At 40.3% G+C, this 113,248-nt stretch overlaps 7 protein-coding genes across 14 annotated transcripts; 6 read left to right on the top strand and 1 right to left on the bottom strand.

Moving 5' to 3' along the window:
• Positions 1-2,707: 2,707 nt before the first annotated feature.
• capns1a (calpain, small subunit 1 a) lies at positions 2,708-10,873 on the top strand. The gene is made up of 11 exons (XM_044370797.1): positions 2,708-2,890; positions 4,054-4,110; positions 4,197-4,233; positions 4,338-4,430; positions 5,375-5,432; positions 5,608-5,672; positions 6,303-6,371; positions 6,877-6,955; positions 8,511-8,627; positions 8,764-8,822; positions 8,952-10,873. Exons 2-11 carry the CDS (start codon positions 4,064-4,066, stop codon positions 8,976-8,978), a joined length of 651 nt encoding a protein of 216 aa, XP_044226732.1. The 5' UTR covers positions 2,708-2,890; positions 4,054-4,063; the 3' UTR covers positions 8,979-10,873.
• A 732-nt stretch (positions 10,874-11,605) lies between these two features.
• On the top strand, positions 11,606-16,921 carry zgc:153990 (uncharacterized protein LOC768125 homolog). 4 transcript variants are annotated; one of them, XM_044371618.1, is made up of 6 exons: positions 11,612-11,844; positions 12,370-12,412; positions 12,584-12,800; positions 13,050-13,487; positions 13,823-13,876; positions 13,963-16,921. In XM_044371618.1, the coding sequence occupies exons 3-6, from the start codon at positions 12,674-12,676 to the stop codon at positions 14,403-14,405; spliced, it is 1,062 nt and encodes a 353-aa protein (XP_044227553.1). In that variant the 5' UTR covers positions 11,612-11,844; positions 12,370-12,412; positions 12,584-12,673; the 3' UTR covers positions 14,406-16,921. The 4 variants fall into 4 exon arrangements, with proteins under 4 accessions (XP_044227554.1, XP_044227553.1, XP_044227552.1 ...); XM_044371619.1 differs by lacking the exon at positions 12,370-12,412 and having other exon boundaries at positions 11,606-11,844; positions 13,984-16,921; XM_044371617.1 differs by lacking the exon at positions 12,370-12,412 and having other exon boundaries at positions 11,614-11,844.
• A 7,723-nt stretch (positions 16,922-24,644) lies between these two features.
• Positions 24,645-29,915, top strand: dlb (deltaB). Its single transcript, XM_044369575.1, has 7 exons — positions 24,645-24,881; positions 24,971-25,210; positions 25,469-25,526; positions 25,631-25,888; positions 26,916-27,277; positions 27,860-28,076; positions 28,326-29,915. The coding sequence occupies exons 1-7, from the start codon at positions 24,831-24,833 to the stop codon at positions 29,039-29,041; spliced, it is 1,902 nt and encodes a 633-aa protein (XP_044225510.1). The 5' UTR covers positions 24,645-24,830; the 3' UTR covers positions 29,042-29,915.
• A 1,577-nt stretch (positions 29,916-31,492) lies between these two features.
• Positions 31,493-40,770, top strand: ppp1r14aa (protein phosphatase 1, regulatory (inhibitor) subunit 14Aa). The gene is made up of 4 exons (XM_044371494.1): positions 31,493-32,011; positions 36,476-36,556; positions 36,894-36,926; positions 39,102-40,770. Exons 1-4 carry the CDS (start codon positions 31,820-31,822, stop codon positions 39,276-39,278), a joined length of 483 nt encoding a protein of 160 aa, XP_044227429.1. The 5' UTR covers positions 31,493-31,819; the 3' UTR covers positions 39,279-40,770.
• Positions 40,771-42,997: 2,227 nt separating this feature from the next.
• exoc3l2a (exocyst complex component 3-like 2a) lies at positions 42,998-56,083 on the top strand. The gene is made up of 13 exons (XM_044371492.1): positions 42,998-43,201; positions 46,454-47,022; positions 48,093-48,310; positions 48,793-49,543; positions 49,671-49,785; positions 49,869-49,979; positions 50,131-50,231; positions 50,607-50,717; positions 50,836-50,971; positions 51,838-51,960; positions 52,073-52,228; positions 53,333-53,454; positions 55,205-56,083. Exons 2-13 carry the CDS (start codon positions 46,478-46,480, stop codon positions 55,524-55,526), a joined length of 2,811 nt encoding a protein of 936 aa, XP_044227427.1. The 5' UTR covers positions 42,998-43,201; positions 46,454-46,477; the 3' UTR covers positions 55,527-56,083.
• A 13,046-nt stretch (positions 56,084-69,129) lies between these two features.
• On the top strand, positions 69,130-98,480 carry mark4a (MAP/microtubule affinity-regulating kinase 4a). 5 transcript variants are annotated; one of them, XM_044370027.1, is made up of 18 exons: positions 69,130-69,785; positions 72,494-72,691; positions 74,000-74,053; positions 78,412-78,460; positions 78,818-78,883; positions 82,959-83,029; positions 83,123-83,179; positions 83,744-83,980; positions 86,116-86,235; positions 86,330-86,429; positions 86,607-86,716; positions 86,923-87,109; positions 87,571-87,782; positions 88,939-89,042; positions 91,477-91,761; positions 93,047-93,129; positions 93,837-93,881; positions 94,003-94,151. In XM_044370027.1, the coding sequence occupies exons 1-18, from the start codon at positions 69,732-69,734 to the stop codon at positions 94,065-94,067; spliced, it is 2,097 nt and encodes a 698-aa protein (XP_044225962.1). In that variant the 5' UTR covers positions 69,130-69,731; the 3' UTR covers positions 94,068-94,151. The 5 variants fall into 5 exon arrangements, with proteins under 5 accessions (XP_044225962.1, XP_044225959.1, XP_044225960.1 ...); XM_044370024.1 differs by lacking the exon at positions 93,047-93,129 and having other exon boundaries at positions 87,556-87,782; positions 94,003-98,480; XM_044370025.1 differs by lacking the exon at positions 93,047-93,129 and having other exon boundaries at positions 94,003-98,480.
• On the bottom strand, positions 98,203-101,991 carry ckma (creatine kinase, muscle a). Its single transcript, XM_044370028.1, has 8 exons — positions 101,883-101,991; positions 100,355-100,563; positions 100,057-100,211; positions 99,720-99,852; positions 99,323-99,494; positions 99,098-99,221; positions 98,813-99,002; positions 98,203-98,691 (listed from the first exon to the last, which is right to left on the bottom strand). The coding sequence occupies exons 2-8, from the start codon at positions 100,545-100,547 to the stop codon at positions 98,513-98,515; spliced, it is 1,146 nt and encodes a 381-aa protein (XP_044225963.1). The 5' UTR covers positions 100,548-100,563; positions 101,883-101,991; the 3' UTR covers positions 98,203-98,512.
• Between the last annotated feature and the right edge of the window lie 11,257 nt (positions 101,992-113,248).

A 113,248-nucleotide genomic window follows, 5' to 3' on the forward strand; every position in this document is an offset into this window, starting at 1 on the left:
AAGTCTAAGTATAGTCTAAGTAAACTGCTGTTTGTTGTTGCTAGTCATGTATCTATTGTTGTTGTTGTTGCTGTTGTTGCTCTACTCCTCTGTGAATATTTGATCTGGACCTAGTCTAATGTGGTCTGGATGGAGAAATATCAGTGAAATCACCCTTTTTTCTGTTTTCACAAATAGAGTAAATGTTTCACAAATCTGAAACTGTGTTTTAATGAGTCTCTGGAGTCTCCTTTTTAATCTAGTCCAGACATGACAAGTCTAAGTATAGCGGGTTTTGATCTGGATGGGAAAAAAGGCAGTGAGATCACCCCTTTCTCTGTTTTCATGAGCAAAATAAAGGTTTCACAAATCTGAAAGTGGGTTTAAACAGCATTAATGCTTTTGCTACGATGTCTAACACTTTTTCACAAGTGTAACTGGTGAAAATGGAGAATCAGCCGTTAAATATAATTATTTATGTTTCCCTGAACTGCAGTGTAGAGAAAGAAATTTAGCTGCATCTAGCAGAACAGACTTAGCAGAAATGGAATACAATATTATGAATACAATACAAGTATGTTTCAATTAGTGTGTTTTCATTGTGTTTTCGTTATCTTAGAATGAGCCCTTCATCTTCCACAGGAGCGGCCATGTTGCACCACTATGTTTCTACAGTAGCCCAGAACAGACAAACCAAACACTGGCTCTAGAGAGGGCCTTTCACGAGTTTCGTGGCCACCGTAGGTTCTCCTACATGCTTGGAAGGGGAGTGGAAGGGGAGGGGTATTCAGTTGGCTACAATCAGCCTTGCAGCCTATTTTTCCCAGTGGTCACTCATGGTATTGCAGCAAAAAATTCCTCTGTGGCCCAAAGAGTATTTTCCCTATAGACCACCATTGTAAAAGAGACGTCTGTAAAACTGTTGACACCTCGAACTACAAACAAGGTCAGTTATGACTCTCTATTATGATTTTTTGATCCATGAAGGTTTTATATTTGTAATACTTTCCTCGAGCTGAGAAAAGCGATCTAAAAATCTGTGACGTCATCACAACGTAAAGTCTATAGGCCTAGCGTAACTCGTGGGCAGGGCCAGCAGTGGAAACACTACTGCACATATTCAGTGGGCTGCACAATGTGGAAGCAAACCTGGAAGCTAGAAACTTTGTGCCAGCTGAGCAATGCCTATAGGACTGATTGGGCACCATTTTTAATCCAGTATCCAGCTCTTATAATACATCCATGGTTGCAATCTGCAACCTCACTGCTAGATACCACTAAATCTTACACACTGGTTCTTTAACACCAAATGAGAAGCTAATTTCAGCATTGTGACAATGAATAAGGCATTTCAAGACTTTCAGTCTCTATCAGTGTTTGTCAAAGTCTCAACATCTCAGAAAATCAACAACATACTTACTAATTTTGCTCAGAAAAACAGACACCATCACTTACAAAAAGAAATATGTTCAGGGTCAAAAAAAAAAGGTGGATATGAATTTTTTAATTTCATTGATTTAAAGTAGAATGGATTAAGGAATATCTTAAGGCCCCAAATTATATTTGGTATTTTATTCCAAACAATGTTTTTAGAAATTTGGGTAGTCTTTATTTTCTACTTACTTGTGATTTTAACATTACCAAATTGCCTATAAAATTATCTAAATTTTATCAACAGGCCATCCTAGCTCGGAATTATGTTATATGCATACATTTTCCCCACACAAAACCATCATATGGAACAATGGAGACATTACTGTTGAAAAAAAAAATCTATCATTAAGCAAAATTGGGTTGATAAAGATACTATTTATGTAAGTGATCTCTTTGATGCCAACGGTCTATTGTTAAGTTATGAGTGATTCCTTCTTGTTAAATCCTTTCCTGTAACAAGAAGAGAATTTAATTATGCAATGAAAACGATTTCTAATGGTCTATTACATCTAATGAAGTCATCTTCAGTTTCAAGAAGCACTGAGGATAGAAACCCTTTTGATGATAAATGGTTCTGACATTATGAATACTAGATGCAACAATAAACATATATGTAAGTCATTCTATGAAAGAAGGAAAATTACTCCTAGAGGGAAAGCTTTTTGGGACAACATTTTTATAGGTACTGAAGTACACACACAATAGACCTACACATCCAACAAATCTATATTTCTCCAAATTCTTAGAATTTTTGCAACGATGAACCAGAATCTTTAACGCATTTATTTTACCATTGTCTATATTCAGTTACTTCTTGGGCTCGAATGGAAGATTATATATTATGTAAAAGTAATCATAAATCATAAATTTGAGTGTAAAAATGTCATTACATTTTTTGAACATGATAAATATAACATTGAATTCACTGTTCACTTATTGATTCTATATGGTAAATTTCACATACATAAATGTGAATTTAAAGAATATTTTAAACTTATAAACACTAAAAAAAAGTAAAGTGTCAAATTGTATGGTGAACTCTTTAAAGGAGAATAGCATATGTTTTTTAAATCTAATTTTATATTAATGAAGTTCATTTATCCCAATTCTTTTTGAATAATTATTAGTATTTATTTAAACTCCTTGTTTTTTGTGTACCATTATGTTGAGCACGTCTGCACTATCTGTATATCTGTGTGTTTTATCAATAAAGATTGAAAAAAAGACATTAGCCTTCATTCTCATTCTGCGCAAGTCCAAAACAAACATCTGCACTAGATTGACATTAATGATTAGCAGGCATCTCCTATACTGCACTGACAGATGCAGAGACAGAAACAGTCTCCGCCTCCCTCCTCCTCCCTCCTCCTCTCTGCAGCGTCAGTTGGGGCGTGTTGACGGAGCCTCTTGCCAGCTGAGTTTACAGTGAAACTCCCTCAACCGCTGCCAACAACTTTAAGAGTGCTGTTGCCTTACGGTAAATATATGTGTCGAGTTTTAGATGACTTAAGTGTCATTTTAAGCTACTTTAAACAAACAGTAGAGAGTTAGGCATTTATTAATCACGTCAATTAACTAGGGTTTTGCTGAATTTGACAGTTAACGTCGTGTGTCCATGTAGCTTGCTTAACGTTAGCTTAGCTAGCTAGCTAGCTGCTGTACAGGCTATCGTTAGTAGCTAAAATCTTGTTACACTGAGATGTTGCACGGTGAGATTGGGTCAACAAAATGGTGAGCTTACCCTGCCATAATGCCAATCTTCGAGTTTAACATTAATACACTGCAGCTAACTTATATGTTTTTTGTTGGATTAGAGCAAGTTACCCAATCTTAACAGTTACTGTACAAGTCTGACATTTTACTTGCTAGCAGGCGTAAAGTTAGAGGTGTCATTGTAAACGTATGGTGCAATAAGACAGCGTCTTGATTTTGGTCTTATTTTTTGGCACTCTGGGTGCGGCATCGAATATTTTCTATACAGGAAACATCTTAAGAGGGGCCAGTGGGTGTGCCACCGATTAGACTTTGTAACGTTATTGAAAGAAAACACAGGACATGCCATTGCTTGATGGATAACAAGCCCAACCAGTGCTGCTTTCGCTTAGCTCATGAAATACTGAACCGGTTAACATAGCACAAACGTGATAAGACCGAATAGTAAACGATGTGTAAAATAGGACATGTTTGTAATGGTTGACAGCATTGCATGTATTGTTTATTTTTAGTTTGCCCTCTACTCCTGCTTTCTGATTCTTACTGTTAGTAGGTCCATTTATTATATTTTCACTAGAACCTGAATTCTGGTTTTGTTAGGGATTTCTTAGACCTATGGCACCATACCATTGAAACCAAACACATCTCCTTTGAGAGGACAAACTACAGCACTTTGGAATTAAGACTTATTACGTAATTAAGTTAATTACTGTTGCCAGTTTTGTTACTGAAATCATTTTCCAGCTCATTATGCATTACTTCAAGTGATCACTCCCGCCATAATTGCAAATCATTTTATTCCACTTACTCTATAGATAAAACCATGGTGCTAGGTCTTTAATCAACAAATGTTTTCAATAATCTGGACTGAGGTGGTGTTTGTGGTGCATATCTTTTGCCTAATTATGTTGCGTTTTACATTCACAGTTGACAGAAGATGTTTTTTGCCAAAAAATTCATTGGTGGCATCATTGATGTTGTCAGGTGAGAATCAGCATAATGTACCTGTCCCAGCCAAAAAAAGGTGGTTTGTGTTTTAACTTTCTTCATCTCTGATCCCGTCTTTGTAGCAACATCGACCCAGCCCAGTTTGTGCCTTCTGATCCTGTAAGTGACAGACATTATTTCATTAACTGTATCTGTTTGTCACTGTACTCCTAACTCAGTGTTTGACAGTGTTTCTAATGTTTGCTGGTGACTCCGTCCTGCAGCCTCCACCACGCAGGCCACTTGCATATGCAGAGCAGCATGAGAGCGATGAGGAGAAACAGTTCCGCAGAGTCTTCCAGCAACTAGCCGGAGAAGTGAGTGTACCTTTCTGTCTCTTCTCTTTTCATTTCTGGTGTTTTTTTTGCAGAGACCACACTATTCCATTTCATATAAACAAGAAGACCTACATTTGTTTTAACTGTTAAAAGTTATTAAGATTTCAGTCCTGGTTGGTTTGGTTACACCCGTGGTTTAATACTAGAGCAAACACTTAAGTTTGTAGCTACTCCTACTCCAACCAAACAAACTTGCATTGGCTTAATGAAGAAGTCAGTCAGAAATAATTATAACTGTGATCTAATTTCATGCGGCACAGAGCGTGAGTAATTTTCCACGCAACAGCAGGGCTCAGTAAAGTTGGTTACGGAGGAGTCGGAGGGATGTTGCTGCATCTCTTCATGTAACAGCTCGTCGTGGCTGCTGCTTCTTGTTTCATTACTGTCTTGCAAAAATCAAAAATGCTCCGGCAAAAATCTCTTATTTTTTTAGACGTATTTTTTTGCAGTGACAAACACATTACATTTTCTGCAGCACTGTGGTTCACTGTGGTTTTCCAGTTGAACACTCTTAATGTGTAGCAGCAACAGGCGGAAGTTCCATTTGCTTTGAACTTAACACAGCTCTGATACAGTGTAAAAAGAGTGCACAGTAAACAGTGTTATCATTGAAATAACATTGTGCTTGATTACTTGCCATGCATCTTTTTCCTGTAATCCCTCATCGTAAGGTAGGAAATTCAAATCCAGCGTGGGAACAGCGGACTCCACCACTACCAATAAGAATTACTACATAGAAAGATAATTGCAGAATCTACATACAGTGAAGGGCTATTGCAGAAAAAATTCCAAGCATAACTTTGGGTTTGATTTAATGTATTGCAACTTTAAAGAGTGTTTCTCCACCATCCATTTTGTTACACCATACTATTGTGTTTCTGCAGGCTTTTTGATGTTTGCACTTTTGAATATTTGTCGTTTAGGACATGGAAGTGAGCCCAACTGAGTTGATGAACATCCTAAACAGAATCGTTACAAAGCGTAAGACATGTTTTTGTGTGTCATATTTAGAGTTAATTTCTTGCAGTAAACATTTATTGTCTTGTCTTTTTTACTCAGTCTGCTCTGATTCAGTCCTTCACAGTATTTACACATTTTTTATTTAAATTAAAAAGAGATACACTACATGGTGAATGTTTTTTCTCTTATATTTTAGATGGAGACCTGAAGACAGATGGTTTCAGCATTGAGTCTTGCAGGAGCATGGTGGCAGTCATGGATGTATCCTTTCTATCATTACTAGGCTTTATGTGTTGTGTAAGCCAAGTGATAGCATGAAGCTGACAGTGACAGCACAGTAAAAATACACAGAACAGAACAAATACATCAACTGTTGGCTATAAAAAGGGACATGTTGGTTCAGCAGACTCCATCACACCCACAGTTTATGAAGACTGCCATGATTTGGTCATCAGAACAGATTTTCCCAGTCAGGCCAAGTCTGCGCTCAGTTTGGCCTGTAGCGCTTATGACCTTGAAATATGTGAGGATTTAACACTGAGCAGATATCAGTTTCCTCAGGCATGCTGCTTCAAAAGTACGGCGGCCCTGATCACAAAAGTATGTAAATACAGGGTTCATAGCTCTGTAATGTAAGCTGGAACTGAGCTGTGTTTTTGATATTTAAGCTAAATGAAAGTTATGTTATTCTTGTCATTTGTAGTGTAAACCACAGCTGCAGAGTTGTGAACAAGTCAGACAAAAGCTTTACATGCTTTCGCTACTGTGACCTCTGCACTGCACGTATGAGGAAGCTACATAAAAATTCACCTTAGGCAAATATAGTGTGTAGCAGTAATGCAAATGTAAAGCTGCAGCAAAAGAAGAATGTTGTCCTTAATGCTGTTTCAGAGTGACAGCACTGGAAAACTGGGATTCCATGAATTCAAACACCTCTGGAACAATATAAAAAAATGGCAGGCAAGTACAGCGGGCCCATTTTCTTTGTCCTACACATCTGTTTCTGTGTTGCACTGGTACATTCCTGTGGGCAGAGTTAATTATCTCCAGTAACAGTGAACACAGAAAACTACTGTAGATTTAGCAAAATGATGTCTATTTATCAAGATTATGAAGGACTATGATTTGAATGTACAGTGTACAAACTCCTCCTTATTTTGAATAACTACCATGTTTTACATCAGATTAATCTGAACACTGTTTACTGTAGGACACGTTATTTAAATTGGCTTCACACTGGAACAGATCATTTCATCTCCTGTCAAATGAACTCTGTCAATGAGGTGACACAGTAGAAGAACACACCTTCATTATTATTGTTATTATAATCTTATTGTAACATGAATAAAAAAAATATAATTTTTTATTTAGTCTATTTAGGTTGTTGGAAAGAAACTCTTTTTTTCTTTGAGTCTTTATATGTCGTCAATCAGCTTACCAGGAATTTATTTTTTTTATTGTTTAGGGAGTGTACAAGTCCTATGACGCAGATGGTTCTGGTGTCATAGGTGCAGATGAGCTACCCACCGCTTTCAGAGCTGCTGGTGAGTCGCCCCCCCCCCCGCCATATTGTTGCTTAAATGTTTGCTCAGCTACTGAAAAAATGAAAGCGAAACAAAACTTGATTAATACCAGTAATAACTGCCACAGATAAAGCAATAGCCATAGATGCAGGGAGATCTTGCAAAACGGCCTTTGATTAACTATCAGTAGTCATGTGGCTGTGTTTTTAAGATAGATAGTATTGGATGTTGATAGTTCTATGGTAAGCCAGACACCTACATGTAATTATGATAATCTCTCCATTATTATGCCAAATGTATAACTTGTGAGGTTATGTTTATCATTGTCATTGATAGATATAGGCAGCCAGTCAAATGTAGTATAATTATAAGTAAATAATAGTTTAAATAAAAATTCGATAGCGATACTTGCAAATGGTTCCAGAATTACTTGTGTGACAGATGTCAGCGTGTGAGAATGAGGGAGCCCAGTCTGGATTCTCGCCTGTTACTAAGGGTGTGCCTCAGGGATCCATTCTGGGCCCTGTCCTGTTCACCATTTATATTGATGAAATTGTGTCTTCCCTACATGGCTGCCAAACCCATCTGTACGGATCATACTATTTTACACTGTATCGCTGATTCTGTTCAATTAGCCATCGAGAAAACACAACTTTCCTTTCATGCACTGCAACATTCCTTCATTAATCTCAGACTGATACTTAACACAAATAAAAACAAAATTTATGATTTTTTTTCAAGATCTAAAAACTCAGACTAGAGTAATCTGCATATCTCTACTATCAATGGTTCAAACACCGAAAGGGTTACAGAATACAAATACCTTGGCATTTGGCTCGACAACAAATTTGTCAAGCCAGATACCAATTCGTTGGGGATGTAATTTCCAGAAATGCTGCTGGTTCCACACTTGGGCCTTTAGACTCAATTTACCACTCAGCCCTGAGATTTATTACTCGTGATGGCTACAATACTCACCACTGTATCCTCTGTGATAAGGTCGGCTGGCCTTATCTGACTGAGTGACGCAATAATCACTGGTATCTGTGTATGTATAAAGTCCTGACCGGAAAATAACCATCATACATCACATCTCTGTTGCACTGGAACTCTGGTCCACTTCTAAACCGCTCCAGTGACTGTCTGGCTCTTCAGGTACCTTGTGTCTGGACTGAACTTGACTACTTTTAGTGTTGGTGCAGCAAACTCATGGAACCTCTTGCAATTTTAACCTAAAACTGAATACTCTCATACCTCTTGGACACTTCAGGAATATAATTAATAACCATTCACTGCCTGTCTTTAACTGTTTTTCCATTTGTAATCTCGGCATCATTGTAAATAAGGGTCGCCCTCAGTGATTTTCCGAGAATCTTAAATAAAGGTTGAAATGAAATGTTTCTGAACTCTGTAAAAAGCCTAATCTTTGAGCTGCGGTGTAATGGCTTAATGATTTGAATATCACACCAGTTATTTGAATATATTTGTGTTAAGCAGCCTGTCTGCATGGACTCTTTGTGTAAATTCTGTTTAATCATAAAATCACAGTGGCTTCATTTGTTTACCTCCTCCTCAGGCTTCCCCCTCAATGACCAGCTGTTCCAGATGATCATTCGCAGATACAGCGATGAAAATGGGAACATGGATTTCGACAACTATATCGGCTGCCTTGTGAGGCTGGATGCCATGTGCCGTAAGTTTCAAAGAGCGTAAACTAAATTGATTTTGTGGTTAGTCGCATAGCTTTATCTGTGTGATAAGAATGATTGTCTTGAAATCTAATCTCATAAATTGAAGGTGTAGTAGGCTTAATATCTTCTCTGTTTCAGGTGCCTTCAAAACCTTGGATAAGGATAACAACGGGACTATCAAAGTCAATATTAAGGAGGTAAACTCATGTCATTTTAAATATCAGTGGGTTTTCACTGGAATTCAAACTTTTAAAAGCATTAGATTCAGTTGATAGGAACAGTTCACTGTTTTCATGATGTCGTCTTCTCTGCTCTTGTCTTTTCAGTGGCTTCAGTTGACCATGTACTCCTGAGTCCGGACGATGCCTCTCATGCTTGTTTTATGGAACCACTTTGTTCGTTTACACAATACAAAATATTTTCTCGACCTTCCCTACAACTTATCGTGTCACTCAGCAAATCTGTTGTGTGTGCAGGTTTATTTTGAATGTTAATGCAATGTCTGGTGTCACCGTTACATATTACTTGTAAGACTGTATTGTAACTTGGAAAAAGCACAAACCTGCACTCACAATGGTACCCATAGTTGAGGGTAAAAAATAAATGGCACTGAATGCTCTGGACAACTATTTAGCCAACATGATAGTACAGAATGTTGAATTGTTATCATTTTGTCAGCTTTTTTGGCATCGGCTCTTGATCGACTTTATGCCCACAAATCCAAATGGCATGAGAAGAGGCGGGCCAACACCAACATGCTTTACACCGTGACATTTGTGAAAAACCTAATGTGAAAGCAGGAAGCTTTTTGTTTGTATTTGGGGCCAGTTTCACAAAGATACAGTATGTTGGACTGGTTAGACTATTTTAATGCCAAAATGCTGAAAGGTTGGAAAGTTTCACAAAAATAAAGACTGACATTTTAAAGCCTAATAGTGACCCACCTTAACCTCAGGCTATCTCAGAACAATCAATTATTGTCACAGCTGACAAAAACTGGAAAACCTACTTTTAGTTGGAGTCAACAGCATGAAGCTGTAGCCTGGTCGGCTATGTTTTTTATCATTTGAATTGCCACTCACACAGTTGTGACACCTATTTTGCCAAAGTTGAGCTGTGTGGGCATGTACAGTATAGCTGCTTGATTGACATCTCCATCTCTATGCTGTTTTGTTGCACATATCAGGGCAACATCATTTATATTCGTACATATTTGCAAATTCTCAGAAAAGCTCCATCTAAGTTCAACCTGAGCAGAGGTCTAACTAGCTTTCAGAGTAACTGAGGTCACCTGCAAGGATGTACATGGCCTTTAGGAGAGTCCAATTTAAAGGCTCAGCATAACTGCAGGTGTTTTCGGGATTTATGGCTGAACAGATTTCTGCTCAAGTTAGTTGGAGCTAGTCTGAGAATTACATGAGGTCACCTAAGAATGTATGTTGTCCCAACCCAACAGGTTTAACACAACAGGAGTGCTGGGGGATGGTAATCATGCCCTCACAGCCCTGAGGAGAGGTCTAACTGATAAAGCTATACATATATCTGAGGTCTCACCATCTTTTAGACCTCAGTTATATTTGGTGTCTTTGTGAAATTGTCCCCAAGTCCACTGACCAGACAGTTCACCATTTTTGGTTAAACCTTCAAGAAAATTTAGGCAGATGTTATGATAGATTATATAGATTATGGTTCATTTGCACCACAGTCTATTGCAAGCAAATCATTGTTTACTGACCTGTACACTCCATTATTTTGCATCAGAGTTCCGCTGTTTATGTAATGTCTACAGCCACTAGAAAATATCAAAAAAATGCCTAAAAATCCCAAACTTTGTTTCAAGTTACCTAATAACAATGGTTGTTTGTTAATATAAATATCCACTATATTCCAGCCCTATATTTCTTCTGTTATAGTAATGTACATTAACACAGTAAGAGACAATGTTTTGTTTGAGCACGCTGATACTGTGCCGTTTAATACTGGTAGTGCAACTTCGCCATAGCAGCTTACTGGTTACTTCTACTTATCACTGTGTACTTATTGAAAATTTCTGCACCAGATAACGCGAGGACAATGTGTGAATTCATAATATATAACAGATGTGTATGCCACTAATGCATGCAGCCACTAGTAAAGATGCCATTATTAGAGGTTTTTAACAATGTTCTAGCCACAGTCATTCAACTGCTTGGCAAAAATAAATACTTGTGCTGTTTTTGGAATAAAAAGGGTATGATAAATGATAAAATGTCTTATTTTTTGACGCACTGCTGACAATTAGATCGCTGGCTACGTTGAGTCGTTACTCAGTGACTAATGAATTCATAGTTTGGCTGGACTGGGCTCTGCTTCTGCACCATTCAGATCAAGCATTTTGTCAGAATTGGCAAAAGTCATTTGAAATGGAACAATGCCAATTTTCAGCCACTTAATAGTGAAGTTTGGTTTAAGGGAGCTATGATTGCCAAGATGCTTCAACTGATTATAATGTGAATTCTTACCTCCTGCATATTATACTTCATTGAAGCCACTAAATCACAACCTCGAGAATAAAAGTAGATAATAGTGTGAATTTAACATTTTAAATCCTCTATTTGACTTCAAGGTGTTAATATAGAGGAAGAATGTATCCTTGAAAGGCTTTTAAATTCATTGACATTGATAAAAAAAAAAACAGATATGGTGTCATATCTGCAAAAGCTTAGTGAATATCAGTGTGTGTGTAGTGCTGTGTGTAATGTGTCTGTGTGTGAAATTTGTATATCTCTCTCGCTCTGTGTGTGTGTGTGTGTGTGTGTGTGTGTGTGTGTAATGTGTATCTCTCTCTGTCTCTCTCTCTCGCTCTGTGTGTGTGTGTGTGTATGTGTGTGTGTGTTTTGTTTAATCAAGCCGGCTCGTGATACCAGAAGTGAGGCATGCTCTTTCAAAATTAAAGCACATTGTTACAGCAGATAAAATAAACAGAAACCACTGAAACGTGATTAGTGAAATCACCACATTAATAGTGGTTATTGCTATAAATTACGCGTGAAACTAAAACTAAAGGTCACTTACTGTTGCCGTACCAGAATCATTGTGTTGGTCAACGCTTTAGCCAATAACCGGACATGTTTAGTGCAGCATTAGCTTCATGCTGGCTAGCTTGACAGTAGCTATCCTGCCGATAAGGAAGTTTATCTACACGTTTCTGGACCAAATCCCAACTTCTTTGACTTGGTGGTATGTTCACCATCTCATGAGCTATTCTGGGCATTATTTTATACCCCGAGAAGTGAGGTTACGTGAACTAAGTGGTTCATTAGCCTTTTCTGACTCTAACCTAGCGTTAGCTATCGTTGTCTTGCTGTAAAGAGAGCTAACGCTAACCTAATGTGTACTGTTGTGTAATATAACACTAAAGCCAGCCAACCGTGTGTATGTTTACCTGTGTGAGGGAAACAGAATAGCTCTAGTTTGTTAAATTCATTAGCGCAACCTATGTAAATGTGTTATTTGACTGTAAGTACGAGTGGGCTTTAGATTTAGCCAGCTAACCAGGCTATCGCGTGTGTAAAGTGACTGTAGCATCGCCCATTGTTCATTCACTGTTTCATAGCTAACACTGACAGTGTTAGCGTCACACTAAACCTGCACTATTTCCCTGTTTAAATATGCGAGAACACTTAGACCTGTGCATATAGTTATGATGCAGTTGAAATGTTGATAATGTGCACTTGTTACCTATTTACTTGATCAACTAACTAGACTGCACACACGACCAACGCTCAGCTGCTGAGCCTGAATGAGTGTATGTATCAATATTAATTACTTTAGCTTTCATTAAGTCAACTATTTGTGTGTATTGTTCTCAGTCTCAGTCTCTAACATCAATTGCAGTCAAGTCTATGAAACAATACACTGGTGACACATGAGCAGTTTTACCATTAACACTTGCTCTTTGAACTTTGTTGTTAATCAGATTTCTGACACAACACCTCCTGACAGCTGGAGAAGTTAAAACACAGCAGAGACTACAAAGCAGCTGGAGACCTATTGCACTGTGTGGAGGATGTCTTCACCAATATACTACAACCAAGACAGTGTTACACGCTTCAAAAAAAGAAAAGCTCGTTTCTCTTTCAGTGAAGTTCACATACTGTTGGATGAAGTGAGGAAACATCGTATGGTTGTTGTGGGTATGTGTCTTCAGGTACTTATCCCATTCAGAATGCTTTAATTCACTTTCTAATTGCAGAGATTGTGCTTTGAGGTTTTATTTCTGGTTTCCCAAAAAGTGATTGATCAACAACAAAATGGTTTAGGCAAACATTGATATACTAGAGATAATAGTACATTTGGGAATAGTTATAATGTTGCACCATCAGTCAAGCACCATCGCTGTCACAATGACATTTGACATTTTTCATTTTGTTTTTCTCCCAAAGGCAAATTCAACCGTGGTGTTCCAACAGATATGAAGAAGCGCACATGGGCAGAGATTACGGCACGTGTAAATGAGATCGGGGAATGCCAACGCGAGGTCATTGAAGTCATCAAGAAATGGTCTGACCTAAAATGTGACACTAAGCGGAAAGTGGCTGCCATGCGGTCAGGGACAGTGCCCAACAGGGGCCTCAACTCACGTCTTTCCAGAGACCTTAATCAGACAGAGAAAATAGTGCTCCAGATTCTGGAGATGGACGAGGAAGACCAGAGCACGGGTGACTTTGGCCCCCTGGGAGATGACGACGATGTGCCAGAGGAGGAAGAGGAAATGGAAGAGGAGGATATGATGGGAATGCAGAATTCTCCCAACGGTGGGTTGGACATGACGTCTATGCCCCCGCCAAACTCCTACGCTGCGAGTGGACTTCCACAGTCAGGTAACAAAGAGGATCAGTCTCTTTCTAACTACAGTGGCTCTTGTCATGAGTGCTTAAAGGAATAGTTCAACCAAAAATGGACATTTTGTCAGTATAGTATCTCATTTCAGTCTCAACATCAGTGAAGTTGATGTCTTTTGGTATGTTATTTTGAACGACTCCATGTCACCTTCCTCTTTAAGTATTGTCTTTTGTGCTCACAAGATTTAAATGTATGCCCAGTGGGTGAGTCATTTTATAGTTTTAGATGAACTTATCATTTTAACAGCTCAATTAAGAAGTTCATTCAGAGAAATGCATAAAATTGATTTACTTAAGTACTTTGATTGTTGCAGGAGACTCGTCACAACTGTCCTTCGATGTGCATTATGAAATACCGACCACAGAAGGTGAGTTGTCAAGATTTGGATACAAATGAAGAAAGACATGTTATAGCAATAAGAAAACACGGATGTACTTTTTTCTTTGACTCAAGATGCTGATGCTGCGTTTGCAGACTCAGATGATGACCAAAGGGAGGACGTGCCGCCTTCTACTCAGGCAGCAAAACCGACAGTGGATCACCAAGGAAACAACGGCATCCAGAAGCAAGGACAACCTCAGACGTCCTCTGGACCTTCAACCTCAACGGCCACACTTCCAATGCCAGGTCAGCCTTCACAAAACATGAGGGAAAACATGCTACATAACGCATCGCTGAGCCTTCAGGAACAGCACGCCACCAACATCCTGCTGGAGACGGTTTCACGATCCCTGGAGCTTCTGTCTGAGTCGGTGCAGCAGCTGGCAGAGACTCAGCAGGAGTTTGTACGCGAGTCGTTGCAGCTCCAACGGGAGACGGTGCAGGTTCTCAGAGACTTCACAGGTGGGGCCATCGCGCTAATGCATGACAAACTAAATGGACGGCCAACATTATAGCGACAAGGTGTCAAACAGAGATGTTGTTAAGTTGTATCACTGACTTCATACATGGGCTTCAGGCGCAGGAACCTTTAAGTTCCTTTGGACTCCACCGCTGGTTACTGTACTTTTTGATAGTACTCAACAGATTTTCTGTGGTTATATTTTAAAACTGTATTCGTAGAGACATTGTATTGATGGAATTGCTGTCTGTGTGGTCAAATGAAAAAGGACTGAGAAAATAACTAATGTTAGCCATAAAGAAAGAACATGTGGAGGGGTTCTTCTTTTTTTTTTTTTTTTTTTTTTTTTGCTACTGAAAGTGAGACTCCTACCACTTCCGCTGTAAAGCATTTTTATCAAGCATACACCACATATAAAGCCTTTACATTCTTTTAATGTTGAAAGAATGAGTCTTTCATTTTGGAAAGTCAGTCAAATCCATTTGTGTGTCTAAGTTGTAGCGTTCCCTTGCATCAGTGTCTGGAGATTATCACATGTACTGTAATGGTGAGTGGATTTCTGCACCTGACCATTATATGGTCTATATGTCTGAAAGCTAAACAAGGTGTGTTAGATACTTTGAAAATACCTGTAACTGAATAATTTGTGATTGTCTGATTTTGTTTTTTACATTATAAACATGAACACTTAAATATGACAATTTCAATAATTTCTTTTAAAAATGAAATAAACCCCTCGTATTAAGCAGAAGAAGTGTACAAATTGTTCTATTGGACATAATTCAGAATTTCAATTATCAGAAAGTGTAAATCAGGAACTGAACCTTTCTGTCTGGGGCTTTATTTGTTTATAGCCTATGTCTAAGTTTGTTTCCAAAAGAACTGCTGAGGCCTCACTTATAAGTGCTACAGTAAAATGTGAGCTAACCTGCATAATCATCCTCTACTGAGGTCCAAGAGGCAGACTTTCTGCCAGTTTTGCAGCTTTGCAGAAATTGCAGTAGGGGGCTCTCTGCGCAGTCTGTTTGAGAGGCCAGACTGCTGATGAGAAGCTGATACACAATATGCTGCAATTCCTAGAGCTTTAAGACTGCTAAAATATATGCAAAGAAACTCTGGGATTGCTCTCTTCCTTTCAGTTTCCCACAATATCAGTTCAGACAAGACAGACATTTGAGTATATAAATGGTCAAGCATTTATTTTACAGGCCTTAGAGGCAGCCTGAGGAATGCTTCCTGCTTTAACTTGTGCAAAGAACTTACCTAAGAACACACCTACATAGGATGTTTAGCATGTTTTTGTTTTTTTTAAATCTTTATTTTAATTTAACTTATTAAATAATTAGGTTGGTAGAAGAGCAAACCCTGTTAAATGGCACTTTGTACACTAACCTGAAGGCTAATAGTGACACTGATGAGATGTTTAAATGAACATTTGATAAAGCAGAAGACAAAAAGGTAAAAATCTAAGATGAACTCCAAAAGTTCTTACAGTCAATTACAATGTCAATTTGAAAGAGTATTGAAATTGGAGCAGTTTTTGCGTAGTTTGTGTAATTATCGGCCCAACACAACATTGGCAGCTTTACAGCTAAAACTACTGTTTATATTTTATGAACTTTCTTTTTTTTGAGAGCTGCTTTTTGTTTACTACTCTCCTATAAAGCTGAAAATGGTGAAACTCCTGGCCAACTGTTGCTGTATGAGACAGTCCCTCCAGTCTAAGCCTCTGGAGCTTGTGTCTTGGTGTCCTCCCTCACTCGTCTCCTTCTTGCACCCATCAGTTTTTGAGGATGACCTGCTCGAGGCAGATTTACAGCTGTGCCATATTCTTTTTTTTTTTTTTTTTTCCACATTTTCGTAATGACTGATTTAACTATAATCCAAAGGGACGTTCAGTGACTTGCAAATTCATCCCCTGACTTGTGCTCTCTAATCACCTTTTCACTGAGTTGCAACAAACAATTTTGCAATGATACTGACTCACCAAAAGCCTGACCCTCCAGATACAGATAGAAACAATTGAATCCCCTCGACTCCACACAGATGTTAAAAGCACTGTAAGTGTTGTGTAACATATTTCCTTGTAAATTATATTATACAAGATGTTGCAAGCGTTTGCGAGGCTGCTCCAGAAACTGCTGATACTTGATGCCTTGACTGAGAAGGACTTTGAGTGAATTTGCAACAAGGTGCATTTAGCAGCACATCGGAGCTGATAGTGATGTCTCACTGTTAAATCCCAACAATTCAACTGAGGACCATTGTTTTGTTTGGCATATTTTGCACTCCCCGTGGAAAAACAAGCCATGTCATCATCCTTACATCACATCATTAATGTTATTAATTCCACATGTGCTTTTCCTGCTTTGACAAGTCAAAATGTCTGCTGTGAAAAGAGTCTACATGGTTGAATGCATTTAACAAGGGAATTTACTCCAAATGCTTGTATTTTTTTTTTACTAGTGGTATTAGAACTTCTTAAAAAAAGAAAGATCTTGCATTCACAGTTCAAGATTGGTGGAATAATCAAAGATCAGAGCAAAGATACGCAGCTGCAGACAATGTAAGTAAAAACAACTACAAATTCATGCATCATGAAATGACAGTCAAGACAGACAGTGTACTCATTTATTGCTGTGAATTTTTTTCCGTTATTGTGGAAGATGTTGCAGAAAATGCAATGAAAGAAATATGCAGAAGGTGAATTAGATTCATTACTTTGCTGTGACTCTGCTCAGTACTCTCATCTGGGCTGTTAAGAAATTAATACAAATAATACTAATAGTAATAATTCAGTTGCTTGCTGACGACAAAAATAACTAATGTTTCTGTCTTTTCATTGTTAAATGTTGTCCGGCTTTGCTGAATGTCACTCATCTGTCTCATTTATAGATAGAGTTTCCATCGTTTACCATGAATGTGCAGATAAGGATTTTAAGATGGGGGTTGCCTGATCTATAGAAATCCGTTCTTGTTTGAATACTCATGAAAAACACTGATGCAAGCGCACACACACACACTCAAACACACACACATACATGCATGCGTGCACAGAAAGAGGGAGAGTTAAGTCAAATTGCATTGTTCCCCTGCAGCCCCTTCTGCCTCAGTTGGTTAAACAGCTGCTGGGGCTGGCCTGGCGTGCCGCAGTGGGGTGGGGTGGGGGGGGAGAGAGGGCGGGATGCAGCAGGAGTTCAACAGTCTGCTGTGGCTTCCTCCATAGCTGGAAGGCAGGGGGCAGCATTAGTGTCTGGCTTGGGGGCTGGGGTCTGAATAGGCAGCTGTATTCACATTGTGAGCTGGTCTTTTACCTTTAGTTCTTTACGGAGCCCTTAAACCTGAGACTTAATCCTTTCTGAAAGGGCATTATTCACTTTGAGTGCTTTTTAACTGTATTCCACTCGATTCTAACTCTCCTCTCCTCTCTTTAGGATGAAATATGACTTTGTCTATTTTACTTAAAAATGGAGTATTTACACTAAACTTGCACATGAATAAATTCAACTGTTAAATGCCTTTGTAGGCTGCATTTCTCTGTACTATTTGTTGCATTATGTGGTTGAGTCTAATGCTACAAATAGTGATAATAATGACCAAAAAGGCCACTAAGCCAACATATCTTTCTCTAAACCCAGAGACATTTCTCACATTAGAAGAGAGTTGGTCGACATCTGGCAGAAAGACTCATGGATTTAGAAGGGCACAATGTAAAGGGGAAAAAAATCTATCCATCGATCTGTCCCTCTGCAAGTCTATATGTAAGTTTCCTCCCCCTTTCTATAGCCCCGGTTGACCCCTGTGGCCTTTCCTTTTCTTCAGTTTTCACCCCCACCTGTTCTCATTCCCTCGTTCCTCCCAACTCCCTCTTTCATCTCCCATCTGCCACTGAAGCTGCTGCTGGACAGTCTGGGCCGGGGAGGAAAGGTGGGACTGAAGGAAGGCAGATCTGTCTCTCAGCTTGGATTAAATAATGATCATGCCTCCTTTTGTGCCCCAACAAAAGAGTAATTATACATCTGCTGCGAAGCCAAACAGTTTTATCTGCCTCATCATATCTGTTGTTTTGGAAAGGATTTGTGTGATGTGGTCAGTGACTCATAGAGACTGATTTGTTCATTCCATATGTTAAGGCAACATTCAGAATGTGTCTTACAAAAACAACAACACACAGCCACAGCAGAGAAACCGTCTATTGACTCAAAAGTTTGTGTGATCCTAGGACAACTATAGTACAATTTTTACTCAATCTTTGAAGATGCATAAAGAAATTCCAGATGACACATCAAAATACAGTATGTAACATACATACTGTATTTTGTTGCTGCCTGTACTCAAGCTCTGTGCAACAAGAAAAAAAAAATCAGGTTCTTTTATATGATAAGGAAATCCTACAATACTAGAAACAGGATAATTAAGCCAAGCACAGGACAGGTTTAACACAGGGGATGATCATGGTTTCAACAGAAGAGAGAACACTTGACAGCAACAGAGGATCGAGAAACACCTGAACCAAGCCACATTATCAACTATGCAACACCCTATGTTATCAAATTATAGATGTTGTTATGGACAATGTTGTTTTTTTTTTTCTATTACATTACTTTAATTTGGCAGACGCTTTGGTCCAAAGCAACTTACAGTAAGTGGGTTCAAACTCAAGAGGAAGTAGAGCCAGATGTCACCAAGAATTGGAAGCGCAACAACTTGTGTTAAAGAACTACATCGCAAGGGCTTTTTTTTTTAAAGAAGTGAGATGTGACAATCTGAAAAGATGAGTTTTAGTCTGTGGTGAAAGATGAGCAGTGCAGTACTCTGCTTTCCTAAATTAATCAGGGGGCCTTGACTGAGACGAGCAACCACTCTGGCAAACGCAGTGCCTTGCCGGATGGTGTTGCGTTGCAGCAAAAATTGAACCAGGTTCTATTTTTTTGCTGGATGACTCTGTGTTGTTTTGCTGTGTCAACCCACTGCCCCCATTCAAATGAATTAGAGGGCTGCGATTTTCACACAAGGCTCAGTGAGTCTGAACATGGCTTACTGCTATGATGTTTGGTGGGTTACATCCAAGTTTCTTGCTGTCCGAATTGACACCACCACAGCACTGTCAGTGGTGATGGACAGGTCTCAGCACAGCCATCTTTTTCCCTGAAGGGACACAAACTCAGTCTCACACAGGTTGAGCTCAAGGTGGCATCCATTCCAAGATGTCTGTCACACAAGCTGTGATGCGTGTCTCCACCTGAGTGTTAGAAGGAGGGAAATGGAAGAACAGTTGGGTGTCATCAGCATTGCAGTGGTAGTAGAAGCCACCTGAGTGTATGACAGAACTGTGTAGAGGGAGAAGAAGAGGGAGCCCTGGACTGAGCCTTGTGGAACTCCTGTTACCAGGTTGTGTCGTTCAGACACTGAGCAACCCGTCAGGAATTATGACTCTTGTCCATCAAAAGTAAAGAAGGAAGTGGAGTGACGTTGTTATAGAGTCAAAGAGTCTACAGAGGGAGGAGGCAGGGATGGATGGATGGGTCAAGAAAACACTGGACCTGAACACTGGTGACCTCTACTACTTTCCTGTTTCCTACAACAATCAATGTGGGTTTCTTTGAACAGCAACCGCTGTCATTTCCTAACCATAACCAAATGGTTGTTATTGTAGCCTTGATAAAGTCCACTAACCTTAACCGAGTGCTCATTTAAACCCAAACCATGATATTTCACTAAACATAAACAAGTTATTTTTGTGGCTAGCCAAACCGTAACCAATAGTGATTTGTGATGGTTTTGGAAGGCACTGACAAATGATATGATATGTTCCTGTCGATGGAGGCGTCAGATCAGAAAACAGTTATTTGTGTTGTTTGGGAGGGCATGGACAGCCTTTTAATTTGTAGGACTTGTTGGTTCTGGAGTGATAGACATTAATTTGATGTAAAATACTGGAATACATAGAATACATCTGTGTAAAACATATTAATCAACTGGTTTTGATTGTGTTGTTCTGTGGAATAGTGGAATAGGAGTTGAATAGGAGTTGATGAATGGTACATGCTGGCTGATTGTTATGGACATAATGATTATAAATAATGATGAAATATGTAGACAAAATGAATGATTATGAAGGAAATGTGTTCATATTAAACTAATGTAATGTTTAATGTTGCCATTTTGAAATCCCATCTTAATCCCATATTTTTTTGCATAACTGCATGAATGCTTTTATTTCTTCTGTCAGTTATTTAGCTATTTATTGCCATTTTAATTATCAAAATGTAAGTTTTATTTTTTGTAGAGTACAGTAAATGTTTATGTATTGTGAAAGTAAGGGAAATGGGAAACTTCAGAGTCTGGAGGAAAGTTGAAGTAAAAGTAGAGTTTGTCATAGGAACAGATACCTGAAAAAACGAGAAGTAATTGTCCTAAAAAAGTTTCACCACCTGAGACAAGGGGCAGCAAAGAAAAGTACAGTATTTCTGTCTGTATTACTGTTAGTCAGCTCTCCTGCAGTAGTCTGGAGGAGAGCTGAAGGAAAAGTAGATTTCCTAAAGTAGGCACAGATGGCCCGACGAAACAAGAAGTAAATTACCTAAAACGGTTAAAAACACTAATTTCACAACCTGTGATGCAGGACAGTAAGGAAATAAGATACAGTACTTCTGTCTATATTATTGTTAGTCAGCAATTTGCCTAACAATGCACCTCCAGACACTTCATGCTCCCTTTGACTCAACCCATAAATTTGCTCAATGGGGAGGCGGCAGAGCTGTGTGCATTTTTTGGTACCCACAGTGCTCCAGCATCCAGCATCTTAATGAGATCAACTAATCAACCAAATGACATGCATAAATATGAGGCTGTATGTACACACACATGCACACACAACATCACACCCACCAGACACCCATTCCACACCTCCTATTGTCCCCCAGTCAGACAGCAGGCTGGGGCTGCAGAAGTGGCCAAACAGGCTGACTTCCCCCCTGAGGGCCTGCATGGGTCAGATTTGCAGCAGCTCCCCCTCTCTTTCTCCATGTGTCCTTTGGGAGAAGGATCTCCAAGCTGCTGTTAGTGAGCTGTAGATGAGGCAGATGCTGGCCACTCTGACTAATGGGAGGTCTGCGGGGGGATGACATGACTCCTCTTTGGTTCCCATGCCCCGTGGCACGCTCATGTCACACTCTTGCAAATAATACAGATGACAGGGTGCACTGTCCATCTGCTCTGCGGACACAAAGACACACACAGCCTCCTCCGCAGAGAGGTGCAGCAGGTACTGCTGGATAGACACAGTGCATACATTTAGAATGAGTGTTTCTGTCTCTCCCAAAGGACAAGATGATGTATGGCCATGTGTGTGTGACACGAGGGTGTTGTAATGTAAGAGATATGAAAAAATGTACAGGAACATATGCTAGACACACACTCACACACTTCATAGTTACAAGTGTCAAATTGTCAAACATAATACTGTACACATACTTTCATATGCAAACACAGGCAAACATTGACTGGAGGAGAGAGTCACTGTGTCTTTTCTGTTTGCTGAAGAGTAGCAGGAAGGTGTCTTTAGTCTTTTTATCAACCCAGATATATATCATTACAATTCTTCCCTTGTGAGATGATTGTTTAAAATATATATATATGTGTATATATATATATATTTCTTATTATTTCAAATCCAGGAAGGGGGCTAAAATATCACGATACTCAAGACGAAGAGCAGACACTGAGCCTATACCTGGCTCACTCATTCAGTGACTATAATATCCATTTATTTGGCAGCTCTTTACTCACATTAGAGGATTACTTTTTGACCATTTTTTTATATGTTTCATAAATTTTATTTTGAGATATTGGGGGAGGGTGTTTATATATATATATATATATATATATATATATATATTTTTTCTTTTTAAGTCAAGGGAGGGTCAAAAGAAAATATTAATAGCAAGATGGAGGGCTTGCTTTAAAAAAACATCAAGTTAAATGTAAGATTTGACCCCCTCCTTATCACAATTTTTTTTCCACTGCTTTTGTTAATATTGTTTGGATTAGTTACTTAATCACTGAAATAAGTCAAAACAGAGTGATTTGTTGAAGAAATTCCAACTTTGACTGTATGAGAAAGTAGATATAGCTTACTGATACTAAACCAAACTCATGACTGAGACAGTTTTATAGAGCACATGAGAAAAGTTGACCTTAAATAAAATAAAATAATTAAAATATGATAAAATGAAAAACACCTCCTCATACATGTGTACTGAAAAGATTTTTCAAATGTTAAGGGGACATGTGTTTACTGCAAGTTGTACTGTCTATAAGAAAATGATTGACTAAAACAGTGGATTACAAAACTGTAATATTATTCTACATTCTGCAGTAAATGTAGGGAATTTGAAATTGTCCTAATTTTATCAGGACCCCCTCCCCCTATGGCATTCCATGGAAGTCCTTGGCCCCATTTTTAAGGCGACTGTTCTAGACAGGATTTGACATAAGTGTGTGTGAAAGACCACCAGAACTTCAACTACAGGCTGCTCATACTGCTGACAGACACTTCGGGCATCTTTATACTTTGCTTTATTGTTTATGTTGCAGGGAAGCGTGCCAGGATATACAGGGGCCACTTCAGGCACGCGTCCTTTTTTTTCATTATAATATCAATAGGTCCCCCACCCCCACCCTCCCTCTATCACCATCACACACACACACACACACACACACACAACCCAAAGCACATGCTTGTGCAGTGTGAGATTAATAAACAACTCTGGTTTTACTTTTAGGATGAATGGCTTAGCTTAGAAATTTCATCCGGTTGTCATCTTGAAATCTTTAGCTTCATGTCAGTTTGTTCAAATGTTTGTCCTAATGAATGTTTTCATCTACATTCAGATACATCTAACTTCCATCGCAATGATTATTTGTATTAATGTACAGTGTCATACCCATGTGACAAAATCAATAACCAGCAATGTGTTGGGATACAAAGTGGTTAAACTTACCTCCGAAGCGGTCAGCATAAGGAAAATAACCAAATACAAATCAACGGAGTCAGTAAATGATTTATTATTTTTAGGGCCCTTAAAAACCCCCATGTTGTAAACCACATCTCTGCCAGCGACAGGTGCTGGAACCGACAGGCGACCAGAGTTCCTTCTAATCAATAAGGGGTTAGCGGTGTGTGTGTGTGTGTGTGTGTGTGTGTGTGTGTGTGTGTGTGTGTGTGTGTGTGTGTGTGTGTGTGTGTGTGTGGAAGTGTGGAAGTGTGTGTGTAAGTGTGTAAGTGTGTGTGTGTGCTGAGAGGGACGCTTTGGGGAGACAATAGCCGGGTTTGGAGCCACACGGTCGACCGTGCCGTTGATTACCATACAGCTGTTCGCATGAGGTCTAGACAAAGGCAACATGATAGTCCAAACTCTGCAGGACCCCCCTACCCACACGGGCACACACTCTTCTTACCCCCCACCCCCCGCACCCTTCTTCAGCCTTCAGAGCACAGCAGAAGAGGTCTGAATAGCCGCTAGACGCACAATGCGGTCTTATCCGGGACCTGCCCACTCTTTGTCACCTCACACGCGTCAGAGTAATTATAATGTTGGATGTAAAGAAAGAAAGGCTACGTGCTATTCTTCCCCGCTTCCTTCTGATCTTTGTTTAGGAAAGCTCCAGAAAGAATAAAACCTTTCTAAACAATGATCTACAGGCCCGAAAACGATGTTAAAGTTAATTGCTGAGGTGATGTTTGATGAAATGCAGGAGGCATTAGTTAGTTGATGTCTTGGCACGCTCATTGTTTGAAAAAAAACTCTGAAAGTCTAAATAATTGTACTTTCACGTACTTTCATTTTTCATTTTATAGTCAGTTTTGGAGGGAAGCTCATTCCTACCACACTGCTGTTCATAAAAAAAGAATTGTTCAATTTGACTCCTCTAAAACTTGAATAGTTTGTTATTAAACTTCTATCAAATTGGCCTGTTGTTGAATGTTGGTCTACTTCGTGCTTTTGTAATGATTCCGTCCCATCACTCAGATCAGTTTACATTTTTCTGGGTGATTAAGATTCATCCAGTAATACTAAACATATCTGCCTTGCGCCAGCTTCTTATACATATTCCTATCAAGAAGTTTGGCCAGATGTAATGTGGGTTGTCTAAATCCCCTGACAGGCCCCTTGTGTCAGGCTGCTCCCCTGAGGTCTGCTCCGGCTCCACCTCTTTGCCTGTGACGCGCAGCATTAGAGGGTATAAAACCACTCTGCGCCTTTACGCACCAGAACCAAAACAAGTGTAGTGCCGACCATAGGACAGCGGATAAGAAGAAGACGCGTATTTAAGAGACACCAAAAGGACCACAGAGTTCAAAGTGATGAAACTTTTTTGAAAGATTTTCAGTTTTCTTCAGCATCTTCTGGGAATATTATTGCACACAACGAATGCGGACATTCACTTAAAACTGGAAAGCAAATTCTGAGAAGAAATGGCACATCTGCACCTGAGATACCTCTTGGCTTTGGCCTTAGTGCACGTGGTAAGTTGTTTTATGTTTGTGCTTAAGTAACAATCTCAAAATGCCTTTACGAACGGCGCGCGTCTGATGTCATTTTTCTATCATTACAGGTCTTTTCCTCCGGTGTGTTTGAGCTGAAAATTCATTCATTCCACACGGCGCAACGCATCTGCAGAAGACACAGGGACTGTCATATATTTTTCAGGATTTGCCTAAAACATCCAGAGGATGTGATCTCAGCAGAGCCGCCTTGCACCTTCGGGACCGGACACACTAACGTCATCAGGGCCGATCACACCTCGATTTCTAGCAGCGCTCCCATCAGGGTGCCATTCCACTTCAAGTGGCCGGTAAATGGAAAAAATAATTACACAAGTAAATCCAGTATAGGAAAGACTCAGTTCTACGTTTGAGTTTTAATCTGAAATAATTGCTTGCGAAAAATTCCGAGTTACCATCATAAAAAGTTTTGAAAACTGCATAAATCTTCCCTTTCCAATTTTAATGACTGTTACCAAAAGCCATAGTTGATCTATCACGGTCAAATGAGTGCGTAAAATACTCATATGAACTATATGCATAACTGAACTCACTTCTTTCTGTTTCAGGGAACATTTTCATTGATCATTGAAGCCTGGAACGCTGAATCCCCGACTGAATACACAGGTAGGTTATATCTTCCGGTCCATACAATGGATTAAATACATTTTCCACGCACGCAGCTTCTGTGCAAGATGCTAATTGTTTAAAAATACGTATTTCTTCTGCAGACAACCAGAACAACCTTGTAAGCCGTCTGGCGACCAGGAGGAGACTTGCCATCGGCGAGGACTGGTCCCAGGATGTGCACTTTGGCGAGCAGAGCGAGCTGCGCTATTCCTACCACGTCTTCTGCGACGAGTACTACTTTGGAGACGGCTGCGCTGACTACTGCAGGCCGAGAGACGACACGCTGGGCCACTACACCTGCGACGAGGAGGGCAACCGCATCTGCCTGGAGGGCTGGAAGGGAAACTACTGCTCTGAACGTAAGTGTGCCTGAGTAATTACTGATGTGCCACTGAGCAAGGCACTCAAACCCTACACTAGCTCCCTGCGTCTAGTTCAGTGACTGGCTTGTGGAGGGAGCAGGAAAAAAAGAAATTTATTTTATGGATACTAGAAAAGTAACTGAAAATCTTCTTATCACATGTATCTTTTTCTGTAGATTGATGGTACTAAAGATGAATCTAGAGTAAAAATTTAACCCGACTTCATTCGATTTTTCCATCTTCTATATCACAAAAATGGTCAATTTGTAAAAAAAAAAACCTTTAAAAGAAGGATGGCTTCAAACTGCATCATCATGATATTCTTCTTTTAATATACAAAACAGTGTAAAACAGCATTTTACAAATCACCATATGAACATACACCCGAGTGGGTAAAAATTCTTAGAAAATGTAGAGAGTGGAGACAACTAAAGACATGTGTACTTGAAGTGAAATCATAAAACAGGAACACAACACAACATTTGTAAGATAAGAATACCCAACAATAAAATACTAGTCTCAAGTTTCTTGAAGGCATGGATAAAAAGTGTTTTTTTTTATCTTACAACTCAGCTCATGGTTGATGTTTTGATCTCCTGAACAGACACTTCAGGCAAGAATCTATTCAGAGAGTAGTCTTTCCTTTATCTGAGTGATGTCCTGTAGCGTTGTGTTTTACTCTTCTGTAAGACAGTCTGTGGTGTTCCATCTGCCTTTTGTTCTCTGTTACAATGAGAGAAAGAGCTGTGGCCCCCATTAGACACACACATTTTTCAAGGTGATCTGTGTGTGTGTGTGTGTGTGTTTGTGTGTGTGTGTGTGTGTGTAATGAGGAGGAGATAAAAAGAAAGCATTTCTCTCCGGCAGTGTGCCTACCAGCTGCTTGGCTTAATACTTAACCAACAGTGAAGTCTGGAACAGGGCTGGGGTCAGACAGGGGGCCCTGTACATGTGTGTGTGTGTGAGATGTATGAGAAGGCGTACCCATTGTAATCACACACCCTCCCCTCCCTCTCCTCCCCAGCCATCTGCTCGGCGGACTGCAGTGAGAGGCACGGCTACTGCGAGGCCCCAGGGGGCTGTACGTGTCGCATGGGCTGGCAGGGCCCCTCCTGCAATGAATGCGTCCGCTACCCAGGCTGCCTCCACGGGACGTGCAGCCAGCCATGGCAGTGTAACTGCCAGGAGGGCTGGGGGGGCCTCTTCTGCGACCAGGACCTCAACTACTGCACCAACCACAAGCCCTGTGCCAACGGAGCAACCTGCACCAACACAGGTCAGGGCAGCTACACCTGTACCTGCCGGCCCGGCTTCGGAGGCACCAACTGTGAGCTGGAAACCAACGAGTGTGACAGCAACCCCTGCAAGAACGGAGGCAGCTGCAATGTGAGTACACAACTCTGTTTAGTTTAAATTGGCACTAATATTAAAGTACTTTTAAAGAAACAAAACCATCACAGAGAAGATTGTCAACCTCTGCTGGTCTACAACAAATGTTGCACTTGATTTTGCAAAAAAACTGCTGGATTGGGTTTATCCTAGTTCTACTATTTAAAAGGATAATTCAACGTTTTGGGAAATACACTTTTTCACCTTAGAGTGTTAGAGTTAGATGAGAAGATTGACAAAACTCTTATTTCTTAACATCCTGGCGTCTCCGTTGGTTAACCATTGGTTGGTCATTTTTACATTTTTACACTTGGGATTTTGTAAACAAACGAGATATAACATGTTAATTAGTGAGCTTTTGAGGCACTGATAGATTGATTCTTTTTACCTGTGGACAGACGCTAGCTGTTTCCTCCTGTTTCCAGTCTTTATGCTCATCCTTTGTTCCAACCTTCAAAACAAATGGAGCAATCCCAGGAATAGAAGTCTTATTTACTAACTCACACAATCCCTGCCAGGCTGAGACCATTTCTAGATATTTCCTCCTTAACATTAAGTTTTTTCTTTCTCTGTGCACAGGACCTGGAGAACGACTACTCATGCACCTGTCCACAAGGATTCTACGGTAAGAACTGCGAGATCATTGCCATGACGTGTGCCGATGGTCCCTGCTTCAACGGCGGCACCTGTGTGGAGACAATGACCGGAGGCTACACCTGCCGCTGCCCTCCTAGCTACACCGGCTCCAACTGTGAGAAGAAGCTGGACCGCTGCAGCAACAGGCCCTGTCTGAACGGTAAGCAGGCAAGAGAGTCCACAGCTCTGGCGACATCTTGTGGATGAAGTGCAAATCTGCAGTTTCTTAGCTGAATACGAGCCTTTTTAGTGAATAGGTGTTAATGTCAACACTCCTGCATGAATGCGCTTGCAGCAGCTTACTACAGAGACAGCGTTAAATGTAATCCAATTAACACTCATCTTTAAAAACACTGCATGTCATCCTTGATCTGCTGGATGCTGAACAGAATAATTCTCCCCTCTGCAGGTGGCGACTGTCTGGACCTCGGCCAAAGTGTCCTGTGCCGCTGTCAGGCAGGCTTCACTGGTGCCAACTGCCAGGTCAACATCGACGACTGTGCTACGAGCCCCTGCCAGAACGCCGGGACCTGCCAAGACGGTGTGAATGACTACACCTGCTCCTGCACCCTGGGGTACACTGGCAAGAACTGCAGCGTGCGCTCAGATGCCTGCGGCGCCCGTCCTTGCCAGAATGGTGGCACCTGCTTCACTCACTTCACTGGGCCAGTTTGCCAGTGCCCTAAAGGCTTTATGGGTCCAAGTTGTGAGTTCACACTTCAGCCCAGTTTCAAGCCTGCTTTGCGCCAAACCTCCCAGCCCTCCTCAGCCACCCTCACCGTCTCCTGCGTTCTGGCTGTCCTAGTGCTGGTTCTGGTGGCCGGCATTATCTTCCTGAGGAGGAGAAGGAGACTGCAGGGAAGGAAGCAGCTGAGCGACATTGCAGTTTACAATGACTTGGAGACGGTGAACAACCTGGGAGGAAGCGAGAGAGAGGCCTTCCTCGGTCCGAACGGCCTGTTCAAGATCAGCAACAGCACGGCCCGCCTCAGCCTTTCCCTCTGCCCGGACGGAAGATCCGGGTACAGGCAGAATCCTGTGGAGAGCGGCCGGGTCAGAGGCGAGCGTCAGGACTTTATGTGGAGGGACGAGGCCGGCCTGGGCTCTGGGGCAGGGCTGAGATGAAGCAGCACAGAATTCAGAGAGAGAACACAGACATTCACACAGGAGAAGAAGGATATTAGCACTTGCTGCTCCTCTCTCTTCATGTAAAGTGAAGACAGGAGCAAATTCATGAGCTGAAAGCCGCTCTGCTCATGTTGAAGATGACTTCAACAAAATATTGACAAATGAACTATTCTGATGAAGATGATTTACAAAGATTATTGACAAAGTATGTGGGGCAAAGCTCTTCCATGTTTAAGACCCAAAGAGACAAATAACACGATCGACTTTTCATTGGACCTATAACACAAACCAAATACAGGAAGTCACAATACTTTGAACACCTTTGGAAAACCCGCCCAAGAAATAAGTTTGATTGCTTTATTGTCTTTAATATCATTACTTTGTTTAATTGCTTCTTTTTATTTTTTTTTACACAGCATTTTTGTTTTGCTTTTCAATCTTCCTTTGGCCATTATTTCCTTATTGTGAGTACCATCATTTTTATTCTTTATATTATTTATTTATTTGATAACTTATGTTCATGGCTTCACTTTGATTGTTACAGATGTAGAAATATATTTATATGATGCTGAATGAAGACCGACGCTTGATGTTGTATCTGGATGTTATATTGGCTGCAAAGGATGTGTGAAATATCCCAAAGATATTCAGTGCAGGGATATAAGGAAAATGTGCTTTATCACACAGTCAGCCACTACTGTAATTTATATAAATACATATATGTATACAGTATATACTACTGATCACATTGCTCTTTCATGTGCCATTTTGTGTTCATGCCAAAGTTTGTGTTATGTTACATATTTTCATTCATATTTAATTTCATCATGTTGTGGTTGTGATATGGAATAAAAGATCTGTTTTGATACGATTCTGGACTGAAGTCACTTCTTGTAGTTAGAGGAAATTAAGATCATATCAGAGAAGTGTCACATTTTGCATTGTATAGGTGGTTAATAGCCTTGGTACTTTAGTTTGTCATGTTATGGTGATTATTTTCATTTCATATTATCAATTAATTTGCTGAGTGTTTTCTCAGTTCACTGATTTATTGTTGAGTCCCAGAAAATAGTTGCAAATTGCTTGTTTTGTCCGACCAAGAGTCCAAACTCAAAGATATTTAATGTATAATGACATAAAACAGAGAAAAGCAGCACACTGGAAAAGCTGGAACTAGAAAATCTTGGCTTTAAACATAAATCAATATATAATCAAAATAGTAACTGATTAATTTTCTGTTAATTGACTAATTGAGTAACCAATTAATTATCTTAGCTCTGGCAGAGTTCACACCAACTGTATGAAACACCATTTAAATGAGATATTATGTAAGATGTTATGATGTGTTGGTTCTGTAATATCTAAGCATGCAGTTAAGCATGTCGACCTCTTGCATTGTCACACTTATGGCTTCTGTTCTGATTGGCTGAAATACAGTCCATGCAATATGTAAAACATAAGACATAAACACAAACATGTGACTACTCAACAATAAAAGAGTAAAATAAAATATTAAATAAAGTCACTTAATTAGTTAAAGAACCATATCAGCAGTTGGTCAGAATAACATTTATTATTTATTCATTTCTTAGGGTGACCATCAGTTTATGCTTAATAGATCTTAATATATTAAGAGGGATAACAATATGCAGCCATAAAAATAACATTTTTTTTAATTGTTTTTTCAGGTCTGGACCCAACAGCTTTTCCAGTTATTCCATATTCAAACAGGTAAGTTACTTGTTTTGCATCATATTTCATGGAAAGGATCAACTTTTCCCTTTTCACAGCAGCCATTTTGACATAGCAAAGCAGGAGAAACACAGTTGTAAATAATGACATTAAACATGGCTTCATTCCATTCATTCCAATTGTCCCAGTAAACCATGTCAGTAAGCGAGCATGCACAATATCAGCTCACTGAAATGGAATGAGGACATTATTAATTCCATCTGTGCCTTTCCTGCTTGACAAGTCAGAATGTGTGCCCTATTCTTGTGAAAAAAACATTTCATTTACCTCTCAGCAGGTAGGTTAATGTTTCCATTAAATACATGTCCAGAACAATCTCAAAGCATTTCTCTTATCATGGACGATCAACATCATTTTCTTGTTTTTCTGCTGGCTGTAAGCACAGGGTTTTTTCCCCCAAGTATGCAGGCTATCTCTTCTCTGAACAGCCTCCTCAATGTTCCATCACAACACGTGAGTTTGTATTGGCCTTTTAATATTGTTTGTATAATTTAACCGACACTGTGTGTGTATATGTATGTCACACAGATCATTTATCAAATACTGTCCAATATAAACCTTTCTTGAACAGTGGTTTAAAGGCTATGTAGTTGTTTACGTGGTGTCGGGCTCATTGGGCGGTTTGTGTTTTTGTTTAGGCTTGTGACGTCATCAGCCTAATTGATGCAATTCGAGCAATTAGATGCCACACTTGTTGTTGCTTCCTGACATTTTAGAAACTGCAAATATGACTCTGCAGTAACTCTCCTCAATAAGTTATACTGTTAAACAATGTTTCTCCTGACTTTTTGGGGGCAATGGACTTAGGTCTATTTAAAAGATAATGACATGGAAATAGTTGTGCGCTTTTTGGATGGATACTCTGTAAATAAACATCCCAGGAGAGAGAGAGAGAGAGAAAAAAAAAAACTGACTCCATCCTCTGCTTATGCTCAGCTGTCTTTGCCGTCGTCGCCTCCCAGCGCTGCTCTCTACTCGTGTTTGAAGAAGACGAGAAACAAGTCAGACTAGTTCAGACCAGAGATGGCAGCCGGCCGGACCGCGACGACGCTTAAGGTAAATGACGAAGTTCCTTCCTTGGATTTGGATCAGGCGGGCAATATCCCAAAGAGGCATGCCCGAGTCACCGTGAAGTACAACAGGAAGGAGCTACAGCGGCGGCTCGACGTGGAGAAGTGGATCGACGAGAACTTGGACCGGCTGTACGCGGGTCAGGTGGGTAGATGTGCCTGAGAGCAAGAAACTAGAATAAAACTGCCTTGGCTGGTCTGTTTTTAATATGTGTAGTGTATAGTGTAATGTATGTTATAATAAGACAATAGTCTATCAAGAGTTTCAAATAATTATATCGTTTATAATTTTTTAGGAAGTAGGGGAGAACGGGGTAAATAGAGTCAGTGGCCAAAATGAGCCACCCCCTTTATCTAGGTAACCATAAGCAAAAGTAATCATGTGACCACAAATTAAGAAAGAATACTTCACATTACTCGATTCATCTTGGACTCAAGCACATGGAGAGAGTAGTCAGCAAAACAGAGCATTTTTGTCATGCCAAGTGAATTCATCATGTCATGTAAAGTTATCAGTCTTGTATCTTAATTAAAAAAGAGAAGTTTTGGACATTATCACACGTTGATTTAAGTCAGTGTAAGCTACAAAATAAACTTGTCATAAACTTAGCATAATTGTGGATCTGAGCCACTGTGTGAAACAGTTTTGTCAAAATGGAGGTTGTGGGGTAAAACGTGCCAGTGATGTTGGGGCAAGTTGAGTCAATGACTCAATTTACCCCCAAAATTATTTTCTGATATTCTAGAGGCTAGAGACACTGTTCATGTTTGATCCATGTTACAAGTGCTACATTGTTGATGAATGAATACCTAATTGTTGACTAATGTTATATTTAAGTCACAAACAAACATGCTGTACATACAGACAGGTGACAAATTTAAGGAAAAGCCGACATTAAGTGTCTTAGTAAGGTGTTGGGCCACCACATGCTTCAATACGCATTGATTCTACAGTCTCTGAACTCTTATAGAGGGATTAACATCATTCTTCCAAAAGATATTCCCTCATCTGGTGTTTTGATGATGGTGGTGGAGAGCGCTGTCTAACACATCAGTCCAAAATCTGCCATAGATGTTCAACTGGGTTGAGATCTGCTGTCTGTGAAGGTCATAGCATATGATTCACATCATTTTCATACTCATCAAACCATTCAGTGACCCCTCCTACCCTACGAATTGGAGCATTGTCATCCTGGAAGAGACCACTCCCATCAGGATAGAAATGTTTCATCATAGGATAAAGCTGATCACTCACAACAACTTTGTATTGATTTGCAGTGACTCTTCCCTCTTAGGGGACAAGTGGACCCAAACCAGGCCAGCAAAATGCCCCCCAAAGCATAACAGAGGCCTCAGACCCCCTCACTGTAGGGGTCAAGCTTTCAGACCTGGTCAGACCTGTACTGGTTTTTCCTGTAATTTGTCACCTGTCTGTATACACAAAAGCACATTTACACACACATTCTTTCTTTAAGTAACGCACAAAGATCACAGTTTAATCTCTACTGAAAATGTTGAGGTAACATGTTGAACAACAAGACACAAACATATGATTTTACTTAAAAGTACAAGTTTTTGCCTTTTGTTAAATTGATGACATTAATAAAGTTCAAATTTATTTTTAATTTTATAATTAATTTGTTTGATTTTGTGTAATTTTTATATCAGTATATAATGGTAGCACTATGCTCATGTTACCCCTACCTTGGGGTAAGTTGTGCCATTGGACTAACTTTTTGATGGCTCATTGTTCTTAAACCATAATAACTAGATAACTTGTTTTAATTTCCGTGGGTACACAACAACCTGAAGTGTATATATAGTAACTATTATTTGAAACAAATACATTTTCATTTTGCAGTAAAATCATCATATGTAAAAAGTGGCTCATGTTGCCTCGTTCTCCCCTACCTTCCCTGAAAGTAGAAAATGAGCCAGAGAACTTTAAATATGAAGTGAAAGTTGTTCAATATGACTATGTGATATTGAGGCGGATTGAGACATCATGACATCATAGTCCTGAGACTCAGCGACAAGCCTACTATGATCTATGAGGTGTTTAGGAGAGAGGAGAGGTGGGGCAGCCTGCTTCTCCTTACAAGGCCAAGCATCCTGTGGATGTGAGGTCCATCGCTGTCCACTTCTCAGAGATCTGTATCTGTCTTGTGGCTTTCTGCCTTACATGGGCACTGAGAGGGGGATTAATGATGAGAAGAAAAGGAGGAGGGGAAGGTTGCAGAGGAGGGAGCGCTCATTTGTATGTCCCAGGAGGAGGTAAACACTGCGCATCTGGCTGCTGGGGCAGCTGACAGGAGGTTAGGCTCTCAGGAGGAGAGTGTATTTTGGACATTGTGTTGTGTGATTGTGTTGTTAGAGGCGGAGGATGTTGATGATAAGAATATGAAATTCAGATTATCACAATGATAAAGCAGCTCTGGGAAGCGAAAGGACCAAACAGCCTGGATTTCACAGAGAGCTTTTGCCTCCAGCCAGTGGCATATTTAGAATAACCTTATGAAAATAAAAGATTAATTTTACAGGCAAATAAAGAAACAAATTTTGGAAATTGATTTGAATATGATTTAAATACTTAGAATCAGTTTTCTGATGATAACAAAAGGTCAGTGATGATAACAAGTGTCATTTTGTTGCACCAAGTCATGTCGCTCACAAAACCAGACAAACCCTTATTATTTTATTACTGTTTCAGGTAAGAGGCACATGCCTGTATGAGTTTTTAGTGTATAGAAATGAAGCTGGTGGGATGTAGAGTTGCAGTCCTGTATGTGCCAAGGGCCCAAACTAATTACAGAGACAGTGCAGTGCAGTGGTGTGGACAGGCGGGTGGGATTGTCCTTTCACTCAGTTGGTACAATGGCTGTTTGTTCAAACAGAGCAGGCCACTGTTACAGTATTACGTGAGCATTGTTACTATTCAGCCTCCACAGCCTGAACATACAGATGATGGGCATGCATCATGTACAGACTGAATCCAAAGTCTTCAATTGCTCTTAAAACTGAAAATGCTTTATTTTGGAGTTAGTTGTGTAAATGTGTGTGGAATTAATAACTGAGATGCATGTTACATATGGTTCACACATGCAGAACTTCTCTCTGTGCTGCATAAAAGTACTTGAAGAATGTCTTCCCTCATATTCACAAGCATCTGTATGTGTAATTGACTGAGTGCTGGACAACATGGCAAAATAAACCTATTCCAGTGTTCATTTGGGCACATGACTGTTGTTTTAAGACAGACTTTAAAAAACGTGAACTTGTCCTTTAAAGCTACACTATCGATATTTTATATTAACAATGGATCAGATGATTATGTGTGATGTGGATCAATTAATACAGTTCAAACTATTCCTTTAAGTATGCAGAATTTTGTTTTAAATTCTAGCTGGAGATCCAAAGGTTTCAGATGATACCAACTATTATATGATTACAGAGAAACATGTATGACGCACAAATCATCTTGAATTTTCTATTTTAAGTAATGATGCAACTAAAGAAGTAATGCTGGGCTTTAAATATGTCAGAAGGGTGACAAATTAAAGGAAAAACTGGTCCAGGTCTGAATGCTTGACCCCTACAGTGAGGGGATCTGGTGGCTCTGTAATGCTTTGGGAGGCATTTTGCTGGCCTGGTTTGGGTCCACTTGTCCCCTTAGAGGGAAGAGTCACTGCAAATCAATACAAAGTTGTTGTGAGTGATCAGCTTTATCCTATGATGAAACATTTCTATCCTGATGGGAGTGGTCTCTTCCAGGATGACAATGCTCCAATTCCTCTGGGAATGAGGGGGTCACTGAATGGATTGATGAGTATGAAAATGATGTGAATCAGATCTTAACCCAATTAAACCACTATGAGAGATTTTGGGAAGACGTGTTAGACAGAGCTCTCCACCGCCATCAACAAAACACCAAATTAGGGAATATCTTTTTGAGAGATGGTGTTCATCCCTCCGGTAGAGTTTAGAGACTTGTAGAATCAATGCCAAGGCTGATGAGCACTATTATTCCAAAAGATATTCCCTCATTTGGTGTTTTGATGATGATAGTGGAGAGTGCCATCTAACACGTCAGTCCAAAATCTCCCATAGTGGTTTAATTGGGTTGAGATCTGATTCACATCATTTTCATACTCATCAAACCATTCAGTGACCCCTCATGCCCTGTGAATTGGGGCATTGTCATCCTGGAAGAGACCACTCCCATCAGGATAGAAATGTTTCATCATAGGATAAAGATTAACACTTAGAACAACTTTGTATTGATTTACAGTGACCCTTCCCTTTAAATAGACCCAAACCATGCCAGCAAAATGCCCCTCACAGCATAACAGAGCCACCAGATCCCCTCACTGTAGGGGTCAAGTATTCAGACCTGTACCTGTTTTTCCTTTTAATTTGTCATCCATCTGTATGATATACTCAGTGAGTGGACTATATGGGAAAACTGTGTGGGAATTCCTTGACTTGAGGGCGAGAGCATGGTTCAAGATAAATAATAAATGTGTGTCATAAGTGTGTGGCCTTGCATGAGGACTCATTTCAGTTGCGTGTGTGTGTGTGTGTGTGTTTTCATCATGTGTGTTAAATTCAGGAGCGTGATATACCAGAGGAGGTGAACATTGATGACTTGATTGACCAGCCTAATGACGAGGAGCGAGTCAAACAGTTAAAGGTAACATGACCCATTATGGAGCGCAATCACTTTATCCATAGTGAATAAGAGTGGGTTGGTTATGATATAGGAAGAGGGATTGCAATGCAGTGGATTTTCTAAATTATACAGAATTGTTGAAGTTGTGATCAGTGAGTTTCTGCCCAAGATGCACAGATTTTGTTCAGGGAGTCACTTAGAAACAGACATGTTTTTACGTTAAGTTAATATCATTATACAGTATTAATTAGTGAATCATAGGGACAGGAACAGATTTTCAGTGCTTACGTTAGAATTTTGAAGATAAATACATGATCATGTGACTGGTAATCTTACATCACCCCGCTTTTTTAAACAGGAACTGCTTCGAAAGTGCCGTAACAACACAGAGGTAGGTTTTAACTTTGAAATTATATTTCCAACTCAAGATTAGTCCTTGATGCACACATTACACATGCAAATGTACAGTATACCTGTCTACACACACACAGACACACACACAGGTCACACACAGTTTAACTGAAGCTGTAGCATCTGATACCTCCATCATCCGACAGTCACTCCACAAGCCTCAACAATGGCTTTGTGTGCTCTCTTCTCTTTCTTTCCATTTTACCCCTGAAACAATGAGTCTTTCTGGACTCAAACGTCTGCCTGGCTGTGGCCTGTTCAGAAATGCAAACACAGGCAAAAGAGCAGTGTGGGTCAGTGTAGCTGCTGCTTTTCTTACTCAGACCTACATGGTTTAATTGAGCTTGACATGGAGTGTCATTAAGAGTTTCCTGCATTTTTAAGAAATATGTGATATGAGATAGCAGCTCTCCACCTACTTCCCTGTACATTTGTTTCATATTACATAAAAAGCCAGCGGTCATGACTCATTGTAAAATAGCCATGGTCAAGATCAGAATTCAGATTACACCGCTGATTAATGGCTTCAAATGGAAAACAAAAACACGTGAACCCGGAGTCGAACAAATATTTACAGTTGGTATTTATTCGAGAATGAGACTGGATGTGTTGACCATCTCTACTGGCACTGTTGCCATAACACACCACATCTGGGTGCTGTGTCTTCATCAGGCCATAAAAGCTCTGAATTTACACAAAGTCAGCTGTGGCAGTGATGTGCTTTAGTCTTGCATGCGCATTCATATCACAACCTAGTGACTCAGGTCCAGCATTTAAACTTGGTGTACAACAGTAAGTCACATTAGCAACACAAGACAGTCCACAGAGGGGGAACTTCCTCCTCTGTGGCCTTATCCTCCCACAGCTCTCCAAGGTCTTCTTCCATCTATGGAGAAAGATATGAAACACTCAACAAAAATATGTAGTGACTGACTGAATACAATTTAACTGGCAGTTTTTTTTCCTGCTTAACTCCTGATTGCTATTTGTTGTTTGATGCTCTGATAAGTATAGTATTAGGCATTTAATGCGTGGTCTGAGAACAAAAATGGTAGAAAGCTTATCTAGCTAATATATTTTAACTGACATAGTGGTTTTTACTAACTATGCAAATAAACAAGAGGTTTGCTGTCAGTGACCCAGATTCCTCCATATTAAGTATTTTTCTGTTACAACACAACTTAGATCCTTCCCTTAAAAGGATCCACATATAGCTGCGCCTTTACCTCCTCTGTAACGACAGCAGGCTTTTTACCAAATGTTTGTGCTTAATGGCATAAGGTCTGTGGAAGATAATGTGCTATATATAGTATAGGTGCATATATTGTATTATAATAAGCCTCCATCTTACATGCATCTTATCTTACCCTTTCTATATGCTAAATTTTTATCATTCCAGTATTTAATTCCTGTAGTTTGATGAATGTATGCCAGGTGTGTTAAACGACTGAGATAAAGAATAAGGATACAAATTATATTTTTTGGTTATTACCAACAAATCTCAGGACCAAAAGCAACAATGTTTTAGTCCAACTCAGTACTTCCATTGTCGCATCACAGCGAGTCACAAATACATGTGTTTATAATTTCCAAAAACAACTGGTTAGAGTAGTTTTTAACAAATGTTATTCAAACAGATGGAAATAGTACATTTGTTGGGGACTATTTTTAGCCGCGGACTTAGCACCAGTGAATATCTATAGCTGCAGGCTGGTGCATGTGGAAACGACTGATAATAAACAATAGTGCTCATGTTCACTGTAATGAATGAACATGTCACTCAGTGCAACGTTGTGGCTCATTGATGTGTTTTTAATCATTTTTGGACAACATTGGAGCTGTATGGCACAAAAGAATGAGATATGTCAGGCTTTTGATACACAGACAATACTCAATTTATTGTTGCTTTTGATGGGATTTGTTGATAATAAGAACTATAGAATACTACCAGTTTTATTTTTTAATGTCTACATGTCTGAAAAATTACAAGTTTAAGGTATTTGACGCTAACCTGGCTCTGTCCAAAGGTACCAGCATCTTTAAAGCTCACCAATTAAGTCTTCAACATTGTATGGTTGCTCTGACAAAGGCTTATTTGAACACGTACCTTGTATTCTGTATATCTCCATTTCATGTGACACATACTCATCCTCAGACCTTCATCAGAGAGCTAGTGGGAAAGCTGGAGGGAGTTCACAAGCAGGACGAGCTGCAGAGCGAAGGCATCGAACATCCGATCATCTGCCACAGCCATCATCGCCATGAGCCCTACCACTTTCACAACCCACAGCACCAATCCCACCACCAACGAGGCCAAAACCAGACCCTCTGACGAATCCCCCATCAACGCACACACACACACACACACACACACACACACACACACACACACACACACACACACACACACACACACTGTCATGACATGAAAACAGAAATGTCAGTTATATTGGACAATGGAAGGCAAAGATCAAGGAAAGAAAATCTACCCTGAAACTTTTTAAATAATACACTCATTTGCTTTCCTGCAGAAATTAGGATAAGAAGATTGATACCACTCTCATGTATGTCTGTTAAATATGATGGTGATAAGCTACTTAGCTTAGCTTAGTTTAGCATAAAGACTGGAAACGGGGAAACCGCTAACCTGGCTCTGTCCAAAGGTACCAGCATCTTTAAAGCTCACTAACTAACACATTTTATATTGTTTGTTTGTTCCATGCAAAAACTGAAGTTTAAAAAGTTTGCAGCTGAGAGCAGTAACTTCCTGTTGGTTGCCTGGCAGCGTCATGATAAAGACATAGCTCCAGGAAACCACAGCGCCCAGCAAAGAAATAGTCCTGCACAGGACCTTGGTTAAACCACAACTTGACGTTTTTACACTTCAGCTTTTGTACAGAAACAAGATATATGTTAATTAATTAGCTTTAGAGGTGCTGATAGGCAGATTTTGTTACCTTTGGACAAAGCCAATCTAACACTTTTATTCTTTCCAACCAGCAATAGATAGGAGAGAGGTATCATCTAACTTTTGACAAGAAAGGAAGCATATCCTATGCTATTCCTGTAAACACTAAAACACTTAATAATAAGATATGAAATAGAAATGATCACAACTGTAAAGTTAGTCGAAGAGCAAGGCCTTAACTCTCAATGTGCCATTTAGCATAGAAATGCATCATAGAAATATTCATTTTTCCATTGACAGTATCCCCAAAAGACCAGGATGCATTGCAGCTGCAAAGCATGTGACTCACTTTAACTTGACTGGAAAAAAATGTCACTGTTATCACCAAATGTCACTATTATCACCACTCTCTCTGTGTACACACAGTTGGATGCAACAGTTTCTGGCACTAACTGATGAAGAAGGAGGTGATGGAATGTGTGTTCACCAAATATAGAATACACTTCATTTCTTCATTAACACTGAACTGTCCTGTGACGCAGTTTTGTTCCACCTTCCACTGAACACATGAACATTAGCTGCACCACCTTTCAGATAACACTGCTATTAGATGCAGATGTAGCATCTATTAAATTATGAAGGTCATGATTGTTATTTATTGTCATGATTAGAGGAAATGGAGATAGATTCAAGATACCAGTATGATGTAACACTGGAAATAATCCTGTTGCATTTCTCACATACTGTAGGTTTTTAATTACATTTCACTCATTCGTCCCTTCTGTTTTTGAGTTGAGTTGTTTCTACATTTTCAGTTATGTCAATACTTTCACTAAAAACGTTTCAAGTTTTTATTCTGCAAAGAGACATCTGTCCTTTGTAGGAATTGCTAATAAAATCGTTTCTTTCACTGTGAGTGCATTGTTGTATGTGTTATATTTTGCTTCAGCATGTAATGTGTTTTCCAGGCCAAGAGAAAGTGTCAGCATGTAGATTATCTAAACAGTTTGACAAGGACACTGAATACCAGTTTATTAGTAACAGACTCATGTAATCTAATGTAATAGCTTCATCGCTGTAAAGCTTCCAAAGTTCAAAAGTTTGACACTGAGAAGAGATAATTCAACTCTGTGGTCATTCCTGAGGCTGTTGATAGAGGGGATGTACAGGACTGAGTCATAAAACGTTTCTTCTTTTTGTGATACTTTTTTTTTTTTTTTGCTTTTTATATGCCATTTGTAAAAGAAAAGAAATGCAAATTAATACAAAAGTAAAAAACAAAGCAACAGCCCTATTTCTTAGTATGTAAGAAAACATTTGTTAAAAAAATTTCTTTTTAATGACCATTAAACAATAGAGACCGGAGCCGAAGTATCAAAATTTAACATAATTTATTTTCTTGTACGAGAAGGAGTGTTTCACAATGTAACACACAGGATGAGGTTAGAAAGAAAAAGGCTCTCAGAGGAGCGCCTACAACAGGGTTTTATACACCTTAAGTGGGCATTACAGTTCTTTTCTTAATCTATCAAATACAGACTTATAGACATCACGTATATAAGTCTGTATTTGATAGATTAAGTCATGTCTGTTTTCAGTTCTCCTATCCAGGAGCCATCTTTCCCAACTGACCCCCGGATGACATGTCTCACCCTTTCTCCAACGAATTTTAATTTCTACATCTTCCTCTTTACAAATAAAATACTGAACTTCCTTTAACCTGTTAAGTCTGCTGATGTTGCAGAGTTGCAGTACATGACAGGAACACTTTATCATGATCTAGATAAAATAGTATTACTCATACATAGTGCAATCATAATTTTTATAACAACATTTTTAAACTAAATACTCCTTGTTGACCCTGTCAGCACAATATCAGTTTATGCTATTTGGGATATTATTCAACTAAAATTAGTTTAAGAAGTATATGATAACCATTTTAAGTGGTACTCATTTTTGGAGCTCTCATAAAATATGTGAATCAAATACAGGTTTAATTTAAAAAGCCCCCAAACGCCAAAAAGATATGTTTGTAACTTGTGCACACAAGATATTAGATTCATTTCTAAAACAAAAAAATCTGGGTTGATCTAATGTAATCTGGCCCTTGTACATACCAGACCAGATTAAACTGGATTTTACCGGTGTACCTAATAAACTGATAATGTATATCTATGTATATGTGTTGTAGATACCAAGTCTCAAGTACACTTTTTAGCGTGGAGAAATGTCAGCATAACATACTGATAAAGATCATGTTACAGGTTTAGCAGGTTTGGGTGGAGCTGAGGACGGAGGAATTTACAAAAGCACAGAGTGACTGAGTGAGACACACAACACATGATGAGATAATTAATGAATGATCTGATTAATTGCTGCAAGTCAATTCTATTGTGGTTGTGTCTGAAGAGTCAGGTGTACCAGTGTGGGACACTCTTTTCCAAAACCAGACCGCACACTAGGTGGCAGCAGGGGGCCACAGTGAATACAGGAATGTCTGGGAAATATTTAACCATGAGGTGTCTTACCCTGGCCTTACCTTGTTGTCATGTTGCATTGCTTTGTTTTTTATTTTGTTTTTTTTTTTTTTTTTTAAAGTTGCACAGTACATATCAGTGCAAATCTGCATTCACACCACTCTCATATTTCCCTCAGCTGTTTTATTTTTCTCCTCTTTTCTTTGTGCAACATTTTCTTTTTTTTTGTGCCACGGCTACAGTGACCTTGAAGCTCTGTAGTAAAGCAAAGACAATATAGCACCAGTGTTGATTGTCATTTTAGCTTAGATCAGTCCACTTAAACTCTTCTGCTGAGGGAAAACACACTGCTGCTGGTGTATGAATGGAATTTGGACTCAAGGCCACAGACCCTGAATCATCCTCATAGTTCATATTCTACTTCTGACAGAAATCAGTCAGAGTACGTAATACACATACGCAACACACAGAATGTTGAGAGCTGATAAAAACACAAAACACTGCAGGGGAATGCTCTGTCCAACTCTATCCTACTTCACTGTACAGTTAATGCAATTAGTGTAATTAGAAGGGTCCCAAGGGTGCGGGTGTGGGGGATGGAGGGGGGGTGGAGGGTCAGTGGCGTAGGAGGGGGAGAAAGGACGGGACGGGCCTTTCCTCAGGAAAACATATCACCTTCCACCACAATAGAGCCCGTCAGGAAACCACAGGCAGCCACATTGCTCTCTTGAGTCACCGAGTACTTTCGGACACACTCTCACATTCATCAGTCACACACACACATGCACACACTCCACAGCCTGGCAGCCCGCACAGCCAGCACACTCCAGGATGACATTGTACTGAAACACTGCAAGGAAATCTCATCAGGTAGGTGGCATTATCTGCATTCAGAGACTTTTTGGAAATGGATGCTTTACTTATCATTTGTGTCCACTGTGGAAATAGTCATTCATACTTGCTGCGGTTATCCTGATGTTTAATATCGGTGTTCAATTGACTGTGTTTCACTGCTGAAGTTATTGTATTTGTACATTGTTTTCCAGTACTCTATTTTAGGCATATATGCAGAATTTGGTGCTTATAGCCTTTTGTTGTGTTCCGTCAAATAATTGTGAAAATAGTTATTGTCACTGATAGAATTTGGAAAACCTGCTGTTTGAGTTGTTCAGTGATTGATCAGTAATTAATTGAGAAAATCACAATAACACATATGTGTGTTATATTTTATAACTATAAAATATTATATTTGATCCTAATGAGGGCTGAATAGTTTGAACTGTCGTATAGTGATGAAGACTCTATTAGACTGTGTCTGCTTTCTTCATATAACCTATTGTTCTCTCCAGAAAATGTTCTGCTTTAGAGAGGGGTCGTAAAGTCCTTTACAGCCATTTGCTGGTGTTTTCCTGTCCTCTACTCTTGAGAGAGTCTGATAAACAGTGAAAAGAGGTGTTCAATTGTTTCAGCACCACAGACAATGTTTGAAGAGAAAGTTCAAACAGAAAAAAAGTAACACCTGCATGCTGCAAAATCTGCATGAAAGCTGGTTAAAAATGCAAGCACATCAAGAGATCTGTAAGAAATCTCATGTAGATGCCTCATACAATATCTGATCATTTTTAAATATAATGCAGCACTGCTCATGTCCAGTTTTGGATAGTTTGCTCATCTAATGCTACAAGCAAACTTGAGTATTAACAAAGAAACCACAATCAAGCGGGAGGCACCGCCATCACCAAACGAGCAGAAATGGCAGTGGCATGACTTTATAAACTTCACATTAGAGTTCTTTTAAAAAAAGATCTGCTTTTATGATTAATACTGTGTACCTGCGTATACTGATGATCCATACTATTTTCATATGTAACTCTCCACATAGTAACTAAATGATTCAAATGCCAATACTTAGTATCCATGGTGTCAGTCAGTCATTTTAAATCCAATGTTCCACTAAAAAAATTGGCCCCTGAACAAGACAGTTAACCAGAGTTATCCAGAACTAAAGCGAAGCTGCTCAGTGGTAACAGCAGAAGACTGTGCTTATACAAGGAAGCTTCCAGGTGTGCGTATATAACTACACTGCTGAGAGACTTGCACAACCCTGTCATGGGCAAAAACAATGGATATGGATTGTACAAGTTCAATATTAGGAAGGTGGCCATTTATTCAGAGTTGAAACGAATCTTTGGATAATATACAGGTAAAGTTTTTTTAAATTAAGCTTTTCTTATAAAATGCTTAAATTCTCCATTTTGTGATGACTAAGACCACAAATGTCAAATATGAATGTTACAGGATGAGTACTTATTTTTTTCAAGTTTGTCTTAAAACAATACTCACATGCTTGTACATCAAAACAGTTTTTGTTCGCTGTAATTGTTCCTGCTGTTCATACTGACTGTGAAGAGATCCCTTCCTAAAGTCATTCCAATGTAAGACAAAGTCCACAGTCCTCATTACAGTATATGTAAAAATGCCTTCTAAGATAAAACTGAAGCTAATATGAGGCTTCAGCCGTCTGAGTTTGACAAAGAAATTGGCTATCATCCAAAGTTACAATCTTTTAGTATGAAATTCCCTCTTTGTCAGACTGTTTGCTGAGCTGCAGTGGGGGGGACAGTAACACAAAGAGGGATTTTTGTAGCCGACTAAAACGACTATAACTTTGGAAAATACTCACTTGATTTTTTTAACTCATATGAAGTCTCATATTAGCTTCAGCTGAACTTCAGAATGCATTTTTACACAGAATTGTGGATGTCCCTGATCTCTTATATTGGAATTGCATTAGGATATGATCTCTTTCCTGGATGGTACTAATGAGAACAATGATTACAGTGACCAAAAATTAATTAAATGAAATGTACATGTGGGCATGTAAGTGTTGTTTTAGACTATAAAAATGTGAACCTATCCTTCAAGTTGTATGGCAGACTCAAATCAAGAGCAGAGCGCTACTTCCTGACGTGTAAAACAAAATATGAACCAACTCCCTCCTGATACTATATACTGTATGTAAGAGAGTGTAAACTGTTACAGGTCAAACATTGAGTTGATAGTGTAACAACATAACATTTTAATATAACTTAATATCATTACAGTATACTGGAAACAACAGGGTGATATTGACAGGTGCCCCTGAGATTTATAAATCAACATTGCAACAAGCAAACATTATGGCAACTTTATTTAACCTGTGAACCTCTTGAGATACAGTAGAGATACTCTTTGAAAAGAAAGACCAAAATCAGCAAGATCTCTGCCATTATATCTGAAGGGACAAGACAAATACCCTGTGTTTTTTTGTTCTTTTTGGCTAAACAATTAGAAGTTAGTTTAGAATTTCGATTAAATCTTTATTTTTTCTTTATTATATGACTATTTTTAAATCTCCCAAATCTGTAGCAGGAGAAAGAAAAATAAACTCTAAGTTGGAACAGTTAGAATCAGTGCAATTCAACCAAGGACCCAAGTACCAGATGATTTTGCCTCTATCTTACAGTAAATCATTATGTTATCATTCAAATTGTTGGATGATTGAATCAGAAAACTGTATAAAAGTGTTCCTTCACAGTTATATAAATCTCCTGCCACTCATATGTTGGTAATAATGTACAAGCTGCCAGTCAACCTTTCTAGCCCTAGTAGACATAATCATTTGCTTCTGAATGGTATAATATTTATGTAAGATTGTAGTTCAGCACGTGTAAACACCGCCATATTTTGAATACAAATTTCCTATTTGCTTCATGAAGTGCATTACATAACCAGCGTGTGAAAGGATGTTTTTGATTCCAGTTATATAAACTTCCCACATTGCTTCCAATTTTTGTCAAATTTTTAGTCACACAATTTCATTTTCTGTGTAAAGAACATAGTCATGTCCTTTGTATAAGAATTTAAGAAGTATTTGGCAAAATATTCGAAGAGAGATTCTGGTTATTTATACTCTATGGTATCAGTGTTGCTGTACCAGGTTCCTATGGGAGGTGTTTTACCCCAAATTTAGATGAGTAAATATTAAAGAGAGCCATTCCTTCTGAAGTTATGTTGATCATCAGATACTCATATATTTGACACTTTTTTGACTAAATCTTACACATTGTTGTTGTTTTGCAGTTTGTTAAAATCTCAAGTGCAACAATGCCCATTCTGAAGAAGCTCCCAGGAAGGTCCAAGAGCTGTCACGAGTTCCCCAGAGTGAACGGTGAACTGATCCTGCCGAGGCTGGACTTGGACCTGAAGGACTTGAATGATCTCAATGATCTGAATGAACTGAAGGACCTGAAAGATCTGAACAAGAACCTGAACCCCTTCGAGGATGTGGACCTGGATGAGGATGAGAGGAATGGAGGTGACATGGGTCTTATCATGGGGGATGTCAGGGGTAACCTCCAGCTCAGGTCCTCCCGTGATGGAGAAGAGGAGGAAAACGAGGTGAATGCAGAGAGGCACGGGGCGGGGAACCCTAAAGGAAGGCCTCTCAGGGGGACCCTGGAGAGGATCTGTGGAGTGTCACCCCTAAAAACCCTCGGAAAACTGGGGAAGGGGCTCCGCATATCTGGACGCAACGTATGGGGGAACAACTCCCCCCACTATACCCCTGGAGACTCAAACACACTCCCACCAGAGAGGGAGAAAAAGAAAGGACTACGCAGGAGCTCCGAAGGAATTATGACTCTGCTCCGGTGAGGAGGGGTGGGAGGAAGAAGAGTTCAAATCTTAGATGATTTTGGCTGTTGTGTGTTACTTTTATGTTACAATTGTGTATGACATACTTAAAATTCTTCAAAGGTTCTTTGATAATGACAGTGTCACCATACAGTATAAAGTGTATAAATCCAATGAACCACTTGATTCTTTTAAGATTAAAAAGGGAAAAAGGGAAATACTTTTTAACATTTTTATAGCACCATAAAGGTTCTACATAGAGTCACAGTGCTGTAATAAAAGGCTTTTAAGGGCTCTGCTACAATTCACCCATCCATTCTTCCACTGAAGTAAAATAAAATGGTGGAATAATAAATAAAGATAAAATTAAGTCCTTCCTATTGGTACTTATATCAACACATTTGAGGAATCAACAGCCAGCAGTTATCCCATACAAGAAATATGTTGAACAATACAGTAATAGCTCTTTCACAGAAAAGCTATTATACAAATCAGAAAGTTAAGGCCTTTTTGAACAGCTGAGTTCTGTGTGACGTAATTAGCCTCTGATGTCCTGAGTCCCAGAGGAGAGGGTGAAAAACTGAAAATCCTTTGTTACGTTTGCTGGTTAGTAACAGAATAGCTCATGGCATATAGTGTGCTTATTTCCTGAGGAGTTATGCAATATGCTATAGAGGTTGTTGATCTACGGAACTTCTTTTGTTTTTCAGTGACATGTTGTGTACTTGCTGTGCTTACTGAATGGGACTATTTTTAACTGAGGCAGTCCTTCATGCTCAGCAGCAGCACAGTTTAGCAGATGTGTGAATATGTGGCATTCCAAACATAGTTGCTGCTGGGCTGTACTGTACAATACAAACCTCAGTTCTCATAATTTTAATTCAATTCAATTTATTTATATAGCGCCAAATCACTACAAATGTCATCTCAGGGCACTTTTCACATAGCAGGTCTAGACTATACTAGACCTAGTTCCTAATCACACATTCCTATGCAAGTCATGCAGTGACATAGTGTATCCTCTTATTCAAGCTCATTTCAGCGTTAGTCACACGTGTTTTTTGTTGCTGCTGTGGATGCTGTGTAGCTTTACAGGTCGACGTAAGGAGGAGCGCAGAGAAAGCCTGCCCTGCGGGGACCTGAGTGCAGACAGCGAGGCGGTGGCTTCCAGACGGCCCTCCTTCCTCAGGATGGTCAGTCTGGGCAAACTGAAGAGGGAATCCATGTCAGACAAGGCCTCCCAGGAGGCTGAAGAGGAAACAGTGGAGGAGGAGCCAGAGGTCAAAACCAGAGAGCCCCTCTCAGGTAATCAAAGAAACATCAGGTGTAAAAACCACAGGCCTCGATCAAAAAGTGATCACATGATCTAGAAGAATCTGTCTTTTGCGAGGAGTTTCTCTTTACTTTGGAGAACTATGCTCTCCCTGGTCAAGCTTCCTCCCAATCCTAGACAACTCTCTGATGAAGCTGAGAGGTCCCAGACCCCTGAGTCACTGGGTTCAATCACTAGCAGACTGTGAAATCAGGAAATGACCACACTTCCTCCTACCCCAGGTTCCTCTAGATAGATGTTCAACCGAGCTACTGTTCACAGACTCCGCAGGGAACCTCGCTAGGAATAGAAAAGTGTGCAGAATGAGCAACAAGTAACCCAGTTTGTCAGTCAGGCACACGCACAACTACTCAATAACGATAAAGTAGATATACCCTTTCCTACTCTCTCTGACTGTTTTGTAAATTATTGCAAATAAACACCGCCTTCTTTTTCCTCCTCTTTCTCCCCGCAGTCCTGGAGATCCTGCAGTTGGTCAACCACCGTGACCTTCTTCTGGCCGACACACACATTCAGGAGCTGGAGCGAGAGTGTGAGCTACTTTCTCTCATGCCGGCCCCAACCAGTCCCACCCTTACTCCTACCCGTTGTCCCAGCACCCCTCTTGGCATGATCCCCCTATCATGCTCATCCTTGGATGACTCCCTCAGCTCCAATGCAACGCTGGACTCAAGTCGGCGGAAGGCTAAAGATGTGGAGCTCCTGTATGAAGCCCTGCAGAAGGAGATGTGGGATGTAGTACGGGAGTCCCTCCGTCAGCCCAGTGCTGGTCCCAACCTTGGACTGGTGGTGCTTGTGATCCAACAGGAGGAGCATGCTGATGCTGCCTGGGCCCTCAGAGAGGAGACCAAGCCAGAACGAGAAGGTTTCCAGACCCAGCCCAGCCAGCGTCCCCGCCGACTGAAGATGAAGTGGAGGCAGGCTGTGGCAGAGGCTGCAGACTGGAGCCTGCCACACCAGGTGGATACCCAGGCCGGCCAGCTGGCCTCATACCTGGAGCGCCTGAGGAGTCGGATGGTGGATGACCTGGATGCAGCGAGGAGGAACGCTGTGTCCATTTACCCAGAGGAGTTTGCTGCCTTCCAGGTGTATGTGGAAAGTTACCATCGAGCTGTGGCCAAACGTCTTCGGACCATTACCAGTGGCCCACTGCAGATCACAGACGTCTACTCACTACTGGACTGGTTCTACAATATCTACAACAGGTAGGGTACCAGATCAGATAGTGAACCTTAATGACTATATTTACTGGAAGCTACAAAGATAAATCAAACTTCTATCATAAACCTGAAAACTGAACTGGCTTAGTAATGATTTGTCATTTTCTACCAGGGATGTCCTGGGCAGCATCAGCACAGCCACATCCATCAGCTATGCCTCACTGGAACCCATTCTGCCTCAAGACACAGTGGACAGGCTGGAACAAGACTGCCTGAGTATCGTGAGGGTAAGAAAATTAATGTTTGCATGGCTGTTCCTTAGCAAATCTGGATAGCTGTCTCATTTTTATTTTATACTGTGATTTTTCAGGAGAAGGTGACAACAGAGCTGATTCAGGTTCTGGACGAAGAGGAGCGGCGATGGGCCCAGACTCTGCACATAGAGGAGTATCAGTCCCACCTAGCACGTTCAGTCATCCAGGTACATTGTTGCACATCATTTTCACTATAAAACACCTCATGGAAACTGACTTTTAAGGGATTTTTAAAATGATTATGATGATTGATGATGATTATCATCTTATTAGCCAAAGATACAGCTGTCTTATCACTCATGTCTTTCACGATTTCAGAGGCTAAAAGTGGATTTGGACAGATCTACATCTGTGAACCAGTTTCTAGGGGCAAGAGTGGCTCGCTGCAGTCTCATTGGATTGGCTGACTTTCTCTACAGGTGAGGAATAAAATCAAGGAAACCTTTAGCAAAGTTGGGGACACAAACAAATTTTTAAAATTATATTTATCATCACAGATGTTTTTATCACTTTCTTAAGTAGCATAATGCAGTTGGAAAAGTCAAAATCTGGTTTGAGTTAGCAGAATTAAAATACACTGCAGCAGGTGTAAAGTGGAGTAATACTGATGTTGGAATGTTGGTCTTCATTAAAAAAATGTAGGTGCTGGTATTTTTTCATTTAACGATGTCTTGAAAGCAGGGAAGACTTTTTTTGGGTCAAGCCCCAGTGTTTCCACAAGACAGGACATTATAATTATTTCATAGGTTTGCAATAGCATTGAGTATGTTCTCATAAAATTTTCATGTGTCCAGTTTCCAGAGGAAAGTGGAGATGTTTCATGAGACTCAGGCAGAATTTGGAGATCGAGGGGATGGATATGTTTCCAGGACCATAGCTCTGGTCAACTGCTGCCCTCCTCTCAGGTAGACAAGCAATAATAGCATCATTTTTCAACTGAACATTTTCATCTTTAACAAAGTTTTGAAACGTTTTCAGTAATTTGCAGAAAGTGCAGCTTCATATCTCCTGTGTACCCTACAGATCCTTTGTGGAGCGCTGCAGGCAGTGTGATCCACAAAGCAGCGAGGAGTCGGCACAGAGAGCCAACTCCTCCCTGGACCGGATCATCAACCAGTCTGTGAGGGTGCTGACTGACAGACTGTTTGAACACATCAGGGTGAGTAAGACATGAGCGCGTCTCATCTCAGTTCTTAAAGCTTGTTTTCCTTTAACAAGACTCCCACCAGCCAGAATATAAGATTCTGTGCCCTATGAATTTGCATGGCCAAGCTGATGAAATTCCATAACCTAAAACCATCCTTCCTAGTATTCTTAATTCAAAAATGTGACAGACACTAAATCAGGTTTCCACAGTAGTGCAATGAATTTCTCCAAACAAGTTGGAAAATTCTGTATACATACACATAAAGTGACCCATTTGTAAAATCCCTTACAGTCAAAGAATTGAAACACTAATAATTCCGATAATTCTATGATATTCTTGAAATTCACTGACCTGCAGGGATCATTGTTATGTATTTGTATGGTGAGCTAAAAAAATTCATATTCAGTCACCTTTGTATGTCTCATTTTCACACCCATGACGTATGTCAGATGTTTTTTGTGACTTTTTTACTGTGCTCTGTAAAGTAAAAGTAGCATTACAACAATGTAAATATGCTCCATTACAAAAGCAAAAGTTGTAAAAGTAGAGTCACTCCAAAAAAGAACAGAGGCATTGTGAAAATAATAGTTAAAGTCCTACATTCAATGTTTTATAACATAAATTACTACAGCAAAATGTACACAAAGTGCCAATAGTATCTTAAGTAAAAGTACTTGGAGCAGAATGATCCCAGTCAGTATTTTATTGTTCAGTTCATATTATTAATGCCTAAATGTGTAAGCAGCATTTTAATGTTGTAGCTGGTTGAGATCAAGCTAATTTGAACTGCTATTTATATTGTTGAGTGAATGTACTTAGTTATATTCCTCCACTGGCCTGTTCTCTGTTAATCAGAACTTGCTCTGTTGTTTTTCCAGCCTTTCTTTGACAAACTGATAAAGAGAAAATGGCTGAACAACACAGAGGCCTTTGACGCCATTGAAGCCAGCATCAAACAACACTTCAAGAAGTTCAGAAGGATGGAACCTCCACCTTATCAGGTAACACCTGTTTGACCAAACATAGGTGGTGTTAAACATGTTTTAGTATTCTACAGTATTTGGTTGAAGGTTGTATGTGACAAATCAGTAATTCATTTAATGAATGACACAGACGCTGGTGGGTGAGGTGCACCGGCGGGTCCTGGTGGAGTACGTGCGAGCCATCATGCGGGGACGGGTCATTTGCACATCCTCCAAGATGAGGAAGAGGATGGCTTTCCGCCTACAAGACGAGGCCAAACAGCTTAAAGGACTCTTTAAGGATCTGGTGAGTGTGGTCTTCACACAAAACGTTACATTTATTTAAATGAACTAGGAAATATCACTAAAGAGGTCACATTTAGACTGCCTTAACCTGCAAAGGACATGTGCGACAACGCGCTGTTAGGGCCTCTAGAAGGAGAACAAAATCCAAAGCATCCAAAACAGAGCTAATAATTGCTTTTCAGGAGACCCCAAGCATTGAAAATAATTCCAAAATGCTGATTCTTGAAAACACTGAGCAGAGCTGGCACGGAGAATGCAGAGTCTGGTGGTTGTGAATGGAGCCTGACCCTCAAACTTCCTAGGTCAGGAATAACTCAGACAGTGTTGATACAGGAGTGAGCTCTGAAAAATGGCTGCCGTCAGTGAGATGGAGATGGATGAACCGGGCTTACGTTAGCAATCGCCAGAGGGGGGAAGAGGGTGTAAAACAACTGGGCCTGACAGCGTGGCATTTGCCCCTTTTCTGTGTGCGAGTTCAAACAAGTGTCCGTCACCTCGCCTGACAACAGGAAGCTGCTGTGTTCAGAAGGAACTTCCTGTTCCTGTCAGCTGGCCGGCTTTGATGTGGCTCTGGGATGGCCTTGATGGCCTTTTTCGCCGAGGAGTGGGATGAAGTGTCTGTGGAAACTGGGAACTTGGGGGTGGAGGCGAGTTTTAATGGCTGTCTAAAAAAGACATCGTTATTTTTAGTGGATGCCAAGCCAAAGAATTCTGCTTTCTTTTCCTGAGTGTTTGAAGGAAAAACAGAACTGAGAAAAACAGAGGTGGAGTTTTGTTATTCACTTAGTAAATCACCTAAATGTTTTGCCTTTGGCCTTTAGAGGCATTAATCTCTGTTTCCTCTGAGGGTTCAATTGTTCACAAGACTGCTAGTAATGCCTTTTCTTAGAAACATGCATTTAATCTGAGCAATTATCGCAGTCGGAAGAAGAGGAAGGCATGAATTGGATGAGCAGCGATAACAAGTGTAGTGAACTTTCCATTTAGTTACCAAAGAAAGCCCAATTTAATGATCAACTAATCAAGTCAAATCAAGTTTTCTTAATGGTAATAAATACTTGTACTTGCTGTTACATGATAATTAGATATGTTCTCTCTGCTTCAGGAATCTAGCTCATCCTGGTTGGACAGCATCATCTGCCACCTAGCTGACATCATTCTCCTGGAAGACACTCCCTCCATCCAGATGGAGGTTGCCGTCCTGGTGAAAGAGTTTCCAGATATACGGTGAGGATTTAAAAAATGTTGGAACCTTTCTGTTGCAACCAGGAAGTGTCTATAAAAACAGAAATTCACTGTACTGTACCCCCGAAGGTCCTATATTCTTTTATGCTTACTGCTACACATTCTCAGTGCTGTTTTTGGCACTTAGCCAGAGTAAGGAAAATGTAAGAGTATGTATGTCTTTTTTTTTTTTTTTTTTTGACACAATGGATCAAAACAAGGAAAGGAGCACGGAAACATATCTACATTAACTTTGCTATTTTTGGAGAGGACTGTGGGTCTGTTTTGAGAATGGATGAGGCTGAGAGGCCTCGGGGGGAGGGGGGGGTCCCAGCCGCTGAGGCGGTTTGTGCACAGATTAAGACTCAGGTGACTGTTGGCAACCTATGACTGCGTGTGACGCATAACCCTCCGCGGAGCAGACAGGAAGCTGCTGCCGAGTACTTCCTGTTCCTGCCACCCTGCAGGAGACAGACTGGTGCCACACTTGGAATCAAAGAGGGAGAGGTGTGGAAGAGGGGAGCAAAACATAGTAGTTCAGACCTGGAGACATGCTAACTCACTGCTTGACTCACCCCTTTGTTTACTGTATGGCATCCCCTGCTGGTATTTTAAGAGAACAAAGGCTGTTGGCCTTCCTTGAGTTCTCTGGGTGCTACGTCCATTCATGCACACGTGACTGTGCCCACACATGCCTACACATCAATCCCTTCAAAATGGACCCTTCCTCCATAATCACCCATGTATCTAAAGGTCAGCTGTTGACTTAAAAAAAACAAAAAAACAAAAACAAAAGAACTTTACAGTGCCATGTTAAGGCACTCTTTATATGGGTTTATGAGTTAAAAATAATGGCTTTATAAATGCTGATTTACTGTAGATCGGTTATAAGCCTTTAATAAGAACAGCTTAGAGAAAATCCCTTGACAAGACACTTCATAGCTGACACTTGCCAAGACTTAATGTATTATTATAAAAAACCTTTTAATTTATGAGTTATTAAAGGAGAGGTTCACATTTGTCCAAAAGTGCCTTAAAACAATACACACATGCCAATATGTGCATTGAAGACATTATCAGTTGCTGTAATTGTTTGTACAGGCCACAAAGAGATCCCTTCTTAAAGCATTTTCACTTTAAATGATGGAGGACAAAATACACAGTTATCACTTCATGCTGAAGCTAATATGAGGCCTCAGCAGTCTGAGTGAAAGACAACAAGTGGGTATTTTCCTAAGTTAGTCTTTTTTAGTTCAACATCCTTTCTATCATTTCATCGTGGCTCAGAAAGAAAACACTGTCTGTGGAGACACAAAGAGGAAATTTCTAAAAACCCCATAACTGCATTTTTACATAGAACAAGAACAGTTTATTTTGTCCCCCATCACTTACACTGAAATCGCTTCAGGAAGGGATTTCTTCTTCCAGAATGGACAGCAGGAACATTTATAGAAACCAATAACCCTTACAATGTACATATAGATATATCAGTATTGTGTTGAGATAAACTTGAAAAATGTGGACTTATCCTTTAGCACTTAGAACTACAGACTTATATTATTATAACATGAAATGTGCTTTAATAGAAAGTGGTTCCAAATGTTTGTTGCTTCCCAGAAACAGATGTTGTGACTCAGACAGATGTGACTAAAAGTCATGACAGTCTTGTTGACGACACCAAACAGATCTAATTCCCATTAACACCCGTCTACCCTCCTTCCCCTCATCCTCCCTGTATCCTTCCTCTCCACAGGAAGAAACACGTCTCCACCCTGCTGAACATACGCGGGATGATGCGGCAGGCGGAGCGTCAGGAGATCCTCAACATCGTCAAAGACTTTGAATGCAGCAGTGTCCTGATGTGTCGGGACCACGCCCTGTTTTCCGACATCCCCATCACCTCAGAGGTGCACTGCATCAGCCTGGGTCTCCTCCGCCTCGCCATGACTGTCACCAACTGGTTCTCAGAGCACCGGCCGAGGCGAAACCGCAGGACAAGCGTCAGAAACGCAACACCTCAACCTGCTGAGAGCCAGGACACTGAAGACATGAATAAACTTCACAGAGAGGACTAGCTGTTGTGTTAATGTTAGGAGAGTAGTCACAGACATACTGTGAAGACACTGATGAGATGTACATGCACCTTGACCAAGAAAAACTGATTGTACCAAATATTGCTACCAGCCACTTAAAGAAACTTGACCTCAGGTACTGCTCGTACTGTACACGCTCACTGACATTCCTTCCATCTCCAGATGTGCATTTTTAATGGAAATGTGAAGCTCATCATGATTTGTAGTTGTTTTATGTTGATCTACACATCTACAGAAGTAAACAAGTGGTATAAAATATTCTCAAAATGTAACTTCTTCAATCTCTTTTAGCCTATTATTCCTCCACATCATTGCAGAAACAACTGCTAGCAGATGCAATGCAATATGATCTAGGATGTTCTGCTGTTTATCATGTATTTACCCAACCATACGTACCCATTCTCTGGTATATAGTGCATATGTATGTGTGGATATAGTGTATGGGAATGGAAATGTGTTGATCTCTCACTGTGAATGAAATGGATCTGTTGCTGGAAACTTAATAAAGACCCATTGACTGGGTAGACTAAGCAGATTCAGCAGTTGTGTCATTGTGGTTATAACTGTATTCTGTATTTCAAGTGAAAAACATAAAGGAGTAATGTTTGTCTGCATATTGGCTCAATTATGTCAACTCTTAAATGGATATGCTATTGTACAATTGTATTACTCTGCCCGCTTCTAACTTTAGGTGTTGTGACCCTTGAACATGGGAGCGTCAGACACTGAGTCTACAGCTATGTTAAACAATACATACCAAGGCACACTTTGACAAACAGACGAGGGTCTGACGCAGAACCGATGCTGCCAGTACATATACACGCATACTTATGCCTTGGTTGTTTATCTTTAGGATATGGCAGCTTTGTTCAGTATACGGAGATCTTGAAATATGGGGCTCCACCACGGCTACTATATGACGCTCTGCCGCCGTACAACAAGAGGGGTCATACACCCCGAGGCCAACAACGGGATGTTTTTCGATTAACAAAGATTTCCTGTTGTCCACTGAGGTGCCAACGGATGCTTTTATTGGAGCCAAGTTTACGTTATGCACTAGGAGGGAACTTCCCCTCTGCTGTTCAGAGTGAAGGTGCAGCAGTGTCGGAGCTTTTTCATGTCTGAGCTGCTCGTGGGCTTCTCAAAACAACGTCAGCCTGCCACAGCAGGGGTCATTCTGCACACTGACCTCAGAGGCAAAGGGTCTATATCCGAATTTGAATGACCAGCTGGTTGCTTTGAAATGAAGAAATTACTCACAAGGTGTGTTGTCAGCTTTTGAGATTTTACAGCTGGTGGTTGTGTAACCCAGTAGCAGTTGTGTGTCTGAAAATCATGGGAGTACACACTCTGTTCAGGATTTTAGGCATCTTATTGTCATTACCAAGTTTGGTCACTGCTTCCTCAGGGGACTCAAAGTACATCAGCTGATCTTGGTGATCCAACAAGATTTTAGATTAAGTTTATATTTTGCATTCATGTGCTGTATAAACATATTCTAGTATTGTCAAGGTTTCACAATTAAATCTTAGATAATCATATATTAAATTTAAATCCAAGCAGCTACTTGATCATTAAAAAAAATAAAAAGTGGTTGATCTGGCTATTCACCCTTAAAACATATAATACTCTAGTATGCTTTGAATAATTATTTGCGTCAGACATGGTTTTCCTACTAAAAAGTTCAATTGCCTTGTTAAAACTTTCAGTTTATATCTCTTCTTTCTCCCTCATTTAAAAAAATTCAGAATCTATCAATATGTAAATGTTTTTCATTTCAAAATTTGAACTGCTGGACACAGGATGTCTACTACTTCTCTGAAAAGTCCATTTTCAGTGTATGTGCACCGGAGGCTTCAAGTTTCTATGTCACACTTGAGTAAGTTGCATATTGAGGCATGATTGGTTCCAAACTAGTTGTGATGTCACAAATCATGCTCATATGTTCATGTCTTAAATCATGATTTAAGGTGAGCACAGAGAAATTTTCCCCTTACAACAGATGAATGTGAAAATAAACTCTGCACATACATCATTCTGCAGAGCGAAGCTCAGTGAACATCCAAATGAATTCGCAATAAGAAAAACACATTTTTCAGGGACTTTAAATGTTGAATAAATATAGTGTATTCATGTTTTTCTCTGATGCTTGCTTTTGACAGCTTTTATGTTTTAAAGGTTTCCCTCCAATGTTGATGGAAATGACTATTAAGTAAAACACAGTATAAAAGTGTTTGAATAATTGAAGTGGTGCATTATAAGCACACTAAGTAGAATTTTGGATAACAATAGTAATATGAATAATTTATGAAGTCTGTAATGTTCAATGAATGACAAGATATTTGACTGAATGTACTTCACTGATGTTTGATGATTATATTACAATCCTAATTGTAAAAAGTAAAGTTATTTATGCTCTTAATGGAGTTTGATCTTTTTGGAATGCATCAAAATGCACAATGCAAGATTGCATAGACATGCATAAGTACTTCTGTTTGTCAAATGGAGTAAACATAAGATTTGAAATGATTGTTGGAGTGTTATCAAAAGTTTTTAATTGGCAGAATGTCATTAGCTGAGGGTTTGCATTACAGAATGTTTATTTTGCTCCAGATTTATTTGCATTCATGATGGCCAGTTGGTCAAAGGTGAGTAAATTACTTATGATTTTGACTGTCATTGTAGGAACAATGCTGCTCTCTGTTTTGTTACATTCACAGATTAAATGTTTCTGGCTCTTAAACGGCACATATTCACTGCAGCACCTTCCTTTTCCTCCTCTTCCTCTTATTGACACATTTAATTTATGTCTAAATATGATCAGCATGCACACTTCTGGGAAGGACTCGTTCCTAAAAAAAACCCCCAAACTTCCAAACATCCTTAAATATTTCTTCAGGCTGTTTACCTGTTACCGACAATAGAGCTCAAATATCTTTGACCTTGGACTGCACCGTGCACTTGTTTTTATTTTGATAAGTTCCACGAATCCATGGTACAGAACAGGAAGAACATCAAGTGAAGTTGGCATCAACTTATTGTTAAGTTTGGCAGTGTGGCTTCTGACTAATATGTATATCTAAGAGCATCAGACATCCTTTCATATAGCTGGCTGAAGGCGGATGCTGGACGGCTGTTTTCCAGGTATCCCAAGCGGGGATTACCATCTCTGACTGAGAGGGTCAGGTAAGAATGAGGGCCAAACTCCTGGAGGTTTCCCTCGATCAAGCTACTGAAGGTGGAACAGTCACAGTATCACAATGCAATCCCTGGGAAGCACTCCCTTGCTTCCTCTCATTAACACAGCTCTGCAATGGAAAATCCATCTGGCTGTATTCGCTGTTTGTTTTCGGAAGCAAGCCGTGCCCTGTCTTTGTTCACACTGTCATGCACTTTTCATGGTTCCACTCTTTTCTATTTGTTTGCTTCTCATGCAGTGCTCCACATAGTGTTGTGGCTGAGAGGGGCACTCGTTTCATGTCAGTTTTGAGAAGTAGGGCTTGTTTAGTCTAAATGAGGCGGTTAGTTCCACTGTTTTTCAGATATTCTGATATCAGACTATATGAGGGTGGGAGCATTCATGTCAATTTGTAACAAGCAATAAAATCTGGTTCACACTGCTTTAAAGGACCAAGCCCGAGGCTGTGCATGTTTCAAGTATCTCTTTTATTGCTGCCCACAACTTTCAAACCACACCAGAGATTTTAGATTGATTTCTTAACTTGCAGAAAGCCAAAATCAGCTGTCAGGAGGTTGCAATCTACTGTAGATAAATGATTTCACAGTAAACCATTTGACTTATTTGATCTATTTTACTTACTTGCTGTTCCAGATACAGACTGCTTTGACAAATCTATGTGCTGGTGTATGCAGATACACTCTGATCAGATTCAGCCGCCACACAGCATCATTTTAATGGTTGACTAAAACAGTCGTTTGCTGTTTGTCGTCTGGGTTTAACTGTCCAATCAGCATATCACAAGAATGCAAAGTTTTTCAGGAGAAGACTCTCAACACTTGGATGTCAGAGCTCCCTTGAACGCCCCACCAGGTGAATTTTCAAAATGGTTCCTGCTCTCAACCTTCTTTGACTCATGACAACAAAGTAGGTCTAACTTTGACTGAAAAATCTAGCCAATTCACTGCACACTGTTTATGTCTCCCAGGCCAGTTTAGGTATCTGTAAGTTCCTGGGAAATGATTGCGTACCAAAATAAATGAACCGACTGCGTATCTGAAGGTAGGAGATTAATCTAGCTTTAGAGATTTAATTAATGAGTTTTAGAGATGCTGGTAGGTGAATTTTTTTACATTTGGACAGACCCAACTAACTGTCTCCCCCTGTCTCCAGTCTTTATGTTAAGCTAAGACAAACTGCTGGCTCTACCTCCAAAGTTAGCGTACATACAGTATATTACAGTCTCTCAACTCTTTAGCAAGAAAGCGAATATGTATCTCCCAAAATGTCAAGCTATTCTTTAAAGCCTAACTTTGTTTTACCACCACAGTCTATCACACAGGTCAGTGCTGACTCTCAGTTGTTTTATTGTAGAGATACTGACCTTTTACAGCTAATAGTACAGAGAACTATAGAGTACCAATAGACTCTTGAGGAATCAGTCAAAAGGAGCCAACATCTTGATTGCCCGTTTTTTAAATTAAACAAGTTACCAGGAAGACTTCAGTGAAATTTGTAAAGCTTCAATGGTTTGATGTTTGATTGTTTCAGGTCTTCCTTGTCAGAGTAAGTGTGATTTTGTTTTGGGAGCTTTTGTAGATGATTTTTAGGGTGTTGATACCATTCAATGGTATGGTGGAAAATGTATTTGAGGTTAAAAATGGCCAGATTTATGCATTAAGTGCCTGCTAACCTATCGAACAGAATCTCATTCTGATGGTTTTAAAAGGAGATTTTAGAGTCTGACAACAGGTTTTGGAATTTTCTTGGTTCATATTTAAAGAATTTAAAGGATGTTATTGAATCAAATTATCAAATTGAGCATCAGTCAAAAGAATGTCGGTTTCGTCAAAGGTCAAATATGACGTACTCGCTGAGTCTAGGTGGTTGTGGTTGAGGTGTGGCCTTGTCAGCCAAGACATTGCATAACTGCATATAAATGACCTGTTCTGACATGACCCATCAGGGCAAGATTCAATAGAGAGAACCTCCTGTCCTCTCCCAAGCCCAGTATACACTGTCTGTCAGGATGGCTGCCCACTTGAACCAAAACAATGGTGCACTTAGTCACTCCTGATGGGATATCCTGATTTATGTTATCTGAGTGTATCCATCAAGTGGATCTTTATTTAGCGATGAGTAGGTGCATGGCCCTCCTGCCAGTGCCCACTCATCTCGAGATCAGACCGAGCAGACACGCCAACCTGTTTGTTTCGTTATCAACAGTCACATTAAATCATCGTTCTCAGGCCTTGGCCACAGGAGGAGTGGAGGAAGTTCACCTTTGTTCAAAGCAGGGACTACAATCTAAAATAAACTCTGACATTATCATAATCACAAATCTTTCTAACAAACATGTGCATGCATCAGGTGTCAGTCCTCTGAATTTTGATAGTTTGATTTGTGCTAAAAGTCATACTGGGTGGATGCGTGGATATAAATATTTTGCTCTGGTCTGTGCTGGCCTGATGCCACTTACACTGTAAACATCCCAACCTGTTGAGTTATTTGTTTTCCTTTGTTTAAACTATTTTGACGTCTATATAATAGTGAGAAAAAAACAGGGGGAGGCTTTGTTGGTCCTGAATGTCTGTATTTATGCGAGCACATCCCCTGGCCTCACAGACCTGGCCTTATTACAGCAGCCCACTCACAATCAACACCAATCCAGCAATGATACAGCAGTAACTAAATAACCTGCGACCTCCAGCTGGTGCTGATCATAAAAGAAGCAACTAAAGTGAATTATAATTTTAGAAAAATATCAATTTGCTTTTTTTTTTACAGGATAGAGCCTAAAATTATTAGACTAACAGTTACAGAGATAAAGATTCATATGAGCCCGAAAAGGGTTGTTAAATTCATTAGCATGTTCGTCTTCACCTGTATTTCCTTGGTATCCTTGGGTGACCTTGGCTGTGCTCCTCAGCTCAGGTCCTCAAATTTGTACATCTCAGTGGTTCCACCTTACATGAAAATGAGCAGCACATTGCCAAAATTCTGTAGCTGTTATACAGGCATTGCCAATACAAACCATGCAAAACAAAGTGGAATTATAACTGTACATGTTGTTACATTTTTGTTTTTGTCTCAGTTTGCTGACATTGCGTGAAGTGAAGAGAAAAACATGCGACAGTGTTAAAAAGGATTTTCCACATCGGAAAGAGGAATGAAAGACCTTGTTGCTTCTTCTTGTTGGTGACGGAGGGCTGCATTCTCTGCAGCTCTCACAATAACTTCACAAAAACAAGAGGTTAAAAATAGACGAGAGGCAAAAAGAGGGGAGAGTGGGGATGACAGTGAGTGACTGTGCTGTCAGATCTTTTCATGGAAAACAGGGTGGACAAGCGGACATCCTTAAAGGCTGTGTATTTGTGAGGGAAGTCCATGGCCTGTCCTAGAGGCCTCCAGTCTCACCTTTACTCTCTGGGAGGAATTTCTGTTGTTGTAACCTACGCAAGCATGGGCATTGCACATTCTCAAAAAAAAAAAGATGCAGGAGTTGATTTTTGATATACTCAGCCCTGCTTTTATACTTGTGGCTGATGATTCTGTACAGAAGTGCAAACTAAGTTATTAAATATTATTTAAAATTTATTTTTAAAAAACTTTAAATCAGTATTTAGTCTGTCCTACAGCAATCACAAAAACACACCATTTGATAAGAATTAATGCATGAACCAGTCAATCAAAATATCAGTCAAGGATCTTTTATTGCTCACAAATGAAGATGTCCTGGAATATTTCCCCAATTATAACATATTTGTGTCTGCCAGTGTTTCTGCCAGTGAACAAAGGTGTTTGTCCCACTAATAGCAGCTCCAGTGTTCGTGAAGAAGCCTCCCCCACTTTGCTTTGTCACAAACTCCTCTACCTGCCGGTAAGTTGTCTGTTCCAGCTGTTAACAACAAATTTATTGGCGAGGCCATTTGCAAGAACGGAAACTACTTTGCATGGCAAGGATTAAGTCTGCAGCTAAACAATGGTTCCTCTCGTGAAATATGGCAACAGGGGCTCACCTTTGGCTCCTTGTGCCTTCTCCCCCGGCTTATTTACGTAAGCAGGTTGTGTTCTGTACCCCATCAGGAAGAGGTGTTGCAGGAAACCGAAATCTGAGGTAGGATTTAGAGTAAACTCACAGCATTAGACCCCAAAAGAGAGCTTATCTGATCTCTCAGGGAGGTGAATAAAAGGGTAAACACAAGCATGACCCGTACTCTAAAACCCACAGGGGGCCAAAGATTCACTCCAGGATTTGATTGCAGGCCGTGTTGTTCCCACATTACAGCGAGGTTGTGTTGACCTGTAGCGTAGTCTGTCTATTGTGTCCCATTCCAGCAATTCTAATTACCAAACAACACGTAATTAAATAAATGCACAAGAAGAAATCACAGACACACTGTTGAACATTGTGCATATAGATAAGAGATTATTATAAGGCAACATATTACAGGTATCAGCCATGCTACCGAGGAATATAACATTGTTCTTCTAGATGTATAAACCCTTTACTTTTACTTCACTTTTACTATATATTTATCATATTTCGTTTGACTTAAAGTTGATCCTTGACGGCTGCAGTACAAAAACAGAGGGAAGCACTCACTTTCTGAGACATATTTTGGAAAATATGTACAATATATTATTAGTCATGATGAATAATGCTTTATCTGGAGCAATATGAAATATAGAATGGGGTAGTTACTGTTTACAGCTGCTGCTTTCTTGGACGCTGATATCTCCAGATACACATTTGCTTGAGGATGATTTCTTTTTTTTTTCAAATACCGTATATTAAGGGTTCAAACAAGTAGAAAGCTGGTACTGATTTTGTCGGTTACTTTTTCCATATATCTACATTGTCTGCACTTATGAATTTGACACTAAATTCCTCTCATTTTATGTTTTTCATGTTTGTTGTCTATCAGCAGCAACTTTTCTCCTGCGCTCCAGTTTGGTTTCCTTTGGGTTTCTTTCTTTTTGACTACATTTTTGACATCAGTCAGTTTCCCAATATTTCATCCATATAATCTATATTAATATATTACAAATATATATATATTTAATTTTTGTTAATTTCACATGATACTTGCTACTGGAGATATTAGAGATTAATAAATAATAAAACATTTAAAATAATTTAGTCACATATGTTCTTGCAAAACAACACATCACTGAGTAAAATGTAAAAAAGAATGAAGAATATGGCAGATGTAGGGTAAACCCATGTTTCTGACTGGCTGTTCTTCTCTGAGCATACATGTGATTGATCATGTGATCAGTAGAAAGTTGATCTTAAAGGTTACTCCTACGCTTAAGTCACTTGATAAATGTGTTTAATCTTCACTTTCGGAGCTTTGCACTAAGTATATTTGCAAAGGAAACATGAGACCAGAATACTAACATTTGATGCAACCCTTTTTAAACAATTATTTTAGTGTAATAAATAATATTCATGACGATTTTCATGTTTCTTTGTAGTTAATCTTCATCTGGCTGCAAAGAGACAAAAGAGAATTATCACCAACTTATACAAACATCAACATTCTTCATGCAGTTCAGATTGGTTCAAATGATTTGAACCAACCAACCAAAAGAATTATGAATGCAGCATGAAACCTTTGCAGTCTCTGTCACCCCACCTTGAACCCCTGTCCATCTTTCATCAGCAGAGATTTAAAGTTTGAGCCTAATGACTCTACATCCTCTCTGCCCTCTTGCTGACGCTGCGCCACTGACTTGCCCCCTTAACAATTGGTCTGTTTGACCTTTCACACATGAACCTACTCATCTTTTTCACACTCATCAGTGCAATGTGTACAAACACCCCATGTTTTCTCCTGTCTGTGTTACACAACAAGTCATAGGTATTGACTGATGTGAATGACGACACCACCTGAAGGACACCTGCCTGGATGAGCCAAACTCAGGGGCTATTTAGTGTTAAAAGGTTGCTCAGAGGTGTAACCTAGAGGGCAGCAGAGGTATAACACAACACTATGCTGTCAGTATGTACAGTATGTATACAGTGCCCAAGCAGCGGTAGGAATCATTCCTTATAAGAATGCATATTTACCTTACTTTTACCTAGATGAAACCAGATAACCCCCACAAAGCAATCTATCCAGCTTGATGAATGCAAAAGTATGTATATGATGACATACTGTATTAAATATATGATATAATATATATATAGTATAGTATGTATTTATAAGTATATTGCTATTTTCTTAATGCCAACACCAGTCAAGACAACAATGACAACAGCTACACCATGCTACCCTCTGGTGGCTTTTGTGAAGCATTACATGACTAAACTGCTGAGACCATCACCAAACTGAAATAAAAAGGGCAAAGCAAGGCAACTCTATTTGTTTAGAACCTTTCAAACACAGAGGTAATTCAAAGTGCTTTACGTAAGGCCAAGAAATGTATTAGAACAACATTTGAGAACACAATGAAAAACAAGTGCAAATCTAAGTGCAACACATGTCTGAAATACTTACTGTGGAGGTTGTTTGAATGAAATCAAAGTTTTTGACATTTCCTCTGTTTTTTAATGGCTTCAGTCTCTATTTTTGTTAGGCCTTGTTTTTGCAGCACACTGCTGTCTAGTTTGTCTCTTAGAATTTCGATGTATCACATTCTGATGCAAATGATAACCAAACAGGCCATGGTGTAAACAAGAAGGCCACAAAGTGCTCTCACAATCAGATTTTCTTGTGTTTTAGTGGAAGTGGGGTTGAAAAATGCACCATTAAACATTTCCTCCATTACTCTCTTAGTGGACAATTAATAAAATGTTATTATCCTTGAGATAGATCTTGATAGCTCCTGACATGTTTGAATTTCTACTTCAGAGAGTGGACAACCATTTTTATGTGGGTGTCTGGCATGGAATCATTGTTTTTGTATCAATGTAGTGAAGAACCTTGATTTTGAGGGATGGCAGTATTGGTCTGTCAGTTGGTCAGTTCACCGCTTTTTTCCAGACAAAAATACCTGAATAACTATTGGATGGATTGCCATGGACTTTAGTACAGACAGTCATGCTCAGAGGATGAAGCCTCATTACTCTGGTGATCTCCTGACTTTTCAGCACCACCTTAAAGTTGATTTTTGTGATTTTAAGTTAAGGATGAATTGTAATAACTTTTCATCTAGTGCCATCACCATCATTTTACTTTGTCCAGTAAACCTGATGACATTCCCATCAGCCTCAGCTGTACTTTGTGTTTAGTTCTATTTAGCAATGGTTAGCATGCTAACATGCTAAACTAAGATGGTGAACATGCTATGCATTACACCTGTCAAACATCAACATGTTCATGTTGTCATTGCAAATATTGTGGCATGATGGTGTAAGCATTTGGCTAAAGCACTGCTGTCCTTAAGTACAGCCTCACAGAGCTGCTAGCATGGCTGCAGACTCTTAGACCTGTTTTTCAGGTATTTATTTCATTGGAGTGGCCAAAAACAAACATTCCCATATCATCTTATTTTATGAAAGGTTTCAAAATTGTATTTCCAGAAAATGTACTATATCTTGATATATATTGATATTATGATATAAAATAGCTTATACAATGATAGAAGATTATATCTATATCACCCACCCCTAATACAAAAGGCGAACAAGTGCTAAGACAACCCAATAAATAAAACCCAATAAATAGAATGAGACTGTGCATGACACAACTTTCTCAAGTAGTAACAAACAACAGTCAAGCTCAAAGGCACATTATCTAAATTCAGGTCCAAACACCTAGCCTGATGGCACCAATCAACAAATTTTGCTTTTCTCACTATGGGCCTTCAAGGTTTACTGATTGGATAAACACACCATCTCCTTGGTTGGAATTGGTCTTTGCTTCCAGTTTTCAAACTGGATAAACATGGCAGCTGTTGTGGAAACACTGCCAGATTTCCATCACTGAACAAACAATTCTTTGTGCCAATGCTCTGTGTACTTTGGATGAAGTTTTGGGACTCTGGTTCTATATGAACAACTGTGATGTGCCAAAACTGTTGGTGGTGAAGGATGAAACTCACGGCAGATGACACCTCCCCTTTCACCTCTTTTCTTACTTTTGTCAGGGTCGAGCAATGACTGGAACCATTGACACAGAGACAAACTGATGGGGGAGCTTCAGAGGTTATCGTGGGCATACTCTTCTCAAGCAAGGCGCTTCATATTTGGGATTGGAGTTAGATCTTCAGGCCCAGGTTTAGGGGCTCAGTCTGACTGTTGAAGTGGTGGTGTTGGCTGGAGAACAGGCTAGCAGAGGGAGGTAGAAGAGAGCAAGAGGAAAAGTGAGATCCCCTGTTGGACCTGGAGTACACCATGAAACCAGGAAACATTCTGGATTACTGGCTCTACTGCCTCCTAAACTAGAGGAGGTCCAGAGAAGGGGATGATGGGGGCTGATTTAACTAACCTACCATTATGAAGATCATAGTATAGCCATTAGAGAGTCTGTGGAAATGAGAGACCAGGGTTACTTGGGAGTGGGTGGGGAATGTAGGTGTTTGACTTATGAGACAACTGTATGAGATGACCTACTAAATGCTGGCCAGGCAGCAATTAACGTCTGAGTGTCACCTTCAACAGAAGGCCTCCGTACTCTGAAAACAAGGATGACCGGTCAAGTATGTGGAACCCAGTGGACTATATAGCAGCAGACAGAAAGGTAGACAGAGAGGCAGTCGTGGGAGAATCACATCAGTCATTTAAACTTCGACAGTGAAGGGTAAAAAAAGGATCAGGGTCAGAGGAAGCAGAGGTCTAATGTTCTTGTGGTCCAGGAGAGCACTCTCTGCCCTCTCACAGGTCCAGGTGAAGCTGGAAACTGGGCTCTTGGTGAGGATGATGAATGTGGCCGTCACAAAGCAGGGCCTCTCATAAAGACATTAGAAGGCCTTGGAATGAGCTGTTGCCAACCCAGAACCACATGAATGTTCTTAAGATTGTAAAACTCAAGACGCAGACCACAAAAATGAAGAACATGGTTTAACACTGGGATGGTTGAGGAGTGTGTTAGTATATAAAAACCATTTCAGAGAGTGAAGGCTCGATGAAACCGAGCTCTGCTCTGAATTGCTAGTTTGATGAAGTTCTGATAATTTGTTATACACCTAATTTGATTTAGTTTCCAGAAGATCATGTTTTGTAAAGTGATACCTCTGTCTTTTTAAGTGATTTGCTTTATCTGACAGTTGAACCATTGGCACTCAAGTGGAGATTCCTCCTCTCCCTGCGCAGGCCACTGACACACCAGCCTTCACGGACAGCAGATCATATAAAATTAGAAAAAAATGAGACTTGGATGATGTTGCTCAGTATTTCGGCCATCTTTGGAGAGTTTATGCTAATTTACGCACAAATCTACGCTGGTAAAACCGGCAGTGGGTTGTGTTGTGTTGGACCTGTCAGCATCTCTGATGTGGCGCATCTCAGCTCCGTCAAGCAAAACATGGTTAGACAGATCAGACAGGAAGTTAGGAGATTTGGTTTCCATATTAGAGGTATAACATTTGAAGAACTGGGGCACTGATCCACCCATCATCCCTCTGTACCCGCTTATCTCTGAGTGAATGACAGGCTGGCACATGGCTGCATGACTGTCTGCACCAGAGCTGTCATGGGACATTTTGTGTTGCTTTGGATGACATGTTTCATAATGCATTTTTAATGCAAGCAATGAAAGAACATCAGACTTTTCTTTCAAGAGTATACAGATATACAAACAAGTACACAAACACACTCTGGTAAATACAATAGTTACTAAAAAAATAGCCATTATTATTTTACCAAACTTTAAAAAGATATTTTAGTGTTGAATAATATTTAAAATAGTGCTAGGGTGAATCCTACAGTATCATTCAACAAATGTGCTTTTCTCATGGTCAGTGCAGTATTTCTTTGTTTGTTAAAATGCAAAAGAAAAATTATATGTTTTATTTTCTTCTGAAGTAAGTGGGTCTTTACTTATCCTACAGCCATGTATAAACTTGCCTGCCTAAATTAGCTGTTTATCATTTTAAGTCACTAAATTCATTTTCATATAGCTTACTCACTATACTCACTGGTGGTTTACTTCACCTTCGGTCATTTTAACTACTGTGGGCTTATGTTATTGCTATTTGAATATTTTCTATCAGGAGTAGCTTGTCAGTATAATATAAAGGTATAGTAGCATATAATATAGATATTTCGTAATCTTGATTTAAATTTTTTCAATCATTTAGATTTCTCATGGTAAATGACACTGTTCTGTACTGTAAGGAGTGTTATATAAATTATAACGAATTATTGTCGTTTCACATTAGGTCTCCATGCGGTCACCACTGAGGCTTTAACATTGGAACCAGCGACCGGACGTCGTGTCTCGGTGTATTCCTCCTAGCTTGACGGTGGTGCGCATCTCTCCGACCGGGAATACCGATTTCTGAACATTTCGGCCTTTTCCCCCGCTGCACCCTGAGCTGTGTTTTCCTGCGAGCGGCTGCACAGGGGAGCGGGTTGCACTGGCGTCGCGGGGTTAAAGTGAAAGCTTCTATCGGTCAGTATTATGACAAACGGAGATGACACACATCCAGAAGGAGCCGTGTTTGTTTTGTATGGCGAAATGAGGCAGGGGGTGGAGAGTCGCCACAGAGACGCTGGGCTCCGGCCAAACATCACCGCATTTTAGCACTTATTCGATGCTCGGGATTTGCATTTCATTGCATTTGCTGCATCGTTGATAGGCCGTATTAATTTATTTTTTTTGCAAAGTGCATGGTGGAAAATGCAGCTTGTTTGAGGACACCCCCCCTCCAGATATCCATTGCTGCCATGATAGGCAGAGGTCTCCTCTCGACCGCGGCTCGGCCGGTTGGAGAAGAGGCAGATTGATTTGGGACGCTGGGTCGCATCTGCGGATGTTATTCCGTCTGTGGAGCCTGTAAATATCATCCGCGCAAACACACAGTGATTCTTACTCAGGGAAAAGGAGAAAGAAAACAACATGTCCTCTCGATCTGCATTACCGTCTGGAAACGACAGGAGTACTGGAGACCATGTAAGTGCAATTACAGCCTATAGCCTGCATCTGTGTGCATGCAAAAGATGAATCGTGCATCCTTAAACAAAGATCTCCTCATATATGTGTGGCCCTTATTGCCATTCACAAGGTATGTTCACTGTGCAGATGGGAGGCGTAGATTGTGCTATTTTTCCTCATTAGGTTAAAGGACTCTGGGGGTGATATTGCATGGATATTTCAGCAGGACAGCCTCTTTCAAAATGGGCTAACCTTGAGTGTCTGCGCAGGGAAAGAGCTGATGGCAGGCAAACAGCCCGGAATGAGACCATCCGCATACGATAACACTCAGCGGATATGCGCAGAAAGCCTGAAAACCAGCCGTCACCTCTTATTATAAGGCTGTGGAGAGATAGTGATGTCACATTATACTCCTTGCTGCTACTGCTGCTGCTGCTTCTGTGTGTGTGTGTGTGTGTGTGTGTGTGTGTGTGTGTGTGTGTGTATGTGTGTGTGTGTGTGTGTGTGTGTGTGTGTGTTTGTGTTCGCGCGCGTGCATGCGCGTGTATATTCTCCAGAAATTGGATGGGTGGGACAGGTGCACAGAGGGCCAAAATAAATGTATAGAGAATATCTGGGTTGTTCGTATGAAGCGAGGGGATTACTGCGTAAAATGATGTGCAGTCCATTGCTGCGCAGCCTACAAAGCGCCCAACCCCAGAGCCAGTGGGTGTCAGACAGCGCCATACATTCAGTACAGTGGAAAACAGTAGCGGCCTGCAGAAAGAAACAGGGAATTTATTCATGTGAGACAGACAGAATCACAGGGTCTGCATATCTGTCTATATATCTATATATCTATCTATCTATATATCTATATATCTATGTATCTATCTATTCACAGTCCTTATTAATGTATATCAAAATGGTGACATGACTGACTGACGTTGCATTATGTCATTTCTCTGCCCTAAACACTTCTGGCAAGACTCCCTCCCATCTGTTTGTTAGCAGAGCTTTCAGCACAGAGGGATGGTTAAGCCAGTAGATGTGTGTGTGTGTGTGTGTGTGTGTGTGTGTGCGTAAGTGTAACTGGATGTGCATAAGCGTGCGAGTTTACGAGGTGCATGATTGATTATAAATGCAGATCCGCTCCTTCCATTAGAATGGATCTCGATCTGCTGTCATCACTCCACAATTAAACGATGATGACAGATGAGTGAATTGACCGGGAGAAATGTTGTGCTGCCACAGTGGCACAGGTGAAGCTTGGCTTGATGTGCGCCGTACAGTCGGTGGATTAATGTACTCTGCTGCACGCTGTGAAAAAGCCCCTGGTGCTGTTGGTTGGGACTCTTACAGTAGGCGTCTATGATTGTAGGAAGAGGGTCCAAATTGGCTCGAGAACAGGGGCGTGAGAACAGGAATGGAAGCATGGAAGGGAGGGAGTGTCTGAAGGTGGGGCTTAAGGCTGCGTGGTTGTGTTTGTATGTGTGTGTGTGTGTGTGTGTGTGTGTGTGTGTGAAGCTGAGAGCAGGATGACATGCTGGGGGGATGGAAGTGTGATGCCTCAGGGCCTGAGACTGGCCAGGGACCACTGTGCCGGCATCTGCTCCCTTTTTTACTCTTTCCTTCTATATTCCTCTCTCCATTGGTTACCATTTCTCTGGTTGTCTCCCTCTTTACTGCCCTCTGCCTCACCTCCTTTTCCATCAGATATCCTGGTTTCTTTATCTCCTGGAATTGGCTTTTGCTCCCCGACCCCCACCATCTCGTCTCTCTCTATCCTCCCTTGTATCTTTTCAGTGTTGAGGCCTTAGTTTGTCACATGACAAGAAGCTGTTTCATACTGTAATACATCAAGCTTTGTTTGTGTAAATGCACATTGTTGTCCTCCCTTTCTCTTCTGCTCTGCTTCCTGGCTGAAAATTATCTGTGACTCAAGCTTCGGACTCTATCATCGCTGCACAGTGCTCCCAAGCGTTTGGGTCCAGAATCGAGCAGCATCAGGTGGTAGCATGCAGCAGCAGCAGCAGCACAGCTAACTGTTTACAGGCCCGTGGAAGCTTCAGGGCTGCCTTGGATTTGCAGTAAAAGCATAACCTTCATACACTGTCATCTTGCATGAAGACATCTTCCAGCAGTCAGGTGGTAGACTTCTAAAGAAGATGATGATGCTGAACCCAAAATGGAAACAATATGCTCAAGTGTTCATGTGCTGGACAACAGCTGTTAAGCCAGAAATGAGGGGCATGTATTCACATGAAGCCCAACATTACTCTTTTTTTGTGTTTATGAAACAAACATCTGGTGGAATGATTCTGGTGATGTGGCACAAACATTTCACTTCCTCAGTATACTGATTGTATATAAAGCTGGGCTGTTTATTGTAAGCATGTTTACCTGTGTAGTTTATGTCTGTGGTATACACTCATCTGTGCAGATACTCAGTGTGAGTGATGACACAGCATGACAGCGAGTACCCTGAACATCTGCCTGAACATCAGTTTAGTTTCTGCCTAAACTCAGCATATTGTCACTATATTCTTTGGTGAACAAAGTTCATAACCAGCTTGCAGAGGCAGATCATTTTGCTTCTGGAGACCATCAATGCTCCCTGGGTACAGGCAGTCCTGGAGGTCCTTGGCCAGCCTGCTGCTGCTGCTGTGTGTGATATTGGTGTTGGCACAGTGATTGACCCCCCCTTCACTCCTCTCTTTAACCCCCTCCCCATCATTTTCTTCCAGCATGTGTCGCTGGGGGCCAGCCGTTCAGACAAGGCCACCAGCCAGTCCAGCCGCTCACTGGGCGCTCGATGCAGGAACTCCATCGCCTCCTGCTCCGACGAGCAGCCGCACATCGGCAACTACCGTCTGCTCAAGACCATTGGCAAAGGAAACTTTGCCAAGGTCAAGCTGGCCCGCCACATCCTGACGGGCAAGGAGGTGAGACATGGGGCACTGGAGGTCCAGGGTGGGAGGAGAGAATAAGGAGATGGACGGGTTTCAGCTGATGGTTGCTGGTGTGCTTAAAAGAGTTCTCCACTGATTTAGCATTACATGCCTACATTACCCACGATGCAACTTGATTCTCTTGATTTTTTTTATAACTCTACATCCCCAGATTTTTTTTTACTCTCAAACTTGTAGTCTTCAGCCCCAACTGACGCTGACTTAAGTGACATCACTTGAGGCAATTTATCAGATTTCACACAGCTGCCTCTGGAGACACAAAAGGCTTTATACGATTTTTTCACATATGCAGTAGCACTCCCCAACTAGGGCTGCAACTAACGATTATTTTCATTATCAATTAATCTGTCAACTTTTGTCTCGATGAATCAATTAGTTGTTTGGTCCATAAAATGTCAGAAAATGGTGAAAATTGTTGATCATGGTTTCCCAAAGACCAAGCTGACGTCCCCAAATGTTAGGCTTTATTCCTTTTCATCTTAAAAAATTACTCAAAACATTTGATCGATTATCAAAATTGTCAAATCATCAACTTATCAAAATCGATTAACTTGATAGTTGTTAACTGATCGATTAATCGACTTAATCGTTGCAGCTCTATCCCCAACACCTGGAAACACATGCTGATGTGAAAAATCGGTGGCGTTCCCCTTTAAGAATGGCAGCGTCATACTTCTCAACATATTTTTAAAGAAGTAAATCTTATCTCACCTCCTCATTTAATCTTCTCTAAGGGAATTAAAATGATTTCAGTGCATTGTCTTTATTTGTTCAGTTACTTTCTAGGATTTAAACACTGATACTAAATGACTGCAGAAATGTATATGTGTATCATACTGAACTGGGACTAGTGTAGTATAAAATTAGTTCTCGGATTTTAGGCCATGTCCTTACGACACCTAAATACTTTGAAACCAATGTCGTTTTTGTTGTTTCAGAAATTGGCAGTAAACCATCATTATAGCCTCTGTTAGCCCTGCCAGTGCAAGTCAGCGGGGATTAAAACCACTCGAATTGACTTTACCACAGCCTAAATGTTCACAGTGGCCTCAGTCCACATTTGCCTACTTTGGTAGACAGATATAGCCAATCCAATACTCTCCTTGGAATACTATTTTTTCTAAATTTTTGGATGTTGAAAGGAATCTTGGATATGGATCAATGACATCAGTAGAAAAGACTTCTGAGCATCATGTAAGGAGGCTGTTATAAGCAAAGGCATATTATAAGGATGATGTGTTAACTTTTCCTCATTAAAAAATTGCTTGATGTCTTTTCCAGGTTGCAATAAAAATCATTGACAAAACTCAGTTGAACCCAACCAGCCTACAAAAGGTAAGTTTTTCCTCTTTATACTGATGGATTGTTTATTGAGGAATATGTGCATCATGTTTTCAGTTACAAAAATGAAACAAACGTTACACTTGTCTAATACTATCTGCCTTAATAAACAGCAGCATGGCTCAAAAATGGGGACGATTTGATCACATTGATGTAATTCAACAAAATACTGATATGCCGTTGGGGACTGAGAGGTTCAGGTTTATCCTCAGCTGTGTCCCCCTCAGAAGGGGCAGGAATGAGAGAGCAGCTGATAGAGAGAGGGCTCGTGGGATGTGATGCTGTTTGGCAGGTGCTAGGGACTGGATGGGAGCGAGAGGAGACCTCTGTTCCAGAGATCATCTCTCGTCTCTCTCTGGGCTAATCGCTGCCCTGAGAGAGAGGGGTGACTCATCTCAGAAACCGTGGTCACCCAACCCACCCCTTTTTTTTTTTTCCTTTTTTTGTATTTGTGTTCTTAATCTGTCTTCCCTGAACACACGTCGCTGTGGATAACAAAGAAAACCGCAACGCATTTGTAGCTGATTTGTGGGCAATGATGTTAGGTTCGGTGGCCATTTCGTTGTGAAGGGTGTCTTTAGAAAAGCTTAGAGCCGGCTTCTGTTTTCCTGCTGGTCAGCATGTTGAATGTTGAGCCTGAATGGTGGACACTCGAGGTTTGTTGTGCATGAAGGTCAGAGGCAGAACAGTGGACACTTTGGATTTCGCCAGCTATCAAGGGCAACCTCAGCATGGCGCAGACACACACTTGACTCAGATTCAGGACCCGAAATTACAGTAAAGACATCTGGAGCACGAGACCAGGACTGGTATATATCCAGACACAATATGGCTGACATGAAGGCCGTTTGATCATGGGTTGATCACATGCTCTAACTTATCATCCAACCACATCAATCAAAAGCTTCTCTGCCTGGTCATGTGTGCCTAATGCAGCTGCATCACACACAGTCAGATAACCTTAAAGAACTATCATGTGGTAATGGAATACATGTGAATAAAAGCTTAGAGAGACAAAGAATGCAGCCAGACAACCATTCAGTCAAGTCATATTTACCCATAATGCCGCTTATATGCACATATGGGCCAAAGTGTCTCCCTCATTGAGCCATAAGTCTGTCCCCTCCCTCTCTCTTATCTCTTTCTACCTCCCCTCGGCCTGCATGAGCTGCTCTGCCTGTGGGCAAGAAGTGAACAGACCACAAGGATCAAATCAGGGATGAAATGATTGTTCTTTTATATGTGTGTAGTGTGCGTGTGATGTAGTTTGACTGGAAGATGTCTGTATGTCTTGCTACATACAGTAAAAAGACCAGTTCTTCTTCACATGAGGTGAAATGTAGGATTAAACTAGCAGGGGTATAGGTAGGATTTCTTGGCCCCCTGAAACAGTATTATGGTATTAAAGCCCCCCCCCCCCCCTAAATTATGTCATATATCCTACTGGAAATAGGAGGTATGGATGAATTGAAAATCTTCCCATAGAATTGTTACTATTTTTCGCTTTACCAGTAACAACATCATAAAAATATCAGAATAAATAGCGATGAAAGAAAATAACCCTTTTGGTTTATTGACATTTTTTTTGTAAATAATCTTTTTTCTCAATCTCTGTATTTAGAGAGCAATGATAGCGATGACCTTGGGTTGTTATTATCCAGGCTTTAGTAAATAAATGCAATTTACTTTCCCCATAGTGAGCCGTTGCCGTTTTGATCGCTGGCTTCCTATAATCCGGATGCTTTGACTCATCATAATTCTAGTTGTTATATCATGACAGAAAATGTTTTTCTTTACCTTACCTGCTAGAATATTAGATGCTTTGCAGGAACTGTAATCCCAATTTGCATGTTATCCTGCCTTCTTGCCTGGTGCTTGTCTTGGACCGGACCGGCTGCCGTGAGAGACAATGGGTGCAACATTTAGGACAGGATTGACGAGAGAGGTGAAGGATCGGCCACTGATTGGAGAGAATACTCTACAATTGGCTGGCGATGATAGTGGGCTTCTTTACATACCCGTGGGCTAGAGAAAATCCTTAGTGCTGAAGACATGAAAGAGCCCATATTAGCATAATCTGGATGGTAATGTATGTAGAGGGGAGAAGGAAAGAGGGAGATGTATTGTACAGGGGTTGGTAAAAGGGGGGAGGAAGGAAAAGAGGGAAGTGAAATCACAGATGTGAAAATCAAATCCCAACATCCATGAAGAAGGATTTATCATAAGAGGAAATAACAGATTACAGGAGGAGGTTACAGATTTTTATATTGGCCTCTGTGATGTTGGAGGACACCTTAATACAAAATATGTGCCAGATGAAATTGGACTGAAGCTGAAACTTGCATTTAATTCAATTTGTTTCCATCTGCTAGATTTTAATTGCAGCCAGGAATTGCAATAGGAGCCACAGTGCATGTGTGTCCATCCCTGTCAGTGTCATCGTAGGTTTGCTATTTATTTGCGGTCGTTAGCGATGAGCGGGGTCGAACATGTTGCCGGGGGATTGTTTTTACTGTTTTGACGGATCTGACCGCTCAGCCTCGCCGTGACGAGCAGGGAATTAATGGGACGCCGGATGATGAGATGCTTCAGCACTACGTATCCCAAGATTCCCTCTAGCACAGCTGGAGAAGCTGGGAAAGAGCCCGGTCTTAATACCTGGGTCGCTATGGCAACAGTGACGTTGTGGCACTGCTAGAGGAGAAGACGGCTAGAGGAATTGAATGAAGGAGGAGGGAACGGAGGGAGACACATCGGGAAACAGGAGAGGGGGAGGATTGAGAAAAGAGGGAGAAAAGATTATCACACCATCGGTTTTTTTGTTTGTTTGTTTGTTTTTTTGTTTTGTTTTGCAGAGACTACGACGTGGAGGATATTGCTGGTTTCATAATGGTCTTTTGTTGAGGGACTGTACTGTTATATACGTGAAACCAGGGGAGCTGGCTCACATTTAATCCCTTGCTGTGCTCTGACAAAGTGTACAAATATATCCCAGAGTAGACATATCACATGCAGTGAGAAGTACGCAGACAGAGTAGAAGTTGGTCTGTTTTTGGCTGGAGATCCATCACATTTGTGTGTGGGCCATTTGTTTTTGTTGGGTTTTTTTTATGGTGCGTAGGATTTTTTTGGTTGTTGTCACCCTCGCAAATTCTCATTTGGATGAATATCAGACACCGAAAGGCGTATTGTTATTTTTAGAACAAAAGTATAAATCTGTCTGCTTGTACCGGTCCACCCCCGATCTCTGAGGGGTTCTTATTCTGGTATCAGCAGCAGAATCGATTCCACATAACTGTGCTATAAAGACTATATGACATATAAACAACCAATCCATGTAATGTTGCCTCTATACTCCCTTCACCAATCTATGAAGTTGTATATTAATATGCTAATGAATATGATTATAGTAGGCAAATTTTCCATGTTAATCTTACTATTGAGCTGCCAAAATTACTCGGGACAAGCATTACTGGTGAAGTCACCCAGTATAAGTTGAAGCCTGGTAATATGAGAGAGATTTAGGGGTATACAGGAGATAATCATTGAGTCCAATTTGTGTTTGACACCACAGTGAAAAGATGCAGGGATGTCAAATTCTGCACTGCAACCGAAATTCTTCTGCAATGGCTTAAATTGCTATATTTTACAACTTTAATGGGATTCACAAGGTATTAACAGACAAATGTCAAGCAAATATAAAAGCTGGATCATTGACAGTAAAGCAAATGACAAAGAGATTTAACAGGTTCTGTATCTCTGATTAGGAGGTTGTGTGTGTGTCTCAGCAGGACAAATCTCATAATTTTATTTCAGTTAAATTTAGTGGTTAGACTGGACTTTAGCCTCAAACATTTGATAAGTTTTGGTGATGATTCATATTTGGGATTTATATCATCAGAAGACTGAGTTAAAGCCATTTGTTTGCAAGAAGTCATTTTAACTTGACAAATAATTGAATTTGATAAATAGGAATTATTTTGAATGTTGTAACGGTTCATATTCCAGCTGTTGAAATTAACGCTCATCAGGTTAAAATGAGAAGCCGCAAAAGCGAAATAAAAGTATGTCACACAGATATTCACATGACAACCTGACAGCTCAACAACTGCTGGGGTTCATGTGAATTCTGGGACCTACAGACAGGGTCACAGTCCGGAAAATGTTGAGAAACCCCACCTCAACTCCATATTACATACATAAATATAATAATATAATACATAAATATATTTCTTGCCATGAACACAATGAATAAAAAATCTGTAAAAATGCCCTTGTCAATACATTTTAAAGCACAGATTTACTGCAGTGTGGAGAGAGTGTTAAAACAAAATTTTGTTTCTTCTTCCCAGCTCTTTCGGGAGGTACGAATAATGAAAGGCTTAAATCACCCTAACATAGGTAAGGCACATGCATACATCTCAACAGGCTTTATGTTTGTGTGTCTGAGTGTGTGTCCATGTGTGTTTGTGTGTTTTGCCTCCATATGTGTGACCAGACGGAGGTATAATGCTTTGAATGAGCTTTAGAGCATTCATTGACCGAACTGTAGCAAGCAGCGACTCAGACCTCATATAGAGGTCACGAGGTTGGATTTTCTAAAGCTGAAATGTCATATGGATCAAAAACCCCCACAGCATTAGCGGCGGGTTCCTCAGTATTAAGACAGATAGGCAGACGGCTGTGCTATTATTTATAACGTGAGCATGATCTGTTTTTATATATCTGGTTTTAATCTGATTCTGTTTTGGGCTACAGTACAGCTGTTCGAGGTGATTGAGACGGATAAGACCCTTTACCTAATCATGGAGTACGCCAGTGGAGGTGGGTACCTTGACTGTCATGTCCAGGAAATGCTATGATATGTATTTTAGTATTTCATGCAGTTTAGTGGTTCTAATTGGATGTGTTGTGAAAAGATGGCTAATGCTGAAAGTGCAGGAACACTGGTTTGTTTCAAAGGTATTTTTTCCTCATCTTAAGAACAGCTTAAAGGAATAATTTGACAATTTGGGAAATAAGCATATTTGCTTTCTTGCTGAAAGTTAGATGAGAACATTGATACCTTTCTCATGTTTGTACACTAATATGAAGCTACAGCCAGGAGACAGTTAGCTTAGCTTAGCATAAAGACTAGAAACGGGGAAAGTGTTTTTTATGTTTAACTTTATTGTCAGAACAATATGTACATACAACATATGCACAAACAAAACTGATTATACCATTGATAGAGCCAGCGTATATATACATTTCTTCATATAATTAATAAAGAAATACAAATATACCTCGTTATTGACAAGATGCTACCACAGTGGTGTGTGAGGTGTGGAGCTCCTCCTCAGCTCCACACTCTCATCCAAATATGGTCACTTCTCATCACTTCTGGCTCCAAAAAAAATAATATGGCCATGGTCAAAACTCAAGGCTTCAGAATAGAGTCCACAAACCAATGGGTTACCAGTGGCTGCGTCCGTTATTTTTATACAGTCTATGTTTCTAGTCTTTGTGGTAAGCTAAGCTAACTGCCTGCTAGCTGTAGCTTCATGTTACAGCTTCATATGAGATTGGTATTAATAATCTCATGTAACTCTCGGCAAGAAAGCAAATAAGAGTACTTGCCAAAATGTCAAACTGTTCCTTTAGGTCTACACCTGTTATTCCCTCCATAGTTCAGGAAAATAATGAAAATGACTGCTTGTACTGTCAATTAATGTTGCAAAATATAATTGACACCACAATGTGGGAACAATGTATCAATTTCATTTTGCATCTGAGCCCACTTTGACAATTGATTGAATCTATTACACTGTCTTTTAATAGTAACTAACTAATTAAATAATTGATCTGATATGAGGAAGTCACTTCTTTACAGTGTACGTCAATTAGTTTCAATAATGTTCTTGAGATTAAAAAAAAACATCTGGATATTGGGGAATACTTTTAATTGACTGCAGTTAATAGCAGCTGTTTTTTTTTTTTTTTTTTGGTAATCTGATATGAAAGACAGTACCTTATAAATGATGAGTGTGGACTCTCCTCTAATAGGTGTTGTACAGTTCTACATTCAAGGTTCAAAGTATGGAGCCGCAACATAAATAACTGAGCAGCCTCTCTGCAGTAATGGTGCTGCAGTTTAAATTGACTGTAAACACAACACTGCTCTCCTTTTCTTTTGGCTTCCAATAGCCTTTTGCTATGTTTCTGTTTGTGTCAGTTTCTTGTCACCTATTCTGTTTTTTTTTGTGTTCTGACCCAAAACATATCGTTTGCTCAGTGTGACCTTGGAGAATGTCACAGACACAGTTTCAAATGTTGCTTTCTGTCAGGCTCATATTACTTTGAATCTAAGATTTTTAAAAAAAAGACCATATGGAGTTGTAGGGATGCCTGAAGTCTTGTGAAAACCAAAATGAAACGAAACTTTCCACTTGTATCAAAATTTATATTTCATGAACATAATGATATTAAAACGAGATCTAAGGGACTGTACGGAAGGTGGGATGAAAGTTTAGTCAAAAACATTTCGTGAGAGCAGAGAAAGTTCTTTTATCTTTTACTCATCCCAGATTTATATTTTATTATTATTTCCCTAGTGAGATTCTTTCAAGGGAAAAAAATCATATTTATTTCTATTATTTGGAATCCGGGGTGGGACAAAAATATCACAGAGCTCAAGACCAAAAGCAGCCACATAACTGGCGCCTGTGACCGGTTTTGCTGACCAGTGTGTGGGTTTAACAAAAGTGGTGCACACAAATGCTCAGATATTTGTTTCCCCTGGGGTGTACTATGGTCTGGAGTTTTGATTTCAAATTAAGTGTCACTATTGTTAGTAGTAAATTGGAATTACTGTAGTGCTATGTGAATTAGTACATGACATGTGACAGCATAACATAAAACATGGAGTACATCCAGCCATCATGACTGTGTTGGATGATAATGGCTGCATTTTCTCCGAGTTTGATCTTATGCTGTCAATTGGTGCCTATTGATTTATGTATCTTTTGTTCTTTTGTTTGTTCGCTTAATTGCCAAGAATTTGCTGAGGAGATCTATACCAATTTTGCGGTTAGCTTAGTTTAAAGACATGGAAACACTTCTGCTTTTGTATAGATTAAAGTGGAACTATGTAATTTTTGGTGGGACCAGCAACAGACCAGCCATATAACCGCAGTTGTCTGCGAGTGCCTGAGTGAGTGATGAAGTTACACTATTGGTTGGCCGGCTGGGTGTTCGAGTTTCCTCATTGGCCATAACTCTTTCAAAATGAATCAGTGTGAGATGATGAAAGTGGAGGACAGCAGCATGACGCAGAGTGACTGTGTTTCCTGCCCTAAGCTCTGACACTCTCAGTTCCGGTGTTAAATGCAGTGAAGTCGGCTAAACTCCTGTTTGAACAGACATGTACCAGCGTCTGTGCGTCTCCCCCTCTAGCGCCCAGTGTGATCGATTCTCCGGCTGGCAGCGCTGTCAGCAGCCAACAGGAGAGACGCTCTGTGGTGCGTTTGGATTTTATAACTGAACTAATACCAAGACGCACACTTTTTATTTCTCTGACGTTGTCTGACACAAACGATGACCAACATCATTAAAACACAAGTCTTGCAGGTAAAATGTGAGACTCATGTAGTTGTTATATCAGTTTAGTATGGGGCGGCTGCTCTGCAAAATGCTGTCAAAACTTTCATTTCCATCGCAGCCGCTATGATCATCGACCGGAAAAGAGTCAGAAAAAAGGCGCATAGAGGCATGAGGGAGAGCACACAGTTAAAGCCCAAATAACAATCAGTCTTGACAAAACACTCAATGCAGAGTGAAAAACAAGATACATCCACAGAGTGAAACAGATGAAAGAGAAGGGGGAGTTAACAAATAGGTAATTAGAATAGTTATAATTAGAATTAAAATAAGTTATCTTTCAAATCAAACATCCCAAGATATAAGTGGAAAGTATTGTTCTTGCAACTGCATTCATATTATGACTAAAATGTAGCTTAACTACGTCATGTGATGCTACTTCAGTACACTTTACCAGAAAATATTACTGGGACCACTACAGAAAATTGCAGATCCAGGAATTCACATTATAGACACTACAGCTGACTATCCTGGTAACACGTTGGTCACAATTTCACACACTGACCATACACGGTCTAGTCATATATTAGGTCTTGACCTAGTCTTGTTGACTTACTGTCACAGCAGCCACTTTGAGTGTGGCAGCTGTGGGATTATGGAAATGATTTAAACAGAGCAGCAGTGGCACAAGTAGAAAAGACTTATAATGTCAGCAAACAGAGTCAGTAATGTTACTAACGCAGCAATATCTACCTAAACTTGGCTAACGTAAGCTATTAAGACACTGAACGTACCAGCCCAGGTAACACGCTAGCAGCAAAACTGAACTGTATACTGAACTGAATAAAGGTGTGTTTCATTGCTTGTTAATCCAACTTTTCATTTTTAAGAAGAATTTGTTATTTCTTCCTTCAAAAGTTAAATAGTCTGACTTTAAACAAACTATAATGTGTTAATTAGTGCTGGTAGCCGGATTTTGTTCCCATGGACAGAGCCAGGCTAGCTTGTTTTTTCCTGTTCCAGTGTTTATGCTAAGCTAAGCTAACTGGATACTGGCTCTAGCTTCATATTGAATGGACACATATGAGAGTGATATCAATCTTCTCCTCTAAATTAGTCCGTGTGTTTTATGTTTCACCTGGCTGCAAGAAAAAATTTCTTTTGGGGACAATAAACTTGAAATTGACAACTTGACAGCACTTGTAATTTATAAATATAAAAAACTGAATTAATGTGATTAAAATGTATTGTGTATATCGTCAGTATATCAAATAATTGTATGGCTATAATGCCTCTGGGTTTATTTATCACTCACTCACAGGTGAAGTGTTTGACTACCTCGTGTCTCATGGAAGAATGAAGGAGGTTGAAGCCAGAGCCAAATTTCGACAGGTAAGAACTCACTGCCTCTTGTTACCTAGATTGCACCAATCCTCACATTTAATTGTCAGCGCTTCAGGTTTGTCTGTCTCCTCATGTCCACAGATTGTTTCTGCTGTCCACTACTGCCACACGAAGAACATTGTCCACAGAGATTTGAAGGTGAGGAAGCCCAGAAGATGTTTTGGGTTGCTTTCAGAAATGGGGGGATTAAGGCTAGTCCAAGACTAGGACATTTCTTTCACTGACAGATTACACTGAACTGAAAATTATAATCTGGGACTAGTCTTAATCTGTGTCTGTGAAAAGGGCCCTTTAGCATCTTAATCGCACAGTAAAGTACTGACGAGTGGAGAGGCTCTTTTTTACCAAGCTGGGAAGGGTAGAGGCAGTCAGAGCCTGGCTGCTGTTCTAATAGATTATTACATTCCTGAACACACACAGTGACATATATACAGTATGAGTCATGTCCAGTATCTATGTTGTTGTTGGACAACACTCAAATACCACCCCCCTCCCCATCTGTCTCATTCGCTCTCGCTTTTTTTCTCCATCACAACTCCTGTTCCTCTGTTTTTCCACTTTACCTCATTCCTCTTTCTCCTCCCCCATCCAATTATTTTCTCTCCTGCTCCCCCAACGTGTTGTTCTCTTCTACCCTTCCTTCCTCCTGCTGTCAATCCCTGCCTCCTCCTCCTCCTCTGCATCAATGTATGTATGACTCAGGCGGAGAACCTTCTGCTGGATGCTGATGCCAACATCAAAATCGCCGACTTCGGCTTCAGCAACGAGTTCACGCTGGGCAACAAGCTGGACACGTTCTGTGGCTCGCCGCCCTACGCTGCCCCTGAGCTTTTCCAGGGTAAGAAGTATGATGGGCCCGAGGTGGATGTCTGGAGTCTCGGAGTCATCCTCTACACGCTGGTCAGCGGCTCGCTGCCATTTGATGGGCAGAACCTGAAGGCAAGTGGATGGGAGGAGGGACTGCCTGTCTGTCTGGGTGCACTCAGACAGGACGGTTCCTCAGGGAGTGATGGTAACAGTAATGGGTTCACATTTATTGAAATGAGTAGTTTCAAACAACCCTCTACATTTGGTAGAGTTAAAAATTGAGACTGCTGTATGATTTTTAAAAGCATGAAAAATCTATCCTCAGACTCTTAAAGGGTTTTGTGTTTTTACTGTCTTGAATGTCAGTACAGCCCAGAAGTAATTGGTGATGGTTGTAATTTGCCTTTTCAGTTTTTCCACTTTTCTTTAACTTGTCTACACCTGATTTAGTTTTCCTACATTTTCTATCTTAACTTCATATCAACTATAAAATCATAGGTGGAGAAACCAACAGGATAGGCCTTGAAGTGTGTGTAACATTGTCTGTGCTCTTTTGAACAGTGTTGACATGTTTCTGTATATGTTGTATTTTCCAATCTGTTTTGCTGCTGTGCAATATTTTACATTGGCACAGGCACTGTAAGATCTCTGTTTATGATTAAACCCTTGAATATAATGAATATATGTTATTTTATAGCTGATGAACCATTCTCTGGTGCCGTATGAAACCCATATGCTGTGTTAAGCATCATGTTGGCACTGAGTGGTTTTCTTTGCTTAAAGTGTTATCTTAGATTTAGGTGATGAGTTTACAGTGGATGATAGAATTTCTGCCTGGCCCAGCCAGTGCAAAGGGCAAATACGTGGGCCTTCGAATAAAGTCTGAATCTAATCCAGGGATGTAGTGGCATCCTGGTGACTCAGTCATGGCTCAGTGTGTGACGTGTGGATATGATGGCCTGGTTCTGAATGTGGTCCAGGACCTGTGTCTCTCCTAGTTTCTCTTCTTGTTCCTCATTTCCAGTGGTTTCCTGGAAAAAAATGTTTTTGTTTATATGAATTGTTTTATAATGTTCACTGACTAAAAGTTTATAGTTCAAATTTTTAGTTTTGCATGAAATTACTGCTGAATTGCGACCTTTTTTTTCTATAAAAAATATTGTAAAAAGTGGCGTACAGACACAGAGCACAGAGCAACATCAGCATTCAGTTGGAGTCGTGTTTCTGGCCACTGACGAATGTAAGTCCAATATTCTCTCTGTTTTGGTCTCCACCAACTCCTGCAGGAAATCTCCTTAGTTGCTAAATGCGCCATTATGTTCACCAGCTAGTCACTAATCTTGTCTGTCTGCTGTTTGGTGCTGTGAAGTCAGTGTACAATGGGATTATTAAAGCTTTTTTTCTGTGTGTATACTTGTAGAACAGTGTGCAGTTACAGTTAATATGTGCATGTACAGTTTGTTCTGTATGTGTCTTGATGAAACACACTTACATCAATGCGGATTGACTTAAAAGAAGAAACTGTTAATGTGGCTTCCCTTTTTATGCAGTTTAGCCTCAGTGTCAGTTAACAGACCAAGTTACATTTAGTGTTTTATAATCAGTTTTGCCAAAACAGGTTTTTATGCATTATATCTGCTCATTTGTACATGTATAGATATATAACAGATGAACATAATACCTAATATTGGCCTTTTTAAAAATAATTTACCCTCTAAATGTTACCCCCACTGATGAATAGTAGTGAGAAAGGATTATCCTCTGTCTTCTCTTCGGTTGCATTCTGTACCTTGTAGTAGGACTTTCTATCCAAAATCCAGCAGATGGCAATGAGTGACCCCCTAGAGCTCTACCAGAGGGTGGAGACAAATGTGCATTTAACCCCTCTCATATCTGACCGCACCCCAGCATACTGCCTGCAGTGAGCGACCTGGGGATTTACATTTTTATGCAACAGACACTATTACATCAGTCTAACTAGTCTTATCAGAGAACTTCAGACTAGTGTGGAATTCTTGTATGTACTGTTGAATAAGTTGTATGTAAGAGTTCAACATAAATGAACAGAGTGACCTTTATGAGTGGGAAAAGTTGGAATTTCTACTACTGGCTTAGATGATTTGGAGATGTGTCGTGACTGTTGAGTTCCTCTTGTGGCATCTTTAAAAGGTGTGTTGGTACCTGGTTTGTCTTAAGCTACATCTTGTTCTTGCTTGTTGAATTCTAAATGTGCTGTCTATGTAACATGCGGTGGATGTGGCCAACAGGAGCTGAGGGAGCGTGTGCTGAGGGGAAAGTACCGCGTGCCCTTCTATATGTCCACAGACTGTGAGGGGATCCTTCGCCGATTCCTGGTGCTCAATCCCTCCAAACGGTGCACTCTGGAGGTGAGGAGTTCCAAACATGCAACACAGACGGCGTAATTGACCTCATGTGAAATTCAAACCCAGCTGAGGTTTGTCTGTGTTTCTGTTTCTACAGCAAGTCATGAAGGACAAGTGGATAAATTCAGGGTATGATGGGGACGATCTGAAGCCCCATATAGAACCTGTTGAAGACTACAGTGATCCAGCTCGCATAGGTGAGTCAGCTGGGCCACTACTACTGCAGCTTACATCCTGGCGGTCAGCCTGCCCGCCATTCTGGTTCAAAGAGTGTACTAAGAGGTCTTTTCCATGATAAATTTATCAAGTTACAACATGTTTTATATCACTGTCTCTGTCCTTACCTTTCATATTTGGTTGTTTTTGTGCCTCAGAGGTGATGGTCGGGATGGGCTTCACTCCAGAGGAAATCAAAGACTCTCTGCTCAATCAGAAATACAATGAGGTCACCGCCACCTACTTACTGCTGGGCCGTAAAGGCGATGTGAGTTGTATAGATCTACCTAATATTTATTTATGCTTATTGAGTATTTAGCTGACATACTAGCCAGAGTAACTTGTAATGAGTGAAATACCAGGCTGACCTGTTTCTTGTAAATGTACATTATTGTATTGTTTTTTTGGGGAGAAATCTTCAGATACCATTTATCGGGTCACACCTTTCAATCCAGTATCTCTATGACTTTATAGGACGGCAGTGAGACTCGCACAGCTAGTAGCCTGTCCCTGGCGAGGGTACGACCCAGCCCCATCACCAATGGGACCAACAAGCACTCCTCAGCCACTGGCTCCTCTTCCTCCTCCACCTCCTCCTCACATAGCAAGACCCAGCGCGGTGCCTCCACCTACCACAGGCAGCGACGACACAGCGACTTCTGTGAGTCTCTCCTCTTACCTCTTAATGCTTTAGGTGGTATGGCAGCTAGTGAGGCACGAAATAAAGCTCTACCTGAGACACTTTTCCATGAATCAACTGAAAAGGTAAAATTTCATATAAAAATGCATTTTGTAATCACACCTGAAGAGTTGATACAGTATAGGAAGACTTGCTTTCACAGTCTGTTAGGATAATGTTTAAACCAACAAGAAAACATAGTTACATAAACAGTTAATCAATATAATAAACTATTCCAAGTGTCTTACCTGGATGCTCCTGAATGGAACAAGAGCTTATTTGGGTTATTGTTAATAAGATCAGGCTGCTTCATGTGCCAGATCATGCATAGGCTGTTTACTAGCTGTATGGATCATTTTTCACTTGCATATCCCACTGTATATGCAGAATATTCCTTATATGAGTCTCTGTATGTCTGCGCTCTGCTGTCCTCCACAACAAAGGCGGGCCCTCCATGCCCGTCATGCACCCCAAACGGAGCCCGACCAGCACAGGCGACCGGGAACTGCGGGAGGGACGAATGCCTTCACGTAAGGCCAGTTGCAGCGTGATGGGAAGCCATAGCCTCCCTCCCTCCAGCCCAATGGTCAGCAGTGCCAACAACCCCAACAAGTCTGAGATCCCAGATCGCCGCAAAGACATGACTGCCACCACGGTAAGCACTATATTTCCTTTTCAGGGAAGGAGACTTTGATGTTCCTGAAGCATCAGAAAAAGGGGTCCAGGCCAAACCTGCATTACTACAATAAGTGGAACTCACTCTTTACAATTGGCACCAATGTCTTTGAGGGAAACCTCTATGAATGTTATAACCATCGGATTCAGAGTTTTTCTTCAGTATCAAAGCAATCCAGGTGATTTTTGACTGTACAGTGTGAACAGGAACTACAGCTTGACTCAGATTTGCCAAAATGTAAACAAAAAAACACAAAGATATAGATGATATTGAGTTTGACATTCAGACATTCAGCGAGGATCAATTCTCCAATAACAATAAGTTTTCATCAGATTTGTTGTGCAGTTCAGGATGAAGCTTGACTGATGTTGCACATGTGGTATTTTTACCTCATGAAACCTGGCCCTTTTTCTTGACTTGACAGAAGACAAGAACTGAGAAACTGAAGTTAGGGACCATCTCAAAAGTTCTTGCAAAATTTTCAAATTTTTGTCATTCACATTTTCATTTTTTCTCAGTTACTTTATTTTCATCAGGACCTCCTCCCACTGCATGCACAACCACAAAAAAATGCAACAACACCTAGTGAGCTGTTATGGCCTGTTTATTGTCAGTAGCTTTCTCACTGTTTGCACTCAAGACCAACTTAACATTAACCTGGGCCTGCAATTCTGACTTTTATTTTGCCGCTGTTAAAACATCCCGTTGTATTTCCACCTTCACCCAGCCCATTAAATATTTCACAGCTTGTATTTCAAATCAGTTTAGGGTGGAGTTGAAATAAAAATCATGTCTTATCATTTGATTAATTTAGAGAAGATAAAAATATTTTGTATATTTTGTGAGGAGCTAAACATTTAAAGCACTTATAAATGATAAACTATAAATGACAGTAGAAGAATTTAACATAAAAAACAGCTTTAACAGCATTTTTAACAGCTTTCAGTGTAAACCTGGTTACTCCTGATATCAATCCAATTACAGATATTTTTGTGAAATAAACAGATGTGTCATGCTGCTAGTATAATGTTTTAAACATATATTGAGACATAGTCATGTAGTGGATTTCATTCCACTGAACAACAAAATGACTCTTAGCTAGTACCTGCCTCTTACCTTATATCTCTCTCTGTAGAATAACATCCCTGGAAGTGCCATGACACGCCGGAATACATATGTGTGCACAGACCGCTCGGGCGCTGACAGGCACTCTCTTCTGCAGAACGGCAAAGACAACAGGTACCACTTTGTGTTGGGGGTTTAAATATTCATATTTGTTTGTACAGATATTTCATAGATACAGTGGCATCTGATATTTCGAGTCAGTAGGTGCTAACTGCTTGATGGAGCACAAATGGTCAAAATCTAGTATGTGGCTGGACTGTGTATGGTGGACATAACATGCGTAATTGTGGCCAATTTGTTACAGGGATACTCAGTGGTAGTGTCTATGATGTAAAAACCTGGATATTAGATGTTCCTCTGCAATTTTCTGTAGTGGTCCCAGTAATATTTAAAGTGAAGTAGCATATCAGATGACATGGCAACATTTGAGTCAAAAAAAAAAAGGGTTGCAAGAACAATACTTTCCACTCATATCTTCAGATGTTTGATTTGAAATAGAACTTATTTTAATTTTAGTTATAACTATTGTAAATATCTGTTAACTACCCCTACTGTCATCTGTTTCTATCTGCAGGTGTCTGTAAACATATGATCTCATCCATTCGTTTACATAGGATTAGCATGCTAGGCTAACAGTCCATCTGCTGTGAGACTTTATATCTGCGCCATGAAGTCTTTCAAAGCACACAAACACTATAAAGACACCTGTCACCTGCCAAGCACAGTGTTGTTAAACTGGAAACACTGCAGCAACACATTATTTTTATACAGTCTGGCTACACACAGCACGGCATGGCTATGCTAACGATGTTTGCTATGCCGTCATGCAGGCTGGTAAAGTGGATGCGTCGTGTCTCTTTGTATCTGCGGATTGGTACTTCTGTCAATGAGCCTCTGAGAGACGCTTCAGCCGGTAAATGTGTGATTTTAAAACTTATTTTGGGACCACGTTCACTCTCAGTCCCACTGAGAGTGAGCTACGCTCCGGACTCCACTGTAAACGCCCCCTGAGGATGTAATAGAAACTGTTCACACCAATTCATTTTGAAAGAGCAACGGCCAATGGGGAATCTCCAACACTGGGCCAGTTGCACCAATGGTGTAACTTCATCACTCAGTGGTCAGTCAATCAGTCAGTCAGTAATGAACATTCAGGGTTATAGGGCTGGTCCATGGCTGGTCCAGCTAACAATATAAACTCTCAAGGCTTAAACTGTACATAAAATTTGAAAAGGTGGTGCAAGATGGATGCTTCAATTATTTTGCCTGATAATATCCACTTTAAGAGGTAGCAGTTGTCACCTTCAGTTGTGCTGTTAGAAGTACGTGTGAAAATCTGAAATAGAATTTCCCTGTGCACTTTGTGTCTTGGAAGCTTGCCGTCTCTGTTTCTACAGCTCTACTAACATTATGCCTGCATCCACAAAGTCAGACAACGGTGGAAACATTTCTTCCATCTTTATAGATGTTAAGTATTAGAAGCTGGCATAGCTTAAAGATCCCCTGCAGACATTTTTATGATGTATAAAAATACTCTGTCTTGAATAATAACTTCTGTCTGAAAAGGATTTTTCCACAAAAAAGTTGAAAAATGTATCCACTTGAAAACTTACATTTACTCCTCTCTCATTGAAAAATCCAGAATCTATCAACATGCAAATATTTTATGTCTTAAAAGTTTTAACTGTTGGACACAAGATGTCTCCTACTTCACTGTAAAGTACATTCCCAGTGTGTGTGCACTGGAGGCTTTAAGTTTCCACATCACACTTGTGTAAGTTGTAGTTGTGATATCACAAATCATGCTCATAGGTACACACCTTAAACTCAGATTTAATGTGAGCACAGAGAAACTTTCCTCCTTCAGCAGATGAATGTGAAAACAGCCTTCTTGTGTCAAACTCTGCATACACATCATTCTGCACAGTGAAGCTCAAACATCCAAGTGAAGAACAATAAAAAAAAACACAGTTTTGAGTGGAGGGGGACTTTAAAGACAATGGTCTCTAGAGACATACCAGATTCTGTTGCTGATGCCAGTTCCTGGAGAAAGTCAATGTGTGTGAAAACTTGAAACTAAAATAAACATATAGCCAGGGGGCCAGTTATTGTGCTGTATAGGGAGTGTAGCTGTTCAGTATGTTGGTGTGCAGGGATCAGATGTCAGATGAATTGTAAAAACAGGTATAAACAGCCAGCAGAAAAATTGCATTTTCTCTTCCAGTATGCAGTGCATTTGAAATGCTTTACTTCAGTTTAGGTAATATTGCAGATTGACGTCCACACCTGATGATGACATGCTCCTTTAAATAATTCTAATTTCTTTTCTAATTGAAGAAATTTGAGTGGGACTATTGTCAAAGAACACAATTTGATATGTTGAAAAATCCATGGATACTTATAGCAGTCTTGCTTTTTATTTCAAGGGCTTTTATCTATTGAAATGATAAATAGATCTCTTTAAGCATTTTAAGAAACTCAAAAAGGGTAAAAAGGACCTGATGACCGGGCTAAATTAATTTCTCCTTTTTCTGTTTCTTCTTTGCAGCTCTCTTGGCCACCGCTTGCCTGCAGCGTCTCCCTCCACGCTCAGCATTTCTGGGGCCGGAGCTGCCTCCTCCTCTTCCTCTTCAGACCGATGCCGCCTGACCCGAGGCTCCACAATCCGCAGCACCTTTCATGGGGGACAGCTGAGGGACCGTGGCCCCCCGGTTTACTCTGCTCCACCCACTTCACCCACCCTGTCTCATCATGACGCCAGCCCGCTGCCCCACGCCCGCACCAGGGCAACCTCCAACCTCTTCACCAAGCTGACCTCCAAACTCACTCGCAGGTAGATGCACGCTGCATGTCACACATGTTAAAGGAATACTTTGACATTTGGAAAATAAGCTTATTTGCTTTCTGGCCAAAAGTCTCATGTCTGTCCATTGAATATAAGGCTATGTCTAGCAGTTTGTTAGGTTAGCTTAGCATAAAGACTGCAAGAAGGAAGAAACAGCCAGCCAGGCTTTGTTCAAAGGTAAAAGAATCACCCTACCAGCACCTGTAAAGCTCACTAACCTTTTTACACTTTGGTTTTTGTGCGGATTGAAAAAATGAGAAACACAAAGATACAACTTATCGTTGGTAGGTGTATTTTTGAACTTTGACAGAGCCATGCTAGCTGTTTCTGCTGGTTTCCAGTCTTTCTGCTAAGCTAAGCTAACCGTCTCCTGACTTTAGCTTCACATTTAGTGTACTGACATGAGTGGTATCGTTCTTCTCATCTAACTCTCTGCCAGAAGGCAAATAAGCGTATTTCACAAAATGTCAAACTATTCCTTCTAGCTGTTGCTGTCATAACTTAGAGTAGTAGGCTAGTTAATATAATGACTTGTATGACTTGCATGACTTGTCAGATAATATTAACAAGTTGACTAATATGTTTATTTTTTTTACACTTCCAACTTATTTAAAGGGGACTTTTTCATTTTGATAAATTTATGCAGCTCTTATTACCTTATCAGTTGCTACAGTCCTTCATAACTCTTTACACTACTTTGTAGCTTTTATTCTATTTCTTGTCCCTATATCTTCTTGCATGGGCAACAAAAGCCTGATGTTTGCATTCCTTACTTTTTGGCACCTTCAGATTTTTGGATTTTTAGGATTTGAGGCTTGTTCTGCTGTTGCAGTGAGTGTAAGTTGCTCGACAGAATGTCAGCTCATATGTAAAATATGTCCACTGAAGACAAACCAAGGAAGTCAAATCTGATACAAAATCATGCTGCGATGTTGTGAAGTTTCTGCTTTTCAGCTTGAGCACAACCTGGGTATGGATCCATGCTTATCAGAACATTTTACTCATGTAGGCCTTTTGGCGAGCTCTTCTGTGGCCCTGGATTATCCTCTGCTCCCCTCTCCCTCCCAGTCGTCATAATCACACATGTCTAATCTTATCAAACCTCAGCTTTATCCTTGCCAATCAGCTCCTGCGCTGCGCTCTTTTCCACCACTTGCTCTCCTGTTATTCAATTATATTCTCTCTTACCCCCCACCCCCCCCACTCTTACCCTGTATTCCCTCTTTTTCTCCACCTTCATCTCGTTCTGCTTCCCCCCCTGTCACGGTATCAGGGTCAACCTTGACCCATCCAAGCGCCAGGGCTCAAACAAATCAGTCTCGGGTTGTACTCTTCCACAAGGATCAAAAACAGTTAGTAAGTTCCCATGTCTCTCGCTTCTTTCTTGTCTGCCTGTGCTGCCCCATTTGTCTGCCTGGTCACACTGAAATTACTTAAGTCTATGAATGCCTGCCTGGCTTTTTCATTCCTCTATTTATGAATTATTGCTTGTCTGCATGACTTGTTAATCATCTTCACACTGTCAAGATCACACACTTGGTTTCGAGCATGGTTGCAATCAAGGAAAATTCATTTGATTTTAGTTTTTAACTTTGAGTTATTGTTTTTTGCAGGATGATTGTAATCATCAATAGAGAAATACCTCATTGAGTCTTTTACGTCTTTACCATGCAGTGCATAAATATACCCTTTGAAATGGCGTTTTCATTTTGTATTTGTAGTTCATGGGTTGGAAGTCATTAAATGTTTATTCCGTGTGTTTTTGTGAATAATGGATGGGGATGTGCACTGTAGTACCATGCACAGGAGCGATTATAAAGTCAAAGGACTGCATTTATACCTGCATGCTTTAAAATTAGTGAATGAGAAAACTTTTCCATCCTGTAAGGTGAGATCAGTCAGGACACACTGTTCCGCACATCGCGTGCTTGTTGTTGATGCTTGCTTGGTCTCACTGTGTAATATCCATTGCTGAATACCATCTCATCTGAGATTCATGGGTTGGTCGTAAGGCTCATTGTATTCTAGTGGATTACCTCTTACGCTGTCTGTTTGTCCTACAGGGTCACAAATGAATCTGAGGGAATCAGGAGATTTGCGGTCACAAGGTCAGTAAGTGTGTTCCAGCTGCATAGACAGCACTTAGAAAATAGGTGATAGATCATTTCTGATTTCTAATGTTATCGCAAGGTCTGAGCATGTATCTGATTTTTTTTCACATCTCCCTAGTTGCCATCTACCTGGGTATCAAAAAGCGTCCGAGCCCCGGGCCGTCGGACGTGGCTGGGATCTGAGAGGCGGTGGGCGGCGGGACCCTGCGGAGGTGGTACTGGCTCTGCGGGAGGCGGCGCTTGGATGTGGCTGCCAGGTCCACCATGCCGGCCCCTTTCTGCTCTCCTGCACCCATGGCGTGGCAGGGGGCCGCGTGGCTTTTGAGGCCGAGGTGTGCCATCTATCCACGGGCGCCTCCGAGACTTCTAACGGGGTGCGCTACACGCGACTCTGGGGGGCACCACTAGCTTTTCGGGACATTGCCACCCAAATCTCCAAGGACCTCGAACTTTGAACGGAGGGTGTGCTTGTGTATGAGTGTGTGTTTTTGTGTGAGTGAGTGTGTATGTGTATGTGAGAAGAGGCGAGGGGCTGGACCCGAGAGAAAAGACTTCTCCTTCTGTCTCTTTCATGACTACCCTCCCCCCATACACACACACACAGATACACACACACCTGACCCGTAAAGACACACAGACTGAGGCACCCCCACCCCCCCTCCACCCAATCACCCCACCCAGCTCAGCCAACTTCTTCACTGTGCGACTGCACCCACTGGACCTGGATCAGACGGAATCTAGTTGAATATTTTTTATTGCTACTCTAGCCATAATGACTCTTTATTTTGTTATTTATTGCTCTGATCATTGTTTTTACCCACTGTCACTTTCACCACTACAGAGAAAATTCATCTCTTGTGTATTGGTCATCATTGACCAGCCAGTCCTTTTTTAAAAAAAAATGTTCTTTGATATGTCACCTTTATGTACACCATTCATGTTTTTTCTTCCTTACCAATGACATGATTATCTGCTGACTTTTCATCACCTTGGGACAATAACATGCACAAACGTGGAGATGGTCCAACAAGCAGCCGCTGAGGGCTGCATTGCTTTGATTTGTGTACATACAGCAGTGACGACAGCACTGGATTAAGGTCAGTGGGAGCTGGGTTGACAGACATTTGAAACAGCCAATCAGAGGCTGACTCTGACACTAATGAGTTTCAGCTTCATGAACTGGTGACTCTCAATCACATTTTTTTCACATTTCTCTGCATGGGATGAGCAGAAATAAAAAAAATGTAGATGTTTTTTTGAGAAACAAGCCCCTTAGTTAGCTCAATTTTCATGCACACAAAAAAGATGATATTATGGTGCAGTAAGTCATGCTCCATTTTATATTTTTGCAGCACCGATATCAAAATTAAATTAATACAGTTGATTTAGTGAAATATTATAAGGTGGTATAACTTTCATATGATTGTTGTCATTATGTAAGTTATGCTGGCTCTGCAACAGGATGAAATGGACTTAAGAAGGCCTTCACATGCACACAGCAGATAACCTTTCAGAGAAAATCTCTCTGCTCTTTGGTTGGCTGGATTTATTGTCTGTCAGCACAGGTCATCGTCAGTAAAACTTGTTCAAACTGTTTGGATTTTCCAACCTCCCACCTCGTTTCATCCCTTTACCTTTTCTTCAAAAGCATTGTACTGAAGACATGGCAGCAGTGACACATACATAGAAGAAATGTTCCAACTCGAAGCCCTCAATCATTCAAATCTTTCAAACCTTGCCCTTGAAAGCGGTCAGTTGTCCCACCACAAAATAACACAAGTCTGGTTGATTTTCAGTGCAATGCAGTTCTTCGGTTCTGTTCTGCACCATGTGATCTCACCTCAGTCATCATCTCAGTATGTCGATGGGAAACACCAAAAGTGGATCAGCCAAGCAGCAAAACCTCTCAGATTACACACTCACCTTTACACACACATACACACACACACACACACACACACAAACACACACAGAGAAAGAGAAACATACACTCACAAATGTCCACCCTCTTCTTCTTCTTGTGGCACAGTATATTAACTTGTCTGTCCATTATTGATGACTGTGGGCTGTTGGGGATCAGGGGGGAGTGTTCTGGAAAGGCACGATGAAGGCAGTGTGGACAGTGTTTTCTTCTTGTTAGTCCAGTTGCCTTTAAAGTGAACTACCCCCAGCGCCTTCATACAGTACATATTTAATGTAAAAAAAAAAAGATAAAAAAGAGAGAGACAGAAAAAACTGAGAAAGCTTTCTATTCTCCTTCCCTGTTTTTAGTGAATAACGTACTGTGATATTTACGTAGGCTACAGAGATCATGTTGTTTGGCTGCTGATTTACTGTTAATACTATCTCTCAGTTGTGGCTTTGCTCATGGTGACCCAAAACCAACACCCACTCCCCTGATACCCCACACCCCCATTTCCTTTCCCACCCATCAGAAACTCCCCAACTCCCTACATTTAAAAGGGACGCCAACCTTCGCTGTCCACCACCTTCGTATGTACCACCAACTTTTTCTATCGTCACGAAGAGCTTTTGGCTTTCCTTGACCCTTCGTTTGAGACCCTGTTTTCTCGTTGCGCAGGGAAACACTCAGCCATCATCCACACTCTCACGTTGTAGACCCATGTATGACATCTTCTCAGTCCTGTTTGGTGTGTGCTGCTTCATAGAGCCCAACAGAGGAGACTGGGTTTGACTTGTCCTCCTCCTTTGGGGTGAGAAGCAGACACCAATATGGACACCAGGAATCTGTCATTGTCCTGTCCCTTGGACCTTTCTCATTGTGGTGTATATTAGCATTAGGTAATATAGACCTCAATGCACTTTGCTTTGACTTGAATCAGCTCCTTCCAGTGTACCTGTATAGGTAATACCCAGAACTAGCCACTGGAGGGCGCCAATGTCTTAAATGTGAAACACTTCAATTTGTGGATATTTGCACAGGTACTTTATTTATTTTTTAGAATAATATCATTAAAAAAAACAGGATTTATATCAGTCAGTTGGTGGCTGTATATAAAATATATGAATATAGTATATATCTTAGAGCTCAAGGTTTATTTATAGCTAGAGCAAGGGAAGTAATTCTAGTTTAAAGCAGTTTCTGTCAGTGACAATGGGGAACAAAACCAACCTGCAATCCTGCATGACTTCAGAGTTTGGGTTTTAGGGGAAAAAATGAAATATGATGCACACCTAGGACTGGAAGCTTTGTGAATAGCAGATACGGTCGGTTTTTAGACATGAATTGATACAGACAAATGGTGCTAGATGTGGCGCCAGGTTCTTCCCCCTTTCACAAAAACAAACAGGAAGGCTTGGTGAAATACAGTGACTTCACTCCACCTTGTTTGCCAGAAGATAGGTTCAGTACATTCAGGGCAGCTTCTGGGTTCTTCAAAGTATTTAGATATGCCATGAAATGTATCACAAACGTACAGTATGTAAGAAAAATGGTCAGTTTTAGATCAGAACTTACATTGGGAGTAAATTGTGCAGTTTATTAACTGCATTGCCATTTAAACTTAAATTGACACAAGATCCTTAGAGGTCCCTGACATGTTGAAAGCCCTGGGTTGCATTCAAGCCATAGAAACGTTACTGTCACTGTCTCCTGATCGCAAATATGAAATCAGGTTGTTTGCAGAGCATTTCAGTGGAAATAATTGAAGTGAAATGGGCTAAAAAGCAAATAACTTCGTGTAAAACAACTCACTCTTAGTATAAGATGGATGAACTTTGCTTTTAGGTGGAATCTACTGTGAAAAATTCTTGAAAAGAGTTTTGTTGACCTGAGTGTTGAGTAAATGCTTGTTATACCTGCTCAGAGACAATGTGTCGCTGGTGTGGTTTAGATGGTGGATGGTACAGTATTACAATTCCAGGGGCTCAGTATTTAACATGCACTGTCGTTTCAAAGTGGACTTTGGAAACAGTTGATGTTATATGCAAAAGCAACTTAATGAGACTGAAGAACATACACAGTTTGACCTGTATGAGTAATTTTACACTACTCTACTGTTTAATTCCTCCCCTCAGAAACAAACTGTAAACTGAGCTTGAGTGGTTGTGGTATATAAGGAGAACATGGAGCTGAAGATTAATAAAATTCACTGATGTTGGCATTTTTTCCTTCACTTTGGTGTCTTGTTTTCATAGTTATGGTACACAAGGTATCTAAATTTGAATATTTCGAAATAACTTTTGATCATATGACAAGCTGGTATTAATATGTGAAGATATACTCATAAGTTCTGAAACTAATTGTACATTTGTAATGTATCCCATGCTGCAGCACAAAAGACCAAAATGATTCATGTTCTTGTTTCATGGGCCACGTTTTTATTGAGCAGTATGAACAACTTCAATAATCATTACTTTTTATAACAAAAAGTAGGTGATGCCACTTTTGCTAGGCAAGCCCAGCTCAGTGCAGGCTGATCCCAGGATGTTACCAACCAACACGGGAGAACATGAAAAAAAAGGACAGAGGGAAAAAAAGCTGGAAGGAAGAAAAAGAGGTGAGCAGAGTCAAGAGTCTCTAGGTGAGCAGCTGTTTACTCTGCATGCCCGTCAGCTGGCTCGATTGCACATGAATGGTCTTGAGAAAAAGGTAAGATTGTTCCTTTTTACTTCTGGGCGGGGATCATGCTGTCGATGGCCTCTCCCTTCTCCAGCTTCTTCTCCATCTCCACCATGAGCTTGACACCATCAACCACCAGCTGGACCTGGTACACCTCAGAGGAGCCCAGACGGTCAGCGTTGGAGATGTCAAACACACCACCGACGGAGGCAGTGTCCACACCACCTTTAAAGAGGAGGAAGAACAAGGGATCAGATACAGATAACACACTTCACGATGCAGAATGCTGTGAGTCTGCTGAATCTGACCGGCAGGTGTACAATCTAAAGGGTGTATATGTGCATACCTGTGCCACGCTTCTGCAGACGCAGCCTGGTGAGGATCTCCTCGAACTTGGGGTGTGTGCTCAGCTTGGGCAGCTTGACGTGGACGCCACCACGCAGGCCGGTACCCAGGTTGGAGGGGCAGGTCAGGACGTAGCCGAGATGCTCGTTCCACATGAATCCGTGGTTGTGCTTCTTGAAGATAGCCTCAATCTGGTGGGTAAAGAAGGAGGAGAGTCAGAGAAAACATCCACACTGTTTTTACTGAGCTCAGACAGGGCTTGTTTTGACCAGCTATCATTGTGTACCTTCTGCAGGCCGACGCAGAAACGCCTGAAGACCTCCCTCATGTTGCCACCCTTCTGCATTGAGATGACACGCAGGTGATCCTCCTCGTTCACCCAGACCAAGAAGGTCTTGTTGTCGTTGTGCCTGGTAAGAGATAAATGCAGAGGATAAAACAGAGGCTTAGTGAGAAAATGGTGAGGTGTTTTCACAGCTGGCTTCTGCTGACAGTGATAGGTCATACTCACCAGATGCCTCTGGCGTCGGGCCAGTCACGGGCCATACCGGCGCAGGTCAGCAGGGGGGAGACGGGCTTGTCAAACAGGAAGTGATCAGCGATCAGCTGCTCCTGCTCAGCATCAGTCATGGACTTCAGGGGGTAGTACTTTCCCTTGAACTCGCCATCCAGGCTGGTCAGAGCTGGAGAAATGCATGTACAGTTAGGAGATTGCATGTTCTTTCACAAAAGTAGATATCAGCTTTCCTTGTTGGGCATCAAAGTATATTTTACCTCTAATCCGTGAATGACACTTTCTAATCACTTACACTTTCTTCACTAATACTTGTGAGCAGCCTATTGTTTAGGCCCAGGCTCACTGCCCCACTGTCTTGCATACTGATTTACTCAAACTATTGATATCTTACCCTCAACGGACAGCTTCTCAATAAGTCTGCGCTCGCCACGGCTGTTGTGGGGGGGCAGGGTGAATCCCTTGATGCTGCGGCCAGTACGGACACGGCTGGACAGAACATAGTTGGGGTCCAGGTCGTCACCACCCTAATAACAAGACATAACAAGAGATCACAAACATAGCATCATCATCTGATTATTTAGTTTTCTCTAGTTGAAGGTGTGCAGGTGTATTTGGTTAAATATCTGCAAGTCTATGTAAGTCTTTAAAGTCAAAGGCACATGATCGACTTGTTAATTTCAGAGTTTTCTAAGTAGGTTAGGGTCTTTGCTTCAATGGGGTTACTGCACCTTCAGGTTCTCGAAGTTCAGGTCGGTCTTGTGCTTGTCAGTGGGCTTGTATCCACCATGACGGTCAGAGATGACGGGGTCCAGCAGATCCTTGAAGACCTCATAGGACTCCTCATCACCAGCGACACAGCCAACAGTCATGATGAAGGGGTGACCTGAAGATTAAAGGAGATTAGAAGATTGTAAGTTAGAAGACAGAGTGTAAGTTCTGTCCAGAGTGAGGCAAGCTTATAATGCATATTTAATTTGGTGATTTTATGATTGATGAAAAGGAAGTTTTGTCTAAATAATGTCTTACCGGGGTTGTCAACACCAGTCTGGATGACATCATCCAGGGTGTAGCCACTGGGTGTCTGCTTGTCCCTCAACTTGCCATAGATCTCCTTGGTCAGGACCTTGGCCATATGGTTGTTGTGCTTGGACAGGTCGGGGAACTCCTCCTCAACTTTGTAGTTGAGTTTGAAGTTGTTGTGGGTGTTTCCGAAAGGCATGATTGCTTTTCTAACACTGCAAAGAGAAGTAAACACATGATGAGAAACTTCAATGGAGGCTCAAAATGATCTAAAAACATGGTGATCTGAAGATCCAGGAAAAATGCTCAGCATTCAGAGATATGGGATATTCTGCAAGACAGCTGCAGAGAGTTTAAATGTTGGCAGAGGAATTCTGGTGACAAGTGTCACTCAGTTTCCAACAGATCAAATGTCCAGTTGAAATAGAAGAGGGGGAGGAGTGAGTGTTGGATGGGTATTTTTAGCATCAGTAGGTCTGCCTGTATACCCTTTCTTTAAAATGTTCTTAGCATATACGAGTAGCATTGAGATTTTATGTTGACACAATCACGGCTGCAGCTCTCCAGTTTGCATGTTAACACATAAATACACATGAACAAGTCTTTGCTAATCATGTTATACATACAGATTCCCTCTGAAAATACTCAGCGCCTTCTTTGTATCACACTTGTATCATGGCTCACCACACAGGATCAAACACTTAGTACATCACTTTAAGTTGTCACTATGCTGAACTCCTGAGAAGATGCAGCCACGCCTCCCTCCAGTCCATTCCACCACAGTCCAACAAGATCCATTTACTAAAAATTATCTATAAACATATTCATGTTGCCTTTTTGTAATTTGTTTCCTATTGCTTTGATCGTCTGATCACACGCATAATAGAAAACTGATGCGTGCAATGACGCACTTACTACGTCACATGAAATGTGATCTGTAGTGACTGCAGTTTAACATTTTGCCAGTGGCCATACTTGTTTATGAAATTAACATCTTTGATGTTGTAATCACATTGCAAAGAACAACTGTCTTTTTAACTTAAAGCTAAAAAAGCCATGTTAAAAGTGTAACTCTTAAACGGATGAAATCAATTACAGGACCTTCAGGCAGTCTCTCTTACATGGCTCAAACTGTGAAGCACCTGTTCACATAAATCAGCGTCCAAATGGGAGAACCAAACAAGTTAACAATGCCACAGCAGTGCAGCTACTGCTGTACATAAACATCACGCTCATGCATATTTTTCATTTAACTGAGAATAATCTGACAAAATGCAATGACCTCTGATACCCAGTAAGTCTCTTTTTTTCCTGAAATGCATCATATGGATTCAAACATCCCAGCAACTGTTGTGCATTTATCCTTTGATTTCATAATGGATATTGACTCCAAAAGTCTTCCTCCAGAAGATAAAAAGCAGGCAATATAATTATTTTGCCATTTGCCATTTTCTCTGAATCCACGCGTCTCCAATTATCTGCTCCTCCTCCTTTAAACTCTGCAATCCTAATAATCTGTGTGATATTTCTTTACCTGCACACCAGACAAGTACAGAGATAACAGTCCTTGGGATCAGATCTGTTCACCACAGCCGAAATAGGGGTCACCCAAGTCTGGAGGTCTTTGCTCCCTGCTTATATACTGTGCAGACACTCAGCCATTGGCTTGGCCATTTTAGTGCCTGCTGCGCCCTAATTGGCCAGAGCCTATGTACTGATACTCTGAACGGTTTTTGAAAGGGAGGCATTTACATCTCAGTCATCCAAGTCGCTGCAGCTGTACCCTCAGCCCCCCACACACGCCCCTCACCATCCCTTACCCACACTTGGCCCATACATAGCACCAGTGGATGGTGGGAGTATCTTAGAGGGGAGGGGGTGGGGCATCACAAGGGTTTAGGTGTAGTAGTGTTGGGGGGAGTTGAAGCAACTGAAAAAGGCTGAGGCTCGACTTTTGCCAAGCATGCCATGGAGTCAGTGGTCCTTGTGTCAAGCGTGAAGGTTGTAAAGGGTTAGTATTTTTTTCAGTCATCAGACAGCTGTCATGTATAAATGCTGCCCAAAGAAACATTTTATCCACCTGATCAGAGTCTTATCTGACTGCTTTCTGGATAGAGGGAGTACTGAGTGTGCTAATCTCAACTGGTTCGCATTTGATGGATACCTCCTTGATGATGAGTAATGGCCCCAAAGCAGTTCTGTAAGCTACTGTAACAGTAGCTTATCAGGGTAAATTGTCAGTTGCTTTTCAGGAGATCACTCTGATTAATTTTTAGGTGCTTATAAAACTAAAATAAAATGGGTGCTGTTTGTATAATGAATTGAAATGTTTATTTTGAAATATAATATTGGTACTGTAAATTAGAAAAAAATACAGCCTATTTCCAAAACATACATCATTCCCATTTTTAGGTTCCGATAAAAGCAAAATGGAATGAGAAATATAATGTGAGTAATATAACATGCAGAATATAATATACTGTATATATGTAATATATATTATATAGCTTATTCACCACAGCAACTACAAGTACAAGATTTGTTTTGGTGCTTGTGTTGGGGTGGGAGAGAGGCTACTCTGCATTACGTAGGAACGCTGGCACATACTGGCTGCCACTCCTCTTTGCTAAATAGACAACTGACTGTGAACTTCACTGCTTGGGTGATTAACGTGGCCTTCCTTTATTTAGCTTGAGCTTTTTATGTTTTTCCATTTTCTGTCTGCTTGTTTTGACTGCTCCCTGAATTGGAAAACACTCTATCGAACTGGTGGACTTTGGATTAACTAAAGTAAAGTAGTGCCTATCTTCTGTACTGGGATTTATGGATTTTTGGATTATTCAACGTAAAGTGCTTCCTACCTTCTCTACTGGGATTTGTAGATTGTTGAATTATTCAACATAAAGTGTTTCCTACATGCTCTACTGGGATGCCTTTCTCCATCCCCCATACCTCATCTCACCTTTGATAGCCAGGACATCCCCCTTCCGTCCTCAGTCACTAATCTGGAAGTTAGGTTTGACCCTCAACTGACTTTTGTTGACCATATAAGACATCTATGCAAAACCTCTTTCTACCATCTCAAAAACATCTCCGCCCCTCTCCAACCCTGTCAGATGCAGAGAAACTTGTCCATGCCTTTATCTCCTCAGGACTGCAATGCACTCTTCACAGGGATCCCTGGCAGGAGCATCCAGAAGCTCCAGTACATTCAGAACAGCGCTGCCAGGATCCTGATGAGACTGCAAAAACACGAACATATAACACCAACTCTGTTTTCATTGCACTGGCTTCCTGTCTCCTTCCGGTTTGACTACAAAGTCCTACTACTCTGCACCATGGGGCCCCCAGTACTAAGCTCCCACCATGGGCGATCAAGCCTTCACCTCTGCTGCACCACGCTCCTAACCAACTGAGGGCAGCACAGACTCTAGACTCTTTTTAAAAAAAAGGCATAAAAATCTTTCCATTCAGGAAGGCTTTTTCATCTTAACTCTTATTACTATTTTATTTATGTTGTGTGTTCTATGTTATTAATACTGTAGCACTTTGAGTTTCACTATGAATGAAATGTGTGGTAGAAATAAATGTTTTATTATAGTATTATTTATTATAAATAAGGGAATAAATACAGCCTATTTCCAAACATGGAACTTCCCCAATTTCCCATTCCTACACCAAAGAGGGGCAACCCTCTCTTATGCCATCAAACAAACACCACAGAGATGATTCCACACCTTTCTGACACAGGCTCATAAATGAGCAAAAGCTTCATAAATATAACATGTTTTGTAGGGCTTTTGCATTGAATTGCATTAGACTGTGCAGATATTGTTGCTGTGTTCATCCCCACTGAGTCTTAGAGGAAACTACGTCAAAACAACCATCACTCAGTCTGACTCTAATTGATGTGCTAATTATCGGACATCGAATCTTCGATGAGAATACCGACTGGTGCGTGTAATGTTGAGAGTGAAAAATGATACTACTTCGACATCAGCTTCATTAACTCCCATCGCTTCTTTGATACTGTATTCTCCCAAATGTCTTGCACCATTTAATCAATGCTAATATTCCGCAGCTGTGTCATTGTTTTGGTACAGTTTTGCCCTAAAATAATTGAAAAAATATTTCACTCCATGCAATGAAGTGTCACCCCACTACCAAAATTCAAAACCCAGATTTGGAACTTATCACTGTCAGGTTTTATGATAATGGGAACACAATGAAAATCTTGGATATGAATGTTTTCTGATCATAATAATGCTTTGTTAACATAAGTAATGTTTGTAAACAGTGCAAGAAAATACATTAACACATCTATGTTTGTTTGTTTGTTTTTTAAAAAAATGCATATTTCAAGCATTAAGAATAACTTTCTAATAATAAATCTGAATGCAGTATAATAGATTTTTATGGTAAAAAAAACCCTACAGATTGGCCCTTTAATAATCTAATCAGAACTGCCTGCTTTCTCTGTCAGAGAAGGTAATGGGGCTGCTCTTTGACTCAGGTTTAATTCACAGTGAAGCCATCTGTGTCAGGACACACACTATTTGTCTTGCACCCAAATTAGAGTTTAAATGTAATTAACACATTGAAGCAAAATGTATCTACACTGATAGAGAGATAGTTGGGCATGTTTGTACACCACTAGTGCTGCCGTAATGCAAGAAGAAAGCTGTGTTGAGCTGAAATACTAAAGGTTGCTTCAACAATTCAAGTGGGGATCCATAGGAAAGTTACCCCAGGCACCCAAAATGGGAGCATCCCAGCAAGCTGCCCTGTCTGTGGGATGCCCCAACCCACGTCGACTGGCAGCTGACTAACTCACACCTGCTCCCTCCAGTCCCTCATATCATAACCCCCCCTCTGAACAACTAGCACGTATAACACTGCCAGTGTCCGGAGATGTAGGCAAATAGAGTGTCAGCTGGTCACAGTGCCCTTGCGTTGAATTGAAACCCCATCTCTTGTTACACAGCTGTCTGCTGCCTGTCCTCCCTCAAGTAGGAGGCTACCAAATTAGTCTCTGTGCATGTTTCTGCTATCACTTTGTGCACCACTCTTTCTCTTTTCCTCATGCAGCATACAACACTTGTTTTGTCTTAATGCGTATATTGCTAAAGCATATTGTAGATGTCTGGTGTTTGCATAGTAAGAGACTCAAAACATTTTAGTTTTCTGGTATATATTGTACATAAGTAAGACTAACAGTAGGTTTGGCTAACTTTTAATCTTCAGTGAGATTAGCTGAGGCTGAGAGAGAAAGAAGTAGTATCACCTGAAAATGAGACACTAGATGCAGCGGATGGCTGCTGACATTTTACCCATAGCAACTGAATAATACCAGTCTAGAACAGTTATGCAACAGGGCGGTGAAGTGATGCATGTGCTTTCTGCTAATGTTGGTCACAGAGTTCCACAAGCTTCACAGGATGCTGAAACTCCCACCAGACCACAGAAATATTCATCTATTACAGCTTGGACACGTGTCAGCTGAGGGCAGCTTTCTAATATTCTTATGAGAAAACTGAAGGTGTGAGAGTTTTAAGATAGCTTTGGGCGATCAGATGTTTGGGGATAGTGGAGTGATGTGATTACAGTGTGCACAGTGTCGTTACATAGATGGTATTTTTCTAAAACCTTAGAGTGTTGAACTTGAGCAATTTCTGTCGTCTTATCCCACAGAATGTGTCAGAGGAAGTGAGCATTAGTTCGTAGCCTTGCAGGACACTTTCTTGAAACATATACAGCTCGACCCCTGGAAAGGAATCCATGGCAACTGCACTGACCCGTGTTAGAATAGCACAGTGTCAAGCTGCAGCTGTGTCCAATGCTACACTCTGAGTATTAGGTGAGAAAAAAGTTATTTTGCATTAGTCATGATTGAAATGGACAATTTCAATATGTATGCCAAGAGTAGCGATGCATGTAAGCAGTTTCTTTATTATGAAACCATTTCAATGAAACATGATTGCAAAAGTAACATTATACGCCTGGCAACCAAATACATTGACGTAGTAAGCCTCTATAAATAACACCTCTATGGGAGACTATTTTTAAAGCTTCTCTCCCACATAAAATTTAACACCTGTCTGTAGTGAACTACCTGGGAGATGCCGATCATATACAATACATACAATTTAAGGAAATACATTTGTTTTTAAAAAAGTGTTTATGTGCTTGAGTACAAATGAAAGAATACCTTTTAGCTGCTGGCTGATGAAACCTTAAAAACACTGACTGACAGCCCTAAAGAACCACCATTTGGGCTTCAAAGAGAAAGAATTTTGAATGATGATCATGCAAATGGTTAATGGGGGTCTGGATATTATGCAAGCTGAACTTTCTTTTGCAGGCATGGGGTGGCGTACTTGTCGCAGTACTTGTTGGATTGTTGGTGGTTGGTCTTACTCCATTGAAACTAATGCCACCAAGGTCATGTGTACATAGTATGGTAAGGGGGAAGCTATAATTATACCAGGCTTGCTGTTCCATCTGCACCCTGTCAAACAGGAGCTCCCGCCCACCCAGGACCCCAGGATTCAATTTCATCGAGTCAGTCCCCTATCTATCTCTACCTTGTCAGACTTGACCAGACATCTCCTAGCTTTGGCTAAATCCTCATAAAAAGGGGGATCCCATTTACTAGACCTTGACAAAAATACTATCAGCTGCACATGTAACTAATAAGGTCATGTGCAGAGATGTTGTGCTACAAGGTAAGGAGGACAAAGTATGAACTTATTTTTCAGCAACTCAGCCAAAACCAGTACTATTTTTACTCATAAAAAGCTGAAAAAATACATTATTTTCTCACAATTTATCATGATGTGTACTATGAATATATATTTTCATGCTTTGCATCACACTGAAATCACTAGTAAACTTAATTCTGTGAAGAAAATGGTGGGTAAGGTGAGATCAGAGATCTGGTGTTTTTCCTCCTCTTCATCCAGTATTAAAAAGTGAATCAAACAAGTTCTGTTGCTAAGCAAATTGGTATGGCCCTCTCAATAGAATTAACTGGGCCAAAACACATGAACACAATGTGCTCCAGTTGAAAACGGTGTATTTAAGCATACCAAATATGTATCAGTGCAACTGAATGAATAAAGGGGCGGCATTCCAGAGGCTGTGAGTACAGTATGTAACCATGGATCATCACACATGTGATGTGACCGCAAATGACATGCTGTACTGTGCAATGTAACGTGTCTGCACCTGGCTCAGTGCCACGATCCCGGTGGAAAAATATATATATGTATATATATATATATTGTCACCTTTATGTGTTTGTCCCCAGTTTGAGTTACACAAGGTTGTTTTCACACTGATTTATTTATTGTCTAATTCAGTGATTCTGCAGTGAACGGATGGTTTGGTTAAAGTGATAATCAGGGTTTCTAAAAGGTGTATTCCCTTAAAGGGGTATTCCAGCAATTTAGTATTGCACTACCATAAATTTGAGGGACTTGTGAGACAGATTACCCATAATGCAACCTCAATACCATCTTTCATTAGACCTTCACTGCCCTCATCTTTCATACTACCCAGTGTGTAATGCAAGTTTGCTGTCAAATATTTCAAGTATCAAGCTCAACTCAATACAACCCATGATGACATCATTACTTATTTTCTCAGACTTGACAAAACTCCTCCCATGAGACATTATACAACTGTTTTCACAGGCTGAATGATTCTCTCCATAACAAGTAAACTGACCTCTATGTGTAAAATCTATGGCATGCCCCTTTAACTGGGGTTAAACGAGTTATATTATTAGTGGGGGATTCCTCCTCATCCACCATGAGTAAAGCTAATATTTGTATCATCTTTCCTGTGAGAGCAAAACTGTTTGTGCAACTTTTCCCCCACTTAAGTGGATTAACTCATGAATTATCAGGCAGCCAGGGTTCACCCCTAACACACAGTGGTGAGTATGAAAAACCCACAATGCACAGGGGCCGAAGGGTAGATGACAGTTGTCAATGGTCCTATATGGACATGACCAGGTGTGGAAGTTATCACAACCAGCATGTCTCCTTCACTGCACCGAAGACTTCTGTGAGTGAAATGTTTCTTCCAACAGTCCATTTTTATTCCCCAAGCAAGTCACAAAATTAAAAACTCATTTTTTTCAAATGAACAACAACAAATTATGATTATTTTTGTATGCTTGTTTCGAGCTGTACTTTAATGACTCTGAGCCGTAAAGAAATGTTCTCACAGGACACGTATAAATTGATTCTGCTACCACTTGCTGAGCCCAAGTCCAACTGTAGAGAGTTTAAGATTTCAGCACATGATGTTTAAAAAAACACCTGTCTATGCAGTAACACATGTCTAACAATTGGCAGTTGAGCTCATATGACTGTATGTCTGTTACATAATCTTATGCTGCTCTTCTTTTCAAGTACAGCCTATGGAACAAACACTGAAAGCTTTGCTGTTGAATTTAAATATATTACATTCTCCACTGCTTTGTATTCTAATATGAATGCATATTGGAATCAGATTACTATAGTACAGCTCACTCTTCAGACACAGTGTCTGCTGCTCCCTGTTGCCTCTCTGGCTCTCTGCCAATCATAAACCTTCCTGGCTCTGGGTCCTTCTTATGTCATCAGCAGCTGAACTAACTATAAATTAGCCTCCATGACATAAGAAAACACAAGTTCACGCTATATCTGCTGCTTTCAACTGGCCTCCAACATCCATCTGCCTTTACAGTGTTTAGAGTATTTTCTATTAGATTTTATGTCTTTCATATTAATTATAATGACAGGCTCAATAGCCGGCTGATCAGACTAACTAATCCACAATACAGCATCCCAGAAAATGGACACAGGTTATATTCACTCTGAGTCTTCAAAGGTGCTTCCAGATTAGTTTAGCAACAAACCTTACTGAACGACACTGAAAATATTGTGTCACATTCTGAGTAGTCTTGTGTAGTAAAACTGCAAATGTACAGTATGTATAATGTTTTAGAGTTTTTCTTTGGAGTATTTTGTCTGGTATTTCTGCCTTTGTTCAGCAGCGATAGTAGAAACCTGACAGGAAAATGAAAGGGCAAGAGAGGATATGTAACAAATGTCCCATGTCCTGTCCTGTGGTCAATGTCTCAATGACTGATAGACATCAGCAGACATTTAGTATCTTCCCTGCTGAGTCTGATTGTGCAGCCTGCAGCCATCTTTACTGGTTTCTGTGTAAAAGCATTCCATGTTTTGCTTACAGTGAGAACAAGCTCAATGTAATATGACTCCACGCACACACACACACACACAAACACACACACACACACACACACAGAGCCATAAATATACACGGTAATATAAACATACACTAATAGGAGGTGTCATCACAATCTATATTAAGTGCACTGCTTTGGTAATTATACGTCTAAAATTTCATGCCAATAACACTTAATGAATTGAAAATAAAACTAAAATGGTAGCTTAGTTATTTTATAAAACGTATTTCAGTATTCTGTGGATGTTTACCTGCCACTGGCTGCTGCAGATACATTTTTAAATCTACAGAAAAATATTCTTTCCGGTGCTTTTGTGTTGCTGGGTATTGTATTTATTTACTTTGGCAATTTTCAAAAGGTAGAACTAACTTACCAACATTTCTTTGATTAGGCAGCTGTTGACACATTACAGTTAATGTTGAATTATAAGTTTTAAACATTGTGTCCTCTATAGTTTTATAGTTAAATGTCTCTGTGCAGTGTTTTAATGAATCAGCTAGCAGTATAATTGCATGGCCTCAGTATGTTGTTGCTGTTTGAGTGAATGCAATATCTACAAGATTGTTTATGTCCAAAAGTACATTTTTGCATTTGTCTCTACAAAACTGCTGCAACAAAAGCTCTGAAAATACAGCAGTTATTAGTTGTACTTCTGGAAAATGCACTAAATCTGTTCTGTCCTTCAAACCAATGTATGCCTGAGCGTGTACACTATGAATGCCATATGAAATTGAGTTTACTGTTGAACATCCATAAAGAATCCACAAGGTGGAGACATTTGTAAAGTATTTACTGTGTGTGGTGCCCCTGCCCTTCACTGTCATCTTAAGTGCACTAGAAGTTGCTCTGAATGCGGTCACATATGAGGACATCCCATTTCCAACACAAGCTAATGTGGATCACAGGCATGCTTTACTCACTAACAACATATTCATTCATTTTATTTATTTAGAACCCTAATTTTCAATGGTGCCGGGGTACAGACAAACTATAAATGCAGACACAACTAAAATCAAATAGCAATAAAAGAAGAATAAATGGCTATATCAATTAAAAACAAGTTAAAATTAACAATGCTAAAAAGTAAAATTGATTTACAATCAATAAATTTAGCAATTAAACCTTGGAATTGACCCAACAGTATCAGGTCAACTTGAAGTTTTTTTGAAGCATATTCTGAGTATGTGGAGCACAGTAACAAAAAGCAGATCTTCCTAACAGTAACAAAAAGCAGATCTTCCTAACTATGAATTCGTGGTACTTGCAGGGTGAGTCATGTTTGTGAGCGGGTACAATGGCTGTCAACAGTCCAAGAAAGCAGGGCTGAGAGATTTTTTGTAAAATAAATAAAAACAAATGCTGATCCCTCCTCACTGATAGAGCAGGCAGGCCAGTCTTTTTGGTATAGTAGGCAACAGTGTGTCCCATAACTATCTCCAGTAATGAATCTTAATGCGGAGTGATACTGCATCTAAAAGTATGAGAGAAACATATGTGTCATGAAAAGCACTGGCTAACAAGAATGGGTCAGTAATAATAGGTTTTTGTATTTGTATTGTTTTTTACAGTCAGTCAGACCAGCCTGATAGAGGCTGTCCATAATCTTTTCAATCCAGAAAGAAAAATATTATTCACTGAATACCAGCCAGGATTTTCCATATCTACAGTACAGTACATAATAAACAGACAGGTGATGTATTAACCATGCATCATATGTAGCAAAAGAAAAACAACATATCCTGTGTAGACCCAGGTCATTGCTCAAATCTGGTGGTACTATATCTCGACATCATTTTATAAAACTACAGTAACAAAGTTGCAATCTAGCAGGTGATAACAAAGCTCATAAAGTATTAACTTTCAATGGCCCCCAATCTTCTTAAGTTACTGCAATGTGTTTTTGCACAATATAGTGAAAACCGTTTAGCTCAAGGTTACAAAATCTATGTCCAGTTGCTCTGAGCAAGCTGTATATGTGCACTTCAAAATACAAAACAACATAATCTAAATAAAATCTGATAGTGCTGTGAAACAAGTGGAATCTTCAGAAAATACTGTTCTTGAGACTTTCAAAAGTACATTTAAGTTTTTTGGGATAGCTCAGATATTAGCATATATATAAGGATATATTATGCCCATCAGTAAAGTACAGTAGATGGGATATCCCTTCCCTCCAGGATTTGATTCCCTTGACCATAGTGTTGCTGTCTTGTGGTCAGATCTTGGGGTGGACCAATCACTGATGATGGCAGTTATCTTCACTTGCCTGTCAAGGCCTGCCTTGAATTCTTCTGTGTCCTTGTAAAACAAATGAAAAGATAGGTTAGTGTGTTCGTGATAATGAATTGGATTGTTTAGTTTAACAATATTTTGCACATCTTGACATCTTAAGAAAAAATGTAATGCTGCCTTTAAGACCAGGAAAAATACAAACTTTAAGTTCTATCACAAAATCACTGTAACCAAAATCCCAAATTATTTACAATACAAATATCATTATACCTAACATCTCTTACTGCAGGTTTTACAGACAAAAAAGCAACACTGGAGGAATGAGCAAGAGACCGAGAAAAAAAAACAAATACCATCCGCATGTGTCTGTGGCTGAATTTAGATTACACAATGTAGTTAAAAAGCAAGAATTGAAACATGTTTTTCCTCCCCATTGCACGAATAAAAAGCCCTCTTTAGTTGAGCAGATTTCACAAATAAAACTTTATCATTCTAATCCACCGCTATGCTAAACTAAAGGGTAGGATGGCCAGATTACACTGCTAAATTTAACTAGCCTGTGTAGTAGTAACAGATTCCATCAAGTTGTGCGTTAGCAGCCTAAGCATAATACTGAATCTCTCTCAGTTCTAGCACTGGTGTTCTGTATCTGGCTTGTGGAGGAGAAGAGAAGAGTATACAGAGTCTTTCCCACCAGGAATAGTGGTGAGCAGAATAATGTCACATGAATCATTTCAACAGGGGCAGCCAGAGATACCCTGCTGAATTCATTTCATTGTTAGTGCTCTACATCATGGAGGGGGTTAGACCTTCTTAAGGCCCGTGCATTGTTCACAGCTCACCTGCTGATGTTCTAAATATAAATATTAGCAAAGCATTTTGGGTTTGTAAGTGTCAAATGTTTCATGTGGAAGCATTCACGTTCATATTTAAGAAATAAAGCTTGCATTTTCATACAATTTCCATATCAGTGCACCGTAAGTTTAAATTGTACTCTGCCTAGTAAACATACAGGCATGTAAGGAGTGCAAAGGTCAGTCCAGGAGTGTCTCAACAATAGTCCTGTAACCATGGAGTGATCATATAGGGGCAAAGTGCCGAAGAAACAAACTAAGAGCTTATACAGTCAGTCTGACTGCCACTGATAAAACTATGGAATACAAGTGATTTATTTCCCAAAGGCGTGTTATGAGGAGGTGAAGTCTGCAACTGGAATAACCACAGACAGGTTGATTATTTGCTGAAATTAAAAGCAATGTTTAAAGTGATAAATTAGATTGAAATTATGCTATTAAAAGAGTAATATTCTGTCTTAAAATAACATTTTTTTAAAAATTGATTTTGTTGTTCCATTTACCATTTTATCCTGCTATCATTATCCTTCTCACAGATCATTGTCTTCTGAC

The sequence above is a fragment of the Thunnus albacares genome, chromosome 13, assembly GCF_914725855.1.
Source record: "Thunnus albacares chromosome 13, fThuAlb1.1, whole genome shotgun sequence".
Lineage (NCBI taxonomy): Eukaryota > Metazoa > Chordata > Actinopteri > Scombriformes > Scombridae > Thunnus > Thunnus albacares.

What these genes read in the sequence shown, in the direction of transcription:
- capns1a (XM_044370797.1), top strand. Translation starts at nt 4,064, where the DNA reads ATGTTTTTTGCCAAAAAATTCATTGGTGGCATCATTGATGTTGTCAG. An exon ending in AGTTTGTGCCTTCTGATCCT is followed by an intron (nt 4,234 to 4,337) that starts GTAAGTGACAGA and finishes TCCGTCCTGCAG; the next exon opens with CCTCCACCACGCAGGCCACT. An exon ending in TCAAAGTCAATATTAAGGAG is followed by an intron (nt 8,823 to 8,951) that starts GTAAACTCATGT and finishes TTGTCTTTTCAG; the next exon opens with TGGCTTCAGTTGACCATGTA.
- dlb (XM_044369575.1), top strand. Translation starts at nt 24,831, where the DNA reads ATGGCACATCTGCACCTGAGATACCTCTTGGCTTTGGCCTTAGTGCAC. An exon ending in CTTTGGCCTTAGTGCACGTG is followed by an intron (nt 24,882 to 24,970) that starts GTAAGTTGTTTT and finishes CTATCATTACAG; the next exon opens with GTCTTTTCCTCCGGTGTGTT. An exon ending in CATTCCACTTCAAGTGGCCG is followed by an intron (nt 25,211 to 25,468) that starts GTAAATGGAAAA and finishes TTTCTGTTTCAG; the next exon opens with GGAACATTTTCATTGATCAT.
- mark4a (XM_044370023.1), top strand. Translation starts at nt 69,732, where the DNA reads ATGTCCTCTCGATCTGCATTACCGTCTGGAAACGACAGGAGTACTGGA. An exon ending in GCGACGACACAGCGACTTCT is followed by an intron (nt 87,110 to 87,570) that starts GTGAGTCTCTCC and finishes TCCACAACAAAG; the next exon opens with GCGGGCCCTCCATGCCCGTC. An exon ending in CAGAACGGCAAAGACAACAG is followed by an intron (nt 89,043 to 91,476) that starts GTACCACTTTGT and finishes TCTTCTTTGCAG; the next exon opens with CTCTCTTGGCCACCGCTTGC.
- zgc:153990 (XM_044371618.1), top strand. Translation starts at nt 12,674, where the DNA reads ATGTCTTCACCAATATACTACAACCAAGACAGTGTTACACGCTTCAAA. An exon ending in GAGTGGACTTCCACAGTCAG is followed by an intron (nt 13,488 to 13,822) that starts GTAACAAAGAGG and finishes TGATTGTTGCAG; the next exon opens with GAGACTCGTCACAACTGTCC. An exon ending in TGAAATACCGACCACAGAAG is followed by an intron (nt 13,877 to 13,962) that starts GTGAGTTGTCAA and finishes CTTTGACTCAAG; the next exon opens with ATGCTGATGCTGCGTTTGCA.
- ppp1r14aa (XM_044371494.1), top strand. Translation starts at nt 31,820, where the DNA reads ATGGCAGCCGGCCGGACCGCGACGACGCTTAAGGTAAATGACGAAGTT. An exon ending in ACCGGCTGTACGCGGGTCAG is followed by an intron (nt 32,012 to 36,475) that starts GTGGGTAGATGT and finishes TGTTAAATTCAG; the next exon opens with GAGCGTGATATACCAGAGGA. An exon ending in AGCGAGTCAAACAGTTAAAG is followed by an intron (nt 36,557 to 36,893) that starts GTAACATGACCC and finishes TTTTTTAAACAG; the next exon opens with GAACTGCTTCGAAAGTGCCG.
- ckma (XM_044370028.1), bottom strand. Translation starts at nt 100,547, where the DNA reads ATGCCTTTCGGAAACACCCACAACAACTTCAAACTCAACTACAAAGTT. An exon ending in TCTGCGTCGGCCTGCAGAAG is followed by an intron (nt 99,003 to 99,097) that starts GTACACAATGAT and finishes TTTACCCACCAG; the next exon opens with ATTGAGGCTATCTTCAAGAA. An exon ending in TCTGCAGAAGCGTGGCACAG is followed by an intron (nt 98,692 to 98,812) that starts GTATGCACATAT and finishes TCCTCTTTAAAG; the next exon opens with GTGGTGTGGACACTGCCTCC.
- exoc3l2a (XM_044371492.1), top strand. Translation starts at nt 46,478, where the DNA reads ATGCCCATTCTGAAGAAGCTCCCAGGAAGGTCCAAGAGCTGTCACGAG. An exon ending in AACTGCTGCCCTCCTCTCAG is followed by an intron (nt 50,718 to 50,835) that starts GTAGACAAGCAA and finishes TGTACCCTACAG; the next exon opens with ATCCTTTGTGGAGCGCTGCA. An exon ending in AAGGACTCTTTAAGGATCTG is followed by an intron (nt 52,229 to 53,332) that starts GTGAGTGTGGTC and finishes TCTCTGCTTCAG; the next exon opens with GAATCTAGCTCATCCTGGTT.